The sequence below is a fragment of the Myxine glutinosa genome, chromosome 7 (assembly GCF_964187855.1).
Source record: "Myxine glutinosa chromosome 7, kmMyxGlut1.1, whole genome shotgun sequence".
Classification (NCBI taxonomy): Eukaryota; Metazoa; Chordata; class Myxini; order Myxiniformes; family Myxinidae; genus Myxine; species Myxine glutinosa.
The window spans coordinates 48,781,969-48,926,147 of NC_136267.1; the positions used below are offsets into that span (position 1 = coordinate 48,781,969).

Below are 144,179 nucleotides of genomic sequence, written 5' to 3' on the forward strand. Positions count from 1 at the left end.
GACCAAGATGATAGTCAGCGTCGCCGCACTCGGGCGGTTGAACGAACCCCGGGTGGACGTGTTTCCACCGGGCAGGTATCGTACCCGGCACCCCGGCTACAGCCCCTCGCGGCCACGTGACGCGGGGATGGGAAAGCAAGCCAAAAGCCCCACGCCGCTTGTCAGGCGTGTTAGGCCCCAACGGGCGACCCGTACGCGTCTTTTTAGACGGTGTTGGGAACGGTGCCAGACGCGGGGTCGAGGCACGGCCCCACGTCAACTTGACGTCTCCACCGGGCAGGTACACGTCCCGGTGATTCCTCTCGCCAGGCGGGCTTCGGAACGCCGCTTTTCCACACGGCTCAATCAATCCCACCTTTCGTCGGTGCGGGGCGAGGAAGAAGAATCCTCGTCCTTTTTTCCTCGTGTCTTTTCCTCTTCCGTTTCCGGTCACTTCCGTTTCCGGCCACTTGTTCAGAAGGGCTCCTGACCCTCCAATCACAACAACCCTTAATATACTACACACGGATAAGCAAAGACCTGAATGGTAATCCACATACATTCACATAAATATGTAACACCATCTAAATGATTGGTTTAGTGTTCCCATCTGAATGATTGGTTTAGTGATCCCATCTCAATGATTGGTTTAGTGATCCCATCTAAATGATTGGTTTAGTGTTCCCATCTGAATGATTGGTTTAGTGATCCCATCTAAATGATTGGTTTAGTGTTCCCATCTGAATGATTGGTTTAGTGTTCCCATCTGAATGATTGGTTTAGTGTTTACATCTAAATGATTGGTTTAGTGATCCCATCTAAATGATTGGTTTAGTGATCCGATCTGAATGATTGGTTTAGTGTTCCCATCTAAATGATTGGTTTAGTGTTCCCATCTAAATGATTGGTTTAATGTTCCCATCTAAATGATTGGTTTAGTGATCCCATCTGAATGATTGGTTTAGTGTTCCCATCTAAATGATTGGTTTAGTGATCCCATCTAAATGATTGGTTTAGTGATCCGATCTGAATGATTGGTTTAGTGTTCCCATCTGAATGATTGGTTTAGTGTTCCCATCTGAATGATTGGTTTAGTGTTCCCATCTGAATGATTGGTTTAGTGTTCCCATCTGAATGATTGGTTTAGTGTTCCCATCTAAATGATTGGTTTAGTGATCCCATCTAAATGATTGGTTTAGTGATCCGATCTAAATGATTGGTTTAGTGATCCGATCTGAATGATTGGTTTAGTGTTCCCATCTGAATGATTGGTTTAGTGTTCCCATCTGAATGATTGGTTTAGTGTTCCCATCTGAATGATTGGTTTAGTGTTCCCATCTGAATGATTGGTTTAGTGTTCCCATCTGAATGATTGGTTTAGTGTTCCCATCTGAATGATTGGTTTAGTGATCCCATCTAAATGATTGGTTTAGTATTCCCATCTGAATGATTGGTTTAGTGTTCCCATCTGAATGATTGGTTTAGTGTTCCCATCTAAATGATTGGTTTAGTGATCCCATCTAAATGATTGGTTTAGTGATCCCATCTAAATGATTGGTTTAGTGATCCCATCTAAATGATTGGTTTAGTGTTCCCATCTAAATGATTGGCTAAGTGATCCCATCTAAATGATTGGTTTAGTGATCCGATCTGAATGATTGGTTTAGTGTTCCCATCTAAATGATTGGTTTAGTGTTCCCATCTAAATGATTGGTTTAGTGTTCCCATCTAAATGATTGGTTTAGTGATCCCATCTAAATGATTGGTTTAGTGTTCCCATCTAAATGATTGGTTTAGTGATCCCATCTAAATGATTGGTTTGGTGATCCGATCTGAATGATTGGTTTAATGTTCCCATCTAAATGATTGGTTTAGTGTTCCCATCTGAATGATTGGTTTAGTGTTCCCATCTAAATGATTGGTTTAGTGTTTGCATGTGATTGATTGGTTTAGTGTTCCCATCTGAATGATTGGTTTAGTGTTCCCATTTAAATGATTGGTTTAGTGTTTACATGTGAATGATTGGTTTCGTGATCCCATCTGAATGATTGGTTTAGTGTTTACATCTAAATGATTGGTTTATTGTTCCCATCTGAATGATTGGTTTAGTGTTCCCATTTAAATGATTGGTTTAGTGTTTACATGTGAATGATTGGTTTAGTGATCCCATCTGAATGATTGGTTTAGTGTTCCCATCTAAATGATTGGTTTAGTGTTTACATGTGAATGATTGGTTTAGTGATCCCATCTGAATGATTGGTTTAGTGTTCCCATCTAAATGATTGGTTTAGTGTTCCCATCTAAATGATTGGTTTAGTGATCCCATCTAAATGATTGGTTTAGTGTTCCCATCTAAATGATTGGTTTAGTGTTCCCATCTGAATGATTGGTTTAGTGTTCCCATCTGAATGATTGGTTTAGTGTTCCCATCTGAATGATTGGTTTAGTATTCCCATCTGAATGATTGGTTTAGTGTTCCCATGTGAATGATTGGTTTAGTGTTCCCATCTAAATGATTGGTTTAGTGTTCCCATCTGAATGATTGGTTTAGTGTTCCCATCTGAATGATTGGTTTAGTGTTCCCATCTGAATGATTGGTTTAGTGTTTACATGTGAATGATTGGTTTAGTGTTCCCATCTAAATGATTGGTTTAGTGTTTACATCTGAATGATTGGTTTAGTGTTTACATGTGAATGATTGGTTTAGTGTTCCCATTTGAAAAATTGGTTTAGTGTTCCCATCTGAATGATTGGTTTAGTGTTTACATGTGAATGATTGGTTTAGTGTTCCCATCTGAATGATTGGTTTAGTGTTCCCATCTGAATGATTGGTTTAGTGTTTACATGTGAATGATTGGTTTAGTGTTCCCATCTGAATGATTGGTTTAGTGTTTACATCTAAATGATTGGTTTAGTGATCCCATCTAAATGATTGGTTTAGTGTTCCCATCTAAATGATTGGTTTAGTGATCCCATCTAAATGATTGGTTAGGTGTTCCCATCTAAATGATTGGTTTAGTGTTCCCATCTGAATGATTGGTTTAGTGTTCCCATCTAAATGATTGGTTTAGTGATCCCATCTAAATGATTGGTTTAGTGTTCCCATCTGAATGATTGGTTTAGTGATCCGATCTGAATGATTGGTTTAGTGTTCCCATCTCAATGATTGGTTTAGTGTTCCCATCTGAATGATTGGTTTAGTGTTTACATGTAAATGATTGGTTTAGTGATCCGATCTGAATGATTGGTTTAGTGTTCCCATCTCAATGATTGGTTTAGTGTTCCCATCTGAATGATTGGTTTAGTGATCCCATCTAAATGATTGGTTTAGTGTTCCCATCTGAATGATTGGTTTAGTGTTCCCATCTAAATGATTGGTTTAGTGATCCCATCTGAATGATTGGTTTAGTGTTCCCATCTAAATGATTGGTTTAGTGATCTGATCTGAATGATTGGTTTAGTGTTCCCATCTGAATGATTGGTTTAGTGTTCCCATCTGAATGATTGGTTTAGTGTTCCCATCTGAATGATTGGTTTAGTGTTCCCATCTGAATGATTAGTTTAGTGTTCCCATCTAAATGATTGGTTTAGTGTTCCCATCTGAATGATTGGTTTAGTGATCCCATCTAAATGATTGGTTTAGTGTTCCCATCTGAATGATTGGTTTAGTGTTCCCATCTGAATGATTGGTTTAGTGTTCCCATCTAAATGATTGGTTTAGTGATCCCATCTAAATGATTGGTTTAGTGATCCCATCTAAATGATTGGTTTAGTGATCCCATCTAAATGATTGGTTTAGTGTTCCCATCTAAATGATTGGTTTAGTGATCCCATCTAAATGATTGGTTTAGTGATCCGATCTGAATGATTGGTTTAGTGTTCCCATCTAAATGATTGGTTTAGTGTTCCCATCTAAATGATTGGTTTAGTGTTCCCATCTAAATGATTGGTTTAGTGATCCCATCTAAATGATTGGTTTAGTGTTCCCATCTAAATGATTGGTTTAGTGATCCCATCTAAATGATTGGTTTAGTGATCCGATCTGAATGATTGGTTTAATGTTCCCATCTAAATGATTGGTTTAGTGTTCCCATCTGAATGATTGGTTTAGTGTTCCCATGTGAATGATTGGTTTAGTGTTCGCATCTAAATGATTGGTTTAGTGTTCCCATCTGAATGATTGGTTTAGTGTTCCCATCTGAATGATTGGTTTAGTGTTCCCATCTGAATGATTGGTTTAGTGTTTACATGTGAATGATTGGTTTAGTGTTCCCATCTAAATGATTGGTTTAGTGTTTACATCTGAATGATTGGTTTAGTGTTTACATGTGAATGATTGGTTTAGTGTTCCCATCTGAATGATTGGTTTAGTGTTCCCATCTGAATGATTGGTTTAGTGTTTACATGTGAATGATTGGTTTAGTGTTCCCATCTGAATGATTGGTTTAGTGTTTACATCTAAATGATTGGTTTAGTGATCCCATCTAAATGATTGGTTTAGTGATCCCATCTAAATGATTGGTTTAGTGTTCCCATCTAAATGATTGGTTTAGTGTTCCCATCTGAATGATTGGTTTAGTGTTCCCATCTAAATGATTGGTTTAGTGATCCCATCTAAATGATTGGTTTAGTGTTCCCATCTGAATGATTGGTTTAGTGATCCGATCTGAATGATTGGTTTAGTGTTCCCATCTCAATGATTGGTTTAGTGTTCCCATCTGAATGATTGGTTTAGTGTTTACATGTAAATGATTGGTTTAGTGATCCGATCTGAATGATTGGTTTAGTGTTCCCATCTAAATGATTGGTTTAGTGTTTACATGTGAATGATTGGTTTAGTGATCCCATCTGAATGATTGGTTTAGTGTTTACATCTAAATGATTGGTTTATTGTTCCCATCTGAATGATTGGTTTAGTGTTCCCATTTAAATGATTGGTTTAGTGTTTACATGTGAATGATTGGTTTAGTGATCCCATCTGAATGATTGGTTTAGTGTTCCAATCTAAATGATTGGTTTAGTGTTTACATGTGAATGATTGGTTTAGTGATCCCATCTGAATGATTGGTTTAGTGTTCCCATCTAAATGATTGGTTTAGTGTTCCCATCTAAATGATTGGTTTAGTGATCCCATCTAAATGATTGGTTTAGTGTTCCCATCTAAATGATTGGTTTAGTGTTCCCATCTGAATGATTGGTTTAGTGTTCCCATCTGAATGATTGGTTTAGTGTTCCCATCTGAATGATTGGTTTAGTATTCCCATCTGAATGATTGGTTTAGTGTTCCCATGTGAATGATTGGTTTAGTGTTCCCATCTAAATGATTGGTTTAGTGTTCCCATCTGAATGATTGGTTTAGTGTTCCCATCTGAATGATTGGTTTAGTGTTCCCATCTGAATGATTGGTTTAGTGTTTACATGTGAATGATTGGTTTAGTGTTCCCATCTAAATGATTGGTTTAGTGTTTACATCTGAATGATTGGTTTAGTGTTTACATGTGAATGATTGGTTTAGTGTTCCCATTTGAAAAATTGGTTTAGTGTTCCCATCTGAATGATTGGTTTAGTGTTTACATGTGAATGATTGGTTTAGTGTTCCCATCTGAATGATTGGTTTAGTGTTCCCATCTGAATGATTGGTTTAGTGTTTACATGTGAATGATTGGTTTAGTGTTCCCATCTGAATGATTGGTTTAGTGTTTACATCTAAATGATTGGTTTAGTGATCCCATCTAAATGATTGGTTTAGTGTTCCCATCTAAATGATTGGTTTAGTGATCCCATCTAAATGATTGGTTAGGTGTTCCCATCTAAATGATTGGTTTAGTGTTCCCATCTGAATGATTGGTTTAGTGTTCCCATCTAAATGATTGGTTTAGTGATCCCATCTAAATGATTGGTTTAGTGTTCCCATCTGAATGATTGGTTTAGTGATCCGATCTGAATGATTGGTTTAGTGTTCCCATCTCAATGATTGGTTTAGTGTTCCCATCTGAATGATTGGTTTAGTGTTTACATGTAAATGATTGGTTTAGTGATCCGATCTGAATGATTGGTTTAGTGTTCCCATCTCAATGATTGGTTTAGTGTTCCCATCTGAATGATTGGTTTAGTGATCCCATCTAAATGATTGGTTTAGTGTTCCCATCTGAATGATTGGTTTAGTGTTCCCATCTAAATGATTGGTTTAGTGATCCCATCTGAATGATTGGTTTAGTGTTCCCATCTAAATGATTGGTTTAGTGATCTGATCTGAATGATTGGTTTAGTGTTCCCATCTGAATGATTGGTTTAGTGTTCCCATCTGAATGATTGGTTTAGTGTTCCCATCTGAATGATTGGTTTAGTGTTCCCATCTGAATGATTAGTTTAGTGTTCCCATCTAAATGATTGGTTTAGTGTTCCCATCTGAATGATTGGTTTAGTGATCCCATCTAAATGATTGGTTTAGTGTTCCCATCTGAATGATTGGTTTAGTGTTCCCATCTGAATGATTGGTTTAGTGTTCCCATCTAAATGATTGGTTTAGTGATCCCATCTAAATGATTGGTTTAGTGATCCCATCTAAATGATTGGTTTAGTGATCCCATCTAAATGATTGGTTTAGTGTTCCCATCTAAATGATTGGTTTAGTGATCCCATCTAAATGATTGGTTTAGTGATCCGATCTGAATGATTGGTTTAGTGTTCCCATCTAAATGATTGGTTTAGTGATCCCATCTAAATGATTGGTTTAGTGTTCCCATCTAAATGATTGGTTTAGTGATCCCATCTAAATGATTGGTTTAGTGTTCCCATCTAAATGATTGGTTTAGTGATCCCATCTCAATGATTGGTTTAGTGATCCGATCTGAATGATTGGTTTAATGTTCCCATCTAAATGATTGGTTTAGTGTTCCCATCTGAATGATTGGTTTAGTGTTCCCATGTGAATGATTGGTTTAGTGTTCCCATCTAAATGATTGGTTTAGTGTTCCCATCTGAATGATTGGTTTAGTGTTCCCATCTGAATGATTGGTTTAGTGTTCCCATCTGAATGATTGGTTTAGTGTTTACATGTGAATGATTGGTTTAGTGTTCCCATCTAAATGATTGGTTTAGTGTTTACATCTGAATGATTGGTTTAGTGTTTACATGTGAATGATTGGTTTAGTGTTCCCATCTGAATGATTGGTTTAGTGTTCCCATCTGAATGATTGGTTTAGTGTTTACATGTGAATGATTGGTTTAGTGTTCCCATCTGAATGATTGGTTTAGTGTTTACATCTAAATGATTGGTTTAGTGATCCCATCTAAATGATTGGTTTAGTGTTCCCATCTAAATGATTGGTTTAGTGATCCCATCTAAATGATTGGTTTAGTGTTCCCATCTAAATGATTGGTTTAGTGTTCCCATCTGAATGATTGGTTTAGTGTTCCCATCTAAATGATTGGTTTAGTGATCCCATCTGAATGATTGGTTTAGTGTTCCCATCTGAATGATTGGTTTAGTGATCCGATCTGAATGATTGGTTTAGTGTTCCCATCTCAATGATTGGTTTAGTGTTCCCATCTGAATGATTGGTTTAGTGTTTACATGTAAATGATTGGTTTAGTGATCCGATCTGAATGATTGGTTTAGTGTTCCCATCTCAATGATTGGTTTAGTGTTCCCATCTGAATGATTGGTTTAGTGTTCCCATCTAAATGATTGGTTTAGTGATCCCATCTAAATGATTGGTTTAGTGATCCCATCTAAATGATTGGTTTAGTGTTCCCATCTGAATGATTGGTTTAGTGTTCCCATCTAAATGATTGGTTTAGTGATCCCATCTGAATGATTGGTTTAGTGTTCCCATCTAAATGATTGGTTTAGTGATCTGATCTGAATGATTGGTTTAGTGTTCCCATCTGAATGATTGGTTTAGTGTTCCCATCTGAATGATTGGTTTAGGGTTCCCATCTGAATGATTGGTTTAGTGTTCCCATCTGAATGATTAGTTTAGTGTTCCCATCTAAATGATTGGTTTAGTGTTCCCATCTGAATGATTGGTTTAGTGATCCCATCTAAATGATTGGTTTAGTGTTCCCATCTGAATGATTGGTTTAGTGTTCCCATCTGAATGATTGGTTTAGTGTTCCCATCTAAATGATTGGTTTAGTGATCCCATCTAAATGATTGGTTTTTTTTTTTTTGTTTTTTTTTTTTGTTTGTTTTGTATACAAGATCGAGGCTCGTGAAAGAGCGAACATTAATCACACGGAAAGACAAACAGACACATAAAACAAATAACATCGGGAGCGGTAGACAAGATGGGGAGAGAGGGGGAAGGACACAAACACAACATTTGAGAGCAGGGACCGAGAGACATGGAGACATCGAGAGATCTGTGGGAGGGAGAGGGCTTTGGGGGGGAGGCATGTGAAGGGGAGGAGGCATGTGAAGGGGGGGGGGGTGGGAGAGGTATAAACATATGGACACTGCCAGGATTTCCAGGAAAGAAGTTGTAATTTCAAACAAGGTGGATCTGGGGTGAATTAGTGGGGGTAGAAAAGATCAAGGTTATGGATGGGGGAAGATAAGAGATGGTGGTGAACAGCTGTTTTAAAGACCTGGAGGGAGGAGAGGGATTGAAGGGAGTGTGGGAGTTTGTTCCACAGGCGGGAGAAAAGAGGAATGAAAGAGTGAAGGTGAGCAGAGAGCCGAGATTTCGGCAGTTTAACCATCAGAGGGTTGCTGGCAGATCTTGTGCGACCTGTAGGAATATTTGGGGGACAGAGCACAGAGAGAGCTGGGGGAGCAAGGCCGGAGAGGAGTCGGGAGAAGACAGAAAGGCCACCTACCTGCCTGCGGTAGTTAGTGTTCCCATCGAAATGATTGGTTTAGTGTTCCCATCTAAATGATTGGTTTAGTGATCCCATCTAAATGATTGGTTTAGTGTTCCCATCTAAATGATTGGTTTAGTGATCCCATCTAAATGATTGGTTTAGTGATCCGATCTGAATGATTGGTTTAATGTTGCCATCTAAATGATTGGTTTAGTGTTCCCATCTGAATGATTGGTTTAGTGTTCCCATCTAAATGATTGGTTTAGTGTTTACATGTGAATGATTGGTTTAGTGTTCCCATCTGAATGATTGGTTTAGTGTTCCCATCTAAATGATTGGTTTAGTGTTTACATGTGAATGATTGGTTTAGTGATCCCATCTGAATGATTGGTTTAGTGTTTACATCTAAATGATTGGTTTATTGTTCCCATCTGAATGATTGGTTTAGTGTTCCCATCTAAATGATTGGTTTAGTGTTTACATGTGAATGATTGGTTTAGTGATCCCATCTGAATGATTGGTTTAGTGTTCCCATCTAAATGATTGGTTTAGTGTTTACATGTGAATGATTGGTTTAGTGATCCCATCTGAATGATTGGTTTAGTGTTCCCATCTAAATGATTGGTTTAGTGTTCCCATCTAAATGATTGGTTTAGTGATCCCATCTAAATGATTGGTTTAGTGTTCCCATCTAAATGATTGGTTTAGTGTTCCAATCTCAATGATTGGTTTAGTGTTCCCATCTGAATGATTGGTTTAGTGTTCCCATCTGAATGATTGGTTTAGTATTCCCATCTGAATGATTGGTTTAGTATTCCCATCTGAATGATTGGTTTAGTGTTCCCATCTCAATGATTGGTTTAGTGTTCCAATCTCAATGATTGGTTTAGTGTTCCCGTCTAAATGATTGGTTTAGTGTTTACATGTGAATGATTGGTTTAGTGATCCCATCTGAATGATTGGTTTAGTGATCCCATCTCAATGATTGGTTTAGTGTTCCCATCTGAATGATTGGTTTAGTGTTCCCATCTAAATGATTGGTTTAGTGTTCCCATCTGAATGATTGGTTTAGTGTTCCCATCTGAATGATTGGTTTAGTGTTTACATGTGAATGATTGGTTTAGTGTTCCCATCTGAATGATTGGTTTAGTGTTTACATCTAAATGATTGGTTTAGTGATCCCATCTAAATGATTGGTTTAGTGTTCCCATCTGAATGATTGGTTTAGTGTTCCCATCTGAATGATTGGTTTAGTGTTCCCATCTCAATGATTGGTTTAGTGTTCCCATCTCAATGATTGGTTTAGTGTTCCCATCTCAATGATTGGTTTAGTGTTCCCATCTAAATGATTGGTTTAGTGTTTACATGTGAATGATTGGTTTAGTGATCCCATCTCAATGATTGGTTTAGTGTTCCCATCTGAATGATTGGTTTAGTGTTCCCATCTAAATGATTGGTTTAGTGTTCCCATCTGAATGATTGGTTTAGTGTTCCCATCTGAATGATTGGTTTAGTGTTTACATGTGAATGATTGGTTTAGTGTTCCCATCTGAATGATTGGTTTAGTGTTTACATCTAAATGATTGGTTTAGTGATCCCATCTAAATGATTGGTTTAGTGTTCCCATCTAAATGATTGGTTTAGTGTTCCCATCTGAATGATTGGTTTAGTGATCCCATCTCAATGATTGGTTTAGTGATCCCATCTAAATGATTGGTTTAGTGTTCCCATCTGAATGATTGGTTTAGTGATCCCATCTAAATGATTGGTTTAGTGTTCCCATCTGAATGATTGGTTTAGTGTTCCCATCTGAATGATTGGTTTAGTGTTTACATCTAAATGATTGGTTTAGTGATCCCATCTAAATGATTGGTTTAGTGATCCGATCTGAATGATTGGTTTAGTGTTCCCATCTAAATGATTGGTTTAGTGTTCCCATCTAAATGATTGGTTTAATGTTCCCATCAAAATGATTGGTTTAGTGATCCCATCTGAATGATTGGTTTAGTGTTCCCATCTAAATGATTGGTTTAGTGATCCCATCTAAATGATTGGTTTAGTGATCCGATCTGAATGATTGGTTTAGTGTTCCCATCTGAATGATTGGTTTAGTGTTCCCATCTGAATGATTGGTTTAGTGTTCCCATCTGAATGATTGGTTTAGTGTTCCCATCTGAATGATTGGTTTAGTGTTCCCATCTAAATGATTGGTTTAGTGTTCCCATCTGAATGATTGGTTTAGTGATCCCATCTAAATGATTGGTTTAGTATTCCCATCTGAATGATTGGTTTAGTGTTCCCATCTGAATGATTGGTTTAGTGTTCCCATCTAAATGATTGGTTTAGTGATCCCATCTAAATGATTGGTTTAGTGATCCCATCTAAATGATTGGTTTAGTGATCCCATCTAAATGATTGGTTTAGTGTTCCCATCTAAATGATTGGTTTAGTGATCCCATCTAAATGATTGGTTTAGTGATCCGATCTGAATGATTGGTTTAGTGTTCCCATCTAAATGATTGGTTTAGTGTTCCCATCTAAATGATTGGTTTAGTGTTCCCATCTAAATGATTGGTTTAGTGATCCCATCTAAATGATTGGTTTAGTGTTCCCATCTAAATGATTGGTTTAGTGATCCCATCTAAATGATTGGTTTAGTGATCCGATCTGAATGATTGGTTTAATGTTCCCATCTAAATGATTGGTTTAGTGTTCCCATCTGAATGATTGGTTTAGTGTTCCCATCTGAATGATTGGTTTAGTGTTCCCATCTAAATGATTGGTTTAGTGTTTGCATGTGATTGATTGGTTTAGTGTTCCCATCTGAATGATTGGTTTAGTGTTCCCATCTAAATGATTGGTTTAGTGTTTACATGTGAATGATTGGTTTAGTGATCCCATCTGAATGATTGGTTTAGTGTTTACATCTAAATGATTGGTTTATTGTTCCCATCTGAATGATTGGTTTAGTGTTCCCATCTAAATGATTGGTTTAGTGTTTACATGTGAATGATTGGTTTAGTGATCCCATCTGAATGATTGGTTTAGTGTTCCCATCTAAATGATTGGTTTAGTGTTTACATGTGAATGATTGGTTTAGTGATCCCATCTGAATGATTGGTTTAGTGTTTACATCTAAATGATTGGTTTATTGTTCCCATCTGAATGATTGGTTTAGTGTTCCCATCTAAATGATTGGTTTAGTGTTTACATGTGAATGATTGGTTTAGTGATCCCATCTGAATGATTGGTTTAGTGTTCCCATCTAAATGATTGGTTTAGTGTTTACATGTGAATGATTGGTTTAGTGATCCCATCTAAATGATTGGTTTATTGTTCCCATCTAAATGATTGGTTTAGTGTTCCCATCTAAATGATTGGTTTAGTGTTCCCATCTGAATGATTGGTTTAGTATTCCCATCTGAATGATTGGTTTAGTATTCCCATCTGAATGATTGGTTTAGTGTTCCCATGTGAATGATTGGTTTAGTGTTGCCATCTAAATGATTGGTTTAGTGTTCCCATCTGAATGATTGGTTTAGTGTTCCCATCTGAATGATTGGTTTAGTGTTCCCATCTGAATGATTGGTTTAGTGTTCCCATCTGAATGATTGGTTTAGTGTTTACATGTGAATGATTGGTTTAGTGTTCCCATCTAAATGATTGGTTTAGTGTTCCCATCTGAATGATTGGTTTAGTGTTCCCATGTGAATGATTGGTTTAGTGTTCCCATTTGAATGATTGGTTTAGTGTTCCCATCTGAATGATTGGTTTAGTGTTCCCATCTGAATGATTGGTTTAGTGTTTACATGTGAATGATTGGTTTAGTGTTCCCATCTGAATGATTGGTTTAGTGTTTACATCTAAATGATTGGTTTAGTGATCCCATCTAAATGATTGGTTTAGTGTTCCCATCTAAATGATTGGTTTATTGATCCCATCTAAATGATTGGTTTAGTGTTCCCATCTAAATGATTGGTTTAGTGTTCCCATCTGAATGATTGGTTTAGTGTTCCCATCTAAATGATTGGTTTAGTGATCCCATCTAAATGATTGGTTTAGTGTTCCCATCTGAATGATTGGTTTAGTGTTCCCATCTGAATGATTGGTTTAGTGTTCCCATCTAAATGATTGGTTTAGTGATCCCATCTAAATGATTGGTTTAGTGATCCCATCTAAATGATTGGTTTAGTGTTCCCATCTGAATGATTGGTTTAGTGTTTACATGTGAATGATTGGTTTAGTGTTTACATGTGAATGATTGGTTTAGTGTTCCCATCTGAATGATTGGTTTAGTGTTCCCATCTAAATGATTGGTTAAGTGTTCCCATCTAAATGATTGGTTTCGTGATCCCATCTAAATGATTGGTTTGTGATCCCATCTAAATGATTGGTTTAGTGATCCCATCTAAATGATTGGTTTAGTGTTCCCATCTAAATGATTGGTTTAGTGTTCCCATCTAAATGATTGGTTTAGTGATCCCATCTAAATGATTGGTTTAGTGATCCCATCTAAATGATTGGTTTAGTGATCCCATCTAAATGATTGGTTTAGTGATCCCATCTAAATGATTGGTTTAGTGTTCCCATCTGAATGATTGGCTTAGTGTTCCCATCTGAATGATTGGTTTAGTGTTCCCATCTAAATGATTGGTTTAGTGTTCCCATCTAAATGATTGGTTTAGTGATCCCATCTAAATGATTGGTTTAGTGATCCCATCTAAATGATTGGTTTAGTGTTTCCATCTGAATGATTGGTTTAGTGTTCCCATCTGAATGATTGGTTTAGTGTTCCCATCTGAATGATTGGTTTAGTGTTTACATCTAAATGATTGGTTTAGTGATCCCATCTAAATGATTGGTTCAGTGATCCCATCTGAATGATTGGTTTAGTGTTCCCATCTGAATGATTGGTTTAGTGTTTACATGTGAATGATTGGTTTCGTGTTCCCATCTGAATGATTGGTTTAGTGTTCCCATCTGAATGATTGGTTTAGTGTTCCCATCTGAATGATTGGTTTAGTGTTCCCATCTGAATGATTGGTTTAGTGTTCGCATGTGAATGATTGGTTTAGTGTTCCCATCTGAAGGATTGGTTTAGTGTTCCCATCTAAATGATTGGTTTAGTGTTCCCATCTGAATGATTGGTTTAGTGTTCCCATCTGAATGATTGGTTTAGTGTTCCCATCTGAATGATTGGTTTAGTGTTCCCATCTGAATGATTGGTTTAGTGTTCCCATCTGAATGATTGGTTTAGTGTCCCCATCTGAATGATTGGTTTAGTGTTCCCATCTGAATGATTGGTTTAGTGTTACCATCTGAATGATTGGTTTAGTGTTCCCATCTGAATGATTGGTTTAGTGTTCCCATCTGAATGATTGGTTTAGTGTTCCCATCTGAATGATTGGTTTAGTGTCCCCATCTGAATGATTGGTTTAGTGATCCGATCTGAATGATTGGTTTAGTGTTCCCATCTGAATGATTGGTTTAGTGTCCCCATCTGAATGATTGGTTTAGTGTTCCCATCTGAATGATTGGTTTAGTGATCCGATCTGAATGATTGGTTTAGTGTCCCCATCTGAATGATTGGTTTAGTGATCCGATCTGAATGATTGGTTTAGTGTTCCCATCTGAATGATTGATTTAGTGTTCCCATCTGAATGATTGGTTTAGTGTTCCCATCTGAATGATTGGTTTAGTGTTCCCATCTGAATGATTGGTTTAGTGTCCCCATCTGAATGATTTGGTTTAGTGTCCCCATCTGAATGATTGGTTTAGTGATCCGAACTGAATGATTGGTTTAGTGTTCCCATGTGAATGATTGGTTTAGTGTTCCCATCTAAATGATTGGTTTAGTGTTCCCATCTGAATGATTGGTTTAGTGATCCGATCTGAATGATTGGTTTAGTGTTCCCATCTAAATGATTGGTTTAGTGTTCCCATCTGAATGATTGGTTTAGTGATCCCATCTGAATGATTGGTTTAGTGTCCCCATCTGAATGATTGGTTTCGTGTTCCCATCTGAATGATTGGTTTAGTGATCCGATCTGAATGATTGGTTTAGTGTTCCCATCTGAATGATTGGTTTAGTGTTCCCATCTGAATGATTGGTTTAGTGTCCCCATCTGAATGATTGGTTTAGTGATCCGATCTGAATGATTGGTTTAGTGTTCCCATCTGAATGATTGGTTTAGTGTCCCCATCTGAATGATTGGTTTAGTGTTCCCATCTGAATGATTGGTTTAGTGATCCGATCTGAATGATTGGTTTAGTGTCCCCATCTGAATGATTGGTTTAGTGATCCGATCTGAATGATTGGTTTAGTGTTCCCATCTGAATGATTGGTTTAGTGTTCCCATCTGAATGATTGGTTTAGTGTTCCCATCTGAATGATTGGTTTAGTGTTCCCATCTGAATGATTGGTTTAGTGTCCCCATCTGAATGATTGGTTTAGTGTCCCCATCTGAATGATTGGTTTAGTGATCCGAACTGAATGATTGGTTTAGTGTTCCCATGTGAATGATTGGTTTAGTGTACCCATCTAAATGATTGGTTTAGTGTTCCCATCTGAATGATTGGTTTAGTGATCCGATCTGAATGATTGGTTTAGTGTTCCCATCTAAATGATTGGTTTAGTGTTCCCATCTGAATGATTGGTTTAGTGATCCCATCTGAATGATTGGTTTAGTGTCCCCATCTGAATGATTGGTTTCGTGTTCCCATCTGAATGATTGGTTTAGTGATCCGATCTGAATGATTGGTTTAGTGTTCCCATCTGAATGATTGGTTTAGTGTTCCCATCTGAATGATTGGTTTCGTGTTCCCATCTGAATGATTGGTTTAGTGATCCGATCTGAATGATTGGTTTAGTGTTCCCATCTAAATGATTGGTTTAGTGTTCCCATGTGAATGATTGGTTTCGTGTTCCCATCTGAATGATTGGTTTAGTGTTCCCATCTGAATGATTGGTTTCGTGTTCCCATGTGAATGATTGGTTTAGTGTTCCCATCTGAATGATTGGTTTAGTGTTCCCATCTAAATGATTGGTTTAGTGTTCCCATCTGAATGATTGGTTTCTTGTTCCCATCTGAATGATTGGTTTAGTGATCCGATCTGAATGATTGGTTTAGTGTTCCCATCTAAATGATTGGTTTAGTGTTCCCATGTGAATGATTGGTTTCGTGTTCCCATGTGAATGATTGGTTTAGTGTTCCCATCTGAATGATTGGTTTAGTGTTCCCATGTGAATGGTTGGTTTTAGTGTTTGGGGTCATTGTCCTGCTGCAAGACCCATGACCTTCGATGGAGACCCAGCTTTCTGACACTGGGTTGAACATTGAGCTCCAAAATGCCTTGGTAATCTCCTGATTTCACGATGCCATGCACACATTCAAGGCACCCAGTGCCAGAGGCAGCACAGCAACCCCAAGACATCCCTGAACCTCCTCCATGTTTGACTGTAGGGAAGGTGTTCTTTTCTTAGAAGACTTCATTTTGTTTTCTGTAAACATAGAGATGATGTGCTTTACCAAAAATCTCTCATTTGGTCTCATCTGTCCACAGGTTCAGGTGTGTTTTGGCAAACTCCAGTCAGGCTTCTTATGTCTCTCTCAGCAGTGGGGTCCTCCATACAACCCCCTTTCATTGAGTTGGTGACAGATGGTGCTCATTGAAACTATCGTACCTCGTGTCTGAAGGTCACCTTGAATCTGTTTAGCAGTTGATTGAGGTGCTTTCTCCACCATTCAAACAATCCCTCGCTGCAATCTTCGATCAAGTGTTCTCTTGCGGCCACGTCCAGGGAGTTTGGCTACAGTGCCATGGGCCTTAAACTTCCTGATAACATTGCATATGGTGGACACAGGAACATCAAGGTCTCTGGAGATGGACTTGTAGCCTTGAGATTGTCCATGCTTGACTACAATCTTGTGTCTGACCTCCTCAGACATTTCTCTGGTTTTCTTTCTTTTCTCCGTGCTCATTGTGGTACACACAGTGACACAAAACAGCAGAATGACTCCTTTTCTCTATTCAAACTGATTGAATGAGTGATTTTTATATAACAACTTCGAAAAGGTGCCAATAATATTGTCCGGGCCATTTTAGGATTTCTGTGTGGAATCGGCTAAGTAACAATTTTCTGGACAACAATTTAATTTCAGCAAATTCTCTAATTTTCACGACCATATTTTTGGCCACGACTGTGTATGTATTTGTTACCTGCGTCGCACAATAAAAGTGGATGGAGGTTATGTTTTCACTCCTGCCTGTCTGTCTCTGTCTGTCTGTTTGTTTGTTTGTCTATGAACACGATATTTGAAAACGTTGTGAAGCAGTTGTGACAAAACTCGGGGGATGAGTTGGTTACGTGACCAGAACAAGCCGATTTGGTTTTGGTTCAGGTCCGAATCCAGACCCGGCCTATCAGTGGATGCAAAACATAAATTTTAACTTTGACTAGGTTTCCAATCCTGGACAGGTAGCCCCACTTATGACAAAAGGTACTCCACAACTCGGTTGACCCTACGGCTGGCTAACTCATCACTCTTCAAGGTTGTACATCAATGTGGTGACTCGGTGAGCTGAATGATTTACAAAGAAACAATCGATCGATATTATGTTCCAATCCAATAAATCAATTACAAAACATTCACACAACAGAAATGGTCTTAATGATCAGGGATGGTCAGTGACTTACCTGGTGGAGGTGGTTCAACCAGTTCTGCGGACAGAGCATCGTGCTGCCGAAGTAGTCTCATGGCAAGGGTTATGCTAGGAGGTTTGCCATTGCTTTTCCAGGAATTAACCAGGCTGGGGATTTGTATGTTCTTCAAAATGCCGGCGATAACTCGCCAAGTCTTCGTGAAAGACTGTATAGGATCTTCAACATGCACCAATTAAAACCAGCAGGCAGGACAGCCAGCTTAACCAGAATCCGGGGGGCGGAGCAGTTCGAGATGTTCTGCGCAGCACCGATCCGGCAAGTGATCGTCGTGTCGGGAATCGAACCCACAACTAGGCAGCCCAGAGGCACTAGTGCGCATGCGCCGTGTACCTGTTAAGACTGATGAGTGATGATCAACCGACAGACAAGATTTTGGCGGGAATCCCACACACAAGGCCTTGCCAAAGATACCGTGGGATCTTTAATACGCACGAACAAGTACAGAGGCAGCTGACAAAGGGTCTCATCAGCATCAGGTGACCCCACGAGAGGTCTTGAGCATTTCATTGGATGCGAACGAGCTAACTCACAGGCGCACAATGTCCTACTCTTTTCGAAAGTGGGATCTTAACCTTGTACCCACCAACGACTGCTCGCAGATGGGACGCCCAGCTTAACGTCCCATCCGTGAAGGACAGCGTACTCACTGATGCAGCACCCTACCTGTAAAATAACCAAGGTGAGTGGAGAACTCCAAGGCGACTTGCTATCCCGACAATCCCCATTAATAACGATATCAAAAAATGTTTATATGGAATGTGCAGGTTAAAGTCATCGAGATGTCCTTATACCAAAATCGACCCCCGAGGGGTCTGGGTCATGGGGTCAGACAAGCAATCAGACACGGACAGACTGTGACAGCTCCGGTACACTTGGACCTGTGTAACGACTACAAAAGTAGTTTGTGTCCACGATTGCCTTATACGAGAGACAAAGGCGGTTTATAATAATAGTCAAGCTCATCACCGGGGTAGCTGAGGGTTGCAGCTAAATATAGGGTGCCCCTTATAAACACGTGTGTCTGAGCAGCTTTGTGGTACGGAGAGACGAGACCGACTGGGCGCAGGTAAGAGAGGTTACCTTCATGTACAAATCAGAGCTTCGGCAGGTGACGCTTCCTTTTGGAGCCGAAACCAGCGGGAAGATAAACAGGTTTTTAGAGATTTATTTATTTATTTATAAACATGACGATATTGTACGTGGACATCATTGATGCAAAGCAGCCGATTCCGTATGTTTATGTCTCTCTATCTGTACTTACTGTTATGGTTTCGTTAAGGTGTTAACAGAAAGGTAAAGGTGTTTATATCAGAAACCAAAATTCGAACTCTCGGTTCTCAAGTCTGTTAGCGCGTGTTGGTAGACGTTGAAGATACCACGGCGCGATTTGAAAAGAGTAGGCCATTGTGCGCCGGCGATTTCGGTCATGGTCTAAATGGGGGCACTGCATCGCAGATGATGCAACCAGTCGGCCGAGTTTGGAACTAAATCCTGGTCAAATTCCCCTCGCAATTTTCTAGATCCATGGACCACTTTGGTGGCTCCAAAAGGTGTCCGTTTGAACCTCAAATCCGTGAATGGGGACACGTGGGTAAAGTAAGGGGGTTGATGATGGGGAATTGATGGACCGCAGGAGAGACCGCGGGTGGGGAATTGATGGACCTCGGAAGAGACGGCGGGTGGGCAATTGATGGACCTCAGGAGAGACCGCGGGTGGGGAATTGATGGACCTCAGGAGAGACCGTGGGTGGGAAATTGATGGACCCCAGGAGAGACCGCGGGTGGGAAATTGATGGACCGCGGGTGGGGAATTGATGGACCTCAGGAGAGACCGTGGGTGGGGAATTGATGGACCTCCGGAGAGACCGCTGGTGGGGAATTGATGGACTGCAGGAGAGACCGCGGGTGGGGAATTGATGGACCGCAGGAGAGACCGTGGGTGGGAAATTGATGGACCGCAGGAAAGACCGTCGGTGGGAAATTGATGGACCGCAGGAGAGACCGCGGTTGGGAAATTGATGGACCGCGGGTGGGAAATTGATGGACCGCAGGAGAGACCACGGGTGGGAAATTGATGGACCGCATTAAAGACCCCGTTTGGGAAATTGATGGACCTCAGGAGAGACCGTGGGTGGGAGATTGATGGACCGCGGGTGGGAAATTGATGGACCTCAGGAGAGACCGCGGGTGGGAAATTGATGGACCACAGGAGAGACCGCAGGTGGGAAATTGATGGACCGCAGGAGAGACTGCAGGTGGGGAATTGATGGACCTCAGGAGAGACTGCGGGTGGGGAATTGAGGGACCTCAGGAGAGACCGTGGGTGGGGAATTGATGGACCACAGGAGAGTCCGCGGGTGGGAAATTGATGGACCTCAGGAGAGACTGTGGGTGGGGAATTGATGGACCGCAGGAGAGTCCGCGGGTGGGAAATTGATGGACCTCAGGAGGGACTGCGGGTGGGGAATTGATGGACCACAGGAGAGTCCGCGGGTGGGAAATTGATGGACCTCAGGAGAGACTGCGGGTGGGGAATTGATGGACCGCAGGAGAGACCGCGGGTGGGGAATTGATGGACCGCAGGAGAGACCGCGGGTGGGGAATTGATGGACCGCAGGAGAGACCGTGGGTGGGAAATTGATGGACCGCAGGAGAGACCGTGGGTGGGGAATTGATGGACCGCAGGAGAGACCACGGGTGGGAAATTGATGGACCCCAGGAGAGACCGCGGGTGGGAAATTGATGGACCGCGGGTGGGGAATTGATGGACCTCAGGAGAGACCGTGGGTGGGGAATTGATGGACCTCCGGAGAGACCGCTGGTGGGGAATTGATGGACTGCAGGAGAGACCGCGGGTGGGGAATTGATGGACCGCAGGAGAGACCGTGGGTGGGAAATTGATGGACCGCAGGAAAGACCGTGGGTGGGAAATTGATGAACCGCAGGAGAGACCGCGGTTGGGAAATTGATGGACCGCGGGTGGGAAATTGATGGACCGCAGGAGAGACCACGGGTGGGAAATTGATGGACCGCATTAAAGACCCCGTTTGGGAAATTGATGGACCTCAGGAGAGACCGTGGGTGGGAGATTGATGGACCGCGGGTGGGAAATTGATGGACCTCAGGAGAGACCGCGGGTGGGAAATTGATGGACCACAGGAGAGACCGCAGGTGGGAAATTGATGGACCGCAGGAGAGACTGCAGGTGGGGAATTGATGGACCTCAGGAGAGACTGCGGGTGGGGAATTGAGGGACCTCAGGAGAGACCGTGGGTGGGGAATTGATGGACCACAGGAGAGTCCGCGGGTGGGAAATTGATGGACCTCAGGAGAGACTGTGGGTGGGGAATTGATGGACCTCAGGAGAGACCGCGGGTGGGAAATTGATGGACCACAGGTGAGACCGTGGGTGGGAAATTGATGGACCTCAGGAGAGACCGCGGGTGGGAAATTGATGGACCGCAGGAGAGACGGTGGGTGGGGAATTGATGGACCTCAGGAGAGACTGCGGGTGGGGAATTGATGGACCTCAGGAGAGACCGTGGGTGGGGAATTGATGGGCCGCAGGAGAGACCGTGGGTGGGAAATTGATGGACCGCAGGAGAGACCGTGGGTGGGGAATTGATGGACCTCAGGAGAGACCGTGGGTGGGGAATTGATGGACCGCAGGAGAGACCGTGGGTGGGAAATTGATGGACCTCAGGAGAGTCCGCGGGTGGGGAATTGATGGACCTCAGGAGAGACCGTGGGTGGGGAATTGATGGACCTCAGGAGAGACCGTGGGTGGGGAATTGATGGACCTCAGGAGAGACCGTGGGTGGGGAATTGATGGACCTCAGGAGAGACTGTGGATGGGAAATTGAACTGCAGCAGAAGAGACCGTGGGTGGAGAATTGATGGACCTCAGGAGAGACCGCGGGTGGGGAATTGATGGACCTCAGGAGAGACCGCGGGTGGGGAATGGAGATTCCATCTCTGATCGTGCCATTGATGGATTGCTACCGTTTTCAGCAACATTGCCTTGTGAAGTGAGCTTCTCAACATTGCCACTTATCAAGAACAACAAGGGGTCATGTCTGAAGAGCCTGGAGCAGGAACTTCCTTTATCTCTTTGCTGCAGCATAGAGCCGAACATTAAACACCTCTCAAAACAGGCGCAGGTTTCTCACTATAAATGCCAAATGAAAGTTTGGGAATTCAATATCTCACTTGATTGCTTCTGGGAACAGTGTTAAACTAGATGGTATTCATAGAATACTTACCCTGCACACTGCACAGTCTTGAGAAGGACTTGGTACGAGCCAACTCTTCTGTTTTATTTCAAGGTTTTATTTTTCTTTGATCCAATATGGCTGCCAGACCAGTGACTTATGACGTCACTTTTATCAATCTATATTTCCCATGGGTAGTTAATCAATTAGTTCAAGTTTCCCATTGATCGGTTAAGTGGTTTCAAAGAAGAAGATTTTCAAAAATTTAAGCCGTTTCAAAATTCCATTATCGCTGTCCAACCACGTGCCCTATGACATCATAAATGTACACCATGGCTCCAAATGGATAGGGAATAATATGTGTGAAGTTTTGTGTTCATTGGATAAGTTTTGTTTTTTTATCAAATATGACAAACTGCCAAAGCACGTGACCTCTGACATCATAATTTTCAACCTTTTTGTAGCAATGGTGTTCGATGATATTTGGAAAGTTTCACTCGATAGGTTCAGCTGTTTCAGAGAAATATTTTTTTTCCCTTTTATCCAACATCGCTTCTAGACCATAAAACGATTACTTCTAGACCACAAACTTCTAGACCACAAATTATTTATTTGTGAACACCATGGTATCCCCATGGCTTGGGGAACAGTGTGTGTGAAAGTTCCCCTCAATCTGTCCAGCTGTTCTGGAGAAGTAGTTTATTAAAGGTTTTATGTTAAATCCAATATGGCTGCCATACCATCGTGTGATTTATTCATGGACACCCTTATTCATTCCTCAAAGCCAGTAGATTATGTGCATGAAGTTTCGCATCGATCTGGTCAGCCGTTCTGGAGAAGAGGATTTTAAAAGTTTTGTATGTTCACTCCAAAATGACTGCCAAAGTGCCAAACCACATGACCTATGATGTCATCAATTTAATTCTGTCTACAAATTGTCCTTCGGTGACCCTCAAATATGTTGATAATGATCGGATCAAGCGTTACACTTGTCGAATTATGACGTCATAATGAAGGCACCGATGACATCATCATTAACATATCTTATTCCCCATGGTGAGTACTTGACAATGAGCCATGTTTCAATTTTTCCATGGAGCGGTTTCAGAGATGGAGGTGCAAAGTTTTTTCAAAGATGGCGCCCATACCACGTGACCTATGACGTCATAATTAATACAAAAAAAACTCTAAAGGATGAGGTGCTCCTATAGTGAAACATTTATGTCAATCGGACCAACGCTTGCCAAGAAAAAGAATTTTAAAAATGCAGACACGTAGGTATCCAACCGATCGCTTAACCACAAAATTCAACATGGCGGCCATTTTTTTTCAAAATGCCCGCTAAAATTGCTAAAATGTGCCATCAATTTTTTTACCTCCGCCACGCAAGGTAGACTGAGTTATGTTTTCACCCCTGTCTATCTGTTTGTTACTTGCAAAATCGAATATTTTTCAAGTATATTTGCTTGGTCTTGTGAATTATTCTCTGTTCATCTGTTTTTTTGTATGTCAGTCCCCTACAGGTCACAATTTTAAACCGAGCTTCACGAAACTTCACCAGATGGTACAGTTGGTCATAAGCGATTAGATTTTGTCATCTTGAGGTCCGATTTCTAAAATTGTCATTTTTCATCCGATTCACTTGAAAATTGAACAGCATTAAGTTACTAAACTGGAAAACTAACTATTTTTGAGGTCAAAAGGTCAACTCAAGGTCAAACTTCCAAAATCATCTATTTTCATCTGAAAAATCATCACTTTTCATCCGATGGATTTGAAACTTGTACAGCAATTGCAAAGTACCTCACTGAATTGGGTAACCAACTATTTTAAAGATCAAAAGGGCAAAGGTCAACTCTAAGGTCAAACTTCCAAAATCATCTATTTTCATCTGAAAATCGTCACTTTTCATCTTATTAACTTGAAAATTATCAGCAATTACACAGTGCATCACTGAATTGGGAAACCAACTATTTTTGAGGTTAAAAGGTCAACTCAAGGTCAAACTTCCAAAATCATCTATTTTCATCTGAAAAATCGTCACTTTTCATCTTATTAACTTGAAAATTATCAGCAATTACACAGTGCATCACTAAATTGGGAAACCAACTATTTTTGAGGTTAAAAGGTCAACTCAAGGTCAAACTTCCAAAATCATCTATTTTCATCTGAAAAATCGTCACTTTTCATCTTATTAACTTGAAAATTATCAGCAATTACACACTGCATCACTAAATTGGGAAACCAACTATTTTTGAGGTTAAAAGGTCAACTCAAGGTCAAACTTCCAAAATCATCTATTTTCATCTGAAAAATCGTCACTTTTCATCTTATTAACTTGAAAATTATCAGCAATTACACACTGCATCACTAAATTGGGAAATCAACTATTTTTGAGGTTAAAAGGTCAACTCAAGGTCAAACTTCCAAAATCATCTATTTTCATCTGAAAAATCATCACTTTTCATCCGATGGACTTGAAACTTATACAGCAATTGCAAAGTACCTCAATGAATTGGGTAACCAACTATTTTATAGGTCAAAAGGGCAAAGGTCAACTATTTTCACTCCCTCTCTCTGTTCTCTTCACCCTCTCTTTTGCTCAAGGTCAACTGCCATCTGCTTGGAAATCAGCCAACATCACCACTTTGCACAAAAAAGGTGCAAAAACAGATCCTAGCAACTACAGACCAATCAGCCTTCTCCCAATTATCAGCAAAGTCATGGAATCCATCATTGCTTTGGATATGAAATCTTTCCTCTTCTCCAATGGCTTGATCTCTGATCATCAATTTGGTTTCAGACCAGGTCACTCTACTCTGGACATGCTGCTTCTGCTGTCTCAACAATGGATGGAGGTCCTCAATGCCAAACAGGAAATTAGAGCTGTCTCCCTTGACATATCACGTGCCTTCGATACGGTCTGGCACCCCGCTCTGCTCACCAAACTCTCCTCTTTTGGTATCCATGGAAATCTCCATGCATGGCTGGCGGACTTCCTCTCTAGTCGTAGTCAACGTGTGGCCCTGAATGGGTTTCTCTCATCTCCTCTTCCTGTTCAGGCTGGAGTTCCCCAAGGCAGTGTTCTGGGCCCTGTGCTTTTTCTGGTCTTCATCAATGATCTCTCCGACTCTCTTGAAAATCCTCTCTATCTCTTTGCTGATGACTCTACTCTCTGCCGCTCCATTCCTCATCCCTCAGATCGGCAGTCTGCAGCCTCCTCACTCTCTGCAGACCTGGACAAAATCACAGACTGGTCAAACAAGTGGAACATGTCTTTCAATCCTGACAAATCTCACACTCTTACGATGTCTCTCCGAAAAGACCGACTGGACAACCCTCCCATCTACTTTCTGAATAATCCTCTCCAAGAAGTTCTGTCACTCAAGCTTTTGGGTCTCACTATCTGCCATGATCTTTCCTGGGAAAACCACATTTCCAAGCTGGCCTCCAAAGCCAGTCGCCGACTGGGCATCTCCGTCGTGCGAAGTCCTTCCTTGGCACACCTGAGCTCCTCACCACATACAAGGCTTTCATCCGCAGCTCAATGGAATACTGCTCTCCCCTCTTGGCTGGTGCTCCTGCCTCACACCTAGCTCATCTTCACACTGTTGAAACCAAAGCGTTCAAAATCATTGGAATCTCCCGTGATGAAGCTAACTCCGAGGGCCTTTCACTTACTCACCGCAGGCATGTTGGTGGTCTTTCCATCTTCTTCCGACTCCTCTCCGGCCTTGCTCCCCCAGCTCTCTCTGGGCTCTGTCCCCCAAATATTCCTACAGGTCGCACAAGATCTGCCTGCAACCCTCTTATGGTTAAACTGTCAAAATCAAGACTCTCTGCTCACCTTCACTCCTTCATTCCTCTTTTCTCCTGCCTCTGGAACAAACTCCCTCACTCTCTTCAATCCCACTCCTCCCTCAAGGGTCTTTAAAACGGCTGTTCACCACCATCTCTTATCTTCCCCCATCCAAAACCTTGATCTTTTCTACCCCCGCTAATTTCACCCCAAATCCACTTTTTTGAGGTGACTTTTGACTTCTTTCCTGGAAGTTCTTGGTGTCCTTGCGTTTTATACCTATCCTGCCCCCCCCCCCCCCCCCAGGCCCTCTCCCTCCCACACATCTCCCGATGTCCCTGCTCTCAAATGTTGTGTTTGTGTGCTTCCTCCCATTCTCTCCCCATCTTGTCGACCGCTCCCCTTTTTATATACTTTGTTTGCTTGTTTGTTTGATTTGTTTGTTTGATAAATGTTAGCTCTTTCACGAGCCTCGACTCTGTATCAAAAAAAAAAGGAAAAAAAAAAAAAAAAGGTCAAACTTCTAAAATCATCTATTTTCATCTGAAAAATCGTCACTTTTCATCCTATTAACTTGAAAATTATCAGCAATCACACACTGCATCACTGAATTGGGAAACCAACTATTTTTGAGGTCAAAGGTCAATTCAAAGTCAAACTTCTAATATCATCAATTTTCATCTGAAGAATCATCAATTTCAATGCGATTGACCCAAGCTTTGATTAAGATCGTCAATTTTAATCTCAATCAAATGGACAATTTGATGTATCCATGGCAACCTTTTTATTTTGGAGAGGGGTGAATTTTGCAAGTATCGTGCTCTGCATGACGTCTTTATTGTTTGTTTGTCTGTGAACAAGATATCTCAAAAAGTTGTGGACGGATTCGAAAAAAATTTGCTGGAGCAGTTGGGTATGTGACAAGGGTGAAATGATTAGATTTTGGTGAAGATCCAGATCCGGACCTGAGAATTTTTTAAGTGATTTTTTCACCATTGAGAGATCGTGCAAAAAACGAAAGAAAAATCAAGATATCTCAAAAAGTTGTGGACGGATTCAAACGAAACATGGTGGACAGGTTGGGTGTGTGACAAGGACGAATTGATTCCATTTTCATGAAGATTCGAATCCGGATCCGGTTCAGATATTTTTTAATTTTTTAAGTGATTCTTCTCCATCAGCTTTAGATCTGAAAAAAAAAATCAGCTTATAGCTTTTGATTGGTGAACCAATTCAGTGACCCAATATGCAAATTCTTTAACTTTCAGGTTAATCGGGTGAAAATTGACGATTTTACAAAACCTTGACCTTTGACCTATTGATCTGAAAAAACAATCAGCTTCTAGCTTTTGATTGATGAACCAATTCAGTGACCCAATATGCAAATTCTTAAACTTTCAGGTTAATCGGGTGAAAATTGGCGATTTTACAAAACCTTGACCTTTGACCTATTGATCTGAAAAAACAATCAGCTTCTAGCTTTTGATTGATGAACCAATTCAGTGACCCGATATGCAAATTCTTTGAATTTCAGGTCAATTGGGTGAAAATTGGTGATTTTACAAAACCTTGACCTTTGACCTATTGATCTGAAAAAACAATCAGCTTCTAGCTTTTGATTGATGAACCAATTCAGTGACCCAATATGCAAATTCTTAAACTTTCAGGTTAATCGGGTGAAAATTGGCGATTTTACAAAACCTTGACCTTTGACCTATTGATCTGAAAAAACAATCAGCTTCTAGCTTTTGATTGATGAACCAATTCAGTGACCCGATATGCAAATTCTTTGAATTTCAGGTCAATTGGGTGAAAATTGGTGATTTTACAAAACCTTGACCTTTGACCTATTGATCTGAAAAAACAATCAGGTTCTAGCTTTTGATTGGTGAACCAATTCAGTGACCCAATATGCAAATTCTTGAAATTTCAGGTCAATCGGATGAAAATTGGCGATTTTACAAAACCTTGACCTTTGACCTATTGATCTGAAAAAACAATCAGCTTCTAGCTTTTGATTGATGAACCAATTCAGTGACCCAATATGCAAATTCTTAAACTTTCAGGTTAATCGGGTGAAAATTGGCGATTTTACAAAACCTTGACCTTTGACCTATTGATCTGAAAAAACAATCAGCTTCTAGCTTTTGATTGATGAACCAATTCAGTGACCCAATATGCAAATTCTTTTAATTTCAGGTCAATTGGGTGAAAATTGGTGATTTTACAAAACCTTGACCTTTGACCTATTGATCTGAAAAAAACAATCAGCTTCTAGCTTTTGATTGATGAACCAATTCAGTGACCCGATATGCAAATTCTTGAAATTTCAGGTCAATCGGATGAAAATTGACGATTTTATGTGATTTTGACCTTTTGACCAAATTATTCATTTGCCATCTCCATATTCTCATAATAAAGCTTTGGTAAAAATTTGATGACAAAACTCAAATGGTAAAAAGGTTACGGCCCGGACAGACAGCAGACAGACACACACGCACACACACACACACACACACACACACAGAAGTGATTACAATATCTCGTCTCCTGCTGTGCAGCAAACCCTAAGATGTGGTGTTAATTCAACGGCCCACAGGGGCTCAAACTCAGGACCCTAAGATCTCAAGCCAGCCACCTTAACCGTTGAGCCACCACCAGCCTAATGATGAGGATAAGTGAGTGAGTAAGTAAACTTTGGGAAGGATAATGTTCGCACAAGCTAATGGAGAAGCTAACTCCAGAGTTTAGATGAATCCGCTATCGCTCGTGTAACCCAAACACGTGTTATCCTGTTATCCGAGTAACAAAGGACACTTGATCCGTGTTCCCGCATAAAGCTGTGAAGGTCAAGGTGTCGCCACCTGCTGATAACACATGTTTCATAGTCGATGGAGGATTAACATCACCGAAAATAGTCTCCATGGCATCGCTGCCTGAAATGGACCCCGAATTGTTTGGTGGTCACAAACACACAAGCTTTTATTTTAAGATGTATTGTCACCGGATAACAATTACAGATTAGTTCTTTATTTGTTCGTCTGAGCCCCAGTTAGAGTTGCCATCAATTGTGCCACGTCTCGATTTGGAAATGTCTCTTTGTCTTGGTGTTAATGGTGGAGCCTTCTGGAACCAATTGCGCACTGTCCGCCATTTTGGTGGTGGTCGATGATACAGCCGTCTGCAGCTTGTCTTATTAATCCTCAACCTCATCGATCATTTTCTCCACCGGTCATCGCATCACCCTCACCTCATTTAACCCACCTTATTAACATATCCCTCACCTTCATTTCCTCCTTCCACCTCACGTATTCGAGGCCAGATACCCTCTCATCTCTCCTGGTTGGATGTTCAGGATCCTGTACGTTCACGGCCACACCAGAGAACACCGGATGAAGGTTATAGCTGCAAATTCAAATGTAAAATGTTCATTGTAGTTGTAACACACATGCCAAACTACCTCTTCACAGGATTGGTGACTGTGAGCACTTGTCATGCCAGAAAATCCTGCAAGGGTTCTGACCAATAGAGGGTGCCTGCCACACGTCCGCCCTATTTAAGCAACAACAAGCGTTACGCCTAGGTCCCCCGTCGGTGAAGTGATGTGAGTTGACAAAGTGGAAGACGCAAGGCGGCCATCTTGGATGTTAATGATAATATTTTAATGATAATTATGACGTCATAGGTCACATGGTGCAGGCGCCATCTTGGAAAAACTTCGTACTCTATATCTCTGAAACTGCTCAATGGAAAAAATTGAAACATGGCTCATTTTCAAGTACTCCCCATGGGGAATAAGATATGTTAATGATGATGTCATCGGTGCCTTCATTATGATGTCATAATTCAACAAGTATAATGCTTCATCAGATCAGTATGATTTTTTTTTTCTCTGCAACTGTTGGTCTGATGTACAGGAAATTGTCACCATAGAAGTGCCTCCTTCTGAAGAATATTTTAATGATAATTATGATTTAATCGGACACGTGGTACAGGCGCCATCTTGAAAAAACTGAAAAACGTTACACCTCTATATCTCCAAAACCGATCCTTGGAAATTTTTTTAACGTGGCTCATTGTAAAGAAATCCGCATGGAGAATAGATTTTGTTGACGATGTCCTCATTGGTGTCGTAATTATGACGTCATAATTTGACATGGACTATGCTTAGTCTGATCAGTTTGAAATGTATGGAGCGTGATCTATGCAGCAATTATATTAGAGAATATAAATTTATGATATAATCGCTCACGTGGTCTGGCAGCCATATTAGATGAAAGAAAAAAAAACCTTCGAGAACAGAAGAGTTGGCTCTCACCAAGTTGACTGTGCAGGGTAAGTATTCTAAGAATACCATCTAGTTACTTTTGCTATGAGAAGTGCCCTTGGAAAAATGCCGTGATTAGCTATCTTAACACGGATATACACCTCAACACATATTTCACCAAAGCCCGAAACCCCCATTGGGAAGGAGGGCAAATGAAGTTGCGACAACCTCCATTGTGTGACACTTGGTCTTCCTGTCAAGTTTGGTTGTCATTGGATATATAACGACCGAATGTATCACGGTCAGACAGACAGACGGACACCAAATCACGTATTTACCTCTGCCACTAAAGGTGGATGGAGGTTATGTTTTCACCTCTGTCTATCTGTCTGTCTGTCTGATTATTACTTGCAAAATCGAAGATTTTTCAAGTATATTCTTTGTTTTCTTGTGACGTCATTGGAGCACGCGCGCAGGGCACCCTGGGACACCTCGGCCATTTTGATACCCTCTCGAACAACGTCGTCAGCGGATTCACATTAAATAGTTTTTGTTCACGACCAGTCATGCCAATTTGCGGCGTATTTCGTTGTTCAAACAGGCCAGGCGTTAGGCCAGGAGTTAAGTTTTACAAAACGCCCAAACTTCTACTGAATCAGGGTGAGGAAACAAGAAATTTAAGTGAAGAGAGGCGGCGTTTGTGGAAGGCTGCCATCAATCGCAGTGACATCCAAACAGAATCACAGTGGGATCGCACACCTGTCTGCTCCGAGCATTTTGTTAACAGTAAGTAAGAACATGTTTCATTGTATAACCATACAATTACTATAATCATTAATGATATTGAATACAATATTTGGTTAATCATTTAGGTATTATGGAATACAATCAGGAATACAATATTAATCAATCAGGTCCATAACATTAACACAAGCAGCTTTAAAAAATACATGTTTGTTTAATATATTAATACCTTGGATCGAATCAAGTGGACGTCATTCAGTTCTTTGTGTAGGATTTGTCGCACCCATCCATCTTGGTACAACCTGTATGCCTCGAGGGATTTATACTTCTTCAACTCATCTTTGGTATAGGCCGATTTGCTGAACAACAGGTAGTTGATCACGTCGATGTGGGTCACCTGAGGCCACTTGCTCACATTCTTCTCAAATTGATCATTTGATAGACCATAAGGGTCACACCCAATGACAGAAATCTTCTCTTTGTAACGAACAAGAACGTCCGGGGGGAGCGTCTCTTGGTAGCCAAGGTTGGCACTCGCACTGCTAGCCATACTCAAGCCTGGATCTACCGTATCCTTACGTACACTCCAAGTCTGTTCTACAGGTAGTTGGTTGCAGGTTGACCCACTGCCCAGGTGTTCACCAGTTCACTGGTCCACGGCAAACTTAAACCGAATGTTCTGTGTTTGTTGGGCAACAATACGTAATATAAACTAGATGGCACCACACTCCACATGAACGTGACAAAACAAACAAAATTACTTTATAAAACAGACTTTTTGCGATCCGCATTCACCATAAACCAACGCAACAAATCAATATCAGCGCACACGGACAGATTAGCTTGGGTATCAAAATGGCCGCCGCGCAATGCGAGATGGGTAAACTGTGACGTCAGTGAAAACAAAGGATTGGTCGGTTCCGTTTGTGGTTGTCTGTTTGTCACCGGCCTACAGGTCACAATTCCAAACCGATCGTCACGAAACTTCACCAAGTTGTATAAGTCGTCCCAATTGAGAAGCCTATTGATTCTGAGGTCAAAGGTCATCTAGAGGTCAAATTTCTAAAATCGCCATTTTAAATCCGATTGACTTGAAAATTTAATAGCATTTGCATATCGAGTCACTAAATTGGGAAACATACTATTTTTGAGGTCAAAATGTCAAAGGTCAACTTAAGGTCAAATTTTTTAAATCATCAATTTTCATCTAAAAAGCCGTCAATTCTCAACCGATTGACTTGAAAATTGAACAGCATTTGCATATCGAGTCAATAAATTGGGAAACATACTATTTTTGAGCTCAAAAGGTCAAAGGTCAACCCAAGGTCAAATTTTTAAATTCATCAATTTTCATCTACAAAGCCGTCAATTCTCAACCGATTGACTTGAAAATTGAACAGCATTTGCAGATCAAGTCACTAAATTGGGAAACATACTATTTTAGGTCAAAAGGTCAAAGGTCAACTCAAGGTCAAACTTCCAAAATCATCACTTTTTATCTGAAAAAACTGTCAATTTTCATCCGATTGACTTGAAAATTGAACACAGCATTTGCACATTGAGTCACTAAATGGGAAAACCAACTATTTTTGAGGTCAAAAGGTCAAAGGTCAACTCAAGGTCAACCTTCCAAACTCATCATTTTCATCTGAAAAATCGTCAATTTTCTTCCTATTGACCTGAGCTTTGATCAAGATTGTCAATTTTAATCTTGATGAAATGGACAATTTACTGTATCAATGGAATTTTTTTTCTTGGGGAGGGGGGGGGAGCGTATTTTGCAAGTATCGTGCTCCGCATGACGTCTTCTTGTTTGTTTGTTTGTCTGTTTGTTTGTGAACAAGATATCTCAAAAGTTGTGGACCGATTCGGAGGAAATTGTATATAGTGTGAGGTTGAGTGAGAGGTAGTGTGTGTGGCAAAGACGAAATGATTATATTTTGGTGAAGATCCGGATCCGGCTGGTAGAATTTTTAAAGTGATTCTTCATCATTGGAAGATAGGGCCAAAAACTATACAAAGCAGGATATCTCAAAAAGTTGTGGATGGATGATTTTGATGAAATATGATTCTGTATTGTGATTTTCTGGTTTAGCATACAATGATTTTTCCATGTGAGAAAACATATAAATTACATATGCTTTATGAATTTTAATGGCTCATGAATTTATTGATCATTAATTATTTTTCTAATTATTAATTCATATATTTTATCACAATAAAGAAGATTCGATTTTTGACATTTCGTGTTCTGACGTATCGTTTGCATTTGTGTAGGAACAAGTGGCGCAGTCATGTCATACGCGGAAGATGAAATTGAGGACATGGAGTGAGTTTATTCCAAATGTTTTCACAGTTAACACATCTCATCGACATACATTTGACATCTGACCTGCTCAGTCATGGAATTATGATGTCCAGAAACCCTTGTTGCTATGGAAACATGCTGCCTGTTATTAGACAATATTCACCTTTCATAGTCCTTCACATCGCAGCTTTTGCAAGAAAATGATTTAATTAAGAGGAATCTTAATGGCTCATTGTAAAGATATCGGTGAGTGGTTGGAGATTCACATGGTGAATAAAAGATAAAATCGAAAGTTTTGGTAATTACCTAACATTTCATGGCCAGTGAGGTGATGTGAGGCAATAACAATGATGATAATAAATGAACTCCAAGTGGATAAAAATTTTTTTTTTATTGTTGTCATCATTGCTTTTATTGATTACATAGCAAAATTGAAGCTGCAGACACACTCACACATAATCAACATGCGCCCTTTTTTCGCAACCACTGAATCCTATTTGCAAAAGCTTACATTGTGTGTGTGTGTGTATGTCTGTATTACAGGCTTCCTGAAGGTAAGATGTTTGCTGAACTGTAATTCCCTCGGAATGGTGAGTAACGTGCCATTTTGGTATATAGTACAAGGAGCGAATAGCAAGGCATTGGCCTGAGCGCATACCTCCGCAGGCTGAACAGTTTATGTTTTGCATCCCACTCATAGGCTTGATCAGGATCTGGACCTGAGCCAAAATCGAATCAGCTTGTTCTTGTCACATACTCAACCTGTCCACCAAATCTCGTCCGAATCCGTCCATAACTTTTTGAGATATCCTGCTATATATCGGTTTTGGTCCTATCTCCCAATGGTGAATAATTACTTTAAAAATTCTCGGATCCAGATCCGGATCTTCACCAAAATCTATTCATTTCGTCCTTGTAACGTACTCAACCTATCCGCCAAATTTCGTCCTAATCCGTCAACTTTTTGAGATATTCTGCTGTATATCGGTTTTGGTCCTATCTCCCAATGGTGAATAATTACTTTAAAAATTCTCGGATCCAGACCCGGATCTTCACCAAAATCTATTCATTTCGTTCTTGTCACATACTCAACCTGTGCACCAAATTTCGTCCGAATCCATCAACTTTTTCAGATATCCTGCTATATATGGGATTTGGCCCCATCTCTCAATGGTGAAGAATCACTTCTCTTAGTTTCGTCCACATTTTGTTTGACTGATAAAGTGACAAGAAACAATAATCGCATTATACATTACATTGCGCAATAAAAGTGTAACATTGAATTTCCAGTTGTCGTGTTCCATCTGAACACTTTCTTCAGCCTCCCAAGCACCATGCATGAGACCCATAAAATGTGTCCATTTACTCCTTTGTTACTAAGACTCTTGCTCTTATGACAATCTCATTCTTCCCTCCAGGCCTTCAACACAGCTGTTCACTACCATCTCAGATCATTCCCCATCCAAATCATGATCTTTTATACCTTCGTTAACACAAACACCAAGTCCACCTCCTTCCAATTTTCCATTTTTCCTTCCTGAGAGTTTTAATCTGTATCCATCTTGTCCACCCCTTACATTCTCTCCTGTCCCCAATTCCTCCCCACACCCATTGTTTGTCCAAGTCTCCCTCTATCTTGGTCTTCAACTCTGCTGTCCCCCTTTCTCTACTGGTGCTTTTGTTCTGTTGCGTCTGGATCAGTGCAGTGTTCTCGCTCTTCCACAAGCCTCGACTCTGAATACAGAAAAGTCTGTTAGTGTCACATCACATACTTGCAGGATTTCCTTTTTATACATGTGAGTTCCTCCGTCTAATAAACACAATCACGATTGGCCGAAGGTCTCGTTGGAGTGCACTCATTTATGGCCATTAATATGATGAAACAAAAGTCTAATTTCAAAAATTGAGAATTACTAGATCTGATTGCTATCGATTTTTTAAAGCTTTATATCTATCTATACATCTATCTATAATTCCAGTAATCTCTGTACGTTTGTACGTTTGTACGTTTGTCTGTCTGTGACCGCTGTTTCTCGACAACCACGGGTCCGATATACTTTTAACTTGCCAGGTATATTGCTGGGGACCCGAGGATGTGCCTTTTCAAGGTTTCATATTAATCGGACAATTACTTACCGAGCTATGTCCAAAAAACGATTCAACCAATCAGAGAGCAGCGAACGATCGCGTGTGCCGGCGTTGCGAATGGACCAAACCATTCCATGTAAATAGAGGGGGGGGGTTCTGTGGTCGTTGCGAATGGACGAAACCATTTCATATAAATAGAGGGGGGGGGATTGTCACTGTACTCGCAAGCCGTTCGCCGTTCGCTTTGGCGTTGCGAATGAACCAAACCATTTCATGTAAATAGAGGGGGGGGATATAATTTTAGATAGATATATAGTACGGGCATATATATAGTACGGGCATGCCCTAGTACGGTTTGTTTGTTTGTACGTTTGTCTGTGACCGCTGTTTCTCGACAACCACGGGTCCGATATACTTGAAACTTGCCAGGTATATTGCTGGGGACCCGAGGATGTGCCTTTTCAAGGTTTCATATTAATCGGACAATTACTTACCGAGCTATGTCCAAAAAACGATTCAACCAATCAGAGAGCAGCGAGCTATCGCGTGTGCCGAACGTGGCGAACACACTCTGCCTCGGATGGCACATTTGAGAGCGTATTCATTTATTTCACGTTTGCAAACTATGTTGGCGCTATGTTGGCGTTAAACGATGTTTTAAAACTAATTAAAACCCCGGGGGGATTGTCACTGTACTCGCAAGCCGTTCGCCGTTCGCTTTGGCGTTGCGAATGGACCAAAACATTTCATGCACCAAACCATTTCATGTAAAGCGTTCGCCGTTCGCTTTGGCGTTGCGAATGGACCAAAACATTTCATGAACCAAACCATTTCATGTAAATAGAGGGGGGGGATATAATTTTAGATATAGATATAGTACGGGCATGCCCTAGTTTACATAAATGCACCATTAAACAGACAATGTAACTTTACACAATTTCCCAGGATTTTCTGTGGCAGTGGACTTGTTTTCTATTATGGATTCCTTATTGGCCGTGTAATGTCATGTGGGAGTTTCCACAAAAGGTTTAATGTCAGTCTTAATTGCAAACAACTTCATTAGTCCACATAAAATTTGCTTATTATGTCAATAAATACCAAATGGAAATTACCTCTGGAGAGAGTACAAGAAGTTGCCTCTTTCTTCCTTTGCAAACAGCATATACCACATACAACGCAATGTCCGTTTGTGTGTTTGTACAGATGTCTGTCCCCCTTCACAAGGGTAGGTTTTAACGGCCAATCTTTAAACACAAATGTTTATTCACTACGGTCTATTTTTGAGGATAAAACAAGCTCGAAAAACATTTTCCATAAAAGAGTAATTATATCTCTTCTATTGGAAATGTAGACGGTGGCTTGCATACCGAGCCTCAAGGGCGGTGTACAGAAGTGTTTTTTTAATAATAATAAATACAAGGCGCAAGGACATGAAATTCGCACGTGATGTGATGTGCAACACATGCAGAGTAAAAGGAGTGTTCATTTACATCCATTGGATGTCCGATAAATAAAAAAGATATAAGCACACCTGACGCAAGGCCGAGGCTGGCTTCAGACTTTGGCACGCTCATGAGAATGCATCATCAAATAAACTGTTCCAACCTGTCATTTTTGACGGGCTTCTTACTAGTCTATACTGTATATGAAACCTCACGGAGATAAGTGCTTTGAGAAAACCGACGTCCCATACAGAGCATGGTACTGGTACATTATGATGGGTATAAATATTTGTGCATTAATTTGTTTGTTTATCTTTATTCTTTTTTCTCCCTTCTGTTGTTTGTTCCTCTTTGGCCTTTTAAATCTACGCTCCTCACTTTCCAAATCCTCAGAGCTATTTGTTTAACCATTGGAACCCACAACGCAATGGAATTCCCAGCTGTCCACATTTCAAACATTCCATTGTTGTGACATTCACAATGCCAATAGCTGGAGAACTATTTTCGTACACAAAGCCAAAGGCAACACAAGGAAAGGACTAACCTATAACATTCCCTGCATATTAGAGGCCTGTTCCACAAGGCCTATTAGTGGGGTTTTCTCGGAAAAAGCACAAATAAGAATATTTAGAACCACAGCCAAGCCATTATTTTGTTTGTATATATCACATTTGCTCAATGATTATACTTATAATCTCAGTTATGTCCACATATTGTACTTACTCATGTTCCAGCTCTTCTTTTATCACCATCCAGAGCAATCAATACCTTGCTAGAATCAATATGTTAATCACTGGAGACATCATCATAGGCAATGTGATTATAGTTTGGTGATAAAAAATAAATATTACTATTACTCTAATTTCCTTGTTTACTTGAAAACTTTGGAAAAGTTCACCAGTGAATCTACTGCTGAGTCTGAACTTTTTCTGCTGGAGTTCCAAATCAAAATCCCTGAGTTCTAATGCGAAGGTAGACTTGTGTCGTGTGGGTTAGAGTAAAAATCCATTGCTCCTTTAGTTTTATTTGGTGAATGTATATATTTTATCCAGATTCAATTACGAGTTCACTCTGTTGGTTGCATCATTACTGAAATGTGACTGTGGCACTGATGTAGACCCTAAAGATTAAGGTATAGGAACTCAGAGTTCGGATAGGGCACTATAATACACAATGATGTCCTATTTCGTCTTGCATTTGGCATCCAGATAACCTGAAAAACTTAGTCAACAAGATGGAGAATTGCTTTGTAATACATGTCCCCGAGCGATGTGATGTTTTCAAAGTCCAAAAAGGGAATAACTCTGAAAAATTGATGAAACACACCCTGAAACTCGACTTTGTTTCGTAAATTATCATAGCTAGATGGTATTCAGAGAAAACTTATACCCTGCGCAGTCAACTTGGTGCGAGCCAACTCTTCTGATTTTGAAGGTTTTTTTTCTTTGATCCAATATGGCTGCCACATCACGTGAGCGATTACATCATAAATTTACATTCTCGAATATAATTGTTGTGTAGATCACGCCCAAGAAATTTCAAACTAATCAGACTAAGCGTTGTACTTGTCGAATTATGATGTCATAATTAGGGTACCAATGACATCAGCATTAACATATCTTATTCACCATGGGGAGTACTTGAGTACTTGACAATGAGCCATGTTTCAATTTTTCCCATGGAGCGGTTTCGGAGATATAGAGGTGCAACGTTTTTCGATTTTTCAATGATGGCGCCTGTACCACGTGACCTATGACGGCATCATTATCATTGAAAATTTCTACACGAGGAGATGCTCCTATGGTCAAAATTTTGTGTCCATCAGACTAACAGTTGCAGAGGGAAAAAAAATCATACTGATCAGATCAAGCGTTGTACGTGTCCAATTATGACGTCATAATGAGGGCAACGATGACATTGAAGGAGCTGGGGCTCCCACGTCGATCGGAAGAATGGACGCGACAAAAAGCTGGAATTCATCCGAGTTGCTTTAATCAAACCAAACACTCAGGCACTCTGAAAAGCCCGTTTATCGGGCAGCAATATATATACATATTATCCCGGAGCGTTTGCCCAGGAAAGGCGAGAGGGGGCGTGGCCCAGCGTCCTGGCTGTGGCCTGGCAAGTTGAGGGCGAGCCTGCCCGGGCATGCCCGGGCATGCCCGGGCGTCCCGACCGAGGCCTGGCAAGTTGAGCGCGGGCCTGCCCGGGCGTCCTGGACGAGCCCGGCATGGTGATCGCTCCGCGTCCTTGATAGGTGCAAGGCGATTGTGAAAACCCAGCGGTAGCCGCTACACACGTCCCCCCAGAATCGACTTGCACCAGCAGGGTCAATTTGAGGGGGGTCCTGATGACCCGGCCGAAGCGACCCCTGGCGGGTCGTGGGAGGGGGTCCGGCGTGGTGGTGGGCGGTCGAGTGGGGGGCACCGTGGACGGGGGGCGGCCTCGCCGCGGCGGAAGGGCCACCCGTGGTGGGTGGTCGACGTCCACGTGCGCCGGCTTGAGGCGGTCCACCGCAATCCGGTCCGACCTGCCGCCGATGTCGATGACGAACGACTTGTCGTCCCGTCGCAGCACCCGGAAGGGCCCGTCGTACGGCGGCCGGAGTGGCCCCCGAAGTGCGTCGTGACGCACAAAAACATACTCCGCTGTGCGAAGTGCTGGGGGGACGTAGGACTGGGGGTCACCGTGGTGGGATGTTGGCACGGGGGCAAACCGTCGGGCGGCCTCCTGGAGGTCCGAGCGCTGGTGAGCTGCGGACCAGGGACTGGTAGCGTCGGGCACGAATTCGCCCGGGACGCGTAGCGCCTGGCCATAGACAAGCTCGGCGGTGGATGCCTGGAGGTCCTCCTTGGGGGCCGTGCGGAGGCCCAAAAGGACCCACGGCAGCCGGTCGGCCCAACCGCCGTCTTGAAGGCCGGCCATGAGCGCGGCCTTCATGGAGCGGTGGAATCGCTCGCACAACCCGTTTGCTTGGGGGTGGTAGGCCGTAGTACGGTGCAGCTTGACCCCCAGGTTGCGGGCGACCGCGCCCCACAGCTCGGAGGTGAACTGTGGTCCGCGGTCTGACGAGATGTCCGCCGGTGCGCCGAAGCGGGCGACCCAGGTGGCGATGAAAGCCTGCGCCACGTCGGCGGTGGTGGTGGAGATGAGGGGAACGGCCTCCGGCCACCTGGTGGTCCTGTCCACCATGGTGAGCAGGTGTGTGAACCCCCGTGACGGGGGGAGGGGGCCCACCAGATCCACGTTGACGTGGTCGAAACGTCGTTCGGGCACGGTGAAAGGTGCCAGCGGGGCCTGGGTGTGTCGGTGGACCTTGGCCCGTTGGCAGGCCGTGCAGGTGCTGGTCCAATCGCGGACGTCCCGACGAAGGCCGTGCCAGACGAATCGCGCCGACACCAGCTTCTGGGAAGCTTTCCGGCCCGGGTGGGAAAGGCCGTGGAGGGAGGCGAAGATGCGGCGTTGCCAGGTGACCGGCACGATGGGGCGAGGTTGGCCTTGGGAGACGTCGCAGTGCAGGACAGTGTCCGCGAAGGGGATGTCGGCCAGGCGGAGGCCCGTGTCCGCCGCCCGGAGGGCTTGCACCGTGGTGTCGGTGGTTTGGTCCGCCGCCATAAGCGCAAAGTCCACGCCCAGGTGGACCGCGTTCGTGCTGGCCCGGGAAAGACAGTCGGCCACGGCGTTGTTTTTGCCGGCGACGTGCCGGATGTCCGTGGTAAACTCCGACACGGCGGAGAGGTGGCGCTGTTGGCGGGCCGACCACGGCTCCGTGACCTTGGCCATGGCGTAAACCAACGGCTTGTGGTCGACGAACGCCGTGAAAGGTCAGCCCTCCAGGAGGTGGCGGAAATGGCGGACGGCCAGGTGTAGACCGAGGAGCTCCCGGTCAAACGTGCTGTATTTGAGCTCGTTCGGCCGGAGCTGCCGGCTGAAAAAAGCGAGTGGCTGCCAAACCCCGTTCACCCATTGCTCATGTACGGTGCCCACCGCGTAGTCGGAGGCATCCGTGGTGAGGGCGATGGGAGCGTTGAGCACCGGGTGAGCGAGCAGTGTTGCGTCGGCGAGGGCCCGCTTTGAGCTTTGGAAGGCCGCATCCATTGCTGCGGACCAGGCGATGTCGTGCTTGGCCGGCTTGCCCCGGAGGGCTTCGTAGAGGGGCCGCATGAGTTGAGCAGCGCGGGGCACGAAGCGGTGATAAAAATTCACCATTCCCAGGAATTCCTGCAGGGCCTTTATGGTGCGGGGACGCGGGAACGTGGTGATGGCCTCGACCTTGGTTGGCAGCGGCACGGCCCCGTTCTTGGTGATGTGGTGGCCCAAAAAATCAACGGCCATCGTGCCGAAGTGGCATTTGGCCGGGTTGACGATGAGGCCGTGCTCGCTGAGGTGCCCGAACAGTGTTCAGAGGTGGAGGAGGTGCTCGGCCCGGGACGTGCTGGCGACGAGGATGTCGTCCAGGTAAACGAAAAGGAACGGCAGGTCACGCAGCACGCCGTCCATCAAGCGCTGGAACGCCTGAGCCGCGTTCTTGAGACCAAACGGCATCCGCAAGAATTCGAATAAGCCGAACGGCGTGATGACTGCCGTTTTAGGGACGTCGGCCGCCCTGACAGGTACCTGGTGATATCCCCGTATGAGATCAATTTTCGAAAAAATGACCCGTCCCGCCAGACGGGCGGAGAAGTCTTGGATATGCGGGATCGGGTACCTGTCGGGGGTGGTAGCATCATTGAGACGGCGGTAGTCGCCACACGGGCGCCATCCACCCCCCGGCTTTGGCACGATGTGCAGTGGCGAGGCCCACGCGCTATCGGAGCGCCGCACGATGCCGAGGTGATCCAACGCGTCGAATTCGGCCTTCGCCACGGCGAGCTTGGCTGGGTCGAGGCGGCGGGCCCTGGCGTAGACCGGCGGGCCCGTGGTTGGTATGTGGTGCTCGATCCCATGCCGTACTGCGACGGCCGAAAACGTCGGCCGCGTGAGGGCCGGGAACTCCGTGAGCAGGCGAGCAAACTCGTTCGCCGCTGGGACGGCGCATGCCAGCTCGGTCGGCGCAGAGCTGCTCAATGTGCATACCAGGGAGCTGAAGGTTTCGGCGTTGATTAAACGACGCCGTTGGACGTCCACCAGCAGTCCATGTGCACAGAGGAAGTCGGCGCCTAGCAGAGCCATGGGCACATTTGCGGTTACAAACGTCCAAGCAAAGCGTTGGCCGCCGAAGCAGAGGGTGACGTTGCGCGGGCCGAAGGTGCGGATGGTCGATCCGTTGGCCGCAACCAAGGAGGGGCCGCAAACTGCGGATTGCCTGTCCTGGTCAGAGGCGGGTATGACGCTCAGTTGGGCGCCGGTGTCGCACAGGAAGCGCCGTCCGGACGCTTTATCCGTGATGAACAGTAAGTTGCCCGTGTGGCCGGCGCTCATGGCTGGTAATGAACGCCGGCCCGGCCGTTTCCCGGCCTGCCGAAGGTGCACGGGGGTCGGCATGTCCGGGCCTTCTGTCCGAACCTGGCATGATAGTAACACCACGCTTGGTCAGGTGGAGGCCCCGGTCGTCGTGCTGGAGGTGGTCGGCTCGGTGTAGCGGCCGCCAATTGCGTCGGCAGTTCGGTCGTCGACCGTGCCGGGTGCTCGGGCGCCATGGGTGTTGCGTCGGACGGCGGTGGGTCCCATGTCGCCGCTGCGATGCGCTGTCCTGCGGCGGAGATCTTGTCGGCTTCTCTGGCAAGGGCCCGGGGATCTGTGATCGTCGTGCTTGCCAGGGCGAGGCGTACCGGGTTAGGCAGCTGACGGAGGAACAGCTCCCGGAACAGGAATGCCGGAGAGTGCTCGCCGAGCAGTGAAAGCATGTAGTCCATTCGCTCGGAAGGGCGCGTGTCGCCGAGCTCGGGCAGGTCGAGCAGGCGCCGTGCGCGTTCCGCCGATGGGAGGGCGAAAGCGTCGAGGAGAAGCTTCTTAATCGCGCCGTATTTGTCAGCGGCTGGCGGGCTCTCGAGGAGGCTCAGGGCACGGGCCGCGGTGGCCGAACCGAGCGCTGCTACCACATGGTGGAAGCGGGTGTCGTCGGCCATGATGCCTCGCAGGGCGAACAGGGAATCCGCCTGTGCGAACCAAACCGCCGCGTGAGCCTCCCAGAAGGTAGGCAGTTTAAGGGCGACTGCCGTGTCCATGTCGGTAGCTCACCAATGAAGGAGCTGGGGCTCCCACGTCGATCGGAAGAATGGACGCGACAAAAAGCTGGAATTCATCCGAGTTGCTTTAATCAAACCAAACACTCAGGCACTCTGAAAAGCCCGTTTATCGGGCAGCAATATATATACATATTATCCCGGAGCGTTTGCCCGGGAAAGGCGAGAGGGGGCGTGGCCCAGCGTCCTGGCTGTGGCCTGGCAGGTTGAGGGCGAGCCTGCCCGGGCGTCCTGGACGAGCCCGGCATGGTGATCGCTCCGCGTCCTTGATAGGTGCAAGGCGATTGTGAAAACCCAGCGGTAGCCGCTACAACATCATCATTAACCGATCTCATTCCTAATGGGGAGTACTTGACAATGAGCCTTGTTTCAATTTTTTCCATTGAGCAGTTTCAGAGATACAGAGGTGCAACGTTTTTCCAAGATAGCATCTGAACCATGTGACCTATGACGTCATAATTATGAATAAAAAATTATACAGGTGGAGGCGCATCTATGGTAAAATTTAGTATCAATCGGACCAACGGTTGCCAAGAAAATGATTTTTTTTAAATGCAGACACGCACGCCACACGTACATACGCCACACGCACGCCACACATACGAACGCAACCGAATGCTAAACCCTGCTTTTCGCTTCAACAGCACAGGGTAATAAAGCCATGCACCAAGTTTCATTTGAATATGTTAGAGGGTATGGGAAAAAGTCTGAAAAACCACAGGTGGGATGGACGGACAGACAGATAGACGGACAGACGGACGGACAGGTGGATGGATGGACAGACGGAGAGCAAAGCTGTAGTCCCCTCCGATGAAACCGGTAGGGGACCAATAAGATGATAAGCCAAAAATGGCACCATTTTTATTATAACCTGATTACCTGATTTTCTACCCTCTGCACCTTTTCACTATTAATCTGACAACGTGGCACCCTGCGGCCGATTTTCTGTGTCATCGGTTATAACGAGCAAATTTAGTATTTACTTAATAATGTATTCTGCCAAAACTGTAATTTTTCATTCGATGCTCCTTTTAAATTCCCCTCCCTCTTCGCACTTTCCCCACTTGAATCTTAACAGAAGATGAAGAGGAAATGGGAAAGGAAGAAACTGCCGAAGTAGAGGAAGAAGAAGAAGAAGAGCAAGGTAAGGATGCACAAGAAAGACTAATGCAAAAAGTGTAACTCAAATGGAAGTATTTCGATCTTGTATTTTAATCTAAATCAAATCGAAACGACAAAGTTCATTTAGTGAATGCGGAGAACATCAGTGATGCAATCTGACAGATTCAAATAATTGATAACAACTGAAAAGTTGCAACTGCTGATGATTGAACAAAGCATTATTTCATTCGGTTATCTTCACATTTAATTTACGATGTTAAGTTTCGTCGATGTTTATCTACCAGTCTTTCTACCAAGTATAACCTTAGCTTTAAATGCCATATACCTTCTAAACAAATTCCTGATGTGGAAGATGCAATTACATGCCTCATTCCCATGGAATCCCAGATACCATGGGTCTTCGAAGTCCTCAAACTCGGTTTCCTGCGTCTTGACAATAACAACAGGAGACTCGAGTGAGGACACCGCAACATTCAGATTTAAGCTGCTATCTTGAAGCGAGAGACTGTTATTGGGAAAGCGCTTTAACACTGTGATCCAAATAACAACTGGAACGGCACACAGTAGAGAGCATACCTCCACCTGGTTGGCCATATCACTCAATCGTGAAGAATCACTTAAAAATTAAATAATTCTCTTATCCGAATCCATATTCAGATCTTCACCAAAATCGAATCCATTCTTCCTTGTCCCACACTCAACCGCTCCACCAAGGTTTGTCCAAATATGTCCACACCCTTTTCAGATATCCTGCTATGTATCGTTTTTGGCCCGATCTCCCAATGGTGAAGAATCACTTTAAAAATTCTAGTAGCCGGATCCGAATCCGGATCTTCACCAAAATCGAATCATTTCGTCCCTGTCACATACGCTACATCTCTGCCAAACTTTGTCAGAATCCATCCACAACGTTTTGAGATATTTTGTTCACAAACGGACAGACAGACAAACGGACAAACAGACAGACAGGGGTGAAAACATAACCTCCATCCACCTTTGGTGGCGGAGGTAATGGGTAGAGCTGTTTCCAGGTGACCCAGTTTGACAAGGATCGAATGACCTTAATTTCGGCACCCAACTTGCTGTTGCATGCAGTTGCTCGGGATTAGAACACCTCCCATATGGGAGTGTATCGTTTGGGAAGTGCTCCCACTGCTTCCTACCTTGCTGACCATCGAGCAGGTGAAAGCTGATGACGACTCCGACTAGCGAACTCCGGGTCTGGTCCCATTAGTTGTTCAGTTGGTCCTGGTTTGGATGCACCAGGTGTTGAGGCTATGGAGGTGTTGAGGTTGACTGAACAGCATCGTCTTTGCCTTCATCATCATGATCTTGAGATTTTAGTTGGGATAAAGTTTCTAGTTGAGGCCGTCCGGCTACTTATAGTCTTTTTTTGCTTCTCGGGTTGCTGGTGCCCTTTCCCTTTTTATTGCTCCGGACATTTGTATGGAATACATTTGGAGAAAAAGGAGGAAAACAGTGCAATGACAAATGCTTGATGAGGCTAAACTCAAATAAGACATTTAACAATAACAACTGTGCTGTCTGTACATGTTTAATTGTTTATAATGGAGAGTTGAAAACATATTTACAATGTAAAAACAAGTGAGAGTAATCCACCACTTGTTAAGACATTCGAGGACATGACGGATTTCTAAATGTGTTGTCAGCAGAGTTATAGCCGTGTCCTGATCCTGATCGCAGACACCATCCAACAAGTTAATCCGACGGTGCATGGGCCCCATCTAGGCATGGGCTCTGGGCGACCGCCCCATTTGCTGCCCCTTAATCCGTGTGTGCATGTGTCTGTGTGTGTGTCTGTGTATGTGTGTCTGTCTGTGTGTGTGACTCTGTCTGTGGGGGTGTGTGTGTGACTGTGTGTGTGGGTGTGTCTCTGTGTGTGACTGTGTCTGTGTGTGTGTGTGTGTGTGTGTGTATGTCTGTGTGTGTGTGTGTGTCTGTGTGTTTGTGTGTGTGTGTGTCTGTGTGTTTGTGTGTGTGTGTGTCTGTGTGTGTGTGTGTGTGTGTGTGACTGTGTCTGTGGGTGTGTGACTGTGTGTGTGGGTGTGTCTGCGTGTGTGACTGTGTCTGTGGGTGTGTCTGTGTGTGTCTGTGTTTCTGTGTGTTTGTGTGTGTGTATGTCTGTCTGTGTGTCTGTATTTGTGTGTGTGTCTGTGTGTGTGTGTGTGTGTCTGTGTGTGTGTGTGTGTTTGTGTGTGTCTGTGTGTGTATGTGTGTCTGTGTGTTTGTGTGTGTGTGTGTGTGTATGTGTGTCTGTGTGTGTATGTGTGTGTGTGTGTGTGTGTGTGTGCGTGTGTGTGTCTGTGTGTGTATGTGTGTCTGTGTGTGTGTGTGTGTGTCTGTGTGTTTGTGTGTGTGTGTGTGTCTGTGTGTGTGTGTGTGTGTGTGTGTGTGTGTGTGTGTGTGTGTGTGTGTGTGTGTGTGTTTGATTCCAAAATGACACATATCCATCGATGTTGTTGGATACTGTGAATGCCACATATTGCATTTTGAAAGAAATTCATTTTCTGTACGAAAAATACAGAATCTATACAACGTTAATAACGTTTTTTTAAAAGAAAATATATTTTGTTTACAATTCAACTATATTAGAGCTATCTAACTTTGTTAAGTTACTGGGATCTCGGAAAACATGGAATTATCATCTGTCATGTTTTGCAATCAAACCTCATTTTGAAATATGTATGTTTGTTTTATTTAACTAATTAATGTCTTGCACGAGATTGAATGTAAAGGCTGTTTGTCAAAAGTGTTTTGTGTGGTCATTTGGGCATTACCTTCACTGCCCATCTTTGCCGAACACACCAATCAGATTCCTCAATATAGGTCGAAATGTGCTCACCTGATGAATCGCATGTTGCCAGCAGTGCCAACTCAGCATGACCCCGACCTGGAAGCAGACATCGCAATGGACGAAACGACAGGTAGATGGCAATGAAACCATGTCACCAAATGAACATTTATAATCACTGATTAGCATTCTTTTTGCATTATTGCCATCACTATTATCACCTTAATTATATATATAACCAAGAAAAAGAAGAAGAAGCTAATCGACCTCTGAGATGATCATTGCTATCGACTCTGCAAAGACAGACATCACTCAAACATACTTTGGTCTCGTAACTGTGGAATTGTCCATACAAGGAGCACTCAATCCCTCCAAGAGAAAAATATGGTGTCAACACCCTATTCCTCCGGCAAGACCAGTGGTCAAATGCAGTATTCCATGTGTACAGGTAAAAATCGGGAAATTGTAGGTTGCCTCTCCAACCTTGTGGGGTGAGAGGGGTGGGGAAGTGGAGGTAGAGGGATTATGTAATGCCGATGACCTGACCTTGTATACCACACGCACATCAACAAAATTTAGTGTAGATCGACCAATCAGTTTTCCATTCAGACATGCATACATACATACATACATACATACATACATACATACATACATACATACATACATACAGTGCATTCAGAAAGCATTCAGACCCCTTCACTTTTTTCACATCTTGTTATGTTGCAGCCTTATGCTGAAATCGTTTAAATTCATTTTTTCCCTCATCAATCTACACTCAATACCCCATAATGACAAAGAGAAAACAGGATTTTAGAAAGTTTTGCAAATTTATTAAAAAGAAAAAACTGAAATATCACATTGATATAAGTATTCATACCCTTTGCTATGACACTTCAAATTGAGCTCAGGTGCCTCCCATTTCTCTTGATCATCTTTGAGATGTTTCTACACCTTGATTGGAGTCCACCTGTGGTAAATTCAATTGATTGGACATGATTTGGAAAGGCACACACCTGTCTATATAAGGTCTCACAGCTGATAATGCATATCAGAGCAAAAACCAAGCCAAGAGGTCGAAGGAACTGCCTGCAGAGCTCAGAGACAGGATTGTGTCGAGACACAGATCTGGGGAAGCCTTCAAATAAATCTCTGCTGCATTGAAGGTTCCCAAGAGCACAGTGGCCTCCATAATTCTTAAATGGAAGAAGTTTGGAACAACCAGGACTCTTCCTAGAGCTGGCCGCCCGGCCAAACTGAGCAATCGGGGGAGAAGGGTCTTGGTAAGAGAGGTGACCAAGAACCCGATGGTCACTCTGGCCGAGCTCCAGAGATCCTGTGTGGAGATGGGAGAAACTTCCAGAAGGACAACCATCACTGCACGACTCCACCGATCTGGGCTTTATGGCAGAGTGGCCAGACGGAAGCCTCTCCTCAGTGGAAGACACATGAAAGCCCGCTTGGAATTTGCAAAAAAGCACCTAAAGGACTCTCAGACTGTGAGAAACAAGATTCTGTGGTCTGATGAAACCAAGATTGAACTGTTTGGCCTCAATTCTAAGCGTCATGTCTGGAGGAAACCAGGCACCGCTCATCACCTGCCCGATACCATCCCAAAGGTGAAGCATGGTGGTGGCAGCATCATGCTGTGGGGGTGTTTTTCAGCAGCAGGGACTGGGGGACTGGGTCGGGGTTGAGGGAACAATGAACGGAGCAAAGTACAGAGATATCCTGAATGAAAACCTGAAACAGAGCGCTCAGGACCTCAGACTGGGCCGAAGGTTCACCTTCCAACAGGACAATGACCCTAAGCACACAGCCAAGACAACGCAGGAGTGGCTTCGGGATAACTCTGTGAAGGTCCTTGAGTGGCCCAGCCAGAGCCCTGACTTGAACCCAATGCAACATCTCTGGAGAGACCTGAAAATGGCTGTCCACTGACGGTCCCCATCCAACCTGACAGAGCTTGAGAGGATCTGCAGAGAATGGCAGAAAATCCCCAAATGCAGGTGTGCAAAGCATGTCGCGTCATACCCAAGAAGACTCGAGGCTGTAATCGCTGCCAAAGGTGCTTCAACTAATTACTGAGTTAAGGGTCTGAATACTTATGTCAATGTGATATTTCAGTTTTTTCTTTTTAATAAATTTGCAAAACTTTCTAAAATCCTGTTTTCTCTTTGGCATTATGGGGTATTGAGTGTAGATTGATGAGGGAAAAAATGATTTAAACTATTTCAGCATAAGGCTGCAACATAACAAAATGGGAAAAAAGTGAAGGGGTCTGAATACTTTCTGAATGCAGTGTATATACATACATACATACATACATACATACATACATACATACATACATACATACGTACATACATACATCCACACATACATACGTACATACATACATAGATACCCGCATACATACATACATACATACATACATACATCCACACATACATACATCCATACATACATACATACATACATACATACATACATCCATACAGACATACATACATCCACACATACATACATACATACACACATACATACATAGATACCCGCATACATACATACATCCATACGTACATACATACATCCACACATACATACGTACATACATACATAGATACCCACATACATACATCCATACATACATACATACATACATACATACATACATACATACATACATACATACATACATCCACACATACATACATACATAGATACATCCACACATACATACGTACATACATACATCCACACATACATACATACATACACCAATACATACATACATACATACATACATACATACATACATACATACACCAATACATACATACATACATACATACGTGCGTACACAATTGCCGACAGAGATAATTGCCAAAGTTTAGAATGATATTTACACCATAATGTTTCCAGTGTGAAGTACAGAGGAGGTTGAATCTTCTTCATGGTTCAACACATCAAATGGAAGTGAAAGAATCATTTTGAAATAGTTGTCAAATCTATTCTGGAGAAAGTCCGAGGGAAAAAAGTTCAATTTCTAACAAAGTCTTTGATTAATAACAATGAAAACCTTCTTGACAGTGATGTTTGCCGATGAAACCGAAGTCCTGTCTCCTTTGCTCTCATGAGGATAGCTGACATTCACACAAACAATCTTTATTACCCGACTACTGAAAATAGTTCCGTCAAAGGTTCGTTATTGCAGACTTTTTCAACAAAGAAAATTATTTTCATTGTTGAACACTTTTTCAAAAACGAAAAAGAAAACGAGGTAAATCATGGAATTATTCGATATAAAGATGGTGGTGAGATCTTAATGCCCTTTGTCTTGGTGTTTTGCCATTCAATGTGCTTGTCCTCTTTCAATTTTGCTTTTAAAAACTTTTGCCGCCTCAAAAAGTTTTTTGAAACTTTGAAAGATTCTCATCTGTCTTCTGTCAATTGTTTTGTTTTCCAGAATTCTTCGTAAAGTAGTGCTCTAAAAATTGTCAGTGTAACGATCCATTTGTCATAACTTTCAAAATGAGTAATTCGGTTAATAAATAAATACAGCAAAAAATATTGTATTTGCTTAATAAATTACTTTTCAATATGAAATTTCAAAGCATTTCACCTACATATACATATATACATATATATATATATATATATATATATATATATATATAATATACACACTAGTGGGGAAACCCATGGGCAGAGACCTCTATGACATTTGGGCATATTGAGTTAGATGCTGCACGATCAGGTTTACAAAATGGTTACTGCCTATTCATCAGATCCAGAAATGATGTAATCCACACAATTTATTTATTTCAATGTCCAGGCACATGTGAAATACAGTTTGCAATGTGTAATTACACATAATATAAGAAGTGACTTCAAGACCTCAAATCTTCCTCCCACATCACGCACACTGCACATGATAGAGGATCACGTGCAGGGGAGAGGGGGAGAGGACGGACGGTTGGGGATATAAAGGAGTGGGGGATTAGAGAGGGGGGAGAGTGACACTTCTACCTTGACCTGAGAGGAAGGAGGAGGACAACCCGCTTTGACTGACTTACTTCTGTTGTTCATTTTTCAACTTGAAATCATCGAATACATTTCGCTTTACAAATTAAAAATTGATTGAAAACAAATGTTGTTAATAAATATTGTATTGCATAGTTAATCCATAAAAAAAAAAAAAAAAAAAAAAAAAAAAAAACAACAACCACGGCTCCCGAAAAAGGCGGGGAAAAATGGCCTCTAAAGGTGGTTTTATAGTTAATCCACATATACAATTTATTATGTACAAAGTTTTTCGAAGTATCTTTTAATGACGTAGTTGGAAAAGAGTAAACTCACCTTTAATAAACTTTTTATATACACCCCGGGAACATGAAAAATATTATATACGATTCGATCCCTAACTTCCGTTTTCAGTCGCCCCATTTTACTAAGTAATATTAAAAATAACTAATTCCCTGGTAAAGAACCTTGCCCTCCCTCCTGTCCCCCCCCCCCACACCCCCCCCCCCCCCCCCCCACTTCTCTCTCCTTTCCCATCCCCACATCAGGTCCGACCAGACACATTCAAAACGGCTATTAGAAAACATTTTGCTGACATTCTCAACCTTTGCTGAAACAGACTTAAAGCATCCCAGATACTACAAAAAATGAAATCAGATGGTGAATTGGAGTCGAGATAAAGCCGTGAGGGACTCTGAATGGACTTCATATTCTAGGCCTAAATTTCATTCAAAATGCATTTTGGTCTAAAAATGGTAACTTTCTTCCAATTTTTTCCCCCGTTTTTTGCAACCGTCTTATACCATGTCATCGACAATGAAAAATGAAATAAGATATCGAATTAGGGTTTAGATAAAACCTTGAGAGATTCAGAAAGCATGAAACGAACAAAAAAGGCCTCAGCCTTATGCGGTTCCAACTAGATGGTGTGGATTTCATGTTGAAGCCCCTCCCAGAATGGGCGTAGCCACTCCTCCAACGGCCCCGCCCATGAACAGACAGACGCCTGACAGACTGGAGGAGAGTATTCTAGTGATATGTATTGTGTCTAATTGTATTTGTTTGTACTGTATATAAAATTGTTGTTTTGTGATCACAATCTCTGCAGAAAGTTGCCAATTAAGACAAGTTGTCTTGAAAGATCATATTATGAATTAATTTTGACCAGAAGAACAAATGTTATAAAGCTAACGACTCCACTGTGTATGTTTCAATCTATTGGTCTTTCTCCTACAAACCCATCCCTGCCCTATGATTGGACCTGAAGAAGGTAAGATTGTAAAATCTTTACAAAAACTGAAAATCCTTTCTAATTCTCCTCGATAATTTGATAATATGGTATTAATTATAGCTTTGTAATTTGGATGTTGACATTAAAGGAGAATGTTCAGCTGCAGAAGGAAAGATATTAAATGGTTGTGAAGATATATAAATGGTTGTGAAGATATATCAATGATTTTCTCTCTCTTCCTCTTTATGTATCTCAGAAGAAGAGAAACCAAGACCCAGGTAACTCATATAGTAAACTGTTAAAAATTGCAGTAATAATGCTTCTGTTATAGTCAGTTGGATCTGTACTCGACTATCCTCGAATGATGTTGCCTGTTTAACATGAAATGCAGACTCTCCTTAACATACTCGTAAATGTATATATTCAGTGAACCAATCATCTTACAACCATTTGTAGTGTCGAACAAGGCTGTGGGGTAGCGTCGAGCAAGGCTGTGGGGTAGCGTCGAGCAAGGCTGTGGGGTAGCGTCGAGCAAGGCTGTGGGGTAGCGTCGAGCAAGGCTGTGGGGTAGCGTTGAACAAGGCTGTGGGGTAGCGTCGAGCAAGGCTGTGGGGTAGCGTCGAGCAAGGCTGTGGGGTAGCGTCGAGCAAGGCTGTGGGGTAGCGTTGAACAAGGCTGTGGGGTAGCGTCGAGCAAGGCTGTGGGGTAGCGTCGAGCAAGGCTGTGGGGTAGCGTCGAGCAAGGCTGTGGGGTAGCGTCGAACAAGGCTGTGGGGTAGCGTCGAGCAAGGCTGTGGGGTAGCGTCGAGCAAGGCTGTGGGGTAGCGTCGAACAAGGCTGTGGGGTAGCGTCAAGCAAGGCTGTGGGGTAGCGTCGAGCAAGGCTGTGGGGTAGCGTCGAGCAAGGCTGTGGGGTAGTGTTGAACAAGGCTGTGGGGTAGCGTCAAGCAAGGCTGTGGGGTAGCGTCGAGCAAGGCTGTGGGGTAGCGTCGAACAAGGCTGTGGGGTAGCGTCAAGCAAGGCTGTGGGGTAGCGTCGAGCAAGGCTGTGGGGTAGCGTCGAGCAAGGCTGTGGGGTAGTGTTGAACAAGGCTGTGGGGTAGCGTCAAGCAAGGCTGTGGGGTAGCGTTGAACAAGGCTGTGGGGTAGCATTGAACAAGGCTGTGGGGTAGCATCGAGCAAGGCTGTGGGGTAGCGTCGAGCAAGGCTGTGGGGTAGCGTCGAGCAAGGCTGTGGGGTAGCGTCGAACAAGGCTGTGGGGTAGCCTCAAGCAAGGCTGTGGGGTAGCGTCGAGCAAGGCTGTGGGGTAGCGTCGAGCAAGGCTGTGGGGTAGTGTTGAACAAGGCTGTGGGGTAGCGTCAAGCAAGGCTGTGGGGTAGCGTTGAACAAGGCTGTGGGGTAGCATTGAACAAGGCTGTGGGGTAGCATCGAGCAAGGCTGTGGGGTAGCGTCGAGCAAGGCTGTGGGGTAGTGTTGAACAAGGCTGTGGGGTAGCGTCAAGCAAGGCTGTGGGGTAGCGTTGAACAAGGCTGTGGGGTAGCATTGAACAAGGCTGTGGGGTAGCATCGAGCAAGGCTGTGGGGTAGCGTCGAGCAAGGCTGTGTGGTAGTGTCAAGCAAGGCTGTGGGGTAGCATCAAGCAAGGCTGTGGGGTAGCGTCAAGCAAGGCTGTGGGGTAGCGTCGAACAAGACTGTGGGGTAGCGTTGAACAAGGCTGTGGGGTAGCGTTGAACAAGGCTGTGGGGTAGCGTTGAACAAGGCTGTGGGGTCACGTTGAACAAGGCTGTGGGGTAGCATTGAACAAAGCTGTGGGGTAGCGTCGTTTCTGGGAGCACGGCTGTGCCACTAATGCAATGCTCCCACTAATGTTCTCTGCTGGTTAGGGCAGGAATTTGTCGTTTGTTTAGGGTGCTGGCAACAGCTCACCTACTCTTCACGAAGGACACCATGTGATCTTTAACGTCCACCAATGAATGCAGGTCGACGGAACAACAGTCTAACATCCAAACGAGAGACAGCACACGCATTGATGAATCTCCCTGCCTGTGATGATAGTTTATAGCTGGGTCTGGATTCCATCCCAGGTTAGACAGTTTGGCGGCGAGTTTGTGTACCTTTAGGCCATCCCTCAACCCAAGTGGAACAGTGATAGCAGACTATACAATTAAATAATGTTTGAGTCTATTTCTGAGACCAATCTCAGCAGACCAGTGATGGGCACCTTTAGATGCTTTAAAGTCAGAGTTCATTGAGAGATCTTCAAAAGGCATTGACTATGAACTGTTGCCAAGGATTGGTTAGTCTGAACATTTGAAAAGCTAACGTTTTTGATTAAGGTGCTGTCCCTCAAGGTGGCGACTGAGACAAAGCTGGAGTATACCATCGTGACTTAAAACTTTGCAGTTGGATCAAAGCCTATTCAATCTAAACCCCTTGTTACGGCCTGAAGCACACCAAGCCAAGCCTTCAATCACACTGTCTTTATTTATGGATTATCACATGAAAAATCTCTTCCTACACATAAAACAAAGAAGGGAGAAGAGAGTGAAAAACCAGAGTAGGCCAGTCCAAGAGTAGGCAGGTCCAAGAGTAGGCAGGTCCAAGAGTAGGCAGGTCCAAGAGTAGGCCACCAAGGTAGACCCGGCAGTAGGCCCCAGGGCAGGCCCCAGTGCAGGCCCAGCACGAGAGGGTAGGAGTAGGCAAGTCCTCAGCCTTAACTGAAAGGGCACGATCCCTGTGGCTGTCCACTTTGGTTCGAACCAATGCGATAGGTCTAACGGAGTCTCCCTGCTTCTCCTCCCTTTGCAATTTCCAACAATTCGACTTCAGATGTCCCCTCTGTTTACAGTAATAACACGTGGGGGCCGGTCCCCGGAGAGATGCCTGACTCGACCACTCAAACTGTCTACCCAGAGATGGCTGCACCAATGGACACCTATGGTCTGTCCACTCCCCCTCTGACCGGTCCTCACTAACCCCCTTCTTGTTATACGAGGTAGTACTGTAATGAGGAAAACCAAGGCCTCTCTTATGGGTAAGTTCATAATCATCTGCACCAACAGCAGCTTTTTTCAACTCACCAACCTTATGATCCATAAGGTGGGTCCTAATGTCCAAGGGGATACTGTTCCTAAACTCTTCCATCAAGATAACCTCCCTTAGATTACCATAGGTCCTATCCACTTGTAGAGAACGATACCACCGATCAAAACTCATTTCCTTCTCCCTCGCAAATTCAACAAATGTCTGCCCAGCCTGTCTTTTTAAGGTTCGGAACTTCTGCCGGTATGCTTCCGGAACTTGCTCATAGGCGGACAACACAGCCCTTTTAACAGCCTCATAATTCTCTGACTGATCCTCTGACAGAGCTGAATACACTTCCTGGGCTCTCCCTATGAACCCACTTTGTAGTAGCAGGGTCCAGTATTGTACGGGCCACTGAAGACGTTTTGCTATCTTTTCAAAAGACAGAAAAAACGTTTCCACCTTGTCCTTGTTAAACTTGGGAACAAGCCTAATGTTCCGAGCCACATCAAAGGAATGGGGGAGATCATTTTGACCCCCACCTGAATCGATGGAAACCAGTTGGGCCTGTCCCACCTGAATTTCTAATTTTCTTAACTCAAACTCTCGTTGCTGTTCTTCTTTTACTCTTTCAAACTCTCTTTGCTTTTCTTCCTTTTCTCTTTCAAACTCTCTTTGCCGTTCTTTGTCTTCTAACTTTAGTCTGAGCTGTCTTTCTTCTGATTCTATCCGGGCTAATTCCAAGGCTTCACTCCTCAAATTTACCCACGGTTCTAAATCCATGTGACTGACAATAGCCGAAACAATCTCCGCCTTTTTCATACCAGATGTCCCACTAACCCCAAGATGATCAGCTACAGCTCGTAACTCCACCTTACGTAACAGTTCTACATCTTGCACTAATAGACACTTCTTCTCCAAAAATTCCTTCACTTCAAAATCCATCTCCTCAGCCATGGTGTACGACTGCAGTAATATAGATGTACCAGCACCGTAAACAAAAGTCAAATAATCTGCCAATGAGAAAACTTACAAATGCAAAAAAAACGAAAATCCAAGACAGGTATCATATAGTCCAGATCCCGGACGAGCCCCCAATTTGTTATGGCCTGAAGCACACCAAGCCAAGCCTTCAACCACACTGTCTTTATTTATGGATTATCACACGAAAAATCTCTTCCTACACATGAAACAAAGAAGGGAGAAGAGAGTGAAAAGCCAGAGTAGGCCAGTGCAAGAGTAGGCAGGTCCAAGGGTAGGCAGGTCCAAGAGTAGGCCACCAAGGCAGGCCCGGCAGTAGGCCCCAGGGCAGGCCCAGTGGTAGGCCCCAGTGCAGACCCCGGATGAGGGGGCAGGAGTAGGCAAGTCCACGAGTAGGTCCCAAGGCAGGCCCAACAGTAGGCCCCAAGGCAGGCCCAGTGGTATGCCCCAGTGCAGGCCCAGCACGAGAGGGTAGGAGTAGGCAAGTCCACTAGTAGGCCCCAAGGCAGTAGAGGTACGGCAGCAAGAGTTCGATCAAAGTCACCCTTCAGGTGTAGAGATTGCAGCTGGAAACTCTACAACACCCGAAAAGGCACTCCGCCATGAGCCCTCCTCCAAAATGGCCACTCTCTCCTCTGAATCACCTTCCTGGCCCCTCCCCTGCCCCACAGCCAATCATAGGCTTTATACACATGGACCAAACCACTTGGTCTAACTCACAGGGGGGTTGGGAGGGGGGGGGGGGGGAAGGAAGAAGAAAAAGGTCACAGACCGTAACACCCTGAAGAACTTCCTGCTTTCGACAAAATTCTCATCCTTCTTGGGAATTTTAATGTGGAGCTGGCATCTTTTGGGGCATTGTATATTTACATTGACGAGTCAGGGCCCAAAATTCACGACTCATGGACTTCTGACCAAACAGGCATTGAAAACTATTTCTGGGTGAATGATTCATTCCAAAATTACCTGACATCTTATGAATGCTTTTCCAGTGAGGTGACGGAAGAGGGTGACTGGTACAATAGCCCTTCCGTGATTATCAAACCCGAGCAGATTCCGAGGCAATGTGGAACGCAACAGATGAAGAATGGAAACATCAACGATTAATGGTCAGGATTCCTCTTGCATGAATGGAAGAATCACTACAGCATGATTGTCGGCCAGAGAACACTTGCTGTCTCCCATTGGGCATTGCATCCAATTCAGGTACAACTCCAGGGATACCATTCCCCCAAATGGCTGCTAATGGTCATTCCTTATTGAGAGGACATTTACGCTTCATTCTGAGCCAATTTCATCCAGTATCTCCTATGTTGGATTTAGAGTGCTTTTTGAGTGGCATTTTGAACGATCGGAGGAATGCCACCCCTAAAATGTCTCTTATGGACTATTCACAACTCAGGGGGCCCAGATGCTTCACTCTTGGTCGGTTTCATTTGGGACCTTCTATATTGGATCTAGTGCCTTTCAGGGGTGGAAAGGGGGTTATTTTGAGAGGCTGTGGAATACAGCCATGCGGATAGTCTGGGCTGCCGGTCTAAGGTACCAGGACAATGAGAGATGTTATCGTTAACTCTGAGCCTGAAAGCACTTGCATTGAAGTGATTGACCATTCCAGTGTTCCAGGAAGTGATGAGCTCTTTCACAACACACCTGAGCAAACTGCAGGTGAAGCTTTTCCCCTGCATGTTTGAATCTCATCCTGCACCCCACAATATCACAAAGGGTACTGATACTGGTTGGAGTGGTTGGTGTGCAGCCTGTGGCTGCTGGTTGCATAATTTTCTGGGGGCACGGCTGTGCTTCTTATGCAATGCCCTCTGTTACCAGTAAGCTGGTACTCATTTTGCCAACCTTGGAAGGATGATAGGCTGAGTCAATCCATCTGGTGTTAATTCAGTGGAATAACAGGGGCTTAAACTCAGTACCCTAAGATCTCAAGCGCGCCACCTTAACCATTCAGCCACCACCAGGCTTGGTACTGATACTAATGGCTGATAGTGAGACCCAGGAGTTTGAATGACTAAACTTCTTCAAAAAGATTGTTTAAAATGTAGATGTGAGAGTTGTCAAGGTCTGAAGAGAGGGAAGAGGCTGCAACCTGTCTGTCAGAGGGATGAGGGATGTCACGGCAGAGGGTGGAGTCATCATCAAATATATAAAGGGGATTTTCCAGAGAGTCAGAGAGATCCTTGATGAAGATGAAGAATATGACTAGGTTCAGGAATACGACCTTGGGGAACTCTAGCCTTCACAAGGAGAGGAGAAGAACGGATTCCATTGAGTGCCAAACGTTGGTTACGGGACTGGAGGAAGTCAGTAATCCAAGAGTGGGAGTTGGCCGTGGATGCTATCGGCTGATAGGCAGACAGTTTGGAGAGCAAGGCGGGATGCCAGACTGCATCGAAAGCTCGAGATATGTCTAGAGAGACGGCCCTGATCTCATGTCTGATATTGAGGGTCTCCATACATTGTTGGGAGAGTAGAAGCAGCACGTCCAAGGTAGAGGGACCTGGTCTGAATCCGAATTGATGATCTGAGATGAGATCATTGGAGGAAAGGAATTATATTACGGCAACTGCAATGATGGATTCCATGACCTTGCTGATGATTGGAAGCAATCTCATGGAAACTGAGATAGAGACCGAGTATGAGGCAGAGAGAAACAACATGGAGGATCAATAACTACCTTTATTCCTACAGAAATCGAGTTCTGCATCCCATTGTTTCTATCATTTGCAAGGAGCAGCTGTACACAGTACATACAATATATAATGTGCACCTAGTTGTAAAGAATGTTTTTTGTACAACATTGTGTTTACACAGATTGGCTGTCCCCCAGCTGAGCGCACCGAAGCTGTCAGAAGGAGACAAAGTGGATTTTGATGTGAGTACCTGAATATCAAGCAAATCGATAATTATCTATTGGAATACATTTATCAACTAGAACGGCACTCTGTAGAGTGCATACCTCCGCCAGGCTGAACAGTTTGTTTTGTATCCCACTGATAGGCCGGATCTGGATTCGGACTTGACCCAAAATCTAATCGGCTTGTTCTTGTCACCTGACCAACTCATCCACCAAGTTTAATCATAACTCGTCCTTAACTTTTTAAAATATCCTGCTATGTATCACTTTTCGCCGGATCTCTCAATGGTGAAGAATCACTTAAAAATTAAATAACCCTCGTATCTGAATCCATATTCAGATCTTTACCAAAATCGAATCGCTTAGTCCTTGTCACACACACAACCTCTCCACCAAGTTGCATTGAAATCCGTCCACAACGTTTTGAGAAATCCTGCCAACTCCCATATATCGTTTTTGGCCCTATTTCCCAATGGTGAAGAAGCACTTAAAAAATTATACGAGCCGGATCTGAATCCAGATCTTCACCAAAATCTAATCATTTCGTCCTTGTTACATCCACTACCTCTCTGTCAAATTTCAACTTTTTCAAGGTCAACTTTTTGAGATATCTTGTTCACAGACAGACAGACAGACAGATGAAAAATCACTCATAGAGCGACACTTGGCAAAGGAGAACAAAGTAGAATGGCACTCAGTAGAGAATACTTTTGACCTCAAAAATAATTGGTGGTTGAATTCAGTGACTTGGTCATAATTGGTGGCCCTGACTCGTGAATGTAAATATCCAATGCCCCAAAGGATGCCAGCTCCACATGAAAATTTTCCCAAGAAGGATGAGAATTCTGTCGAAAGAAGGAAGTTCTTCAGGGTGTTACGGTCTGTGACCTTTTTCTTCTTCCTTCCCCCCCCCCCCCTCACCCCCCTGTGAGTTAGACCAAGTAGTTTGGTCCAAGTGTATAAAGCCTATGATTGGCTGTGGGGCAGGGGAGGAGCCAGGAAGGTGATTCAGAGGAGAGAGTGGCCATTTATGCAAAATATGCAAATCGTTTTCAAAGTTTAAGTTAATCGGATGAAAATTGAGGATTTTAGAAAATGGGGAAAAATGGTTGACCTTTAGCCTGTGTTGACCTTGTGACCTATGTTGACCTCAAAAATAATTGTTTGTTTAATTCAGGTAACTGATATGAAAATTCCATTCAAATTTAAAGGCAATCGGATGAAAATTGAGAATGTTAGAAATTTAGAAAAAAAGGTGGTTGACCTTTGGACTATGTTGACCTTGTGACCTATATTGACCTCAAAAATAGTTGGTGGTTGAATTCAGTTAGCTGATATGAAAATTATATTCAAATTTCAAGTCAATCGGATTAAATTGAGGATTTTAGAGATACGAAGAAAAGTGGTTGACCTTTTGGCCTATGTTGACGTTGTGACCTATGTTGACCTTTTGGCCTGTTGACCTTTTCGCCTACGCTCATCTCAAAAATAGTTGGTGGCTGATTTCCGTTAACTGATATGTAAATCCTATTCAAATTTCAAGTCAATTGGATGAAAATTGAGGATTTTTGAAATTTGAAATGGTTGTTGACCTTTGGCTTATGTTGACTTTTTGGCCTATGCTGATCTCAAAAACGGTTGGTGGTTGAATTCAGTTCGCTGATATGAAAATCATATTCAAATTTCAAGTCATTCAGATGAAAACTGAGAATTTTAGAAATTTTTAAAGAAAGTGGTTGACCTTTGGCCTGTAGGGACCTTGTGACCTATGTTGATCTCAAATATAGTTGGTGGTTGAATTAAGTTAGCTGATATGAAAATCATATTCAAATTTCAAGTCAATTGGATGAAAATTGAGGATTTTAGAAATCTGAAAGAAGTTGTTGACCTTTGGCCTATGTTGACCTTTTGAGCTCAAAAATATATAGGATTTTGTCGGACCACAAACTCGACCATTTGGTGAAGTTTCGTGAAGATCGGTTTAAAATTGTGACCTGTAGGCAAGTATAAGTGAGCGGACAGACAAACAAACCCACAAGCAAACTGGAACGGCACTCAGTAGAGAGCATACCTCCACCTGGTTGGCCATATTATTCAATGGTGAAGAATCCCTTTAAAAACTCCTACTAGCTGAATCCGGATCCGCATCTTCACCAAAATCGAATCGATTCTTCCTTGTCACACACACAACCTGTCCAACAAGTTTCGTCCAAACTCATTGTACACCGCTCCTTTCCTATGCCATCTCCAGGCATTGCAAATCGTCATTGCTGGGCACCGAAGGGGGCTCGGCAGTGACGCACGCTGAAAGAGAGTACTCAGTTTTCACTCTGGTTTCTTGCTTTCTTGTTTTCTTGCTTTCTTGTTTGTTGTACACCGCTCCTTTCCTATGCCACCTCCAGGCATTGCAAATCGTCATTGCCGGGCACCGAAGGGGGCTTGGCAGTGACGCACGCTGAAAGAGAGTACTCAGTTTTCACTCTGGTTTCTTGTTGTACACCGCTCCTTTCCTATGCCATCTCCAGGCATTGCAAATCGTCATTGCCGGGCACCAAAGGGGGCTCGGCAGTGACGCACGCTGAAAGAGAGTACTCAGTTTTCACTCTGGTTTCTTGTTGTACACCGCTCCTTTCCTATGCCATCTCCAGGCATTGCAAATCGTCATTGCCGGGCACCAAAGGGGGCTCGGCAGTGACGCACGCTGAAAGAGAGTACTCAGTTTTCACTCTGGTTTCTTTCTTGTTTGTTTGTTTTCTTGTTTGTTTTCTTTCTTGTTTGCTTTCTTGGTTGTCCGGACGATATCTCAGCCATCCTTTGAGCTAGGAAGCTGAAATTTCGGCACAGTAGTGAGCAAGTCCTTTGTCAAATACGGTATTTTTTGTTTTTTGAATAATCAATTAATTGAGGAGTTATTTAATTATTAGCGTTTAATTAAGTACTTATTTAATTAATTAAATTTCATTTCTCTTCTGACCATTATTAACTCAGGCACCTTTTGAGTTAGGAAGCTGATATTTGGACATGCCAATGACCAGGTGATTTGGCTGCAAAGGATATTTTTGATTTATTAATTAATCAATTAATCGATTAATTATTTAATTATTCGATTAATGACAAAAAATTTTTTTTTTTTTAAGTTACAGATTCTGATGAAATAGTGGTAGTTTATGTGTTCTCTGACCAAATTGATTAATAATTTAATTTTTTTATGATTATTATTTATTTATTTTCATTATTAATCATTTATTTATTTTCTTTCTCATTTGGCCAATATCTCAGGCACCTTTTGAGCTGGGAAGCTAATATTTGGACATGAGTGACCAAGTGATGTGGCTATCAAGGATATTTTTGATTTATTGATTAATCATTTCATCTATTAAGTATTTATTGATTAATCGATTAATTATTTATTGAGTAATCAATTAATTATTTAATTTTTTATAAATGACTTATTTAATTAAATTTCTAAAAGATACATCTTCGGATGAAGCACTACTGGTTTAGTTATGCGATTAGCCAATTGATTATGAAAATATTTTGTGATAATCTTTTATTGATTTTAATTATACAATTAATCAATCAATTAGTGTACACCTCTCCCTCCCAATGCAGCCTCAATGAGCTGCACTGCGGTATTGCCGGGCGCCGGAGGCGCCCCGGCAATGCCGCGCTGCAGCATATTTAATTATTTGGCATGGGGCGGTGTACTTTGAATGTATGTGTACTTGTTTGTTTTCTTGTTTGTTTTCTTTCTTGTTTCCTTGGTTGTCCGGACGATATCTCAGCCATCCTTTGAGCTAGGAAGCTGAAATTTCGGCACAAGAGTGAGCAAGTCCTTTCTCAAAAACGGTATTTTTATTTTTTGATTAATCAATAAATTGAGGAGTTATTTAATTATTAGCGATTAATGAAGTACTTATTTAATTAATCAAATTTCCTTTCTCTTCTGACCATTAACTCAGGCACCTTTTGAGTTAGGAAGCTGATATTTGGACATGCCGATGACCAGGTGATTTGGCTGCAAAGGATATTTTTGATTTATTAATTAATCAAGTAATCGATTAATTATTTAATTATTCGATTAATGACAAAAAAAATTTTTTTTTTTAAGTTACAGATTCTGATGAAATAGTGGTAGTTTATGTGTTCTCTGACCAAATTGATTAATAATTTAATTTTTTTATGATTGTTATTTATTTATTTTCATTATTAATCATTTATTTATTTTCTTTCTCATTTGGCCAATATCTCAGGCACCTTTTGAGCTGGGAAGCTAATATTTGGACATGAGTGACCAAGTGATGTGGCTATCAAGGATATTTTTGATTTATTGATTAATCATTTCATCTATTAATTATTTAATGATTAATCGATTAATTATTTATTGAGTAATCAATTAATTATTTAATTTTTTATAAATGACTTATTTAATTAAATTTCTAAAAGATACATCTTCGGAAGAAGCACTAGTGGTTTAGTTATGCGATTAGCCAATTGATTATGAAAATATTTTGTGATAATCTTTTATTGATTTTAATTATACAATTAATCAATCAAGTAGTGTACACCTCTCCCTCCCAATGCAGTCCCAATGAGCTGCACTGCGGTATTGCCGGGCGCCAGAGGCGCCCCGGCAATGCCGCGCTGTAGGATATTTAATTATTTGGCATGGGGGTGGTGTACTTTGAATGTATGTGTACTTGTTGTACACCGCTCCTTTCCTATGCCATCTCCAGGCATTGCAAATCGTCATTGCCGGGCACCAAAGGGGGCTCGGCAGTGACGCACGCTGAAAGAGAGTACTCAGTTTTCACTCTGGTTTCTTGTTTGTTTGTTTTCTTGGTTGTCCGGGCGATATCTCAGCCATCCTTTGAGCTAGGAAGCTGAAATTTCGGCACAGTAGTGAGCAAGTCCTTTGTCAAATACGGTATTTTTTGTTTTTTGAATAATCAATTAATTGAGGAGTTATTTAATTATTAGCGTTTAATTAAGTACTTATTTAATTAATTAAATTTCATTTCTCTTCTGACCATTATTAACTCAGGCACCTTTTGAGTTAGGAAGCTGATATTTGGACATGCCAATGACCAGGTGATTTGGCTGCAAAGGATATTTTTGATTTATTAATTAATCAATTAATCGATTAATTATTTAATTATTCGATTAATGACAAAAAAATTTTTTTTTTTAAAGTTACAGATTCTGATGAAATAGTGGTAGTTTATGTGTTCTCTGACCAAATTGATTAATAATTTAATTTTTTTATGATTATTATTTATTTATTTTCATTATTAATCATTTATTTATTTTCTTTCTCATTTGGCCAATATCTCAGGCACCTTTTGAGCTGGGAAGCTAATATTTGGACATGAGTGACCAAGTGATGTGGCTATCAAGGATATTTTTGATTTATTGATTAATCATTTCATCTATTAAGTATTTATTGATTAATCGATTAATTATTTATTGAGTAATCAATTAATTATTTAATTTTTTATAAATGACTTCTTTAATTAAATTTCTAAAAGATACATCTTCGGATGAAGCACTACTGGTTTAGTTATGCGATTAGCCAATTGATTATGAAAATATTTTGTGATAATCTTTTATTGATTTTAATTATACAATTAATCAATCAATTAGTGTACACCTCTCCCTCCCAATGGAGCCTCAATGAGCTGTACTGCGGTATTGCCGGGCGCCAGAGGCGCCCCGGCAATGCCGCGCTGCAGCATATTTAATTATTTGGCATGGGGCGGTGTACTTTGAATGTATGTGTACTTGTTGTACACCGCTCCTTTCCTATGCCATCTCCAGGCATTGCAAATCGTCATTGCCGGGCACCAAAGGGGGCTCGGCAGTGACGCACGCTGAAAGAGAGTACTCAGTTTTCACTCTGGTTTCTTGTTTGTTTGTTTTCTTGCTTTCTTTCTTGGTTGTCCGGACGATATCTCAGCCATCCTTTGAGCTAGGAAGCTGAAATTTCGGCACAGTAGTGAGCAAGTCCTTTGTCAAATACGGTATTTTTTGTTTTTTGAATAATCAATTAATTGAGGAGTTATTTAATTATTAGCGTTTAATTAAGTACTTATTTAATTAATTAAATTTCATTTCTCTTCTGACCATTATTAACTCAGGCACCTTTTGAGTTAGGAAGCTGATATTTGGACATGCCAATGACCAGGTGATTTGGCTGCAAAGGATATTTTTGATTTATTAATTAATCAATTAATCGATTAATTATTTAATTATTCGATTAATGACAAAAAATTTTTTTTTTTTTAAGTTACAGATTCTGATGAAATAGTGGTAGTTTATGTGTTCTCTGACCAAATTGATTAATAATTTAATTTTTTTATGATTATTATTTATTTATTTTCATTATTAATCATTTATTTATTTTCTTTCTCATTTGGCCAATATCTCAGGCACCTTTTGAGCTGGGAAGCTAATATTTGGACATGAGTGACCAAGTGATGTGGCTATCAAGGATATTTTTGATTTATTGATTAATCATTTCATCTATTAAGTATTTATTGATTAATCGATTAATTATTTATTGAGTAATCAATTAATTATTTAATTTTTTATAAATGACTTATTTAATTAAATTTCTAAAAGATACATCTTCGGATGAAGCATTACTGGTTTAGTTATGCGATTAGCCAATTGATTATGAAAATATTTTGTGATAATCTTTTATTGATTTTAATTATACAATTAATCAATCAATTAGTGTACACCTCTCCCTCCCAATGCAGCCTCAATGAGCTGCACTGCGGTATTGCCGGGCGCCGGAGGCGCCCCGGCAATGCCGCGCTGCAGCATATTTAATTATTTGGCATGGGGCGGTGTACTTTGAATGTATGTGTACTTGTTTGTTTTCTTGTTTGTTTGTTTTCTTTCTTGGTTGTCCGGACGATATCTCAGCCATCCTTTGAGCTAGGAAGCTGAAATTTCGGCACAGTAGTGAGCAAGTCCTTTGTCAAATACGGTATTTTTTGTTTTTTGAATAATCAATTAATTGAGGAGTTATTTAATTATTAGCGTTTAATTAAGTACTTATTTAATTAATTAAATTTCATTTCTCTTCTGACCATTATTAACTCAGGCACCTTTTGAGTTAGGAAGCTGATATTTGGACATGCCAATGACCAGGTGATTTGGCTGCAAAGGATATTTTTGATTTATTAATTAATCAATTAATCGATTAATTATTTAATTATTCGATTAATGACAAAAATTTTTTTTTTTTTTAAGTTACAGATTCTGATGAAATAGTGGTAGTTTATGTGTTCTCTGACCAAATTGATTAATAATTTAATTTTTTTATGATTATTATTTATTTATTTTCATTATTAATCATTTATTTATTTTCTTTCTCATTTGGCCAATATCTCAGGCACCTTTTGAGCTGGGAAGCTAATATTTGGACATGAGTGACCAAGTGATGTGGCTATCAAGGATATTTTTGATTTATTGATTAATCATTTCATCTATTAAGTATTTATTGATTAATCGATTAATTATTTATTGAGTAATCAATTAATTATTTAATTTTTTATAAATGACTTATTTAATTAAATTTCTAAAAGATACATCTTCGGATGAAGCATTACTGGTTTAGTTATGCGATTAGCCAATTGATTATGAAAATATTTTGTGATAATCTTTTATTGATTTTAATTATACAATTAATCAATCAATTAGTGTACACCTCTCCCTCCCAATGCAGCCTCAATGAGCTGCACTGCGGTATTGCCGGGCGCCGGAGGCGCCCCGGCAATGCCGCGCTGCAGCATATTTAATTATTTGGCATGGGGCGGTGTACTTTGAATGTATGTGTACTTGTTGTACACCGCTCCTTTCCTATGCCATCTCCAGGCATTGCAAATCGTCATTGCCGGGCACCAAAGGGGGCTCGGCAGTGACGCACGCTGAAAGAGAGTACTCAGTTTTCACTCTGGTTTCTTGCTTTCTTGTTTTCTTGCTTTCTTGGTTGTCCGGGCGATATCTCAGCCATCCTTTGAGCTAGGAAGCTGAAATTTCGGCACAGTAGTGAGCAAGTCCTTTGTCAAATACGGTATTTTTTGTTTTTTGAATAATCAATTAATTGAGGAGTTATTTAATTATTAGCGTTTAATTAAGTACTTACTTAATTAATTAAATTTCATTTCTCTTCTGACCATTATTAACTCAGGCACCTTTTGAGTTAGGAAGCTGATATTTGGACATGCCAATGACCAGGTGATTTGGCTGCAAAGGATATTTTTGATTTATTAATTAATCAATTAATCGATTAATTATTTAATTATTCGATTAATGACAAAAAAAAATTTTTTTTTAAAGTTACAGATTCTGATGAAATAGTGGTAGTTTATGTGTTCTCTGACCAAATTGATTAATAATTTAATTTTTTTATGATTATTGTACACCGCTCCTTTCCTATGCCATCTCCAGGCATTGCAAATCGTCATTGCCGGGCACCAAAGGGGGCTCGGCAGTGACGCACGCTGAAAGAGAGTACTCAGTTTTCACTCTGGTTTCTTGCTTGTTTGTTTTCTTGCTTTCTTGTTTGTTTGTCCGGGCGATATCTCAGCCATCCTTTGAGCTAGGAAGCTGAAATTTCGGCACAGTAGTGAGCAAGTCCTTTGTCAAATACGGTATTTTTTGTTTTTTGAATAATCAATTAATTGAGGAGTTATTTAATTATTAGCGTTTAATTAAGTACTTATTTAATTAATTAAATTTCATTTCTCTTCTGACCATTATTAACTCAGGCACCTTTTGAGTTAGGAAGCTGATATTTGGACATGCCAATGACCAGGTGATTTGGCTGCAAAGGATATTTTTGATTTATTAATTAATCAATTAATCGATTAATTATTTAATTATTCGATTAATGACAAAAAATTTTTTTTTTTTTAAGTTACAGATTCTGATGAAATAGTGGTAGTTTATGTGTTCTCTGACCAAATTGATTAATAATTTAATTTTTTTATGATTATTATTTATTTATTTTCATTATTAATCATTTATTTATTTTCTTTCTCATTTGGCCAATATCTCAGGCACCTTTTGAGCTGGGAAGCTAATATTTGGACATGAGTGACCAAGTGATGTGGCTATCAAGGATATTTTTGATTTATTGATTAATCATTTCATCTATTAAGTATTTATTGATTAATCGATTAATTATTTATTGAGTAATCAATTAATTATTTAATTTTTTATAAATGACTTATTTAATTAAATTTCTAAAAGATACATCTTCGGGTGAAGCACTAGTGGTTTAGTTATGCGATTAGCCAATTGATTATGAAAATATTTTGTGATAATCTTTTATTGATTTTAATTATACAATTAATCAATCAATTAGTGTACACCTCTCCCTCCCAATGCAGCCTCAATGAGCTGCACTGCGGTATTGCCGGGCGCCGGAGGCGCCCCGGCAATGCCGCGCTGCAGCATATTTAATTATTTGGCATGGGGCGGTGTACTTTGAATGTATGTGTACTTGTTTGTTTTCTTGTTTGTTTGTTTTCTTTCTTGGTTGTCCGGACGATATCTCAGCCATCCTTTGAGCTAGGAAGCTGAAATTTCGGCACAGTAGTGAGCAAGTCCTTTGTCAAATACGGTATTTTTTGTTTTTTGAATAATCAATTAATTGAGGAGTTATTTAATTATTAGCGTTTAATTAAGTACTTATTTAATTAATTAAATTTCATTTCTCTTCTGACCATTATTAACTCAGGCACCTTTTGAGTTAGGAAGCTGATATTTGGACATGCCAATGACCAGGTGATTTGGCTGCAAAGGATATTTTTGATTTATTAATTAATCAATTAATCGATTAATTATTTAATTATTCGATTAATGACAAAAAAATTATTTTTTTTAAAGTTACAGATTCTGATGAAATAGTGGTAGTTTATGTGTTCTCTGACCAAATTGATTAATAATTTAATTTTTTTATGATTATTATTTATTTATTTTCATTATTAATCATTTATTTATTTTCTTTCTCATTTGGCCAATATCTCAGGCACCTTTTGAGCTGGAAAGCTAATATTTGGACATGAGTGACCAAGTGATGTGGCTATCAAGGATATTTTTGATTTATTGATTAATCATTTCATCTATTAAGTATTTATTGATTAATCGATTAATTATTTATTGAGTAATCAATTAATTATTTAATTTTTTATAAATGACTTATTTAATTAAATTTCTAAAAGATACATCTTCGGATGAAGCACTACTGGTTTAGTTATGCGATTAGCCAATTGATTATGAAAATATTTTGTGATAATCTTTTATTGATTTTAATTATACAATTAATCAATCAATTAGTGTACACCTCTCCCTCCCAATGCAGCCTCAATGAGCTGCACTGCGGTATTGCCGGGCGCCGGAGGCGCCCCGGCAATGCCGCGCTGCAGCATATTTAATTATTTGGCATGGGGCGGTGTACTTTGAATGTATGTGTACTTGTTTGTTTTCTTTCTTGGTTGTCCGGGCGATATCTCAGCCATCCTTTGAGCTAGGAAGCTGAAATTTCGGCACAATAGTGAGCAAGTCCTTTGTCAAATACGGTATTTTTTGTTTTTTGAATAATCAATTAATTGAGGAGTTATTTAATTATTAGCGTTTAATTAAGTACTTATTTAATTAATTAAATTTCATTTCTCTTCTGACCATTAACTCAGGCACCTTTTGAGTTAGGAAGCTGATATTTGGACATGCCAATGACCAGGTGATTTGGCTGCAAAGGATATTTTTGATTTATTAATTAATCAATTAATCGATTAATTATTTAATTATTCGATTAATGACAAAAAATGTTGTTTTTTTTAAGTTACAGATTCTGATGAAATAGTGGTAGTTTATGTGTTCTCTGACCAAATTGATTAATAATTTAATTTTTTTATGATTATTATTTATTTATTTTCATTATTAATCATTTATTTATTTTCTTTCTCATTTGGCCAATATCTCAGGCACCTTTTGAGCTGGGAAGCTAATATTTGGACATGAGTGACCAAGTGATGTGGCTATCAAGGATATTTTTGATTTATTGATTTATCATTTCATCTATTAAGTATTTATTGATTAATCGATTAATTATTTATTGAGTAATCAATTAATTATTTATAAATGACTTATTTAATTAATTTCTAAAAGATACATCTTCGGATGAAGCACTAGTGGTTTAGTTATGCGATTAGCCAATTGATTATGAAAATATTTTGTGATAATCTTTTATTGATTTTAATTATACAATTAATCAATCAATTAGTGTACACCTCTCCCTCCCAATGCAGCCTCAATGAGCTGCACTGCGGTATTGCCGGGCGCCGGAGGCGCCCCGGCAATGCCGCGCTGCAGCATATTTAATTATTTGGCATGGGGCGGTGTACTTTGAATGTATGTGTACTTGTTTATAACTTTTTGAGATATCCTGCTATGTATCGTTTTTGGCCCGATCTCTAAATGGTGAAGAATCAGTTAAAAAATTCTACTAGCCGGATCCAGATCTGGATCTTCACAAAAAGCTAATCATTTCGTCCTTGTCACGTACGCTATATCTCTTCCAAATTTCGTCCGAATCCGTCCACAACCTTTTGAGATATTTTTGTCACAAACGGAAAAACGGGCGGACAAACGGACAGACAGGGGTGAAAACATAACCTCCATTCACCTTTGGTGGCGGAGGTAATTATATGCGAATGAGAATATCTTATGAGGTCAATGAACGATATAAATGGAGTGATGTGATAGCTCAGAGGTACTATATCTGCTCACCTGTAGACATGGTAAATTTCAAAAGGAGTAAGTCATTGCATACCAATGTGCTGGCCGTTTTCCATGTTCCTGCCTTAGACCTTCTCTGCATCATTAATTCTCTCCACGATGCCACGACCTCTACGTGCACATGATCAATGGCAGAGCAAAGGTCATGAATCTCACTTTTGTACCTACATTGGTTATTGAGACAGAATAATTTGATCCCACAAAATAACTGACCACCTCCACCCTCTGGTAAAGGATAGACACAGATGCAGTGTGAAAGACATTCAATCTTTTCACTTTGCATTCTGAGGACACAGCCCTGCCACGAGAGTGTTCTTTAATTTCTGGATCTTGGTCTTCAGGTTCTTGAGGATTCATCAATGTGTGTTCCGTCCCTCATATGGACGTTAAACTGGGTGTTTCGTCTGCCAGCATTAGTTGGTGGACCTTAAAGATCTCACGGTGTCCTTCGCAAAGACTGGGCGAGCTACTGCCAGCACCATGAACAAATTCCAAATTCCTGCCCCAGCTGGGAAGGCAATTGCAAGACCCCCAGTAATAATCTACCAAGAAACTACTTCGGCAGCACCGACGCTCTGTAACAGAGTATGGTATATCGGAATCAGAGAATACTTCAAGGGACTTGAGTGTATGGTACTTTGATAGTGAGGTACCTCCACCCTTATTATGAAACTGCACTTGAGACACATGAGCTGAGTAGTGGAGTTTCTGTAACACCCAAGGTCTCACCTGACAGGGGTTCATAAAAGTATTTAGAACTCAGATAAAGCTTCTAGGATAACGTTTGGACCTCACCTTGATCTACCTAAAGAGGAAACCTCACTTACTCCTAGAATAAACGATTGTGCTCCGCTCCTTTCCTATGCCATCTCCAGGCGCTGCATAACGTCATTGCCGGGCACCGAAGGGGGCTCGGCAATGACGCACGCTGAAAGGGAGTACTCAGTTTTCACTCCTGTTTCTTTCTTTATTGTTTGTTACTTGTAAAATCGAAGATTTTTCAAGTATATTGGTCGGTTGCGTTTGTTATTCTGTCTGTTTGTCTGTTTGTCTGTTTTTTGTCTCTTTGTTTGTCTGTTTGTCACTGGTCTACAGGTCACAATTCTAAACCGATCATCATGAAACGTCACCAAGTTATAGAAGTCGTCACAATTGAGAAGCCTATTGATTTTGAGGTCAGAGGTCAAAGGTCATCTGGAGGTCAAATTTCTAAAATCAATTTTCATCTGACAACCCGTCAATTTTTATCTGATTGACTTGTAAATTGAACAGCATTTGCGCATTGAGTCACTAAATAGGAAAACCAACTATTTTTGAGATCAAAAGGTCAAAAGTCAACTCAAGGTCAAACTTCCAAAATCATCAATTTTCATCTGAAAAACCATAAATTTTGATCCGATCGACTTGAAAATAGAATACCATTTGCATATTGCCTCACTGAATTGGGAAACAAACTATTTTTAAGGTCAAAAGGTCAAAGGTCAACTCAAGGTCAAACTTCCAAAATCATCAATTTTCATCTGAAAAACCATAAATTTTGATCCGATCGACTTGCAAATAGAATACCATATGCATATTGCCTCACTGAATTGGGAAACAAACTATTTTTAAGGTCAAAAGGTCAAAGGTCAACTCAAGGTCAAACTTCCAAAAACCAACAATTTTCACAAGAAAAACCATCAATTTTATCTGATTGACTTGAAAATATAACAGCATTTGTATAGTACCTCACTGAATTGGGAAACCAACTATTTTAAGGTCAAAGGTCAACTCAAGGTCAAACTTCAAAAATCATCATTTTTCATCTGAAAAATCGTCACTTTTCATCCTATTGACCCGAGATTTGATCAAGATCGTAAATTTAAATCTTGATGAAATGTATAATTTGCTGTATCAATGGAAACCTTTGGGGATGGAGGGGGGGGGGGGGATTTTGCAAGTATCGTGCTCTGCATTTTGGAATATCTTCTTGTTTGTTTGTCCGGGCGATACCTCAGTCATCATTTGAGTTAGGAAGCTGAAATTTGGGCACAATAGTAAGTACTTTGTCAAAAACGGTATTTATTTTTTTTGATTAATCAATTAATTGAATAGCTACTTAATTATTGCCTGGCGCTGGCCGGCAATGGGAGGATATTTAATTATTTAGCATTGGGGGGGGGGGGCGGTGTACCTTGAATGTATCTGTACTTGTTTTGGTTATTATTAAATCTTGAGCAAACTTCATGAAGATGAGAGCCTCCTCGTTTCGTTTAGTGTTTTTGTTGCATTTTTTGGCAAAACATTGTGGTGGATGCTGTAAGGATTTCATGTCCATTGTCCATCCCTCCTCAGGACATTTACCGCAAGCGTATGGAGAAAGACTTGGGAGAACTAGAGGGACTGATTGCTGCCCATTTTGAGCAGCGAAAACGTGAGGAAGAGGAACTCGTGGCACTCAAAGAGAGAATCGTGCGTTGACAAAGTCAGATATTGGGAACAAAGACGTGTATTGTGATTACATGTGCAATAATGATACAATTGGTTGTTAGGAGTGGGATAAGATGTCTAATAAACAATGCATCGAGTATTTCAGTGAACAAAATGTGATTGATGAAACCATCATGATTGATTTCATGATTTCTCACTTGCATCCTAAATTTAAAACCTTTGCCTACCTCATTGATGTCAATAATACAGTGATTATAATCTCTCGGCCAATGGTTTTCTTTGACTGCTTTGCTCCATCCAACAGGAGAAGCGGAGAGCTGAGCGAGCGGAGGAAGTCCGCGTTCGGAATGAAAGGCAGAAGGAGCGACTGGCTCGTCAGGCAGTAAGTTCAAAACAAAAGGATAATTGTAGACATTGTCCAATATTAAAATATCTCCCGACTCGTGAGTTCTGCGTTTCAATAACCGAACGCCAACATCATCTATAAGATTTTGTTCATTGAGGAATTCCCTGCCAAGCAAATTTCTACTGAAAACAATAGCGCATTGTTCCATGCATCACAAAGCAAAGTATCTGCTTGGCCTGAGATGCATCAAATTCCAACTGCTGGATAAAAAACAATCTGAATTCCCATCCTTACATCTAAATTCCAGCTATTTCTTCATGTACAGAACATTTGATGAGAGATGAGGAGGGACAGAGGATTTTTTTGAGGAGAGATTTTCGGAAGGATAGTTGATGTGATCCCTATTACCCGTCTCCTGCGCAGCAGGAGATGGGTTTTGTAATAAAGTGTGTGTGTGTGTGTGTGTGTGTGTGTGTGTGTGTGTGTGTGTGTGTGTGTGTGTGTATCTGTGTGTGTGTGTGTGTGTGTGTGTCTGTGTGTGTGTCTGTGTGTACCTGTCTGTGTGCGTGCGTGTATCTGTCTGGGCCCTAACTGTTTTTGAGTTTTGTCATAAATTTTCACCAAAGGTTTATTATGAGCATACGGAGAAGGCAAATTAATAATTTTGTCAAAAGGTCAATAGGTCAAAGGTCAGCGTCACATGAAATCATCAATTTTCATCCAATTGACCTGAAATTTGAATTTACCATTTGAGTTTTGTCATCAAATTTTCAACAAAACTTTATTATGAGAACATGAAGGAAAATTAATAATTTGGTCAAAAGGTCAAATGCCAGCGTCACATGAAATTGTCAATTTTCATCCGATTGACCTGAAATTTCAAGAATTTGCATATTGGGTCACTGAATTGGTTCACCAATCAAAAGCTAGAAGCTGTTTGATTTTTTTAGATCAAAAGGTCAAAGGTCAAGGTTGCGTAAAATCACCAATTTTCACCCGATTGACCTGAAATTTAAAGAATTTGCATATTGGGTCACTGAATTGGTTCACTAATCAAAAGGTATGAGTCAATTGTTTTTTTTAGATCAAAAGGTCAAAGGTCAAGGTTGCATAAAATCGTCAATTTTCATTTTGTATTTTACCCTCGCCAGAGGAGAGGGTATTGCATTTGAGTCCGTTTGTCTGTTTCTGTCTGTTTGTTTGTTTGTCCGCACAGAATAAATATTATTTTCTCTGCAACCTTTGGTCCGATTGACAGGAAATGTTCAACACAGGAGCACCTCCTCCTGTAGATTTCTTTTAATGATAATGATGACGTCATCGGTCACGTGGTTCAGCCGTCATATTGGTTTTTACACAAAAGCCTTAAAAACCACCAAAACACGTCCTGGCGAGTTTTGGGTTTTGTGTGTGTGTGGGTCTGCAATCTCTGATTGCTCTTTCTTGTTCTCACCAGAGGAGAGGGTATTGCATTTGAGTCCGTTTGTTTGTCTGTCTGTTTGTTTGTTTGTCCACACAGAATAAATATGATTTTCTCTGCACCCGTTGGTCCGATTGACAGGAAATTTTCACCATAGGTGCGCCTCCACCTGTAGAATTTTCATAATGATAATTATGACGTCATCAGGCACGTGGTATGGGCGCCATCTTGGAAAAACCGAAAAACTTTGCACCTCTATACCTCCGAAAGCACTGAATAGAAAAAAATGAGACGTGGCTCGTTGTAAATAACTCTCCACGGAGAATAAAATATGTTAATGATGATGTCATGGGTGCCTCTATTATGATGTCATAATTCGACAAGTACAAAACTTCATCCGATCAAGATGAAATTTCTTGAGCGTCATGTGGGGATACATAGGTAGAGAAAAAGTGATGAACTCATCTGTCACGTGGTTCGGCCGCCATATTTGTTCTAACACAAAAGCCTTAAAACCACTGTAAACACGTCCTGGCAAGGGTTTTGCAATCTCTGATTGCGCTTTCTAGTTTTCTTTATTTTGAGCATACGGAAGAAGAATAAGACGTCTGAATACAAACAGACGTGAGGACGGGCTTTGCATTTTCAGATGCCTTCTAGTTAATACTTTGATATTTAAGTTTATCATCAAGATCTTTACCATATATTTATGCCATAAGATCTTGTACTTGCTATCGGCATGTTGGTCGAGTTGCTCAAGTGAAGTTATTGATGCTCGATGGGAGTGAGTGCATCAATCCTGGTGAAACTTCTGATGAAAACACTTAACGAGACCTTTCTTTGTACCTGTGTGCAGGAAGAGCGAGCTAGAAAGGAGGGAGAAGATACGAGGCGCCGAGCGGAGGATGAAGCGAAGAAGCGAAGGGCCCTTTGTGATGTTTCCTCTCATTTCGCAGGATATTTGACCAAGGCATGGTGGAATGTTTCATCTTGGCTGTGTAAATTACTGAGTTGTGTGGATAATTGCTCATTTAATGATTACCTATAAAAAAATTATGTTAATTTGGTTCAATCAAAATCATTGTCTTAGTGAATTAATTTTGGAAAACAATTTTTTTTTGATACTTTCAAAATGTTGATGAAAGTTTGAAAATTAAGCCATGCCAATTTAACATGGGATGACCTGACAATATAGCATTTATGGAAGACAATAGTTTTTCAAAAGTATGAAACCAAACAGCTAACTTGAGATTTAAAAAATGATGCTAAAAGTAATTGGCGAAAGAACTTTAAGGACCATCTCTGTGAGAAAGAGGAAACACAATAAATAACACATTAAAGATATATAAACAGGGATTTGAAGAGGAAAAGAAAGGGAAAACCCCACCATTCATCCTCCTCCCTTAGGGCTTCACCATTCCCCCAACCATGATCCCAAATTTGGGAGAGCTGAGACAATGAAATGGACAGACACAGAATATGGGGACTTTCAAAATCACGTAATCCACCCCAGAATGGAGGTTTACCACAGGTGCACCTCCACCTGTGCACTTGCGCAGAAACCCCTAGCAGCGAGAATCATCAGGGCAGCTGAACATATGTTGCGTGTGTGAGGTATGGATTGTTACCTAAAACGGCTCACAGAGCTAAACGAAGCCGAAAATTATTGGAAACGTACTGGCGAGAAAGGGATGTGCCTCTGCACAACGAAATAGTTGGAGAACTCTCCGAACTCGCCCCAAAGCTGATAGCTTGCAGCTCCCCGTACTGCAAGGATCGGTGCAAAAACTGAAGGTACGTAGACGGGCACGATCTACCCAAACCTTTAACCATTGCTGCCAGTGAGTGGACATTGAACCTTGCGGAATTATCTCGTTTGAACATGGGTCATATCTGGGGCTTGTCAATTAAGGCACAGGGTAAGTTTAAAATGATATTTACTATAAATAATGTTTTGGAGGAGGAGAGTGGGAGCTCTGGGAGCTGTGTGGGCTGTTATATATATATAGTTATATACACAACAACACAACATGCATTTTAAGGCCATTTTCCCTTCCCTGCTAGAGCGGGGGTTAGCCTTGCGGTCCCCATGACAATCTTCTCCATTTGGCCCTATTTTCTGCATCTCTCCTTGTTAACCCCCTTGCCCGCATTTCTTCTTCCACCATCTTTAGCCAGGTCTTTCTCGGTCTTCCCCGTCCTCTACTTCCTTCTACATTCATTTCCATCACTCTTCTCAACCAGTCACTTTCATCCTTCCTCAACACATGACCAAACCATCTCAACCTGTTCCTCTTCACAGCATCAATCACAGGCTCTATTCCCATCATCTTTCGCAATTCATCATTTGTCTTCCTCTCTCTCAACGATACTCCGCACATCCAACGAAACATTCGCATTTCCACCCTTTCCAGCCTTCGTTGCTGCTCTACATTCATGACCCATGTCTCGCTCCCATAAATCATAACACTTCTCACACATGCAGCATACACCTTTCCCTTCAGCTTCAACGACACTCCCCTCCTCATCAGCACACCACTCAGTTCCCAAAACTTCTTCCATGCACATCTCACTCTAGCAACCGTTGCCGAGTCTGATCCACCTTCTCCATTCAGCATGTTCTCCATTTCACACCACCTTCCACCTTCTCCATTTCACACCTTCCAGCTTCATGCCGTCTCCAAGATCCAACTCAACATTTCCTCCATCTGCAGATCCCTCTGTGCACACCTTACATTTGAATGTAGCTGCCATACTGGTTAATGACCCTCTCAGACCGCTACATTTTTGATGAACCCACTCAGCACACATTGTACATTGAATGGAGTTCACTCCGACACCCTTCCTGCACACAGCAAATGGCCACTTCCCAGTTCTTTCCACCTCACCACATGCTTTACCACTTGCCATCACCTTCGTCTTTCCTATATTCACCTTCAGACCTTTTGTCTCCATACATTCCTTCCACTTGTTCATCTTTTCCTTCAGTCCATCCATACTTTCCGCAATCAACACCAGATCATCTGCATACAACAACTCCCACGGTAAACCCTCCTTTACGTTCTGAGCCAGCACCTCCATCACAGCTACAAATAGTAGTGGACTTAGTACCGACCCCTGATGCACTCCCACCTTCACCTCAAACTCACCACTGTTCCCGCCCTTCGTCCTTACAGCTGTGCCTGCTCTTTTGTACATTGCCATCACTACTCTGATCAACCATTCCTCCACTTCTAACTTCCTCAATGCCCATGACAATTCTTCGCGTGGAACCCTATCGAATGCTTTCTCCAGATCAACAAACCCAAGAAACAACTTCTTCCTCTTCTCCATGTACTTCTCCTGCAACTGCCTCACAATAAAGAGCGCGTCTGTCGTTCCTCTTCCTGGCATAAATCCAAGCTGCATTTCGGAAATCTTCACCTTCTTCCTTATCCTCCTCTCCAACACCCTTTCCAATACCTTCATTTCATGCTCCAATAACTTTATCGCTCAGTACGAGCCACACTCCAGAGGGTCACCTTTCCCCTTGTATAGAGGGACGAGGGTACTCAGTTCCCAATCCACTGGAATGCGGCCTTCTTTCACCACCAGATTACAGATCTCTGTCATTCTCTTCGCACCACAACTTCCTGCTGCCTTCAACATATCCCCCACAACTCCCGTCGGCCCTCCCGCTTTTCTACTCTTCATTGCTTTTATCGCTTCCTCAACTTCCTTCTCAGTTATTTTCTCGGCCGGTCCTAAAACTGGGTTACTCTCTGTGTTGCCATCCCATTCATTCTCTGTATTCAACAGCATTTCCATATATCTTTTCCATCTTCTTTTAATTCCATCTGGGTCCACAACGATTTGTCCCAATTCATCCTTCAAGCAACTCACCCCCATCACATCACACCTCTCTTTCGCTATCTGCTTTGCAATGCTGAATACCGCTCTCTGACCCTCTTCCGAATCCAAGCATTCTCCGAACATTTTCCAACATGCCTCCTGCGCCTTTGCTACCTCTTGCTTTGCAGCCTTCTTGGCTGCCTTATAACTTTCATGCTCTGCTTTTTTCTGCTCCCCTACCCTTCGCCTTCTGCCACTCCTTGAACTTCTTCCTCTTCTCTTCAATCCTCTTTCCAACTTCATCATCCCACCACCATGTTTCCGAGTGCCTCGGTGCTCCTTTTGTCCATCCACATACCTCACCAACGGCTCCCAACAGACTATCTTTCATTGACATCCAACCACGTTCAAGCTCAACCACATCATCCTCTACCCTACTCAGCCTCTCTTTTAACGCCTCCCTTACTGTCACCTCTTTCAACCTCTACACCTTCATTCTCGGTTGGTACTTCACCCGCCGAGCTCTCCTCGCACCTTTCACCCTTATGTCGCAGACAACCAAGTGGTGCTGTGAAACAGCCTCCTCCCCCGGGATCACCTTTGTGTCCCGGAGGTGCCCCCTATCTCGCCTACGCACCATCAGGTAGTCAACGGTTGTCGTCGACACACCTGACGTGTATGTAGCAAGCTTATTATCCCCTTTCTGGAACTGAGTGTTACAAATCAGCTCCATCAGCAAACTCCAAAATCCTTTCACCTTCTCCATTTCTCACACCATATCCGTAACCCCCATGAACTCCCTCAAAACCGTCCATACTCCTTCCCACATGTCCATTTAGGTCTCCTCCTACCACAACAACTTCCTCATCTTTCACGTTTTCCATCAGCTTCTCTATCGCACACCAGAAATTGTCCTTCTCTTCATCGCTCCGACCAACCTGCGGAGCATATCCCGAGATGACGTTCACCAAGAGCTTTCCAATCATCATTTTCACCATCATCAACCTATCACTCACTCTAGTCACACTCACCACACTGTCTACAAACTCCTCAGAAAACAGGACACCAACACCATTCACGCCCTCCGGGCACCCTTGCCACACAGACTTGTATTTCTGTCCCTGCCTACCCTTCACTATTCTCACACCACTTCCCTTCCATCTCGTCTCTTGCACACAACATATGTCCACTCTTCTTCTGACCAATACTTCCACCACCTCTCCTGATCTCCCTGTCATTGTCCCTACATTCCATGTCCCAAACCTCAGAAACCGATCTCCACTTCGGGCTGTACCCTGCCCATATGTAGTTGTAATTGTCATGGTTCTCTTTTTGAGGCAATGTTTTTATGGCCGGATGCCCTTCCTGACGCCAACCCTCTTTGTCGCCTCTTACGACACGCAGGGATACGGTGTACCTATTCTAACCAGGGTACACACTGGGATAAAGCTTTGAATAAAACCAAACGGGTTTAATCCCGAACAAATAAACGGGGAATGAATTCAATAATAACTATATTGAAGGAGCTGGGGCTCCCACGTCGATCGGAAGAATGGACGCGACAAAAAGCTAGAATTCATCCGAGTTGCTTTAATGAAATCAAACACTCAGGCACTCTGAAAACCCGTTTATCGGGCAGCAATATATATCGATTAACCCAGGGGGTTTGCCCAGGCCCGGCGCCAGGGGGCGTGGCCCAGCGTCCTGGCTGCGGCCTGGCAAGTTGAGGGCGAGCCTGCCCGGGCATGCCCGGGCATGCCCGGGCGTCCCGACCGAGGCCTGGCAAGTTGAGCGCGTGCCTGCCCGGGCGTCCTGGACGAGCCCGGCATGGTGATCGCTCCGCGTCCTTGATAGGTGCAAGGCGATTGTGAAAACCCAGCGGCAGCCGCTACACACGTCCCCCCAGAATCGACTTGCACCGGCAGGGTCAATTTGAGGGGGGTCCTGATGACCCGGCCGAAGCGACCCCTGGCGGGTCGTGGGAGGGGGTCCGTTGAGGTGGTGGGCGGTCGAGTGGGGGGCACCGTGGACGGGGGGCGGCCTCGCCGCGGCGGAAGGGCCACCCGTGGTGGGTGGTCGACGTCCACGTGCGCCGGCTTGAGGCGGTCCACTGCAATCCGGTCCGACCTGCCGCCGATGTCGATGACGAACGACTTGTCGTCCCGTCGCAGCACCCGGAAGGGCCCGTCGTACGGCGGCTGGAGTGGCCACCGATGTGCGTCGTGACGCACAAAAACATACTCCGCTGTGCGGAGTGCTGGGGGGACGTAGGACTGGGGGTCACCGTGGTGGGATGTTGGCACGGGGGCAAACCGTCGGGCGGCCTCCTGGAGGTCCGAGCGCTGGTGAGCTGCGGACCAGGGACTGGTAGCGTCGGGCACGAATTCGCCCGGGACGCGTAGCACCTGGCCATAGACAAGCTCGGCGGTGGATGCCTGGAGGTCCTCCTTGGGGGCCGTGCGAAGGCCCAAAAGGACCCACGGCAGCCGGTCGGCCCAACCGCCGTCTTGAAGGCCGGCCATGAGCGCGGCCTTCATGGAGCGGTGGAATCGCTCGCACAACCCGTTTGCTTGGGGGTGGTAGGCCGTAGTACGGTGGAGCTTGACCCCCAGGTTGCGGGCGACCGCGCCCCACAGCTCGGAGGTGAACTGTGGTCCGCGGTCTGACGAGATGTCCGCCGGTGCGCCGAAGCGGGCGACCCAGGTGGCGATGAAAGCCTGCGCCACGTCGGCGGTGGTGGTGGAGACGAGGGGAACGGCCTCCGGCCACCTGGTGGTCCTGTCCACCATGGTGAGCAGGTGTGTGAACCCCCGTGACGGGGGGAGGGGGCCCACCAGATCCACGTTGACGTGGTCGAAACGTCGTTCGGGCACGGTGAAAGGTGCCAGCGGGGCCTGGGTGTGTCGGTGGACCTTGGCCCGTTGGCAGGCCGTGCAGGTGCTGGTCCAATCGCGGACGTCCCGACGAAGGCCGTGCCAGACGAAACGCGCCGACACCAGCTTCTGGGAAGCTTTCCGGCCCGGGTGGGAAAGGCCGTGGAGGGAGGCGAAGATGCGGCGTTGCCAGGTGACGGGCACGATGGGGCGAGGCTGGCCTTGGGAGACGTCGCAGAGCAGGACAGTGTCCGCGCAGGGGATGTCGGCCAGGCGGAGGCCCGTGTCCGCCGCCCGGAGGGCTTGCACCGTGGTGTCGGTGGTTTGGTCCGCCGCCATAAGCGCAAAATCCACGCCCAGGTGGACCGCGTTCGCGCTGGCCCGGGAAAGACAGTCGGCCACGGCGTTGTTTTTGCCGGCGACGTGCCGGATGTCCGTGGTAAACTCCGACACGGCGGAGAGGTGGCGCTGTTGGCGGGCCGACCATGGCTCCGTGACCTTGGCCATGGCGTAAACCAACGGCTTGTGGTCGACGAACGCCGTGAAAGGTCGGCCCTCCAGGAGGTGGCGGAAATGGCGGACGGCCAGGTGTAGACCGAGGAGCTCCCGGTCAAACGTGCTGTATTTGAGCTCGTTCGGCCGGAGCTGCCGGCTGAAAAAAGCGAATGGCTGCCAAACCCCGTTCACCCATTGCTCATGTACGGCGCCCACCGCGTAGTCGGAGGCATCCGTGGTGAGGGCGATGGGAGCGTTGAGCACCGGGTGAGCGAGCAGTGTTGCGTCGGCGAGGGCCCGCTTTGAGCGTTGGAAGGCCGCATCCATTGCTGCGGACCAGGCGATGTCGTGCTTGGCCGGCTTGCCCCGGAGGGCTTCGTAGAGGGGCCGCATGAGTTGAGCAGCGCGGGGCACGAAGCGGTGATAAAAATTCACCATTCCCAGGAATTCCTGCAGGGCCTTTATGGTGCGGGGACGCGGGAACGTGGTGATGGCCTCGACCTTGGTTGGCAGCGGCACGGCCCCGTTCTTGGTGATGTGGTGGCCCAAAAAATCAACGGCCGTCGTGCCGAAGTGGCATTTGGCCGGGTTGACGATGAGGCCGTGCTCGCTGAGGCGCCCGAACAGTGTTCAGAGGTGGAGGAGGTGCTCGGCCCGGGACGTGCTGGCGACGAGGATGTCGTCCAGGTAAACGAAAAGGAACGGCAGGTCACGCAGCACGCCGTCCATCAAGCGCTGGAACGCCTGAGCCGCGTTCTTGAGACCAAACGGCATCCGCAAGAATTCGAATAAGCCGAACGGCGTGATGACTGCCGTTTTAGGGACGTCGGCCGCCCTGACAGGTACCTGGTGATATCCCCGTATGAGATCAATTTTCGAAAAAATGACCCGTCCCGCCAGACGGGCGGAGAAGTCTTGGATATGCGGGATCGGGTACCTGTCGGGGGTGGTAGCGTCATTGAGACGGCGGTAGTCGCCACACGGGCGCCATCCACCCCCCGGCTTTGGCACGATGTGCAGTGGCGAGGCCCACGCGCTATCGGAGCGCCGCACGATGCCGAGGTGCTCCAACGCGTCGAATTCGGCCTTCGCTACGGCGAGCTTGGCTGGGTCGAGGCGGCGGGCCCTGGCGTAGACCGGCGGGCCCGTGGTTGGTATGTGGTGCTCGATCCCATGCCGTACTGCGACGGCCGAAAACGTCGGCCGCGTGAGGGCCGGGAACTCCGTGAGCAGGCGAGCAAACTCGTTCGCCGCCGGGACGGTGCATGCCAGCTCGGTCGGCGCGGAGCTGCTCAATGTGCATACCAGGGAGCTGAAGGTTTCAGCGTTGATTAAACGACGCCGTTGGACGTCCACCAGCAGTCCGTGTGCGCAGAGGAAGTCGGCGCCTAGCAGAGCCATGGGCACGTTGGCGGTTACAAACGTCCAAGCAAAGCGTTGGCCGCCGAAGCAGAGGGTGACGTTGCGCGGGCCGAAGGTGCGGATAGTCGATCCGTTGGCCGCAACCAAGGAGGGGCCGCAAACCGCGGATTGCCTGTCCTGGTCAGAGGCGGGTATGACGCTCAGTTGGGCGCCGGTGTCGCACAGGAAGCGCCGTCCGGACGCTTTATCCGTGATGAACAGTAAGTTGCCCGTGTGGCCGGCGCTCATGGCTGGTAATGAACGCCGGCCCGGCCGTTTCCCGGCCTGCCGAAGGTGCACGGGGGTCGGCATGTCCGGGCCTTCTGTCCGAACCTGGCATGATAGTAACACCACGCTTGGTCAGGTGGAGGCCTCGGTCGTCGTGCTGGAGGTGGTCGGCTCGGTAGAGCGGCCGCCAATTGCGTCGGCAGTTCGGCCGTCGACCGTGCCGGGTGCTCGGGCGCCATGGGTGTTGCGTCGGACGGCGGTGGGTCCCATGTCGCCGCTGCGATGCGCTGTCCTGCGGCGGAGATCTTGTCGGCTTCTCTGGCAAGGGCCCGGGGATCTGTGATCGTCGTGCTTGCCAGGGCGAGGCGTACCGGGTTAGGCAGCTGACGGAGGAACAGCTCCCGGAACAGGAATGCCGGAGAGTGCTCGCCGAGCAGTGAAAGCATGTAATCCATTCGCTCGGAAGGGCGCGTGTCGCCGAGCTCAGGCAGTTCGAGCAGGCGCCGTGCGCGTTCCGCCGATGGGAGGGCGAAAGCATCGAGGAGCAGCTTCTTAATCGCGCCGTATTTGTCAGCGGCTGGCGGGCTTTCGAGGAGGCTCAGGGCGCGGGCCGCGGTAGCCGACCCGAGCGCAGCTACCACATGGTGGAAGCGGGTGTCGTCGGCCGTGACGCCTCGCAGGGCGAACAGGGACTCCGCCTGCGCGAATCAAACCGCCGCGTGAGCCTCCCAGAAGGTAGGCAGTTTAAGGGCGACTGCCGTGTCCATGTCGATAGGTCACCAATGAAGGAGCTGGGGCTCCCACGTCGATCGGAAGAATGGACGCGACAAAAAGCTAGAATTCATCCGAGTTGCTTTAATGAAATCAAACACTCAGGCACTCTGAAAACCCGTTTATCGGGCAGCAATATATATCGATTAACCCAGGGGGTTTGCCCAGGCCCGGCGCCAGGGGGCGTGGCCCAGCGTCCTGGCTGCGGCCTGGCAAGTTGAGGGCGAGCCTGCCCGGGCATGCCCGGGCATGCCCGGGCGTCCCGACCGAGGCCTGGCAAGTTGAGCGCGGGCCTGCCCGGGCGTCCTGGACGAGCCCGGCATGGTGATCGCTCCTTGTCCTTGATAGGTGCAAGGCGATTGTGAAAACCCAGCGGCAGCCGCTACAATATACAATAAAGTAAAATAATCCGATAAAAACTAAGGCGTCAAGTCACAAGCACAGGTACAGAGGGACACAAAATGGCGACTTATCTGATATCTCTGCTCTTTCAGATGACACAAGCTTCCCAAGAGAAACCAGCACCCAAAGCATTTTGAACAAAATCTGGTGTCCATGTTGCATTCAGTGCCGCAAGCTTGCTTTGATAGAGCTGATATTTTTGGTGGCGCATTTTTGTGAGCTCAATGAACTCAACGAAAACGGAATTATGTACAAAAATAAATAGGTTTATTACCACGGATGCCGATAATACAAAATAAAACGCGCCGGTCTAATCCCTCTAACTGGAGCGCTCCTATTACAGACACACACACACATACAGATGGGGAGGATATATGAAAAATAAACGTTGTGTGTTTTATCATGCACTTAGCTCTGATCGTTCAGTGCTTCGTCTGCAATCGCCCAGGCCCCCCGTTCCCGTGCGGGGAGAAGGCCGCAGTCCACTTGGTTCCACGCGCTGCTAGGCCTCACCATGCTCCAGCGGCAAGCCTGAGAACCACGACGTCCTCTCCCTTCACCTCACCACGACGTCCTCTCCCTTCACCTCACCACGACGTCCTCTCCCTTCACCTCACCACGACGTCCTCTCCCTTCACTTCACCACGACGTCCTCTCCCTTCACCTCACCACGACGTCCTCTCCCTTCACCTCACCACGACGTCCTCTCCCTTCACCTCACCACGACGGCCTCTCCCTTCACCTCACGGCTCACCACGACGTCCTCTCCCTTCACCTCACCACGACGTCCTCTCCCTTCATATATATATAATTATATATATATAATTATATATATATAATTATATATATATATATATATACATATATATATATATAATATATAATATATATATATATATATATATATATATATATATATATATATATATATATATATATATATATATATATATATATATATATATATATATACAGTGGAACCTTGACTTACGAGTTTAATTCGTTCTGTGACCGAGCTCGTAACTCAATTTGCTCGTTTCTCAAATCAAATTTCCCCATTGAAATGCTATTAATCCGTTCCAGCCCGCCAAAAACCACACCAATTTTTTTTTAAATATACAGTATATATAAAAATATCTCGCGCTTTATATTTCACCTGTATGCAGCATAGAAGTTGGCAGGATGGCCTGGACTGGAGGTACGCACACTTGACTCTAAACTGTCCAGCCTGGGTTTGAATCCCGACACAGCTATAACCTGTCATGGGTGAATCACAGGCAGGGTGATTCATCAATGGGTGTACCGCTAAACTGGGCGCCCCGTTTGCGTCCCATTAGTTGTTGGATGTTAAGGATCTCACCGTGTTTTCCACAAAGAGAAGGCGAGCTATCGCCGGCACTCTGAACAAGTTGTGGCCTGGCATGCTCTTCTCCTCTGCCGTTATATATACGTCCTCCTCGGCATCTTTTTCCAGAAGAGCCCTGTCTCGTCACAGTTGAAGATTTGCTGGGGGATGTATCGTTCGGCTTCTATCAGTTCGGCAAAAGTTATAATAAAATCTTCAGCTGCCTTCACATCCGCCTCACCAAGTCGACAACACGCACACCTCGCTCATGTTTTTCGACGATTGCGTGTTTTATATCCAAGCACATCATCCTCTTCTTCTTCTCAGTTATAATAAAATCTTCAGCTGCCTTCACATCCGCCTCACCAAGTCGACAACACGCACACCTCGCTCATGTTGTTCGACGATTGCGTGTTTTATAGCCAAGCTCATCATCCTCTTCTTCTTCTCAGCACTGCACTTGGCACTCACTTTCTTAGGCCCCATGGTTAAAACTAAGAAATTTTCCAAAATAACCAAAATGCGAAAACAAAAATGCAGCGATATACGGCAGAGATACTGTACTTGCACGGCAAGATAACCACGTGACCGGAACCCACCTGGTGGCGGCTGGCGTAAACTCAAAATAACCAACATGCGAAAACAAAAATGCAGCGATATACGGCAGAGATACTGTACTTGCACGGCAAGATAACCACGTGACCGGGTGGCGAAAGCTCGTAACTCAGATCTCGGCTCGCATCTCAAAGCAATAAACCGCCCGAGCGACGGCTCGTATCTCGAAAAACACGTAAGTTGGGGCACTCGTAAGTCAAGGTTCCACTATATATATATATTGTTACGGGCTTGCCGGTTTGGTAACAGGTAGCATCTCTTGGACCCACTTCCCGTCCTTTGACTGTAAAGTCAACGAGCTGCCGATAACTCAGTGGAAAGATGCGTTGCTAAACAACCACGAATGCCATCTGTGATGGTTAATTTAGGCAGGGCCCCCGCGTCCAATTCCCGCGTTACCTTCCCGACAAATTAACTTCCTCCCCCACCAAAGGAACTGTGCTCACGAGGCCACACCCTTATTTATCAATTAGGTACGGCTGAGCGGAACCATAAATGGAATGCCAGCTAGTCTGACCATAGCAAAACTGTGCGGCAAAACTCCCATTCACTATTTGCACACGAGTGTCTAACCAGTGGAGAAAGAGACAATCGAACTAGTTGGAAATGAATGGTCTTGCTAAACAAAAACAAAAAATTTACAGCAATGCTGTGTCACACGAGAAGGAATCTTACCCGTATATATGCAAGCCCTTTAGACAATCCTCAAAATACAGTAAATCTACAGACGTAGGCGCTTCATTCATTCCGGGAATTTAGTTAAGTAAGGTTGATAGAGAGGTTACAGGTGGCTGGGTTTTTGGTGACCCCTCGCTCACCTGAAGCAAGCCAGATAACTTGTATGGCCGTGAAAATGGGAGGTGGATGAAAGTCGAGAAGGTTTGTTTTGCTTGAGTGTTTTGTTCAATAATTTCAAGTGTTTGGTCATTTGTATTTTACTCTTTCATGGTCGAACCATAGAACCGAGAGGCCCAAAATTTTGGGTGTAGATACTACAGAATTTAGGCTAGGTTTTAAGCTACCACATGTTGGCCTTGATGCCTGTTTGACACCACCAAAGGCCACTTTAATGTGTATATTGGGATGTGGGGTCAGGCAGTGCTGCCGCTGGCCCACAGACAAAAGGTAAAAACCATGAGGCCAATAACTCCATAGCATTTCAATGTACAACACGTTCTGAAACTCCCTCCGAGAAAAGCAATGTGACCTTTGGTCGGCGCCCATTGGTCCATGTGCCCAACAGATGATTTATGATGATTTATGCGCCCAACAGATTATTTATTTATGGCTGGCAAGCCGGGGAAATCCCACACCATGGAGGGTCCGATGGCCTTGAGCTCGCCAGATGTCCATGTATGGGCACGTCTCTGGCATGTCTTGTGTCCTCTAGCTGATCCCACGATTAGGCTCCTAGGCCGCGCCGATTGGCTGTGAACTAGAGAAGAAATGAAGAAACAAAGGACAGAATAATGGGGGAGGTTCAAGAACGTCAGGAGGGGGGCATAGCCGTGACGTAGAGAGAGACATTTAGATGGGGGTGGGGGGGACTAGATATTGTGCTCGGCACATTATATTATTTCCAGATATTGTATCACACATCTTCTAACATGTTCTATGAAATAACTACCAGTATTCTAATCTAAGCTCCATTTTATCTGCTAAAGCAGATCTGTAAACACACGCGCGCGCACGGACACACATACACACACACCCGGAAATCAAAATGGTTGAGAACAGATTGCAAATCAAAAAATGCTAAAAGCTGTATTTGCGGTTTATTATCTATCTTTAATCTCCACAAGATATGTCTGACTTGCCTTAAAGGAGTGACCATTGTTGTTGTGAAAGACCCTTTTGAGGTATTCATACGAGGACTGAGAATGACATATTAATTGTTTTCTTTTCTTTTCACCCCAATCCCCATCATGATGAATCACAATGGCCGGTTTTGAATACTGCTCCTGATAGGCTGAGGTAACTGATTCTTCTGTCCTGCTCATCGCCCAATTACTACATTTAGAATTCATGCACTGTCTAAATATTGTGTGTTATAAAATTCCACCATGTTTGCATACGTAATAAATAAATGGACATAACATAGCAAATGGCTTCCTCTAAAAATAATTATCCCATTTTACATGCATTTATATATTTTTAAAACTAGATCTCATGAACGGAAATTTTTTTAATTAAAATTTTTGTTAAAATGTCATAAAAACCATTATCATTCAACCATAAAAACAACTCATACTGCTCAAAGCAACTGCTTGTGCAGCAGCAACACTCTGTAAAGAGAATAGTACATCCAAATCAAATCAAATCTCATTTCTAATTCTGCCCTCTTCAAATCCACCTCATCTTTAAGTATCTTCACCCAACATCATCACTAACCCGTTTCCACATTTGCTTTGTTCCCTCAATCTCATCCCCACTCTACTGGCAGTCGGAGAAAAGTCGAGGGGGGAAGAAGATGACAGAAAAGGAAAAAAAGAAGAAAATATTGGGAGAGAGGAAAAAAGCTTTAAATATTGACCATCTGAATGAAGAGAAGATCAGGTAAATTTCTCCTTCTCATCCTCCCCTCCCCCCAAAACGGAGATGCCTGTCAAAGCCACCCCTCACCCAAAATATGTATATGTCGTATATCTTTCCCCTCCCTCTCCCCTCCTCCCCCCTCCCCCTCTCCCCTCCCTCCTCTTCTCGTCCCCTCCCCCTCCCCTCCCCTCCCCTCCCACTTCCACTCCCCTCCCACTTCCACTCCCCCTCCCCTCCCACTCCCCTCCCACTTCCACTCCCCCTCTCCTCCCCTCTCGCATCCTCCCCCTTCCACTCTCGCACTTTCCCCCTTCCCATCTGAATGAAGAGAAGCTCAGGTAAGGGGGAGGTCGGCATTTATAATGGAATTATTCAAAGTCGTTAAAATTATAGTTTATACTATATATATATATATATACACACATATAATACATATATATATATGCAGTATTACATCTTCAACGAGAACGGCACTCGGTAGAGAGCATACCATCTGGCATCTCTTCAGTTTACGTTTTGTATCCGTTTTGTTTTGTATCCTTTTTGCTGAACAGTTTACGTTTTGTATCCGTTTTGTTTTGTATCCTTTTTGCTGAACAGTTTACGTTTTGTATCCCACTTATAGGTCGAATCTGGATTCAGACATGAACCAAATTCACATCGATTCTTCCTCGTCACACACCCTATCTGCCCACCAAGTTTCGTCTGAATCCTTCCATAACTTTTTGAGATATCGTGCATGATGAATCCCGTAAAAAATTCTCGTAACCGGATCCGGATCTTCACCAAAATCGAATCAATTCGTCTTTGTCACATATCCAACCTCTCCACCAAATTTCGTCCGAATCCGTCCACAACTTTTTGAAGATATCTTGTTCACAAATAGACAAACAGACACAAAACAAAATAACAATGGCAGATTCCATTGTTCATCTAGCACAAACCAGACATTCATTCTACAAAAAAGTTTTTTCCCCAGATTATTATGTGTTGTTTATCAGATTATGGCAAGATAATTCTTCAAGTGTTTGATGAAGATGAAGTATTCTTCCCCGTATCCATAACCTCTCAGGCCTCCAATACACCCACATCATTTAGAGCCATCTACATATTACTTATGCAAGAAGGGAAAGGGGGAGGGGCTTACATTATGAAACAAAGGAATATGGAGTGTATCAGACAGAAAGGGGAGTGGTTGGGAGGAGGTGAAGGAAATGGAGGAGGTGGTATTGGTTAAAATATTATTCCATTTTTGCATATGTAATATATATATATATATATATAAACTTACACATGAAGAAAACGTTCCATTGCCAATAGTTTATGTTCACTTATACTCGAGGTCCTTATTATATTATTATATTAATCCGTATGTGCTTCTTCCTCTGCAGAGAAAAGGCCAAAGCGTTGTTTGAATGGCTTTACGGGCTTGAGTCAGAAAAGTATGACCTGCAAGAAAAACTGAAACGACAAAAATATGATGTAAGTTTAATTCTGAACTTCCTGCTCGGTATGTAGGTAGCCTTTTCAGGAATTCCACCTAAACTTCCATATCTCCCGAGCCAGCATGTCCAGCTGGGGCCCATATGAGTCCTATGTGGGCTAACTTGTGGGTCCCAAGTGTGTCCACCCATGTACGGATTGCTGGATTTGTCCATAGGCTCCACCCTGGGGCCAACTGGGTTAGCCCACATGGGCAGGGCATGGCTTGTTCATGGTAAATGATCATTGACTTCTTCTGAGCAACAAACAATACATTATGATAAGATGTATCGACACAGAAACAAAGGCCATGTTTCAGGACAAGAGAAATATTGTGCATGATCTCACTACAGTTTACTTTTTGTCACACATGGACACACGAGACACCGCTAAAGGAAGGATTACATAGTCTTTCATTAGGATGTACAAAACTAGGCCACGGTTCACCCGGGTGTCGCCATATTGTTTTTTTTTTACAGATCGGTGTCTTGCGTGTGCGGGTCACAGATGCACAAGGAAAGTAGTAAGTTGAGCCCCTTATTAGATTCATCAACCATTTGCCTTTATTGTCCATTTGTTAATATTGTTATTGTTCTTTTTATCACGTGATACCACAATGGATTTCATCACTTTTCTTTACAGCAGCACCAAGGGCAGGGGCGCTGGCAAAGGCAAGCTTACAGGTCGCTGGAAGTAGAGTATCCTTCACAGACAGGCAAACGAGAGCTTGTCCAGTGGCCGATTGCATAGGATAAGGGGCTTGAGCCTCATTTGATGGTCAAATATAATGGGTGTTGCATATTACTGCTGATTGCTTCTCTGTTGTGCAGTGGTGTGACCAAAATAAAATAAAAATGCCGTCACAATGGTGTGATATACATTCACTTCACAGTAGAGAGTTCCAGTACATGGGGAGGGAGGGAAAAGGTAAGTGAAATTGCAGCTGGTTAAGACTTTAAAACAAAACGGATAGTCCAACAGCGGCGTAGCCGGCCTTGCTTGATACTGTCGCGTCCGCAGCTAGTTATCACCAGCCTTGGATGGATGAACCAAAGCAGCTTTAAACTCCCGAGGTGATCTCCAATTTGGCGGCTATGTTGCGCGCGGGATGGAAGAAACACGAAGCGTTTAACTTCACGAACACAAGGGTTTATTCCGAAACCCAACCAGTACACGACAACGAAAATGTAACGATAATTATTTACAAGAAAATAAAGGCGAGGAATGAAAATAAAGCTAAGGAATGAAAATAAAGCTGAGGAATGAAAATAAGCTGAGGAATGAAAATAAAGCTGAGGAATGAAAATAAAGCTGAGGTAAAATGCTAACTTGAGGTACCTACATACGGACTCAAACACACACACAGGGTAAAGTAAAAAAAAAGAAAGGTCCCTCTCCTGCACTCGAGCTGGCCCAAAATGGATCCTTGGAAGGTCGGCAGTTGCCGGAGCCCAGAGCCACCCATGCAGGAAGCTCGGAAAAAGGCGGCGAAACCGAACGCCAAGGGCGCACGGGAGTGAGGCGAGTGGCGGAGATGGCCCTCTTTCTCTCCGGTCCCTCAAAGTTTCCTCTCCTTTCTTGTTGATGCAACGCTTCTGTTTGGGAAGGACAGAACGGCCTGCAGCTCCCCAGAAGAGCTCAGCAGTCAAAGCTCCCTCACGATAGCCACACAAAATGCTCTCTTCCAAGGACGCAAAAATGGCGAAGATTCTTGCTTGTGCTCTCGCTCCAGACGAACCAATCGTGAAGCTTCTTCTTCGCCTGCATACGTCCTCTGGATGCATCACTCTGGGGGCGTGGCCTATCGGTCCCGTTCCCTGCCAACCGGACCACTTTCACCCCGGCTCTTCTGGGCGGGTCATTGCTGTATGTGTCCATGGAGCGTGAGTACTAGCCGGCAGTTGTTTTAAATGTTAGGGATATCCACAGAGGGTATCACGAACAAGGGAAATTAATCTTAATCCATACTACTAATTAACAAATTCCACATTACTGTGCCACCTTCAGTGGAAGGTCAGGCATTGACAGCAGGTTATTGAAGGACTTGGGCAAAAACATACCCAGTCTGGCCAAATTTTTCTAATGCCATGAACAAACTTTGGTACATCACAGGTGATGAAGGTTCTGGTCAAATTTCATTAACATTGTGTGTGTAGTTTCAGAGAAGAAAGCAAATACCTATTTTGGGGGGTCAAACCTGGACTCACTTTGACCCCCCCCCCCCCAACCCCACCCTACCCCTTAGACACCGATATTTTTAATGTCATAAACAAACTTGAGTTGCAATATACCAAATATAATTTGTGCCAAGTTTGGTCACAATCCCATCAGCGGTTTCGGAGAAGAGGTGGCAAGTGTTAACGGAGGGACGACGCACCATCCCATAAGCTCCCCGGAACCAAGTTCCAATTGAGCTAAAAATAGGGTAATGCCCCTGGGCTCAACCAGAGAACCACTGGTAAGTGTGGATGACCCATGAAATATGTAACGGAGAAGAAAGTAAATACCTATTTGGGGGGAGGGGGGAGGGAACCTGATTTTCCTTATGTCATGAACAAACTTCAGTACATCACGGGTGATGAAGGTTGCGGTCAAGTTTCATCAGAATTGTGTCTAGTTTCGGAGAAGAAATTCTGAGTGGTTACATACAGCTTAAGCATCAGACTGCCTGACACCTCGTGATGCCAATACCTCACCTGAACAATTTTTGTTCCAGGTAAGCTAAAAATGCAGCTTGTCTGGAAGGACTCATGCATGTTCAAATTTGCTGGATTTGTGCAAAAACAGAGAAGGGCTTTAGACTGGTACACCAACAAGATTTCAAACTTCCTGTACATGGATGAACTGCTCGAGGGTGGAAAGGAAGGTTTGATTGAAGCAAATGGAGAACGAGCATTTCTGGGAAAGCAAACACTTATAAATCACACACAATGTCCTCTACTTTACGGGGCCAAATCCCTCATATTTTTCAACACTGATAATTTCTTATTTAACAAATATTTACTTTGAGTATATTTTTCACAATCACTTTTCATCTTCACAAATCAATCAGAATGAGCATGGAATCGTAACTGCTGCACCTGACTTGGAGCGAATGTGTTGAATCGGTGTCTACGAAGGATCAAGCAAGCAGGGAAACAATGTTTTGCATTGTTCGAGTTTATGCCGTCACTTGCTTTTGGATGATAAACTAACCATCAATTTGTCACGTCGTCCTTGCAGTCACTTATCTTACTATAATTCACCAAATACTATAATTATATTCACCAAATACTATAATCTTACTATAATTCAGCGAAATTATAAGTATTTTTTCCATTCGTGTCTTCGTCAATTTCTACTCGTTTTTTATTGTGCATGTGTTGCAGTGTGTTTTCCAGTTGGTGTTGATTTGCAATTCTTGCAAACTTTTGTATAATTTAATCGTTTTCTGTCCCACCGCGTGCGCGGCCTGGTTTCTCTCGGCTTCCCTAGCCCCATAGGTGTTCTGTGAATTTAAGTTCTTTCCTTCGCTGTATTGCTTATTTTTTAGATTTTCTCTTCTCCCCCTAACTTCCCCGAACATCGACCACTTGTCTAACGTTTTAAATACCGTCTGGCAAATACCGTAATTAATCGTGTTCTGCTCCTCGTGTGCGGCCTTGTACCCCCGTCGTTGTTTGCTAACTTAAGTCCTCTACTTCGTGTTTTGCTTGGCTCTTAGATTTTTCCCTTCTACCCCGAACATAATACTCTTTGTCTGAGGTTTTAAATCCCCACCCCCCCTCACCCCCCCCCCCAAAAAAAAAACAACATTTATTTTTCCTTTCTCCACGTGTGCTGTTGTCTCATCCTGTACTTCTGTCCAGGTGTGCTGTTCGCCCCGCCCCCATTATCTCCTTGCCATCCACCTTTTGCTCTGTTCACGTGACTCGTGGTGGTCCCTCAGGCCCCCCCCCCCCCCGCCGGAATTTTGTGCATTTAAGATTGTTCACGGTTCTGTTTTAATATTTAAATATGTTTAAACTTTCCCCTTCAGTGTTTTATTCAGTGGTATATTACAACACGCTGTTTTTCTTCATATTTAAAAGGCTTCTTTCAATTTCCTCTCCAACTCATTCCACTTCAAAAAAAATAAATTAAATCCCTTATAACTCTAAATCACTGCATGCTCTAAATTCACATTCTTTCCATCCTTCCTCCATCGTTCTTAATCGGATTGCTAACTTGAAAATCACAATAAACCCAATTTGTTATCAATGTTCGTCTTTCATTAATCATCCACTTTCTAAACTCCCCTCTTGCCCCTCCCTTCCAAATTCCCCCCTTGCCCCTACTCTCCTAAACCTCCCCCTTGCCCCTCCACTCCTAAACTCCCCCCTTGCCCCTCCGCTCCTAAACTCCCCCCTTGCCCCTCCCCTCCTAAACTCCCCCTCACTCCTCCCCTTCAAAACTTCCCCCAACCCCTCCCATTCAAATCTCCTCCCATACCATTCCTCTACAATTCTCCCTCCCCACTCCTCCCCCTCAAAGCTGCCTCCTCCCCACTTTGTCTCCCTTCTATCTCATATCTCCACCTCCCCCCACCTTCTACTTTCCTCTGCCCCCCTTCAAACAACCCCTCACTGTGCCTCATCCCTTCACCATCAAACCTTTCGTTCTCCTCATCCTTCCTTTTCTTATAACTCTTCTGTAATCTCTGACACACTATCAACTGCTCTCCCGACCTCCCCCTCTCATCCTTCATCTTACCCGACATCTCCCCTCCCCTGTCCTGTACCCGATGCTCCCCCTCTCTCTTCATTAACGGTATGGACCTCAAACATCCAGGGCCTTCACTCAAACCTGACTGATTTCTCCATACAGGTTGCTTCTGACAATTCAGACTTGATCTGCTTAACAGAAACTTTCCTCCTTCAAGATGTCTCCGATTCCTTAATATCTCTTCCTGGTTACTCCCTCCTCCGGTATGATAGACCTGAGCCTCGTCCTGGTGGTGGGGTGGCTATCTTTATCAAAAACTCTCTTCCTCACTCTTCTTGCACTGCCCTCTCTCCACCTCACCCCCAGGAGTACCTTTGGCTATGGCTTCCTCTCCGCTCCCACCTTTTGTTCATATGTGTTCTGTACCGTCCTCCAAACAGTGATGACTCCATTTACATTTCACTGTCTGACAACATGGACCAACTTCTATCCACTCATCCCAACTCTCTCTTCCTCATATGTGGCGACTTCAACTGTCATCATGCTAGCTGGCTGGGTGTGGGTTCATCTCTCCCCAGCCATGGCACCTCAGCAAAGGACTTCTGCGATTCACTGGGATTGACACAATCTGTCAATTTCCCGACACGGATCTCAGCCAATGGTGTATCTTCTCTTCAAGACTTGGTTATGACAAACCTCCCTGCTAATGTCTGCTGCTCTTCTTCTGCCCCAATCGGTTCTTCTGATCATGTGCTTGTTAAAGTGGACATCTCTCTGGCCATTCTCAGAGAGCCTCCTCAGCGTCGCCGAGTCTGGCATTTCACTCAGGCCGACTGGCACGGTCTTCAAGCAGCCATCAATCATCTGGACTGGTCTCCCATCTCCACTGCCTCTGACATCAATTCTTCCTGGGAATTCTTCCAAAGCAAACTGCTCTCTCTCATGCACAGATTTATCCCATCTCGTCTTCAGTTGTCTTACACTTCCTCCCATCCATGGTACACTGAATCTTGTGGTGAGGCAGTTGCCCTGAAACAACTTGCCTTTGCCTCTTGGAAGGCTAATCCAACTGAAGGCAATCTCAGTTCCTTCCACCAAGCTCGGAACAAGTGTGTGTCTACCCTCAGGAGTGCCAGGAAGCACTATCTCTCCACACTCAAGAATGAACTCTCAAACCTGTCTCCTTCCTCCAAATCCTGGTGGTGTCTGGTCAAATCCGTTTCTGGTGTTTGTTCCCCCTCCATCCCCTCCCTTACCTCAAATGGCTACACAGTTGACACCGCACGTGACAAAGCTGAATGCCTCAACTCTGTGTTTGCCTCAAAATCTTGTGTCGCAAACCCATCTCTCTCTGTTCCCACCTTACCCAGTCGAACCCAACTACTCCTGGACTCTGTGTCCTTCTCTCCTGACAAGGTGGAGGAGTTTTTGTCAAACCTCGACTCTGATTCTGCAACTGGACCAGACGGCATCAGCCCACGGGTCCTAAAATCCTGCTCTGCCGCTCTATCTCACCCTCTCTCTGTTCTTTTCACCCTCTCTTTTGCTCAAGGTGATCTGCCAGCATCCTGGAAATCAGCAAACATTACCACTTTACACAAAAAAGGTGCAAAAACAGATCCTTCCAACTACAGACCAATCAGCCTGCTCCCAATTATCAGCAAAGTCATGGAATCCATCATTGCTTCGGATATCAAATCCTTCCTCTTCTCCAATGGCTTGATCTCCGATCATCAATTTGGATTCAGACCAGGTCATTCTACTCTGGACATGCTGCTTCTGCTGTCTCAAAAATGGATGGAGGTGCTCAATGCCAAACAGGAAATCAGAGCCGTCTCCCTTGACATATCACGTGCCTTCGATACGGTCTGGCACCCAGCTCTGCTCACCAAACTGTCCTCCTATGGTATCCATGGAAATCTCCATGCATGGCTTGCGGACTTCCTCTCTGGTCGTAGACAATGTGTGGCCCTGAATGGATTTCTCTCATCTCCCCTTCCTGTTCAGGCTGGAGTTCCCCAAGGCAGTGTTCTGGGCCCTGTGCTTTTTCTGGTCTTTATCAATGATCTCTCCGACTCTCTGGAAAATCCTCTGTATCTCTTTGCTGATGACTCCACTCTCTGCCGCTCCATTCCTCTTCCCTCAGATCGGCAGTCTGCAGCCTCCTCACTCTCTGAAGACCTGGACAAAATCACAGACTGGTCAAACAAGTGGAACATGTCTTTCAATCCTGACAAATCTCACACTCTTACTATGTCTCTCCGAAAAGACCGACTGGACAACCCTCCCATCTACTTTCTCAACAATCGTCTCCAAGAAGTTCTGTCGCTCAAGCTTTTGGGTCTCACTATCTGCCATGATCTTTCTTGGGAAAACCACATTTCCAAGCTGGCCTCCAAAGCCAGTCGCCGACTGGGCATCCTCCGTCATGCGAAGTCCTTCCTCGGCACACCTGAGCTCTTCACCACATACAAGGCTTTCATCCTCAGCTCAATGGAATACTGTTCTCCCCTATGGGCCGGTGCTCCTGCCTCACACCTAACTCGGCTTCACGCTGTTGAAACCAAAGCTTTTTTTTTTTTTTTTTTTTTTTTTGTATACAAGATCGAGGCTCGTGAAAGAGCTAACATTAATCACACAAAAAGACAAACCGACACACAAAACACAAAAAACAAGGGGAGCGGCAGACAAGATGAGGAGAGAGCGGGAAGGACGCAAAAGAGAGGGGGAAGAGGGGGAAGGACACAAACACAACATTTGAGAGCAGGGACATCGGGAGGACTTGGGGGGAGGTGGGAGAGGAATAAAACATATGAACACTGCAAGGACTCTGGGGTGAATTACCGGGGGTAGAAAAGATCAAGGTTTTCGATGGGGGAAGATAAGAGATGGTGGTGAACAGCTGTTTTAAAGACCTGGAGGGAGGAGTGGGATTGAAGGGAGTGGGGGAGTTTGTTCCAGAGGCGGGAGAAAAGGGGAATGAAAGAGTGAAGGTGAGCAGAGAGCCTAGACTTTGGCAGTTTAACCATAAGAGGGTTGCAGGCAGATCTTGTGCGACCTGAAGGAATATTGGGGGGACAGAGCACAGAGAGAGCTGGGGGAGCAAGGCCGGAGAGGAGTCGGTAGAAGACAGAAAGACCACCAACCTGCCTGCGGTGAGTGAGTGAAAGGCCCTCGGTGTTGACTACATCGCAGGAGATTCCAATGATTCTGAAAGCTTTGGCCTCAACAGCGTGAAGCCGAGCAAGGTGTGAGGCAGGAGCACCAGCCCAGAGGGGGGAACAGTATTCCATTGAGCTGCGGATGAAAGCCTTGTATGTGGTGAGGAGCTCAGGTGTGCCAAGGAAGGACTTCGCACGACGGAGGATGCCCAGTCGGCGACTGGCTTTGGAGGCCAGCTTGGAAATGTGGTTTTCCCAAGAAAGATCATGGCAGATAGTGAGACCCAAAAGCTTGAGCGACAGAACTTCTTGGAGAGGATTGTTGAGAAAGTAGATGGGAGGGTTGTCCAGTCGGTCCTTTCGGAGAGACATTGTAAGAGTGTGAGATTTGTCAGGATTGAAAGACATGTTCCACTTGTTTGACCAGTCTGTGATTTTGTCCAGGTCTGCAGAGAGTGAGGAGGCTGCAGACTGCCGATCTGAGGGATGAGGAATGGAGCGACAGAGAGTAGAGTCGTCAGCAAAGAGATAGAGAGGATTTTCAAGAGAGTCAGAGAGATCATTGATGAAGACCAGAAAAAGCACAGGGCCCAGAACACTACCTTGGGGAACTCCAGCCTGAACAGGAAGAGGAGATGAGAGAAACCCATTCAGGGCCACACGTTGACTAGGACCAGAGAGGAAGTCCGCCAGCCATGCATGGAGATTTCCATGGATACCAAAGGAGGAGAGTTTGGTGAGCAGAGCAGGGTGCCAGACCGTATCGAAGGCACGTGAAATGTCAAGGGAGACAGCTCTAATTTCCTGCTTGGCATTGAGGACCTCCATCCATTGTTGAGAAAGCAGAAGCAGCATGTCCAGAGTAGAGTGACCAGGTCTGAAACCAAATTGATGATCAGAGATCAAGCCATTGGAGAAGAGGAAAGATTTAATATCTGAAGCAATGATGGATTCCATGACTTTGCTGATAATTGGGAGAAGGCTGATTGGTCTGTAGTTGCTGGGATCTGTTTTTGCACCTTTTTTGTGCAAAGTGGTGATGTTGGCTGATTTCCAAGCAGATGGCAGATGACCTTGAGCAAAAGAGAGGGTGAAGAGAACAGAAAGAGGGAGTGAAAGAGCAGGAGAACATGATTTTAGGACCCGTGGGCTGATGCCGTCAGGAGCAGTTGCAGAATCAGAGTCGAGGGTTGACAGAAACTTTTCCACCTTGTCAGGAGGAAAGGACACAGAGTCCAGGAGCAACTGGGTACGGTGGGTACAGAGAGGGATGGGTTTGGGACATAAGATTTAGAGGCAAACACAGAGTTGAGGCATTCAGCTTTTTCACGTGCGGAGTCAGCCGTTAAGCCGTTTGAGGTGAGGGAGGGGATGGAGGGGGAACAAACACCAGAAACAGATTTGACCAGACGCCACCAGGATTTGGAAGAGGGAGACAGATAAGAGAGTTCGGTCTTGAGAATGGTGAGATATTGTTTCCTGGCTCTCCTGAGGGTGGACACACACTTGTTTCGGGCTTTGTGAAAGGAAATGAGATTTCTTTCCGTTGGATTTGCTTTCCAGGAGACGAAAGCAAGTTGTTTCAGGGCAACAGCCTCACCACAAGATTCCGTGTACCATGGACGGGAGGAAGGGTATGACAACTGAAGACGAGATGGTATAAATCTGTGCATGAGAGAGAGCAATTTACTTTGAAAGAATTCCCAGGATGAGTTGATGTCAGAGGCGGTAGAGATGGGAGACCAGTCCAGATGATTGATGGCTGCTTGAATACCGTGCCAGTTGGCCTGAGTGAAATGCCAGACTCGTCGACGCTGAGGAGGCTCTCTGAGAATGGTCAGAGAGATGTCCACTTTGACAAGCACATGATCAGATGAGCCGATTGGAGCAGAAGAAGAGCAGCAGACATTTTCAGGGAAGTTTGTCATAACCAAATCCAGAAGAGAAGATGCTCCGTTGACTGAGATCCGGGTCGGGAAATTGACAGATTGTGTCAGTCCCAGTGAGTCGCAGAAGTCCTTTGCTGAAGAGCCATGGCTGGTGAGAGAGGTACCCACACCCAGCCAACTGGCATGGTGACAATTGAAATCACCACATATGAGGAAGAGAGAGTTGGGATGGGTAGATAGAAGTTGGTCCATATTATCAGACAGTGAGATGTAGATGGAGTCATCGCTGTTTGGTGGACGGTACAACACACATATGAACAAAAGGTGGGAGCGAAGGGGAAGCCATAGCCAAAGGTATTCCTGGGGGTGAGGTGGAGAGAGGGCAGTGGAGGGCGAGTGAGGAAGAGAGTTTTTTATAAAGATAGCAACCCCACCTCCAGGACGAGGCTCAGGTCTATCATACCGGAGGAGGGAGTAACCTGGGAGAGATACCAAGGCATCAGAGACATCATGAAGGAGGAAAGTTTCTGTTAAGCAGATCACATCTGGTTTGTCAGAAGCAACCTGTATGGAGAGGTCAGTCAAGTTTGAGCGAAGGCCCCGGATGTTTGAGGTCCATACCGTTAATGAAGAGGAAGGGGGAGCATCGGGTCCAGAACATGGGGGGGAGGGGTAGGGTAAGATGTGGAAGAGGAGGAAGAGGTAGGGAGAGCTGTTGAAGGTGTGTCAGAGATTTCAGAGATTTCAGAATAGCTTGGAGAAAGGGAAGAATGGGGCGGACAAAAGGTTTGATGGAGATTGGGTGAGGCACAGTGAGGTGTTATTTGAGGAGGGGGAAGAGCGAGGCAGAAGGTTTGGGGAGATGAAGGTGAGAGTTGGAAGGGGGAAGAAGCAGGGAGGATGCTTTGAGGAGGAGGGGTGAGAGGGGAGTCTAGGAGGGGAGGAGCGAGGGAGAGTCTCGGAGGGGAGGGGTGTGGGGGGAGTTTAGGAGGGAGGGGAGGGAAGGGGCAAGGGGGGAGATTTGAAAGGGATGGGTGATGGGGAGGATTTGGAGGGGAGGGGTGAGATTGGATTTTGAAAAGTGTACGATTCATGGGAAACGAACATTTTTTGCAAAATGAGTTTGAGACCTTCGAGTCAAAAATACGTTTGAGGACACTGGAGGAGGGGTGGAGTTCTGGATAGTTTAGGGAATTTAGAAAGGAGGAACTGTAAGAGATGGTATTATATATATTTTTTGGAATGAATAGATTTGGTGAGCAAGACGAAAGCATCCTTTTGTAGGAAAAGAAGAAAAGGGTGTTATAATATATGAGAGAAAATAGTTGTTCAGGGGAGAGATTATACATTTCTCACCGCGTGATCGCGAACGAAGAACGAACGAACAAAAAGAACAACAAATAAACGAATAAGACCTGGGAAGGAAATATTTTTATTTGGGGGTTTTTTTTTTTTTGTGAGTACAGATATTAAACAAGGAGGTACGGGGTGAACGACTGGTACGAAACAGAGAACGAAAATAATTTCAGCGCATTCGACGAATCGCTGAGAGAAAACCAAAACCACAAGGTCGGAGACGGTACGGTAGTCTAAGCCTACGAGTACTAGGCCGCAGAATACTCGATACCATTAACCGACGATTGTGTATACATGTACGAAAAATTAGCACCGAAAATTTTCCAAAAGATATGCTATAGGTACACACACCGAAAGATAGATACAGTCTCGACAAAAACACGATTTGAAAGATCACTTAGCTTCGAGAGCGTGAGCGCATGGAGCAGCTTCGAAAAGACGTGACCTCGCCGTGATCTCGCGAGACTTTTTCCGAAAGCCGGAAAAAAGCCATCTCTTTTCCGAAAGCCATCTCTTTCAGAATCATTGGAATCTCTCGTGATGAAGCTATCTCCGAGGGCCTTTCACTCACTCGCCGCAGACAGGAAGGTGGTCTTTCTGTCTTCTACCGACTCCTCTCCGGCCTTGCTCCCCCAGCTCTCTCTGTGCTTTGTCCCCCAAATATTCCTACAGGTCGCACAAGATCTGCCAGCAACCCTCTGATGGTTAAACTGCCGAAATCTCGGCTCTCTGCTCACCTTCACTCTTTCATTCCTCTTTTCTCCCGCCTCTGGAACAAACTCCCACACTCCCTTCAATCCCACTCCTCCCTCCAGGTTTTTAAAACAGCTGTTCACCACCATCTCTTATCTTTCCCCATCCAAAACCTTGATCTTTTCTACCCCCACTAATTCACCCCAGATCCACCTTGTTTGAAATTCCAACTTCTTTCCTGGAAGTCCCGGCAGTGTCCATATGTTTTATACCTCTCCCACCACCCCTTCCCATGCCCACCCCCCAAAGCCCTCTCCCTCCCACAGATCTCTCGATGTCCCTGCTCTCAGATGTTGTGTTTGTGTTCCTCCCCCTCTCGCCCCATCTTGCCTACCGCTCCCCATGTTATATGTTTTATATGTCGGTTTGTCTTTCTGTGTGATTAATGTTAGCTCTTTCACGAGCCTCGATATTGTGAAAAAAAAAAAAAAAAAAAAAAAAAAATGTCCGTCCGTCTGTCTATCCGTTCGAAGGTACCGCAAAAACGGCTGAACCGATCACAACGATATTTTGGGTCGGTAATCCTAGGACCCCTTGGAGTAAAATAGGCTATATTGTTTTTCCAATTTTCCCAAACACGATGGAATAATATTTACCGATATGAACAGTGATGTGGCTTTTGTTGAAATTCTACGTAACAGGAGAGAGTAGGTCGACTCCTGACGAACTCTTCCTATAGAAACGTGCGGCTCCGAAGTAACACGGCAGCGTGTGCAAAGCGACTGAGAAACAGGTGTTGCGGCCTCTTCTTTGTTACAGATTCGGCGTGAACGCTTCACACATAAACTTGCGACTGATAAAGACGTGTAGCGGCCGCTTCCGTTTTGCAGAATTCAATCTTTTTTCAAAATGGGCGCCATGTACTGTTTATATTTTGATGATTTGGGTGTGATATGATTCAACGGATGTTTATATGAATCGTTTAAAATAAAAAGCCTTCAATTTCTGATATTTTGCCTTTTCATTTGGGCTTCCCAATTGAAGCCCCGCCCGTAGGGCAGGTACTGTTGTTAATCCTGAAAATTGCAGTGGGGTCGCATTTCGGAGGCCCCGGACTCTTACGGGACATTTCATTTGATCGATTGGCTCTGATTTTCTCCTTTTAATAATCTCATTTGCTTTCATTTTTGTCTTGTATGCGGCTCTCTGTCATCCGTTGGGAGAGAAAGACCAAAAACGATTTCGGGCAGCAAATCGTGTCCACAGGCACACTGCTTTGAAAACACACAGTGGAGATTTGCAATAAAATAGTTGAAATTCCATGAGATCTTCTGTTTGCACAGTTTTATGGATTAAAGTCACAAAAAGAAGCAAATTTAAAAGGTGAATTGTGTCCCACAACAGCACAAACAAAATATCTTTCAGTCGTCGCAAGCCTCGCACCACCAATTTGCTCAATCCCTATTTGAAATGATCCCTCCTTTTCCCAGAAAGAGGAAGCACAATAATTGTGGTTCAAGACAGGATTCACATGAACATGTGGGTTACATCACATGTTGGATGGATGTTAAACTGAGTGTCCCGTCTGCCAGCATTAGTTGGTGGACATTAAAGATCCCACGGTATCATTCACGGAGAAGGTGAGGCATTATCAGCCGCCTCGCCAAATTCCTCCCCGAAATAGCAGGGATCAAATGATCTGATCTTCTTGGACATTCTTTGACACCATGGTATCTCAGTATAGCTGGTGTGGAGACAATTATCATATTGCAGGAAAAAAAAATTGCACACTCATATGCCATCCGTGAATGAGCATTTTCGGCTACGAACATAATACGACCATGCAATTGCCAGAAATATAACTACTCATCAAATTTTGATGAACCAGGAAGATTAATGCCCAGGGGTGAGTAATGCTGCCCGTGGAATAAAATGCATCTCGGATTTTGCACGACTGCCTGAGAGGGATTGAGATTTAACCCCTTAATCACTAGGTGACATAGCAACAGCTCAGTACATTGAGCATGTTCAGAAACTCTCAATGTTATTGTTGTAGAACAAACATCGTCATCAGATACCATGCTCTCTCTCTCTATACAGAGTGCTGCATCTACCGAAGCAGTATCTTGGCTCGGGTTACAACCCCGGATGGGTCATCACTCCCACACAGGAAGTCATGGCAGGAATTTGTAATTTGGATATGGTGCCGGTGATAGCTCGCATTCTCTTCGCCAAGTACACTGTGGGATTTTTGCCGTCCACCAACTAATTTTCGCAGACGGAGCGCCCAGTTTAACGTCAATCCGAGGGACGGCGCACACGTCGATGGTCTTCATCCTGCCTGTGAAACACCAGGACGACAGTTTATAGCTGGGTCGGCATTCAAACCCAGGTTAGACAGCTCAGAGGTGAGTAAACATACCTCCAGGCTACGCTGGCAGCCCATATAAGAACTAGATGGTATTCATAGAATACTTACCCTGCACAGTCAACTTGTTGCGAGCCAACTCTTCTATTTTTGAACATTTTTTTCCTTTGATCCAATATGGCTGCCAGACCACGTGAGCGATGACATCATAAATTTATATTCTCTAATATAATTGTTGCAGAGATCACCATCAATACATTTCAAACTGATCAGACGAGGCGTTGTCCCTGTCGAATTATGACGTCATAATTATGGCACCAATGACGTCATCGTTAACAACACCTATTCACCATATGGAGTTCTTTACAATGAGCCATGTTTCAATTTTTTCCTTGCTGCGGTTTTGGAGATATAGAGGTGCAAAGTTTTTCCAAGATGTCACCTGTACCACATGACATATGACGTCATAATAATCATTAAAATAGTCTGAAGGAGGAGGTGCTCCTATGGTGAAAATTTTGTCCATCAGACCAACACTTGCTGAATTTTTTAAAATAATGATCGGATAAGTGTTGTACTTGTCGAATTATGACGTCATAACGAAGGCACCGATGACATCATTGACATATCTTATTCCCCATGGGGAGTACTTGGCAATGAGCCAAGTCTCAATTTTTTCCATGGAGTGGTTTCAGAGATAGAGGTGCGAAGTTTTTCCAAGATGGCGCCTGTACCACGTGACCTATGACGTCATAATAATCATTAAAATATTCTGCAGGCGTAGGTGCTCCTATGGTGAAAATTTCATGTCGATCGGACCAACGGTTGCCGAGAAAATGAATTTTTAAAATGCAGACACGTACGGCACACGTACGTACGTAACTGAATGCTTAACCCCGCTTTTTGCTTCGTGAGCGCAGGGTAACAATGTGACAATCGATTAGTCAACACAAAATAAAAACATGAGACCATTAATAAATACATCAGCTTCTATTTCACAAAACCTCTGCATAGATGCTTGTTCAATTTGACACAATGCATTTAACCTTTCCAGTCCTCCTAAACCTCAAATATTTTTGCATCAATATTTAGCAAAATTAAAAAATTAATCTTCTGTTCAAAGAGTAGTCCGTTTAGAGCCGAAACACAAACTAATGACTAACAGGGAGCTGTTGACCAAGGACATGTCCCCATTTTCCTTCTGACATCCTCACATACCAACAGCATATACATCATACAGGTGCATCGGCTACGCAGAAACATTTGCAACGTATTTCAAACAGCGGGAGGAAGGGAAGAGTAGGTGCGGTCAGATTGATCAATCATCCCATTCATCTATCCATGGCCCCATTGCTGGGGCCATTTGCAGCGAATATCTCTAAAAGTTGCTCACAAAACTCCTTTTCTTCCTGCGCAGGGAGAGAGGGAAATAAAGACGCCAGAAAAAAAACCCATCAGCAATCAAGGTCATATCAGATTGACATTTCGTACTGCACATTGGTTACGCTGAGCGAGCCACAGCGGTTTAAAAAATATCGGCTCGAAAAGTCGACTACCACGTTTAACTCGGACTGAGATACGGAATGTTGAAGAATATAAGGTAGTTGAGCAAGCGATGCATGAAAACTGCTCTACAATAGTGCAGCGGCATAGCAAACCAATTGTGCATTTTGTGATGGAAGCACCAAATTTGGCAGAATGATAGAATATTATATGGAGAACATTTTCAGATATGGAACCACTTTGGAATTCACCCCAATGTGGCCGCCATATTGGATTTCAAAATGGCGGCTTAAAAATCTTTAATTACAAATATTTCTGGTTCTATACCAGCTACAGCCTTGATTTTAGTGTCTGGATGTACAAACTTGAGGTCAAGGAATTGAATGGTTCTACTTAGAAGTTGATTTACTGACGCCATATTGGATATACTTAGCACTTGGATTTTCAGTTAGGCCCACTGCCCCGCCATCGCCTTTGACCGTGGCATTGTTTTGTTCATGAGCCTGGTCTAGGGAGATGGCGGAGAAAGCATGCCTAGTCTTCTTGGATGTGAAGTGCCCCGCATGGAACTTGGCAGCAACATCTGGGTGTTTCTCTGCAATGCCAACCATGTCCCTGATGTGGACTGGTAACCAGCGAGCATAGTGGATATGGCCCAATGCAGCGAACCATGCAGCTAGCTCTGGTAGGGTGTCCATGTACAGCGTGAAGTTGGACTCTCTCAGTGAACGTATGTAGAGGAGTATACAGAGCTCCAGGTTAAGTACAGTGGCCCAGTACTGAAACTGTGGACATGCCGCTGCTCTCTGGTCACACCATGCCTCGAACTCCAATGGTTCCTCATCTCTTGCAGTTGCTCTTTCGTTGTATATGTCATATGCACGATGCTGCAGTATGTGTAGGGCAGCAACAGTTACTTGGTGGGCGCGTCTTGTACGGCTGACGTGAGCTGCACGCAAGAAGGAGTCTGCTGTGCCAGTTGTTGCTATCTCTGCCTGAACCAATGCCTGTGTCCAACCGCTGTCTTGCAGCCAGTCTCCTGCTGTCTTCAAAGCTGCCATCTCTGTGTGTAGACCACCCAGCATGACCACAAAGAGATCTTCACCATGTGTGTCTGGCCAGTTCCATTGCACCTGCTTGGCGATCGCATAAAGTGGTTGGTCCAGTGTGACGACGGGTATCTGTCCAGGGTTTAGCTCATTGATCGCTGCTTTCACGACATCCATGGCATGGCGGATCATTGCCACTGAGTGGGCTTGGTCATGGAAGAGGGGAAGCAAGGCAGTGGGTGTGACTGTGATACTAGTATCCTTGGCCGATTGGTTCTCTGCGTGATGTGCAGCCCAAGAAATGTTTCCTGGATTCTGTGTGTCACCACTGTCACATGCATCCTTCACAGTCTGGAGCCACCTCTTCTCTTTATCCAGTTCAGCTTGTGCAGGATTCCTCTGCAGCGACGCCTGGGTTCCAGCTGGTACAGGGTGGCTTTTGGCAAGTGAACTAACTGGTTGTACATCTGTGTAATACCATGGAAGGTCCTCCACAGTCTTGACATTTGAGACACCCCCGATGATGACAATACCTCAGTCTGTGCCTTGATTGTCATAGTCTGGATGTTGTATCAATGAAATACCAGTTCCGTGGAAGGAGTCGTGTGCTGTCGTGGAACTGGGATTGTGGTCTATATTATCCACAGCTGATGTGGTGAACACTCCACCGCGGAGCTTTGGGGGACAGACCACCTTCTCCGCCCGAAAGCGCTGACAGACCCCGTTCCCCAGCTCTGCAGAGATCCATAGCACTCTATCATAGGCAATGCTGATCCCTAGTCCAGATAATGTGTCAACCAGTTCCCTCTTTCTCGTATGGGCATGAAGCATCAAGCCAAGATATATTGGCAAAGGAGTCTCTTGACTAATGCTGTGTCGTACGTCTGTGCCTGCACCTCTCCTCTCATGCTTCACACTGTTGTATTTGAGAAGTTGAGCTATTGTCACAGACGCCGATGCCGATGACTGACATGCCTGATCTTTGATGCCTGCGCCCTCTAAAATCATGGAGACCATTGTCAGCAGCAGTTGTGGCACAGACTCTTCTTGACATTTGTTTGAGAAGGACCCATTGAAAGGCTGAGATGACTGGAACATATCCTTCCTTATAATCCCTGCAGCTCGTGCCAGGTGCACAACATCACTGTCAATATCATGTTGACATGCCTTGGCTAATGCACTGCCAATGTCTTCCTGAAACACCAGCAGGACATCTCTTCCCTGCCTGTGCTCCTGCAGATCAGGGAAGTGTGCCAGGATACGCTCCTTGAGTCTGGTTGTATGGACTCGTGTTTCCAGCACAACTCCGAACTGTTCCATTCTCATTGTGTAGAGCTTGGTGAGGTCTGCCATTTTGAATACAGGAGCAGTGTCTTCTTCTTTAGCAGTTTCCTCTATGTACGTTACCAGTTCAGCAAGGACTATTGCTGAAATGACATCTACCGTGCTCTGGCTTTGCTCAGCAAGCTTTTTTGCTGCCCTCACGCGGTTGTATAGGGATGTCAAACATTTCTTATGGTACTTGGCCTCTCTTGCGACCATGTCCCCAGCACTCAGTTGGGCTAACAAAGTGGTATCCTGAAGAAACTCTGCAGCCTTGCGAACGTGTTTATCTAGTTCCAATGTCGCTGCTTGATGAAACTCCAAACCAAGCTCTTGCTGGCAGAAGCACAAATTGTCGCATATGCTATCAACACAAGCTGCCTGAGACCTAGTAAGCTTGTACTTATCTGTGATTGTACTGGGGATAGGGCTTCCCTCTGAATGACTTCTCTTCTGTACCCGCTGTAGCTTGGTAGTGTTATATTTCACCCTGCATGACTTGTGCCACTTGGCTTGGTGGGCAGCTAGAGTGGCAGCTATCCCTTGGCCTTCATCCAGTCGTTGCAAGTCCACGTCTTGTGGCAGCTTGCCTAGTTTATTGAATGCTGATAGATTGTCTTCAAGTGTCTTGTATCCAGCACCTGCATCAGTTCTTTTCGTGACAGCAGGACACTGTAGGGACTCTCCTATATCAACTTGACACAGAACACAGAGTTCCCAGTCCAGTGGCGTCTTTGGCGTTGAAGTTACATGCTTGGTAACATGAACTAACTTGAACTGCTTCGACATGATTGAAACCTGAATGGAGCAAACAAACAAAAAAGTCGTTTAATTAGGGGTTAATCAACGGACCAGCATGTTTTATCTACAGGACAATACACGACCCCCCCTGAAATTTGACACCAAATGACCTCTTTTAGGGGTATTTTTGGCCGAAATTTTCAAATTTTTCACTCCCCAGATCCCTAGATGTTCCCTTGAGCTCAGAATCGCCGCTGTAATGTGTCTACTGATGTTAGAAAAGATATAGGGTGAATGGGGCAATAATTGTGCCTGTAGGATTTGTTTCCGCCACCCCCCCTAAGGGTTACAGATTTTTAAAGCCGCCATTTTGAAATCCAATATGGCGGCGACCTTGGGTGAATTTCAAAGTGGTTCCATATCTGAAAATGTTCTAAATATAACATTCTATCATTGTGCCAAATTTGGTGCTTCCATCACAAAATGCACAATTCTTCTTAAATTTTTGCTATGCCGCTGCACTACAAAGCAACAGAGTGCTCCAAAAGTTTGTTTGCATTAGCACTGCTGAAGGCGGAGGGGAGAAAATGCGGAGGGGAGCAAAGAAGAAGGAGCACCCAAACGGCAGACAGAGTCAAAATATTACCTCAGTCCTCTCTGCTCATAATAATAATAATAATACATTTATTTTGTATAGCGCTTTTCAAGAAACCCAAAGACGCTTTGACATAGTACGTAAAACAAAGACAAAAAAGACAAAAATACATAAATTAAATAACCAAGCACAAAGAAAGGAGAAGGAGAGGAGACGGTCAGGAGTTGAATGCGGTGTTGAACAGGTGGGTCTTGAGTGATGATTTAAATGTGGGTGTGTGTGTGTTCAAATGTGTTCAAAGCCAAAGTATGGTAAAACGAAAGACTTGTCTTCGAAAGACTTCAAAAGACGAAAGACTTGTCGATTTGTGTTCAAAATATAACACTTGATTTAAATAAGTTGTTCCTCGATCAAAAACCGACAAGACGGACGGACGGACATGAACCAATAATTGTTTAGCCCCGCTTTTCGCTTCACGCGCCCAGGATAACAATAATAATAATAAGTTTCCTTGTAAGGAACTTCCACTCAGGAGGAGGCCCATCAAAGCCTGTCGTCTTATGGTTCTTTGTCCATGCTCTATCGTTTTAAATGATGAGCGTCAAGTAAGGAAGCAGCACATACAATGAGTAAAGTGCTTAGTATGACCTGGCTGGGGTTGGAATGACCGACCTCCCAGACTATCCATTATACGCTCTAACCATAATGCCAAGTCTGGTCTTTACCACTTTAAGAAGTAGTGCGTGACGTTAAGGGACGTGAGCAGTCGGCACTACCATTTTAAGACCCTGTGCATTAACGTGTCTGATTTGAATCCCCTCTGGTTGCCATCAATGAATTATCCAGTTCCAACTTTTCAACTAAGATGCTTTGGTGGAAATGGTCCTCATTGCTTCCCTTTTTTGATCATGAATGGCCAGTACGTTAATATGGGAGGCGAGGAAATGTGCACATTTATGTTTGTTACATTTTTAATGAGTATTTAGTGCATGCTCTAAAAAGAAAGCTCTCAGACTAATTGAAGAGCTACCAATACTCGTATTATGGGACCCTCTGGCAACCCCCTCTCCCACCATTCCCATCTACTTTCCTATCAATCCTCCGGAGGAAGTTCAGTCATTCAAACTCGTAGGTCTCTCGATCAGCCATGATCTTTCTTGGGCAAACCACATTTCAACGTTAGCCTCCAAAGCCAGCTGCGGACTGGGAATCCTCAATCATACAAAGTCGTTTCTTGACACATCTGAACTTCTATTCAGCGACAAGGCCTTCATCTTCAGCTTGATGAAGTACTACTCTCTCCTCTGGGTTGGCTCCCCTGCCTCACACCTTGCTCAGCCTGATGTCAGTCCACCATCAACTGTCTTCTGCCATTTCCTTTCTGGTTCTTGCACCCTCTGCTCTTTCTGTGCTTTGTCCCAACCAGGTTTCTGCAGGGCTCACACGGTCCACCATTTACACCCTTCTGGTGAAACTACTTAAATCCATGATCACTGCTCACTTCCACTCATTCGATCCTCTTATTTTTCTTGCCTGTGGAACCAACTTCCACATTTTCTTCAATCTCATTCTTCCCTCCATAACTTCAAGACAGCTGTTCACCACCATTTAAGATCATCCGCAATCCTAACCCATGATCTTTTCTACCCTCGTTAAACACCTTCCCCCATGCCAATCCCTCCTCCTACTTCCAAAATTTCAGTTTGCCATCTGTATCCATCCAGTTCACCCCATGGGTCCTCTCCCCTGCCCTCCTTTCCTCCCAACTCCCATTGTTTGTCCAAGTCTCCCTCTATCTTGGCTTTCAACTCAGCTGTTGGTGTTTCCCCTGTCTCTCTCCTGGTCCTTTTGTGTGCATCTCTACTGTTCCTTGTGCGTCCTGTTACGTTCTTATCCATGCAGTGTGCTCGATCTTCCATGAGCCTCAACTATGTATAGGTACATTAAAAATAATCGCATCATTCCCTCCAAGTCTTCAAGACAGCCGTTCACCACAATCTCAGATCATCCCAAGACCATGATCCTTTCTACCCCCGTTAATCTACCCTCTCCTCTCCCCCCATCCCCCAAGGCCACCTGCTTCCAAATATCCAGTTTTCCCTTCCTGAGAGTTTTCTTCTACCAGAATGAGAGAATTTCTAACCACACTCTTTATTTGTCCAAGTCTACCTCTATGTTGTCCTTAAACCCTGCTGTTGGTCTCCCACCCCCCACCCCCACCTCACCTCACCACTGTTCTGCACCCTGATATGTTCAATGTTCTAGCTCTTTCCCGAGCCTTGACCATGTATACAAAAAAATTAAAAAGTGTAATCGACGCTGCATCGGTGCTCGTAAACCTCCAATTGTTTTTTTCTACGACTTCAAAAAACCTTATTTTATTTCAATTGAATTATATACGTGAACACTATAGAACACAAATCGCTTTGTTGGCACTTCCAAAAACCTCCAGTTTAGCAGGACTTAGACAAAATATTACGCCATTTCATGCCATCTCGACCAATCAACGTTGCCGCTCGCGTTCTCAGCGTTGGGGAATAACGAGATTCAGGCAAAAAATTTGGACCGTAGGAAACAGATTGTGCTCAGAAACAAAGAAAGAGTTGAAAAACCCTTCCTATATCCCTTTTCTCAAGACTGTGTGGGGTAAGGTGTTCTAACTCTAGTTTTGCACCAGATTCACCACACCGCCCTGGTGGAAATTGAAATGTATAAAGGTATTTAACAACACAATTGGGAGCATCCAATTAACAGACTATTGATAATGTGGGATAGGGCTTTTATGTTTGCTTCCTCATCGCATTACAAAACTGCACAGAAATTTCACAAAAGGTTAAAGAGAATAATCTAATGATTAAAAACCAAGATCTGTCAGTTGCAAAGTGATTAATATGACGCTCATGAGACACATGACTCCATGCCATTTGAGAAGCGGGCCTGCAACACGAGAAAAACCTTTCAATTCCATTGCAAGGAAAGGCATGGAATTTCAAATGAGTGAAGGCAAGGTTATAATTCACACTTTCTGCACGGATGCATCATCGGCGCTTTTATTGTTTGCTTTCCTTGCAAGCAGATGAAGGTGCAAAGCCAAGATGTTCATAACGCACCAGCCCTGATTCAGGTAATGTAAGCATTCCTCAAACTGTGACAACCTTGCACACTTATGCTGCTCATTTACACGGATGCTCGTTTGCCTTTACGCTCATGAAACGCTACTGTGCCAGTCAATCACCTCATCCCTTAAAGTCCTGACAGGATAGTGCAGAGGTAGCGTACTGGCACGTTTGAGCTGTCTCGTCTGCGTTTGATACCCAACCCGACTACAAATTGTTTGATCGGTGCTTCGTAGGCAGTGTGAATGAATGAATGAATGATCGTTTTAAGGCCATTTTTCCCCGCTGGAGCGGGGGTTAGCCTTGCGGGCCCCATGACAATCATGGTTCCCTGTTTGAGGCAATGTTTTTATGGCCGGATGCCCTTCCTGACGCCAACCCTTGGTCACGCTCTTACGATGCGCAGGGATACGGTGTACCTATTCTAAATCGGGGTACACACCGGGATCATTCATCCCAGCAAGCTGGTACTCAATTTGCCGACCTCGGAAGGATGACAGGCTGAGTCAACCCCCCTGGCGTTAATTCAGCGATCGACCGGGATTCGAACCCAGGATCCTAGGATCCCAAGCCGGCACCCTAACCGCTAAGCCAACACCAGGCTTTGCAGTGTGCTGCATCAAAAAGTGTGCGTCCTTCAGATGGATGATAAGCTGGGTGTTTGGCATAGCATTAGTTGGTGGACGTGAGTTGGTAAAGATCCCACAGTGTCTTTCGGGAAAAGTAGGCGAGCTGTCACCAGTACCCTGAACAAATTACAAATTTCTGCACACTAACCTACAAGGGGCACTACATCATCAATATAGTTGTGCCCGCCATAAATTATGCTACCTGTGGGTCGGACTCGTAATTGACTTCTGGCCCAATACACTTAAGATACGATAAAAATTCCTTCAACACAATTAAAATTAAGTGTCATCAAAAGAAGTGAATTTTTTTGACCTGAAACTGATCGTTGGTACCAAGCTCTGAGATTCTACTACAGAGTGCCTGCTCCAACCCCAAATCTGGCTCTTGACACCCGGCCAGTCCCATGGGATGAGACGCCAGACTTCACCATTGAAAAAATAAAGGAGGGCAAACAGGGTAATAGAAGACAATAAAAAAAATGCATCTAGAGTGAGGATATAAAGACTTGATACATAAAGCAGCAGAAAAGGAGGGTACAGAAAGGAAGAAGGAAGGGAATGAATACAGTACCATTATAAATTATTTTCAGAATCTTTCGTATGGTTACCAGCAAAGAGCTCCAGCGATGTGCTCATGTGATGGTTCATGAAAATCTTGTAACATCATCCCCAGTTGCTGCACCGTCCCCATAGCAATAAAGTTCTCTGTAAAAGTGAGACAACAACAAACAACAGGCATTTTAAGGCCATTTTCCCTGGAAGAGCGGGGGTTAGCCTTGCGGTCCCCATGACAATGTTCTCCATTTTGCCCTATTTTCTGCATCTCCCCTTGTTAACCCCCTTGCCCGCATTTCTTCTTCGACCACTCTGTAAAAGTGAGAGATAATTAAATATTACAGTCAAACTGGGAATACCCATGGGGTGGAAAACGGAGTCTCAGCCTGGAGCGGAAAAGGAAGTCTAAACCTGGGGTGGAAAAGGGAGTCTAAGCCTGAGGTGGAAAAGGGAGTCTAAGCCTGAGGTGGAAAAGGGAGTCTCGGCGTGGGGGCGGAAAATTGAGTGTCGGTGTGGGGCGGAAAAGGGAGTCTCAGCCTGGGGCAGAAAAGGGAGTCTCTGTATGTGGTGAAAAAGGGAATCTTGGAATGGGGTGAAAAAGGGAGTCTCGGCCTGGGGCGAAAAAGGGAGTCTTGGCCTGGGGCGAAAAAGGGAGTCTCGGCCTGGGGCGAAAAAGGGAGTCTCGGCCTGGGGCGAAAAAGGGAGTCTCGGCCTGGGGCGAAAAAGGGAGTCTCGGCCTGGGGCGAAAAAGGGAGTCTCGGCCTGGGGCGAAAAAGGGAGTCTCGGCCTGGGACGAAAAAGGGAGTCTCGGCCTGGGACGAAAAAGGGAGTCTCGGCCTGGGACGAAAAAGGGAGTCTCGGCCTGGGGCGAAAAAGGGAGTCTCGGCCTGGGGCGAAAAAGTGAGTCTTGGCCTGGGGCGAAAAAGGGAGTCTCGGCCTGGGGGCAGAAAATGGAGTCTCGGCATGGTGCGGAAAAGGGAGTCTCGGCGTGGTGCAGAAAAGGGAGTCTCAGCATAGTGTGGAAAAGGGAATCTCGGCCTGGGGCAGAAAAGGGAGTCTCGGGGTGGGGCGAAAAAGAGTGTCTCAGCGTGGCACGCAGTCTTGGCTTGGGGCGGAAAAGGGAGTCTCGGCATGGTGTGGAAAAGGGAGTCTCGGCTTAGGGCGGAGAAGGGAGTCTCGGCTTAGGGCGGAGAAGGGAGTCTCAGCATGGTCTGGAAAATTGAGTCTCGGCATGGCACGGAAAAGGGAGTCTCAGCGTGGGGCGGAAAAGGGAGTCTCGGCTTGGGGGCGGAAAAGGGAGTCTCGGCTTGGGGGCGGAAAAGGGAGTCTCGGCTTGGGGGCGGAAAAGGGAGTCTCGGCTTGTGGCGGAAAAGAGAGTCTCAGCGTGGCACGGAGTCTTGGCTTGGGGTGGAAAAGGGAGTCTCGGCGTAGGGTGGAAAAGGGAGTGTCAGCCTGCAGCGGAAAAGGAAGTCTCAGCTTGGGGTGGAAAAGGGAGTCTAAGCCTGGGGTGGAAAAGGGAGTCTAAGCCTGGGGTGGAAAAGGGAGTCTCGGCGTGGGGGCGGAAAAGGGAGTTTCAGCCTGGGGCGGAAAAGGCAGTCTTTGTATGTAGTGAAAAAGGGAATCTTGGAATGGGGTGGAAAAGGGAGTCTTTCACAATAGGCAAGGTGCTTGCTGAAATGGCCTACGCCTGCCAGCATGTACTCCAGTATTTCAACTATTCTTCGTGGGCTGTCTCAAAGGTTCCAATACAGCACTGATGTGTGTGTGTGTATATATATATATATATATATATATATATATATATATATATATATATATATATATATATACACAAAGAATTAAGTTAAGCACCCCTACACAAAGAATTAAGTTAAGCACCCCCTAATATATATTCTTTGTGTATATGTATACATTGGCAAATTGCGAAGATGGTCCCTCCAATAGCCAATCTGGATGAATTGGAACGTGCATTACATCGGGAATGGAACAACCTGCCACAGCAACGCATACGACGGCTTACAGGGTCTATGAGACGTACGGTTGAGTCAGTGATCCGATCACGTGGGTCCTACACACGTTATTGACGCAAAGATCGCTAGAGGTCTTCTCAGAACAATGACTGTACGTTAGAAAACATAAACGTCATCCACACTGTCCGTGATGGACCTATAGCTCCATACTTAAATTGAGGTGAAAATATGCCTAAAATTCCCAAAAATTTTCACCTTAAATTATTCAGAATAAAATATTGAAAACGGCATGATTGTTATGTTTTTATGTGACCATAATATCACTTCTCCAGAAAATATAGCAATATCATGGGTATATTACACTGTTTTGACGACAACAAACTTGTAATGTGCGAGGTTGTAAAAAAACGGGGGGGGGGGTGCTTAACTTAATTCTTTGTGTATATATATATATATATATATATATATATATATAAAGACAAATAGTACCATTGGCAAGCTTTATTTCACGACATTAAAAAGCATCCATAAGTTTAAATGCACTTCGTCCAGCAGTCAACTAGCCTTCTTATCCCAGTACAGAACTCACACTCTTACGATGACTCACACTCACACTGTTACGACGTCTCTCCGAAAAGACCGACTGGACAACCCTCCCATCTATTTTCTGAATAATCCTCTCCAAGAAGTTCTGTCACTCAAGCTTTTGGGTCTCACTATCTGCCATGATCTTTCCTGGGAAAACCACATTTCCAAGCTGGCCTCCAAAGCCAGTCGCCGACTGGGAATCCTCCGTCGTGCGAAGTCCTTCCTTGGCACACCTGAGCTCCTCACCACATACAAGGCTTTCATCCGCAGCTCAATGGAGTAATGCTCTCCCCTCTGGACTGGTGCTCCTGCCTCACACCTAGCTCGTCTTCACGCTGTTGAAACCAAAGCGTTCAGAATCATTGGAATCTCCCGCGATGACGCTATCTCCGAGGCCCTTTCACTTACTCACCGCAGGCAGGTTGGTGGTCTTTCCGTCTTCTACCGACTCCTCTCCGGCCTTGCTCCCCCAGCTCTCTCTGGGTTCTGACCCCCAAATATTCCTACAGGTCGCACAAGATCTGCCTGCAACCCTCTTATGGTTAAACTGCCAAAATCAAGACTCTCTGCTCACCTTCACTCCTTCATTCCTCTTTTCTCCTGCCTCTGGAACAAACTCCCTCACTCTCTTCAAACCCACTCCTCCCTCCAGGTCTTTAAAACGGCTGTTCACCACCATCTCTTATCTTCCCCAATCCAAAACCTTGATCTTTTCTACCCCCGCTAATTTCACCCCAAATCCACTTTTTTGAGGTGCCGACTTCTTTCCTGGAAGTCCTTGGTGTCCTTGCGTTTTATACCTATCCTGCCTCCCCCCAGGCCCTCTCCCTCCCTCACATCTCCCGATATCCCTGCTCTCAAATGTTGTGTTTGTGTGCTTCCTCCCGTTCTCTCCCCATCTTGTCGACCGCTCCCCTTTTTATATACTTTGTTTGCTTGTTTGTTTGATTTGTTTGTTTGATAAATGTTAGCTCTTTCACGAGCCTCGACTCTGTATACAAAAAAAGGAAAAAAAAGAAGACATGCATCTAAAATGTCGTTCACACAGATAAAGTGGCTGTGTTACATGCTTAACCAAAAGTGGTACATGTTCCCAGAAGATGTTTGTTTCATTTTATGGAATAAGGGGTAATTGCTGAATTAGAATTGGTTGAATATGGTGGATGAGGGATGCAAGCGCAGAAACCCCTGGTAACAGGGTTCATCAGGGCAGCCAGACGTATATTGTGTGTGCGAGATAAGGATTGTTCCCTAAAATTCCTCACAAAGCTTCCAAAAGAAGCTGAAAATACTTGAAAACATACTGGTGAGAAAGCGGTGCACAACTACAAAATGAGGGTGGCTGAACTTTCTGAACTCGCCCCAAAAAGCTGATAAATTGCAGCTCTCCGTACTGCAAACTCCCGAAGCGTGTGCATTGGTGCAAGCCTCAAAGGTACGTAGATGGGTGCATTCTATCCAAACCTTCGACCATTGTTGCCAGTGAGTGGGGCTTTCATCCTTGCGGGATTACCTCATGTGAACATGGCAGGCTCGGTGATTTATTTAATGGAGTCTGAAATCGGAAAGACGATGCCGTCATTACCCACGTGCAGGAAAACTTCCCAGAAGGAGACACCATATCTGGTTTGGTTGCTTCTCAACACTGCAGGGAAGGTTATATCTGGGGTTGTCAATGCACAGAGTAAGTTTTAAATCATGATATTTACTATTAATCACGTCTGGGAGGAGATGGAAGTGGTGGGAGCTGTTTGGACTGTCAGGGCCATTGTAAATATATATATATATATATATTTTGTTTGGTGCTGGGGCCACAAGATATATTATACTATAATTTTACATCTTCTTATAAAAGGAGAGGCATCCATCCATGCGTGTATGTGTGTTATATCCACTGCCACTGCTCACTTGTACAAACAGGAAATGGAAGAACTCGACACCTCTCATCCACGGATATTTCTCGCATTTCCTATATTTCAGTGATTCCGATTTGCCTTCACGATCAGAACAATTATAGTTTACCATTTTGAAATTGCCACTCTTTCGTCGAAATGCTGAAATGTATGTTAAAAGGACGATTTGAATTACGAGTACATATTAGCAATGGCAGGTTAAAAGTCCCCGGCGAGCAAAACTGAGACACTGAATACGCACACACTTTGCATGCGCGAAGGGCCTCGTTTAGCATTCATACGTCATTTTGAAAGTCGTGTATTGTGATCCACTAATGAAACGAGAGTTAATCATAACTGCAACATTGTTCAGTTGATGGCCTGCTTGAATGTGGCCTCTCATGCACATCGGTTTTTCCTATCCCTCCCTTCATGTTTGATAAGTGTGCATAAATATTTGGGAAGAAATGCAAAAACGCCGTGATGGAGTTCATGGGTATTTTTCTTCTTCCACCTACTCCATTCCTAACGCTTTCTGCTCTCACTAACCCGCAACTTGCAAGCGTGCTGAGTATGCCAAAAAGCCCGTAAACAGGAGTTGAGGAAGGCCTTCAACCTGCAGTGGACTGAAATAAGCGAAGGGGGACCGAGGGGGGACAAACGGATAGTCAATCCTTATATGATTTAAAATATAGTGTGACAATCAAGATCCTTTCCATTACTTTGTGAAATATAATTTTGTGCTTTCATCACAGTAATGAATAAGTTTTTTTCATGTTTTTTCAAATTTGAGATTTTGTCAGTGGGTTGACATCCCCAATACCATGTTTTACATGTGAATGCGAGTGCTGCTTCTGGCTGCCGATGCTCCTTTTTTCCCCAACAGGTTCTCAGGCTCATGGAAGAGTTGTCACACACAAATCAAACATTCAAGTGCAGACATAGAAAACAAACAACAGAGAACTTGACATCCGACAAACATGGCTATTGACCTAGGGGTAAGCTGATACTTTACCAAAAATAATGGGTTCCGACGGCGCCATCTAGTGGTGGCACTTCTCTCTCAGCAGTCAACTAGAAATCTCCATTCCCTCAAGATGCGAACACATGCGGCTTGTTCGTGTTCTCTTCGCCAAATGCTGAGCATCAAGCGAAGAAGCAGCACGTACCATTTTTCAAGTCTTTGGTATGACTTGGTCAGGGTAGAATCGAACAACCCACCTCCCAAATTCAGAGCAGATGTTCTAATCACCTGCACTGTGTGGCCACATTGCCTCCTCTAAAATGTCCTGAAAGATCGGGATATTGTAATGCAAAAATAAAAGTTGATTCGGCTATCAATACGAGTAATAAGGGATAACTGACTGATAATGTTTTAATGTGTAATGCAGTCACGTAACAGGAAATGGGGAAACAATATCTAACTTGGCAGTGTGCTCCACATCGCATATTACGTTCTGGGTTTGAATTCTCATGGAGTTAGAATGAACTAAAAACTGCCATTTGTGCACTGCCAGAAAGGGGTGCTGCATTTTGGTGGACACCGTTCTTCAGATAGGAATGTGAATCTGGCTGTCATGTCTACTTTATGGTTGCACATATTAAAAACTTCCAAAATATGTATCGCTAACTGCAGACCATCATACACTGGTACCTTCGAATAATAATAATAATAATAATAATATTATATTAGTGGCAATTTCGCAAAGTCGAGGTCTGAAATTTTTCTTTTTTAAGGGAAATACCTTAAATACCTTCTTTAAAATCCTGTATATATATATATATATATATACACATACATACATACAGTATATATAGTAAAATCATGATGATCTGTGGAGATGATTCATATTTGCAGATATATATATATATATATATATATATATATATATATATATGTATATATGTATATATATGTATATATATATATATATATATATATATATATATATATATATATATATATATATATATATATATATATATATATATATATATATATATATATATATATATATATATATATATATATATATATATATATATATATATATATATATATATATATATATATATATATGTATATATATATATATATATATATATATATATATATATATATATATATATGTATATATATATATATATGTATATATATATATATATATATATATATATATATATATATACATATATATATATATATACATATATATACATATATACATATATATATATATATATATATATATATATATATATATATATATATATATATATATATATATATATATATATATATATACAGTGGAACCTTGACTTACGAGTACCCCAACTTACGAGTTTTTCGAGATACGAGCCGTCGCTCGGGCGGTTTATTGCTTTGAGATGCGAGCCGAGATCTGAGTTACGAGCTTTCGCCACCCGGTCACGTGGTTATCTTGCCGTGCAAGTACAGTATCTCTGTCGTAAAGCGCTGCATTTTTGTTTTCGCATGTTGGTTATTTTGAGTTTACGCCGCCAGGTGGGTTCTGGTCACGTGGTTATCTTGCCGTGCAAGTACAGTATCTCTGTCGTATAGCGCTGCATTTTTGTTTTCGCATGTTGGTTATTTTGAGTTTACGCCGCCAGGTGGGTTCCGGTCACGTGGTTATCTTGCCGTGCAAGTACAGTATCTCTGCCGTCAACTTGTTCAGAGTGCCGGCGATAGCTCGCCTTCTCTTTGTGGAAAACACGGTACTGAGAAGAAGAAGAGGATGATGTGCTTGGATATAAAACACGCAATCGTCGAAAAACATGAGCGAGGTGTCGAGGAGGACGTATATAACGGCAGAGGAGAAGAGCATGCCAGGCCACAACTTGTGGATATAAAACACGCAATCGTCGTGTTTTATATAAAACTTGTGCTTGGATATAAAACACGCAATCGTCGAAAAACATGAGCGAGGTGCCGAGGAGGACGTATATAACGGCAGAGGAGAAGAGCATGCCAGGCCACAACTTGTTCAGAGTGCCGGCGATAGCTCGCCTTCTCTTTGTGGAAAACACGGTACTGAGAAGAAGAAGAGGATGATGTGCTTGGATATAAAACACGCAATCGTCGAAAAACATGAGCGAGGTGCCGAGGAGGACGTATATAACGGCAGAGGACTTGTGTTGGTGCAGGAAACCACTTTTGCACTTGTATTAGTGTGGAAAAAACACTTTTTGCACTTGTGATAGTGTTGAAAAACCACTTTTTGCACTTGTGATAGTGTTGAAAAACCACTTTTTGCACTTGTGTTGGTGTTGAAAAACCACTTTTGCACTTGTATTAGTGTGGAAAACCACTTTTCGCACTTGTGTTAGTGTTGAAAAACCACTTTTCGCATTTGTGTTATTGTTGAAAAATCACTTTTCGCACTTGTGTTGGTGCAGGAAACCACTTTGGCACTTGTATTAGTGTGGAAAAACCACTTTTCGCACTTGTGTTAGTGTTGAAAACCACTTTTCGCACTTGTGTTAGTTAGTTAGGAGAAGAGCATGCCAGGCCACAACTTGTTCAGAGTGCCGGCGATAGCTCGCCTTCTCTTTGTGGAAAACACGGTACTGAGAAGAAGAAGAGGATGATGTGCTTGGATATAAAACACGCAATCGTCGAAAAACATGAGCGAGGTGTCGAGGAGGACGTATATAACGGCAGAGGAGAAGAGCATGCCAGGCCACAACTTGTGGATATAAAACACGCAATCGTCGTGTTTTATATAAAACTTGTGCTTGGATATAAAACACGCAATCGTCGAAAAACATGAGCGAGGTGCCGAGGAGGACGTATATAACGGCAGAGGAGAAGAGCATGCCAGGCCACAACTTGTTCAGAGTGCCGGCGATAGCTCGCCTTCTCTTTGTGGAAAACACGGTGAGATCCTTAACATCCAACAACTAATGGGACGCAAACGGGGCGCCCAGTTTAGCGGTACACACATTGATGAATCACCCTGCCTGTGATTCACCCATGACAGGTTATAGCTGGGTCGGGATTCAAACCCAGGCTGGACAGTTTAGACTTTAGAGTCAAGTGTGCGTACCTCCAGTCCAGGCCATCCTGCCAACTTGTATGCTGCATACAGGTGAAATATAAAGCGCGAGATATTTTTATATATACTGTATATTTAAAAAAAAATTGGTGTGGTTTTTGGCGGGCTGGAACGGATTAATAGCATTTCAATGCATTTTAATGGGGAAATTTGATTTGAGAAACGAGCAATTTGAGTTACGAGCTCGGTCACAGAACGAATTAAACTCGTAAGTCAAGGTTCCACTGTATATATATATATATATATATATATATATATATATATATATATATATATATATATATATATATATCTGCAAATATGAATTATTTCCACAGATCATGATTTTCCACGATAATATGGAAAAAAAAAAATTCTTTTCATAGTAATGCCTGATTTTTGCAAGATCATGCAAGTTAACAATTATGCCTCAGAAAGTTTCATTTCATTTAACGACAGCGAATCTTTAATCCAAGTCCAATCCATCAACATAGGAACTCGAGTCAATTTCAACCTGGAATCCAGCAATCAAGTTCTCCATCACAGTAAATAAACAACAGCTACATGTTGATGTAGCCATAATGATTTAATCTCGGACCAACTTCTATCCACTCATCCCAACTCTCTCTTCCTCAAAAATGGTAACTTCAACTGTCATCATGCCAGCTGGCTGGGTGTGGGTACCTCCCTCACCAGCCATGGCATCTCAGCAAAGGACTTCTGCGACTCACTGGGACTGACACAATCTGTCAATTTCCCGACCTGGATATCAGTCAACAGAGTATCATCTCTTCTAGACTTCGTTATGACTAACTTCCCTGCAAATGTCTGCTGTTCTTCTTCTGCTCTAATCGGTTCATCTGATCATGTGCTTGTTAAAGAGGACATCTCTCTGGACATTCTCAGAAAGCCTCCTCAGCGTCGAAGAGTCTGGCATTTCATTCAGGCCGACTGGCACGGTCTTCAAGCAGCCATCAATCATCTGGACTGGTCTCCCATCTCTACTGCCTCTGACATCAACTCTTCCTGGGAATTCTTCTAAAGTAAACTGCTCTCTCTCATGCACAGATTTATCCCATCTCATCTTCAGTTGTCATACCGTTCCTCCCGTCCATGGTACATGGAATCTTGTGGCGAGGCATTTGTCCTGAAACAACTTGCCTTTGCCTCATGGAAAGCTAATCCAAATGAAGGCAATCTCACTTCCTTCTCTCTACTCTCAAGACTGGCCTCTCAAACCTGTCTTCTTCCTCCAAATCGTGGTGGCGTCTGGTCAAATCTGTTTTTGGTGTTTGTTCCCCCTCCATCCCCTCCCTTACCTCAAATGGCTACACAGTTGACACCGCACATGACATAGCCGAATGCCTCAACTCTGTTTAACTCAAAATCTTGTGTCCCAAACCCACCTCTCTCTGTATCCACCTTACCCAGTCGAACCCAGATGCTCCTGGACTCTGTGTCCTTCTCTCCTGACAAGGTGGAAAAGTTTCTGTCAAACCTCGATTCTGATTCTGCAACTGGACCAGACGGCATCAGCTCACGGGTCCTAAAATCCTGCTCTGCCGCTCTTTCACACCCTCTCTCTATTCTCTTCACCCTCTCTTTTGCTCAAGGTCATCTACCATCTGCTTGGAAATCAGACAACATCACCGCTTTACACAAAAAAGGTGAAAAAACAGATCCTTGCAACTACAGACCAATCAGCCTGCTCCCAATCATCAGCAAGGTCATGGAATCAATCATCGCTTCTGATATCAAATCCTTCCTCTTCTCCAATGGCTTGATCTCTGATCATCAATTTGGATTCAGACCAGGTCATTCTACTCTGGACATGTTGCTTCTGCTGTCTTAACAATGGATGGAGGACCTCAACACCAAACAGGAAATCAGAGCCGTCTCCCTTGGCATATCCCGTGCCTTCAATAGTCTGGCACCCCGCCCTGCTCACCAAACTCTCCTCTTATGGTATCCATGGAAATCTCCACGAATGGCTTGCGGACTTCCTTTCCGGTCGCTGTCCACGTGTGGCCATGAATGGAATTCTCTCATCTCCCCTTCCTGTTCAGGTTGGAGTTCCTCAAGGCTGTGTTCTGGGCGCTGTGCTTTTTTTGGTATTCATCAATGATCTTTCTGACTCTCTGGAAAATCCTCTCTATCTCTTTGCTGATGACTCCACTCTCTGCCGCTCCATATCTCAACCCTCAGATCGACAGGCAGCAGCCTCTTCAATCTCTGCAGAGCTGGACAAAATCACAAACTGGTCAAACAAGTGGAACGTGTCTTTCAATCCTGACAAATCTCACACTCTCACTATATCTCTCCGAAAATACCATTTGTAAAACCCTCCCATCTACTTTCTCAACAATTCTCTTGAATAAGTTCTGTCACTCAAGCTTTTGGGTCTCACTATTAGCCATGATCTTTCCTGGGAAAACCACATTTCCAAGCTGGCCTCCAAAGTCAGTCGCCGACTGGGCATCCTCCGTCGTGTGAAGGCCTTCGTTGGCACACCTGGGCTCCTCACCACATACAAGACTTTCATCGGTAGCTCAATGGAATGCTGCTCTCCACTCTGGGCTGGTGCTCCTGCCTCACACCTAGCTCGGCTTCACACTGTAGAAACCAAAGCTTTCAGGATCATTGGTATCTCCCGCGATGAAGCTGATTCTGAGGGCCTTTCACTCTCTCACTGCAGGCAACTTGGTGGTCTTTCTGTCTTCTACCGACTCCTCTCTGGCCTTGCTCCCCCTGCTCTGTCTGTGCTCTATCTCCCAAATATTCCTGCAGGATGCACAAGAACTGCCAGCAACCCTCTTCTGGTTAAACTGCCAAAATCAAGACTCTCTGCTCACCTTCACTCTTTTATTCCTATTTTTTCACACCTCTGGAACAAACTCCCACACTCTCTTCAATCCCACTCCTCCCGCCAGGTCTTCAAAACAGCTGTTCACCACCATCTCTTATCTTCCACCATCCAAAACCTTCATCTTTTCTACCCCCGTTAATACACCCCAAATCCACATCTTTCAATGTCCGACTTCATTCCTGAAATTCATTGTTGTGTCAATTTGTTTTGTACCATGTACCCCTTCCCTCCCCCCCAACCCCCAGCCCTCTCCCTTTGAACAAATCTCCCGATGTCCCTGTTCTCTACTGTTGTGCTTGTGTGCTTCCCTCTCTCTCCCCATCTTGTCTCCCACGCTCTCTCTCCCTATCTTGTCTCCCCCTCCCTTTATTGTTTTTTGTGTCCGTTTATGTTTTTTGTGTTTTATGTGCTAATATGTGTTTGATGTGCTAGCTCTTAAACGAGCCTCGATCTTGTTTACAAAAAAAAAAAAAAAAAAACCTTTACATCGAACCCCCACTCCTCACCAATGACAGCATCCTTCCTTTGTGAGTCAGAGCACTCCAATGGTTGCAAAAGCCAATTCATAGGTATCCAACTTTGGTGTGTACCTTGAAGATGAGGTCTGTTACGAAGTAAGCAATGCACCAGGAACACAGTTTTTGCGCGCAATCGTGGAGACTCGTTCTGCAGGCTCCTGAGCAACAAGGAACAACCGTCCTTCTCCACAAACTCGTGCAGCGCTGCCTCACTTTCACGCACAATGCCTGCGCCAACAAGGAACACAGCAAAGCATTAACCTGTTCCTGCAATTCTGATTATCATGCACCATACTGTATTACAGAGCATCGGTGCTGCCAAAGCAGATTCTTGGCAAGGGTCATACTGGGCGATTTCCCATTACTTTCCCAAGAGTAGTTTGGGTAGGAATTTTGAAATTTGTTCAGGGTGCCGGCGATAGCTAGTGAAGGACATCGTCAGGCTAGATGGCTTTGAGGCAAGTGTGCGTACCTCTAGGGCTGAGGCCATCCTGCCACTTCATGCAATAGTATATTTATAATCGCGAATAATGTGCCGACGTAGTGCCTACAGACACATGTAGACTCCAAGCTATGGCTCCATACAGTGGTGGCCAAAAATATTGGCACCCTTGCACTTTTTTCAAATAATGCACTATTTTTCCAGAAAATTGTTGACATTAAAAAATCTTTTGGTATCCACATACGTATTTCTTTGGTTTGCAGTGGAACAAAACAAAAAAAGCTGAAAAAAAATCACTGAATCTTAGCTTATGCTACACAGAAATCCTAAAATGGCCCAGACAATATTATTGACACCTTTTAGAAGTTGTTAGAAATAATTAGATTTCAAGCAGGTGATTCTCCTTTACTTTGGAATTGAACTCACCTGTGGTGAGTTGCAGGTGCATGCAACATAAAAATCACCCATTGAACCAGTTTGAATGGAGAAAAGGAGTCATTGTGCTGTTTTGTGTCACTGTGTGTACCACAATGAGCATGGAGAAAAGAAAGAAAACCAGACAATTATCTGAGGAGGTCAGACACAAGATTGTAGCCAAGCATGGACAATCTCAAGGCTACAAGTCCTCCAGAGACCTTGATATTCCTGTGTCCACCGTACGCAATGTTATCAGGAAGTTTAAGGCCCATGGCACTGTAGCCAACCTTCCTGGACGTGGCCGCAAGAGAAAACTTGATCGAAGATTGCAGCGAAGGATTGTTTGAATGGTGGAGAAAGCACCTCAATAAACTGCTAAACAGATTCAAGCTGACCTTCAGACACAAGGTACGACAGTTTCAACTTGCACTATCCATCGTCAACTGAATGAAAGGGTGTTCTACGGTAGGAGACCCAGGAGGACCCCACTGCTGAGAGAGACATAAGACACACGTGAACAAGCCAAAATCCTTCTGGGAGAATGTCCTGTGGACAGATGAGACCAAATTAGAGCTTTTGGGTAAAGCACATCATCTCTATTTTTACAGAAAACAAAATGAGGCCTTCAAAGAAAAGAACACCTTCCCTACAGACAAACATGGAGGAGGTTCAGGGATGTTTTGGGGTTGCTGTGCTGCCTCTGGCACTGGGTGGCTTGAATGTGTACATGGCATCATGAAATCAAGAGATTACCAAAGCATTTTGGAGCACAATGTTCAACCCAGTGTCAGAAAGCTGGGTCTCCGTCAAAGGTCATGGGTCTTGCAGCAGGACAATGACCCCAAACACACTTCAGAAAGCACCCAGGAATGATTCAAGACAAAACGCTGGACTGTTCTGAAGTGGCCAGCAATGAGTCCAGATCTAAATCCCATTGAACACATGTGGGGAGATCTGAAAACAGCAGTTGGGAGAAGGGACCCTTCAAATCTGGGAGAACTGTGGCAGTTTGCACAAGATGAGTGGGCCAATCTGCTGGTAGAGAGGTGTAGGAAGCTCATTCATGGCTATGGGAAGCGCTTGACTGCAGCTACTTTGTCCAAATGCCGTGCTACCAAATATTAAGTCGATGGTGTCAATAATTTTGTCAATGCCATTTCTTTTTATTTTCAAGGATATATTACATTCTGAATAAAAAACAAAGGTTCTGTAATATTAACAGTGAAATATAGAATTGTGGAGAACAAATACTTTTGTCGATTTCAACTTGTTTTTCGAGAAAATTGTGAGTTATTTGAAAAAAGTGCAAGGGTGCCAATATTTTTGGCCACGACTGTATAACCAATTAAGTTTTCTTTTCAGCAAAGTATTTTTAAGCAATGAATGGATAAGACTCATGTTGGAACCATGCGGAACTGATGGCACCTTCAGGACCGTGCTTTCAAATGGCAAATGGTACGAGCAATCCTCAAATCAATACCAGAGCTATGAGCATGACTTGCAATCGAGTATACATACACCCAATAGCGTATGGGTTTCTGGTTCCATTATGAAAATAAATAAATAAATAACAGGCTTGGTTAGTCCCGTCCCCACAAAGCAGAAACTCACAGGAGACAGCTAAAAGAGCCTTGAGCCTGACAACCTCATCTATGTCTTTATCCACAAGATCCAGCAAAGTTTGAAGACCCCCAAGACTCAAGACACAAGATTGAACCGTGGGTTCATTCTGGGCACAAGTTGCAACCAACTCCGCTGCACGATGTCGAAGAGAGGGAGCCGAGGAAAGCAAGGGTCCTGTAAACACCACGTCCATACCGCCAAGCTTGCAAAAGTCTGCCGTGAAGTAGAGCGAGGGAGCGGCAGGGGATCAAGAGGGAGTGGGTACAGGAAACACGGAGGGAAAGAGTGAAAACGTCGCTTATATTGCGTTCAACCGACTTTACAAAATCTCATTAGGTTGGCTCAATCCATAGTTAATAAACCTTGAGGCAGTAGCTGCTCGATGTATTCAATTGGATCGTGGTGCAGGTTTAGTAGGCCAAACAGCTCGTCTCAAGGTTACCTGTATGCTGTCTAATGACTTTATATAATACTGAAGACAATTACTCTGCACAGGTAAAATAGATGGCTGAAAATCCCTACCTCGAGAATAGTCTACAATTTCGGTGATTTCCAGAAGCGTGTCTAGTGCCCTCTCCTGCCTTTGAACTCTTTTGTCCCACTCTTCCTCTTCCTCGTTCTTTTCCCGACTGCTGCCCTCTTCTTTTTTCCCGTTTGGCTCGACTTCCAGCAGAGAAATTGCCTGTTTCATTAGCTGTACATCGTCGCTGGGACAGCACAACTCTCCAAAGGCATTCATTAACCATTGCTGGTTCTAAGGGAGAAAACAGGTGAGGAAAGGTACCAGGTAACACAACTGAAATTGCAATTGGAGCAGGTACATGGAGTATTGGTGGGGTGTGATTGGTAAGGGGGAAACAAAAGCAGTCATAAAGAACCAGAATAGGACATCTTCCAGAAATGGGAGAGGAGTGGCTGGATAATAAGCATCGGAATTCATAGAACTATGCAATGCACCACGATGGGCAGGACCGTATTATATTTATATATTAAAAAGTATATCTATGTATTCCACAAGCAGAATTTGCAGGTGTTGACTCCCCCCCATTCAGACCAACATGTAGATGCTCCAAAAGAAAACTACAGGATGGGCCCTATATGCTTACTTATTGATAATTACCTCTGCTGACATTGCAGAATGTTCAGTATTAGTGGTTCCGGCAGCTCCACGAATAGATGTCACAGCACGAAGTAAACCTGGTAAGTCACGCACAGGCTGCACCTGGATCTGCTGCTGGGGCTGCACCTGGAGCTGTTGCTGGGGATGCACCTGGAGCTGTTGCTGGGGATGCACCTGGATCTGCTGCTGGGGCTGCACCTGGATCTGCTGCTGGGGCTGCACCTGGATCTGCTGCTGGGGCTGCACCTGGATCTGCTGCTGGGGCTGCATCTGGAGCTGGGGTTGCACCTGGATCTGCTGCTGGGGCTGCATCTGGAGCTGCTGCTGGGGCTGCACCTGGAGCTGCTGTTGGGGCTGCACCTGGATCTGCTGCTGGGGCTGCACCTGGATCTGCTGCTGGGGCTGCATCTGGATCTGCTGCTGGGGCTGCATCTGGAGCTGCTGCTGGGGCTGCACCTGTAGCTGCTGTTGGGGCTGCACCTGGATCTGCTGCTGGGGCTGCACCTGGATCTGCTGCTGGGGCTTCACCTGGAGCTGCTGCTGGGGCTGCACCTGGATCTGCTGCTGGGGCTGCACCTGGATCTGCTGCTGGGGCTGCATCTGGAGCTGGGGTTGCACCTGGATCTGCTGCTGGGGCTGCATCTGGAGCTGGGGCTGCATCTGGAGCTGCTGCTGGGGCTGCACCCGGAGCTGGGGCTGCATCTGGATCTGCTGCTGGGGCTGCACCTGGATCTGCATCTGGAGCTGGGGCTGCATCTGGAGCTGCTGCTGGGGCTGAAGATGCACCTGGACCTGCTGCTGGGGATGTACCTGGACCTGGAGGTTGACTTGCGAATTGTCACTCACGTTCTCTCTGTCAGCCATAGCGATTACTGCCTTTACGGAGTCAAATTTGAAATACCTCGACACGAGAACTAGAAGCCGAAAGGATATAAAACCTCAAGGACACCACGTGCGAACTCCCCAAACGAACCAGATTATAAAGCAAAGTAATTGATCAAATTCGAAAATGAAAAAGTCAATTTATGACGTTAATATCAAAGATTCGTCACCATTAGGAAAATCTGCGAAAGAAATCCTTCAATAAACTAGTCGCATGTAAACATCCCGGTTTCAACGGTTCCACTTCCACGTGCGACGTGATGACGCCACATAAATGTTAACTGTAGTTGTTTAATTTGTCAAAACCCATCAGTTTAATCTGTAAAAGTATCGCAATATGCATTTGTAAACGATATTAAAATATCAAGATAAAACGTTTACGAAACTTGATTGATAAATTGCTGTGTAGGAGAAGAAGAAGAAGAAGATTGATTGACATGTTGCAACGTCGCATTTTAGACGAAATTTATATTAATGTTTTTTTAGTAATATCCATTGGTATTTTAAATACTGCTTATAATTTGAAAGCGTAATGTAATACACTATCAATATCGAGACAGATATCCATACGTCACTTCCTTTGCGTCATGAGTTGCGCAACAAACTGAAAGGAAAATAAAAATGTCATCGTTGTGAGAATCACTCTGGAAATAAAAGATATACTTCCTCATTCAAACTTAGCATAACTAAATTTATGGTTAATTGGCTGATTTAAGATTTTAAGAACTTTATAAATACGAGGCTTATTCAATTTCCACATTCAAAGTAGTCTTCTTCTTCTTATAGTTCTGCTTAATGTTAATATTATTATTATTATTATTATTATTATTATTATTTATTATTATTATTATTATTCCAATAAAGTGCGGAGACCTCCAAGGATTGGATTTTGTACAGCATTTGTTTCAACTCAATGCTGAATAAAGCAAGTACGAGCAAGCTAATTGTAGCTCTCGAAGCCAACCAGCCGCCATCTTACAATGCCCAAGAACACATACAGAATGAAACATCAATACTTTAGCATGGGAGACTGCGAAGTTGAACCCACATCGATGATACAAAGTGTTGATTTCAAATGAACATCAAATTTTCCAACCAAGCTTTACTAATATTACTTTTATCTTTTGCTATCTGAAGACATCCATAATGATATAATGATACAAGTGCAGCTAAAAGCGTTGTACAGCATCAGACGTTGTATTTGTATACTCCATTTTTCAGTTCGGAGCGTTGGTTTCTCGGTTTTGTTTTAACTTTTAGAATTTTTGTGCCCTGCAAATTAGGTAACTGGCTTCACAAAAAAAACAAGTCTAAAATTCCGTTTATATTCATAATAATCTGTAATGCGAATAACTTACGAATGTAAAAAGGGGAGTTTTTGAACTTCCGGTTTCAGAAGATAAAGGGGGCGGAGCGGGGACGTCATTGGGCGTCGGGTACTCGGGTGTTATCTGTTATTGCTTCGCGGGGTTTCAAACGTGCACAAAGTATTACTAGGTACGTATAATCCAAAACGCAAAAGGTGGGTTATTTTTAATTAATGTCATACAATTACTTACAATTAACTTCGCAATTGAATCAACAATTTTGATTGCATTTAGGTGTAAATTGAGTAGCATGTAAAATATAAATTTACATTTCAGAAAGGAGCAACAATATTATTATTGGTGTAGCCGCTCATGTTTATGTCATCAGCTTTTACGCTTTTTTCGAACGATAAATGTGACGTCATGACGTCAAAAGTATTTTCCCAATGAAACATTCACCCTGATCCTGAGGATACATGTTTCACCTCGACCAGACGACCATTCGGAAGTGACAAAGGAAGACGAAGAGTGTCAGTTATAACTGACATCCATGCAGGTGCAATGATGTCCACATGTTGTTATTTACGTCACTTTACACTTCAGCTTTTGCGTTTTGGCAGATACTTTGATCTCTGTGATGAAATATATAAGTAACGATTGTCTTTAAAAGAAACTGGGCGCTCATGTCCACACCATTCTTCATGCTTATCACTGACGGTCTCAGTATGTCAGTGATGAATGATCGTCTGGATGAGGCTGAAACTAAGGGTTGAAGGAACAGCGCTCCAACGCGAGTCGAAAGAATTGACGCGACCAAAGACGGAATTCGTCCGAGTTGCTTTATTGAAACAAAACAGCTCAGGTATTCTCACAAGCCCGTTTATCGGGCAGCAATATATATACACATTTATGTCGGGAAGTTTGCCCGGCAAAAGCTATACCGGGCATGCCCGGGTATCAAGGGCGAGCCTTGGAAAGGCGAGTCTGGACCTGCCCGGGCGTGTTTGGCTGCGGCCTGGCAAGTCGAGGCTGGGCGTGCCCGGGCGCTCTGGACGAGCCCTGGAAAGGCGATAGCGGGCATGCCCGGACGCTCTGGGCGAGCCCTGGAAAGGCGATAGCGGGCATGCCCGGACGCTCTGGGCGAGCCCTGAAAAGGCGATAGCGGGCATGCCCGGATGCTCTGGGCGAGCCCTGGAAAGGCGAGAGCGGGCATGCCCGGGAAAGACGAGACCGGGCGTGCCCGGGAGGTTCGGGCGTGCCCGGGAACAGTGAGTCCGGGCATGCCCGGGAAAGGCGCGTCTGGCCGTGTTCTGGCCGGTGCAAGGCGATTGTGTGCATCCAGCGGTAACCGCTACACACGCCCCTCCAGAATCGACCTGCACCGGCAGGGTCAATTTAAGGGGGGTCCGGATGACCCGGCCGAAGCGACCCCTGGAGGGTCGTGGGGAGGGGTCCGACGTGTTGGTGGGTGGTCGAGCGGGGGGAACTGTGGACGGGGGGCGGCCTCGCCGCGGAAGAAGGGCCAACCGTGGTGGTCGGTCGACGTCCATGTGCGCCGGTTTGAGGCGGTCCACAGAAATCCGGTCCGGCCGGCCGCCGAAGTCGACGATGAAAGACTTGTCGCCCTGTTGCAGGACCCGGAAGGGCCCGTCGTACGGCGGCCGGAGTGGCCCCCGGTGCGCGTCATGACGCACAAAGACGTACTCCGCTGTGCGAAGCGCCGGGGGGGACGTAGGACTGGGGGCCACCGTGGCGGGACGTCGGCACGGGGGCAAATCGTCGGGCGGCCTCCTGGAGGTCCGAGCGCTGGCGAGCGGCGGACCAGGGACTGGTAGCGTCGGGCACAAATTCGCCCGGGACGCGGAGCGGCTGGCCGTAGACGAGCTCGGCGGCGGACGCCTGGAGGTCTTCCTTGGGGGCCGTGCGAAGGCCCAAAAGGACCCACGGCAGCCGGTCGGCCCAACCGTCGTCCTGAAGGCCGGCCATGAGTGCGGCCTTCATGGAGCGGTGAAACCGCTCGCACAACCCGTTGGCTTGGGGGTGGTAGGCCGTGGTGCTGTGCAGCGTGACCCCCAACGAACGGGCGACCGCGCCCCAAAGCTCAGACGTGAACTGTGGGCCGCGGTCGGACGAGATGTCCGCTGGTGCGCCGAAGCGCGTGACCCAGGTGGCGATGAACGCCTGCGCCACGTCGGCGGTGGTGGTGGAGGCGAGGGGCACGGCCTCCGGCCACCTGGTGGTCCTGTCCACCATGGTGAGCAGGTGGGTGAACCCCCGCGAGGGGGGCAGGGGACCCACCAGGTCCACGTGGACGTGGTCGAAACGCCGTTCAGGCACGGCGAAAGGTGCCAGCGGGGCCTGGGTGTGGCGGTGGACCTTGACCCGCTGGCAGGCCGTGCAGGCGTTGGCCCAGTCGCGGATGTTTCGTCGAAGGCCGTGCCAGACGAAACGCGCCGACACCAGCTTCTGAGAAGCTTTCCGGCCCGGGTGAGAAAGGCCGTGGATGGAGGCGAAGATGCGGCGCTGCCAGGAAACGGGCACGATGGGGCGAGGCTGGCCCTGGGAGACGTCGCAGAGCAGGACGGTGCCCGCGAAGGGAATGTCGGCCAGGCGGAGGCCCGTGTCCGCCGCACGGAGTGCCTGCACCGAGGCGTCGGTGGTCTGGTCGGCCGCCATGAGCGCGAAGTCCACGCCGAGGTGGACCGCGTTCGCGCTGGCCCGAGAAAGACAGTTGGCCACGGCGTTGTCTTTGCCGGCGACGTGCCGGATGTCCGTGGTGAATTCCGACACGGCGGAGAGGTGGCGCTGCTGGCGGGCCGACCACGGCTCCGTGGCCTTGGCCATTGCGTAGACCAACGGCTTGTGGTCGACGAAAGCCGTGAACGGGCGGCCCTCCAGGAGGTGTCGGAAATGGCGAACGGCCAGGAATAGCCCGAGCAGCTCGCGGTCGAACGTGCTGTAGTTTAACTCGTTCGGCCGGAGTTGCCGGCTGAAAAAAGCGAGTGGCTGCCAAACCCCGTCCACCCATTGCTCATGGACGGCGCCCACCGCGTAGTTGGAGGCGTCCGTAGTGAGGGCGATGGGCGCGTTGAGCACCGGGTGAGCCAGCAGCGTTGCGTCGGCGAGGGCCCGTTTGGCGCTGGCGAAGGCCGCGTCCATGGCCGCGGACCAAACAATGTCATGCTTGGCCGGCTTGCCCCGGAGGGCCTCGTAAAGGGGCCGCATGAGCTGAGCAGCGCGGGGCACGAATCGGTGATAAAAATTCACCATGCCGAGGAACTCTTGGAGGGCCTTGATGGAACGGGGACGCGGGAACGTGGTGATGGCCTCGACCTTGGTCGGCAGCGGCACGGCCCCGGTCTTGGTGATGCGGTGGCCCAAAAAGTCAACGGTCATCGCGCCGAAGTGGCATTTGACCGGGTTGACAATTAAGCCGTGCTCGCTGAGGCGACCGAACAGTGTTCGGAGGTGGAGGAGGTGCTCGGCGCGGGACGTGCTGGCGATGAGGATATCGTCCAGATAGACGAAAAGAAACGGCAGGTCGCGCAGCACGCCGTCCATCAAGCGCTGGAACGCCTGGGCCGCGTTCTTGAGGCCAAACGGCATCTGCAAAAATTCGAACAGGCCGAACGGCGTGATGACGGCCGTCTTCGGGACGTCGGCCGCACGGACAGGTACCTGGTGGTAGCCCCGTATCAGGTCAATTTTCGAAAAGATGACCCGCCCCGCCAAACGGGCGGAAAAGTCCTGAATATGCGGGATCGGGTACCTGTCGGGGGTGGTAGCGTCGTTGAGACGGCGGTTGTCGCCACACGGGCGCCATCCACCCCCCGGCTTTGGCACGATGTGCAGTGGCGAGGCCCACGCGCTATCGGAGCGCCGCACGATGCCGAGGTGCTCCAACGCGTCGAACTCGGCCTTCGCCATGGCGAGCTTGGCCGGGTCGAGGCGGCGGGCCCTGGCGTAGACCGGCGGGCCCGTAGTGGGTATGTGGTGCTCGATCCCGTGCCGCACCGCGACGGCCGAAAACGTCGGCCACGTGAGGGCCGGGAATTCCGCGAGCAGGCGAGCGAACTCGTTCGCTGCCGGGAGGGCGCACGCCAGTTCGGTCGGCGCGGAGCTGCTCATCGTGCACGCCAGGGAGCTGAAGGTCTTGGCGTTGACAAGGCGACGACGTTTGACGTCGACCAGCAGCCCGTGCGCGCAGAGGAAGTCGGCGCCCAGCAAAGCCATGGGGACGCAGGCGGTCACAAAAGTCCATTGAAAACGCTGGCTGCCGAAGCAGAGGGTGACGACGCGTGGGCCGAAAGTGCGTATGGCCGAGCCATTAGCAGCGACCAAAGAGGGGCCGCAAACGGCGTCCCGCCTGTCCTGCTCGGAGGCGGGTATGACGCTCAGTTGGGCGCCGGTGTCACACAGGAAACGCCGCCCAGACGCTTTGTCCCGAATAAACAGCAAGTTGCCCGAGTGGCCGGCGCTCATTGCTGGGAATGAACGCCGGCCCGGCCGTTTCCCGACCTGCCGAAAGTGCACGGGGGCCGGCACGTCCGAGCCTTGTGTCCGAACCTGGCGTGGTAATAACACCACGCCCGGTCAGGTGGAGGCCCCGGCCGTCGTGTCGGAAGCGGGCGGTGCGGCGTGGCGGCCGCCAGTTGCACCGGCAGTTCGGCCTCCAACCGCGCAGGGCGCTCGGGTGTCGTGGGCGTCGCCTCGGACGGCGGCGGGCTCCAGGTAACCGCGCCGATGTGCTGGCCCGCCGAGGAGATCTTATCGGCTTCCCTGGCGAGGGCGCGGGAATCCGTGATCAACGTGCCAGCCAGGGCGAGGCGTACCGGGTGAGGCAGCTGGCGAAGGAACAGCTCGCGGAACAGAAAATCCGGAGAGTGCTCACCGAGCAACGAAAGCATATCGTCCATGCTCTCGGACGGGCGCGTGTCGCCGAGCTCGGGCAGAGCGAGCAGGCGCCGTGCGCGTGCTGCCGGTGAGAGGGCGAAAGCGTCGAGGAGGAGTGTCTTCAGCGCGTCGTATTTGTCAGCAGCCGGCGGGTGCTCGAGGAGGCTCAAGGCGCGGGCCGCGGTGGCGGAACCGAGCGCCGCCACAACATGGTGGAAGCAGGTGTCGTCCGCGGTGATGCCTCGCAGGGCGAACTGAGAGTCCGCCTGAGCGAACCAAACAGCCGCGTGAGCCTCCCAGAAGGTAGGCAGTTTAAGCGTCACTGCCGTATCCATGTCGGTAGGTCACCAATGAAGGAACAGCGCTCCAACGCGAGTCGAAAGAATTCACGCGACCAAAGACGGAATTCGTCCGAGTTGCTTTATTGAAACAAAACAGCTCAGGTATTCTCACAAGCCCGTTTATCGGGCAGCAATATATATACACATTTATGTCGGGAAGTTTGCCCGGCAAAAGCTATACCGGGCATGCCCGGGTGTCAAGGGCGAGCCTTGGAAAGGCGAGTCTGGACCTGCCCGGGCGTGTTTGGCTGCGGCCTGGCAAGTCGAGGCTGGGCGTGCCCGGGCGCTCTGGACGAGCCCTGGAAAGGCGATAGCGGGCATGCCCGGACGCTCTGGGCGAGCCCTGGAAAGGCGATAGCGGGCATGCCCGGACGCTCTGGGCGAGCCCTGAAAAGGCGATAGCGGGCATGCCCGGACGCTCTGGGCGAGCCCTGGAAAGGCGAGAGCGGGCATGCCCGGGAAAGACGAGACCGGGCGTGCCCGGGAGGTTCGGGCGTGCCCGGGAACAGTGAGTCCGGGCATGCCCGGGAGAGGCGCGTCTGGCCGTGTTCTGGCCGGTGCAAGGCGATTGTGTGCATCCAGTGGTAACCGCTACAGGGTCATATTTGCCAAATTTATTTTTGTCTTTTTACATTTTTTGGTACCTGTAGTGATGGAAACTAATGTACACGTAATAAATGTACGGGTAAAAATATCGGCTTGCCACGTTTAGAAAGCTATCAGTTTCATCACAAAAAATGATTGCAGTAGATCTAGGTGTGAAATATACATTTTGTATGAGATATATAGATTGTAGTAGATCTAGGTAGGAAATGCACATTTTATATGAACTGTATAGATTGCAGTAGATGTAGGTGTGAAATGTACATTTTGTAAATGAAAATGGTGTATACTGTATAACCTGTTGCAGGAGAACAATCAAACTCGTTCAAAACTTGCAGAGATGGTGTGTGTGTGTGTGTGTGTGTGTGTGTGTGTGTGTGTGTGTGTGTGTGTGTGTGTGTGTGTGTGTGTGTGTGTGTGTGTGTGTGTGTGTGTGTGTGTGTGTGTGTGTGTGTGTGTGTGTGTGTGTGTGTGTGTGTGTGTGTGTGTGTGTGTGTGTGTGTGTGTGTGTGTGTGTGTGTGTGTGTGTGTGTGTGTGTGTGTATATATATATATATATATATACATTGTTTCGGACCGCGGATAAGTTGTTGGTTTGCCGAGCGGATAGCCCCGCGGCCCTAACAGTTACCCCGACTAACCCGATTCCCGAACGTTGGCCGGATCGAGCCACAGGTATTCAATAGGGAAAAGACAAAGGCGACACGGATGTGAAGAAGAAGAAGACAAAAAGGTTGGAAATACTACTAAATTTATTCCTACTATTTACACGCTCAAAGTAACCAAGGAGAAGGAAGGATAATAAAATAATATACAGAAGAATCAGAGACACAGTGCAATTATTAGCTTACCTACAGTCTTAATTATTACCCAGGGACAGAACAAACAAAGACAGACTCACGCGGGGAATGATGATAGGAATGGCAGGAGGTGGATGGCTGGAGGGGGAGGAAGGTTCAGCTGGACCCGCAGCACGGTCTGGTCGGGGATTAGCAACCGCCGCCCCTTTCTCGATCGGCGCGTTTCGCAGCCGCTGTTCCTTCGCGGCCCCGTTCGAAACTGCCGTCAAGGCCCCGAAACTGCTGTGGCTGAAGCTGCTGTGGCTGCTGCTGCTGTGGCTGAAGCTGCTGTGGCTGAACTTGCGGTGGCTGGAGCTGCTCTTTCCGGGATCCCTAACTCAACTCTTCTCAACTCAACTCAACTCTTCTCGTACTCAACTCAACTCTTCTCGTACTCAACTCCTGCTCAGTCCAACCACACTCGCTTAGTCCAACCACTCAACTCAACAACTCAACAACTCCCTTGCTTAGTCCAACCACACAACTCAACAACTCAACAACTCCCTTGCTTAGTCCAACCACGCACTCGGCTCTTGCGCGCGCGCTTTTATAGCGCCTCAGGCGATCAAGCCGCCGGCCTTCAGGACACGCCCCTCGGTCAGCTCGCCTCGGCCCTGATTGGTGGGCACAGGCCCTCTGACTCCACCCTTGATGACGATGGGCGGGCACGCCCTTCTTCCCCGAGCTGAGCACATGCTTAATGGCGGCTATTGTAGTTGGCAATATAAGTTTTGGGAGTGGGAATGGGGCATGAAAGGGAATCTATCTTATTTCACTTGGTGCAATGGAGTGTCATCTTAATGGAAGACAAGGCCTTACCCTAATACACATAATAAGGAAATAAACTACTGAACAGGGATATTATGGTGTCCTTCATGTATGCTTTATGGAACTAACTACGGGAACGTCCTTTGACCTTTATACAACACTGGAGTAAGGAGGGCGATATTTTACCACAATTTACACTACAACAACAAAAAAAACAAAAACATTCTCATATCCACAACACTGCACCCTCCTCCTCTTAGGCACGTTCCGGGCCTATAACTTTAACTTTTAGTGTGGCACGTAGGTGTAGTTCCCTCTACATTTAACCTGACCCTGAGTGCGACAGTTTTAAAACATAAATAAATATGTCCCGCTGCTCCATTGCACCCTGCCTAACAGATGCACGCCCACAGCTAACCGAATTGCGGAATGGTCTTCAAACTATACATTGACGGTGGGGATCATTATTTACAATGGCGCTACTTTATTTACAAAACGCAACCCAGGACCTGTGATTGTTCTTTCTGGGGGGGGAGACAGTCTGCTTTGCATCGACGCACCATGCAGCACCCAAAACGCACCAAAGCACCCTCAAGCACCAATCGGTGCACAGTCATCATAGTTCATGAATAAAAATAACCAAACAACCCCTAACCCTGCTGGTGGTCTCTTGCTCTTCGGCTCCCTCTGCTGGCTATTACTATCTTCCAGATGTTGTCATCTTCTTTGCTGGCGGCCTATTTGCAATAAAACTTGCACCCAACGTGTCCATTTTTATTTTATTTATGGCCCACAGGGCCGACTAGTGTGGTTCACCTGTGGGGCATCGGTGCCCTGTGGCCAAGGTCCGCCAGCAAGATCTCGGGCCTTCATGGCCGGTTCCAGCAGAGGGGCCATGCCCCAACCCATGGGGTCCATAAGTGGTGCTCAGCCACAGACATGTGGTCCATAATGTGGTGCATCGATGCAGACAGCTGTGGTTGCGAGAGGTTCGGGCGCACAATGGCCGACTCACGCACGCTCCCCTCGGCGCCCAGTGGCGCACAGGTCCTCATGTGGGAGACAAAGGGGGGAAAAGACAGATGAGCGAGGGGTAAGGTCACAAGGGTACACATCAATAAGGCAATGCAAGGTGAAGTGCGTACGGAGAGTGAAGTGAGAAAGCTCGTCCCTACCGTACGTCACCCCCCCTGTCACCTACACTACCCTTGCCCTTACCCCATATGTACAACAATCTACACATTTACAAATCCGTCGCTACCGTCACATCTTCCCCCTATACCAAATTCGTCTTCACTCCCTCTACTTCAAAATTTGCCATCACCAATTCATCATCAATCCTCATAAGGAGGGAGAGATGGAACAACAAAGCACAATGTCACACCCACGTCATGATGCGTCTCACATTCCAAACATCTGCACAATAAAAATAATAAAACATGGCATGGTGTGGAGGTACGTCATCCCAGGTGAGTGGATGTAGATGGTGCGAGGAGATTCCTAATCCTAACTATCCTCTAAATGACTTTAACACACTTTACACTACCCGGGGTCTTTCCCTGCCAAACCATTGGCAATCTTACTCTATGGGTTCTAAAAACCAATTCCCATTGACCAAACTGTGGTGCTTCTCAATTTGGGGTCTCACTCCCCCGATGCCACTCCCTGTGCCCTTGCACAATTTTAGGACTGGGACGTGTAGCTCTCCCAGCAGGCCTACCCACCTGCACACCTCCACCACTGCAGTTGCCACCTGAGCTTACCTAGCTCCTCACCCTAACCTAACTAACTGGGGAAGGCCCCTCCTGGCTCTGTCACCCCTTGGTGCCCTCTGGCACTGGGCTACCCGGGTCCGTCCTCCGGATCCTCAGGCCCCATCCACAACAACTCTACCGGCTCCCAGAGCCCACCTGCGGCCTCACCTGGCCGACATCCTCACAGTGGTGGAGTGCCCAAACCAACTACACACACTAACAGGCTACACACCCAGCCATTTCCACAACACTAATGCACCCATCCAAACACCATTCTTTCACCTCGCACCACAGATGCCAATATCCAACCACAATTTACCTGTACCCTCTACCTAACACTTACACTACCCTCCCGGGTATTCGTGATGGGGGTCCATCCTCCTTTCCCCCATCCACACCTTCGCACCATCCACTCCACTCCACAGTTTCCATCATACTCACTCCACGACCATCCATTCCAATACTCCATATATTCCAGACTACCATTTATTCCATACACCCGTTGTTGCACACCTGTGCAATCACACCTGGTGCCACCTGCACCCTCCTCCTCTTCCTGGACCATTTGGTCAGCACAACTCACATCACTATCACTCACTCAAACACTGCTCCACACACCTGTCCAGTTGCACACCTGTGCAATCACACCTGTTCCTCACAATCACAATCAGTTACTCATACACTGCTCAATACACTTGAATACACCTCCAACACTCACGCGGCATCATCTGAACTACCTGTTGCCCTGCTAACTTAGTGCTCCCCGTCTTCCCTTTAAACTAAGCACATACCACGTCATTATCAGCCAAACTAATCTACCTGCGTCCCCACTACCGGTATCATTGTCACTACCTAATCTTAACGTTACCTAAGGTCATCTTCTAGGTCCCTACACATTATCCAAACCCTCCCGGGCTAGTTTTCACTGCCATAAACCCCATAACTAGTGCTCCTTTGCCCCCTGTTGTGAGAGATGGCAAAGTTTCCATCCCACCACATCGGGTATCTCTCACTACCAATTTTGCACACCAAATTCCAGCTAATCAAAATTTTTCCAATTACTGCCAATTCTATTCACTTTTCTAAATTTCGAATCCAAAAACACTATCAGTATCACCATCATCACAGTCCGCTATATCCTAGCCTCGGTGCGTCATGACATCATTAAACTCGGCTTCGTAAAGCCGAGCAATGAACGCGGGTGGTTTGGTCGCCTGCAGGTTGAATCCGTCCGGCTTTCGGTTCAAGGGAGGTGGTTTGGTCGGGCCGAGATTCCACGCACCATCTCGGCGCGGTACCTTGCGGTCCCGGGCCCGATGACCGAGGCTCGCCCGGTTGGAACCCCGTCCCCGCCAGGGGGCACCGCTCCGCTTCCTCCCACTCGCCCTTGAACCGGACCGGTCGCCACGCCCGACAAGGCCCGGACTCGACCGTGCGGGGCGGGGCCAGGCCCGAATCGGCAACGACGCTTCGAAGAGAAGCGACGCAGTATCGATCCGCGCCGGGCCTGGCATCCAACAAAGTGCACCACGCCCCGAGTGCTCGCATCGGCTATCCGTCGCCCTAAACGCTAACCCGGTCAACGTCGATGCTTTACTTGCAGGCTCACACCACGCGACACTTTTGACACTCACAAAACCCGGCGTTCCAACGCCGTCCGTACATTCCACCAACGCACTCCCTGTTACACACCACACACACCTCTCGTGCACACTCTTGCGCACACTCGCCGTTCGCACACTTCGGTCCACACCTCTCCTCCGTTACGTCCTCCGTAACACTCACCATGGGCGTGCACTCTTGCATCCACCCACTATCGCGCTCCGATGTGCTCCCTCGCACTCGCGCTATCACCAACTCAGGTGTGCTTTCTCACACACCCTTGCCGTTCATCCCATACGTGCATCCTCGCACCCGCTCCACCACCAACTCACTCCTCGTGTCACACTCCGTACACCCCGACGTGCATTTTCACACGCGTGCCATTTCCACTCACACGGGACCCTTCACCAACGCCCGGGTGCTTCCTCGATCCCAATCGCGCGACAATTCTCTTGTCGTCATACATCCTCCTGCAAAATCTCCCCGCACAATACACAGCACGACTCACCTGGGGGATTCCCTTCTCCACGCGCACCTGCAAATCTTTATAAGGATTAGCAAGTACGGCATCAGGATGTGAACTTAGACTTTGTGCACAATCCATTCCTCCCCGCCGCGAGTGCTTTTCTAAGCCCCCGGTCTCTCCAATTTCAATTCCCATAATTTCTTTGTTCACCTCGACGACCGCTGGCTTTAATAAAATTCCCTCTACCTCAGCGGTCGCCGGCTGCCCCAACCCCCGGGTCGCGATCTCTACACCCGTCATTGTACCCGCGCCTTTCTCCACCTCGCTCAACCAGCGCTTCTCGACCCGCGTTACCTCCTCGTGCACCCCTGGGACCTGCTCGCCCAACCTGCGGTTAACCTCCTTCTCAGCCTCCCTTACCTCGTATGCGGCTCTGTCCCTCGCCATTCCCTCCCTCATTCTGTTTTCCATTTTTAGCATGAGGGCCTCCATTTGTAGCAAAAGGTTCGAATCCACCAATGCTGCTACGGTCACGGGCGCCGCTAAATTTGGTGCCGCTACACCCACGTGCGCGAGGACGCCATTTTGCGCGCCTGACACCTCCTCAACCACCTCCTCCTTGCTCTCCTCCATTTCTTCCCTCTGATCCTGGGTTACCCCTAACCCCTCTTCTAGTTCCCCCACCGGCATCCGATCGCCTTGACTAGCCATGGCGCGATTTCAAAGTTCGGGTTTTTAAAAACAAAACAAATTTCGGCAGCTCGTAATTTTGAGCGTGTTAAGCGCGCTTCGGGTCCGATCCCACTCCTGACACCAATTGTTACGGACCGCGGATAAGATGTTGGGATGCCGAGCGGATGGCCCCACGGCCCTAACAGTTACCCCGACTAACCCGATTCCCGAACGTTGGCCGGATCGCGCCACAGGTATTCAATAGGGAAAAGACAAAGGCGACACGGATGTGAAG

General features: G+C 44.9%; 3 protein-coding genes across 17 annotated transcripts in view; 2 read left to right on the forward strand and 1 right to left on the reverse strand.

The window, feature by feature from the left end:
* The first annotated feature begins 18,460 nt into the window (after positions 1 to 18,460).
* Positions 18,461 to 91,471, forward strand: LOC137431203 (troponin T, cardiac muscle). Of its 4 annotated transcripts, none has more exons than XM_078781670.1 (13): positions 18,461 to 18,578; positions 32,811 to 32,866; positions 43,635 to 43,700; positions 46,564 to 46,623; positions 52,004 to 52,025; positions 58,575 to 58,635; positions 72,766 to 72,882; positions 73,166 to 73,243; positions 75,484 to 75,602; positions 89,032 to 89,144; positions 90,515 to 90,605; positions 91,085 to 91,128; positions 91,248 to 91,471. In XM_078781670.1, the coding sequence occupies exons 3-10, from the start codon at positions 43,649 to 43,651 to the stop codon at positions 89,060 to 89,062; spliced, it is 540 nt and encodes a 179-aa protein (XP_078637796.1). In that variant the 5' UTR covers positions 18,461 to 18,578; positions 32,811 to 32,866; positions 43,635 to 43,648; the 3' UTR covers positions 89,063 to 89,144; positions 90,515 to 90,605; positions 91,085 to 91,128; positions 91,248 to 91,471. The 4 variants fall into 4 exon arrangements, with proteins under 4 accessions (XP_078637796.1, XP_078637797.1, XP_078637798.1 ...); XM_078781671.1 differs by having other exon boundaries at positions 46,567 to 46,623; XM_078781672.1 differs by lacking the exon at positions 46,564 to 46,623.
* A 14,255-nt stretch (positions 91,472 to 105,726) lies between these two features.
* LOC137431204 (hsp70-binding protein 1) lies at positions 105,727 to 131,078 on the reverse strand. Of its 7 annotated transcripts, none has more exons than XM_078781663.1 (8): positions 130,376 to 131,078; positions 129,758 to 130,189; positions 129,160 to 129,391; positions 128,626 to 128,850; positions 126,228 to 126,383; positions 114,320 to 114,416; positions 114,025 to 114,133; positions 105,727 to 106,164 (listed from the first exon to the last, which is right to left on the reverse strand). In XM_078781663.1, the coding sequence occupies exons 1-8, from the start codon at positions 130,619 to 130,621 to the stop codon at positions 106,087 to 106,089; spliced, it is 1,575 nt and encodes a 524-aa protein (XP_078637789.1). In that variant the 5' UTR covers positions 130,622 to 131,078; the 3' UTR covers positions 105,727 to 106,086. The 7 variants fall into 7 exon arrangements, with proteins under 7 accessions (XP_078637789.1, XP_078637790.1, XP_067978363.2 ...); XM_078781664.1 differs by having other exon boundaries at positions 129,758 to 130,027; positions 130,238 to 130,898; XM_068122262.2 differs by having other exon boundaries at positions 129,758 to 130,399; positions 130,442 to 130,767.
* Positions 131,079 to 132,033: 955 nt separating this feature from the next.
* Positions 132,034 to 144,179, forward strand: part of FANCE (FA complementation group E) — a 37,276-nt gene continuing 25,130 nt past the window's right edge. Inside the window, exons 1-2 of one of the 6 annotated variants that reach the window (XM_078781676.1) lie at positions 132,034 to 132,161; positions 132,441 to 132,502. The gene's annotated coding sequence lies outside the window, so the exon portion shown is untranslated. The remainder of the gene's footprint in view (positions 132,162 to 132,440; positions 132,503 to 144,179) is intronic. The other 5 variants (XM_078781677.1, XM_078781678.1, XM_078781679.1 and 2 more) reach the window with 5 other exon arrangements.

Coding starts and splice junctions, on each gene's coding strand:
- LOC137431203 (XM_078781670.1), top strand. CDS start 43,649: ATGGGAAAGGAAGAAACTGCCGAAGTAGAGGAAGAAGAAGAAGAAGAG. Junction 58,636..72,765: donor GAGACAAAGTGGATTTTGAT/GTGAGTACCTGA, acceptor ATCCCTCCTCAG/GACATTTACCGCAAGCGTAT. Junction 75,603..89,031: donor GGATATTTGACCAAGGCATG/GTGGAATGTTTC, acceptor CTCTACTGGCAG/TCGGAGAAAAGTCGAGGGGG.
- LOC137431204 (XM_068122261.2), bottom strand. CDS start 130,621: ATGGCTGACAGAGAGAACGTGAGTGACAATTCGCAAGTCAACCTCCAG. Junction 126,384..128,625: donor GGCTCTTTTAGCTGTCTCCT/GTGAGTTTCTGC, acceptor TTGTTGGCGCAG/GCATTGTGCGTGAAAGTGAG. Junction 114,417..126,227: donor TAACAGACCTCATCTTCAAG/GTACACACCAAA, acceptor TCACTTTTACAG/AGAACTTTATTGCTATGGGG.